Source organism: Hemicordylus capensis, chromosome 3, assembly GCF_027244095.1.
Source record: "Hemicordylus capensis ecotype Gifberg chromosome 3, rHemCap1.1.pri, whole genome shotgun sequence".
Lineage (NCBI taxonomy): Eukaryota > Metazoa > Chordata > Lepidosauria > Squamata > Cordylidae > Hemicordylus > Hemicordylus capensis.
The window spans coordinates 349,282,022-349,392,922 of NC_069659.1; the positions used below are offsets into that span (position 1 = coordinate 349,282,022).

Here is a 110,901-nt window from a genome sequence, read left to right on the forward strand (position 1 = left end):
GAGCGGTACCAGTTGCAGGGGAGTAATGGCAGGAGAGAGGGCACGCCCTCAACTCCTGTCTGTGGCTTCCTGCGGCATCTGGTGGGCTACTGTGCAAAACAGGATGCTGGACTAGCTGGGCCTTGGGCCTGATCCAGCAGGGCTGTTCTTATGTTCTTAGGGGCAGCTGGTTGTGGCTTCAGGGCGAAAGGCTTTCAGTGCTGGACGCCACCGCCCCGCTCCATGGCCAGCCGCTGCAAAAAGAAAAGAAGACCCTGGGTGCAATATTATAAGAAGCGGGGAGGAGGACGCGTCCTTACAAAAGGGGTGTGACTGCCTGCTGTCTCACTCACAGGTGCTCTCCACTTCCCCGAGTGGCGAGGCTGGAGCCCCTCTGGGAAGAGCAGAAGGTTTCAGCTTTCCTCCCTGGCACCTCCAAGATAGAGCTGAGAAAGATTCCTGCTTGCAGCCTTGGAGAAGTCTGTGCTGCCGGTCTGCGTAGTAGACAGTACTGAGCTAGATGGACCTATGGTCTGACTCAGTATATGGCAGCTTCCTATGTTCCTCGGTTTGGGTTTCCTTTGAAGGAGAAGCTGTTTTGAGCGTCCTGTTAATAACCGCTTTACTTAAATGGACAAGCAGCACATAAATGGAGGCGTGCCTACTTCTGTTACCGCGCATCAGATCCACCGAGAGAGGCTCTGGACCTCACAAAATGCTTTAACCTTACAGCTTCTCAGGGGAAGCGGATTCTCAGGCTTGAGTCCCCACATGTGTGGAACTACAACTTCCATCATCATTGTGTGGCTGGCTGGCTGGAGGTGAAGGCAGTTGGAGTCCAGCAGCATCTGGAAACCTAAGTTGAGGACTCCTGTTTTGACTAGAGAGGATGGGGCGCCTTACCTTCAGCTTCCCTGAGTTCTGATTCAGAACTAAGGCAAGGTGACACATCCCTGATGACTCTCCCATTCAAAGCACAGTGATTGCTTAACGACCTCGAAGCCATGACCTTCCGTTAAGGAAACATCCTCTAAGCATCCTAGACTATTAACAAGCAATCTCCCTTGTAAAATAATCCTTGGCCTTCAGCCATAACTATCTGTATCTATATGTTGAATACAATATATGAATTCAATATATGTATACAGTATACTGTATATGCCTTCTTCAGTATGATACCCACCCTGTGTTGTGGTCATCTGCAGAGGTCCGTCTCCAACTGCCACTGGTGCGTCTAGTGGCAACTCGGGACCGGGCTTTCTCTGTAGCCACTCCTAGGTTCTGAATGCACCCCCCCCACACACACACACACAGAAATTCGTGGTTTAAATACATTATCGGCCTTCAAGAGAGCCCTTAAGACTTAGTTGTTTGGTCTAGCCTTCCCAGGATTTTTAAACTTTTAAATTGTTTTAAGTGCTTTGACTGTTTTAAACTGTTATAATTGTTCAGATTTTATGGTTCTAAGCTTCATTTTTGAATGATTATGTTTTGTTTTAGTTTTGTAAACTGTCCAGAGCCGTTGGATAGGGTAATGTAGAAATGTAATAAATAAATAATTAATAAATATGGACTTTGAGCTATGGGGTGCCACAGGGATCTGTTCTGTCCCCCATGCTGTTTAACATTTACATGAAGCCCCTGAGAGAGGTCATCCGTAGCTGTGGGCTGTGGTGCCATCAATATGCTGATGACACCCAGCTCTCCCAATCGTTTAAGTCAGCAGATACCAGGGAGGCAGTGGATGCTCTGAACAGGGGCTTGGAGGCTGTTCTAGACTGAATGGGTGCAAACAAGCTGAAACTTAATCCAGATAAGACGGAAGTGTTCTGGGTTGGTAAAACTGATCATCCAAGTAATGAGGTAAACCTGGTCTTCAACAGAGTCACAAAGACAAAATCTGCAGTTTGGGAGTGCTTCTGGACCTGATGCAATCCTTGGAGGAGCAGGTGGTGGTGATGTATAGAAGTGCCTTCTACCAGCTATGGCTGGTACATCAGCAGCGACCCTACTTGGAGAAGTCAGACCTGACCTCAGTCACTCATGCTTTGTAACATCCAGATTGGGCTACTGCAATGTGCTCTACATGGGGCTGCCCTTGAAGATGGTTTGGAAGCGTCAGCTGGTCCAGAATGCTGCTGCAAGGATGCCCGTGGGCACAAGTTGCTTCATGCGTGTGACACCCATCCTGCGGCAGTTTCATTGGTTACCAGTCCTCTTCCAGGCTACATGACTTGGGGCCGGCATACCTGTCGGACTGCATTTGCCCATATGAACCTGCCAGGACCCTCCACTCATGATCTCAGGCCCTGCTCATGGCTCTGCCACTAACAGAGATCTGGTTGGCGGGGACTAGAGATGGATTTTTCAGTTGTGGCCCCTTGACTTTAGAACGCCCTCCCTGAAGAGCTTCGCCATGCTCCCTCCCTCCATGTTTTGAAAACAACAACTAAAAACACCTTTTTAAAGAGGCTATTTAATGTTCCATCTTTGGTTATATCTGGTAGGTTCTTTAGTTTTTATTATTCTCAATTTTTACTTTAAAAAAAACTTTTAATTTGAAACTTATAAAACAGCGATGGTGATTCTGATTGTGGTTTTAGCCTGGACTTTTAACTTGTTTACTTTATTTGGTTAATTTTATTCATTTTATTTTACATTGTATCTATTTTATTGCTGTGAGCTGCCCTGAGCAGAAGTGTACTGGTGGCGTGGGGTATAAATATTTTAAATAAATAAAAATAATAAATGTGATTAATCCTGAACATATGTGAATCCCCATCTCTGACAACTTTTAGAATGTCTCTAAAGACACATTCACCCGAGCTTTTAAACTAGATTTGTGGATTTAAATTGTTGTAAAGTTTTAATATTTAAATTTGTTTTTTTATTATTATTATTACATTTATAGCCCGCTCTTCCTCCAAGGAGCCCAGAGCGGTGTACTACACACTTGAGTTTCTCTTTCACAACAACCCTGTGAAGTAGGTTAGGCTGAGAGAGAAGTGACTGGCCCAGAGTCCCCCAGCTAGTTTTATGGCTGAATGGGGATTTGAACTTGGGTCTCGCCGGTCCTAGTCCAGCACTCTAACCACTACACCACACTGGCTCTCTTTTATGTTGCTGTAAACCACCCAGGGTAGCCACCTAATGGTGCAGTGGGGAAGTAACTTGCCTAAGGAGCAAGAGGTTGCTGGTTCGAATTTCCGCTCGTATGTTCCCCAGACTATGGGAAACACCTATATTGGGCAGCAGCGATATAGGAAAATGCTGAAAGGTATCCTCTCACACTGTGCATGAGATGGCAATGGTAAACCCCTCCTGTATTCTACCAAAGACAACCACAGGGCTCTGTGGTCACCAGGAGTCAACACCAACTCGACGGAACAACTTTACTTTAACTCCCAGAGACGGAAGTTTTGAGTGGTGTACAGATATAATAAATAAATAAATACGATATATATGCTTAGCTGTCGGAAGCTGAAAAGCAATGTGCAATATAATTTTATATGATATATATATATATATATATATATATATATATATATATATTTGCTATTTGACTGTTGCTGGTGTTTATCGGGGTTTTTTTAGAATGTGAGCCCTTTGGGGACAGGGATCCATCTTATTTATTTATTATTTCTCTGTGTAAACCGCCTTGAGCCATTTTCGGAAGGGTGGTATAAAAATTGAATTAATAATAATAATAATAATAATAATAATTAATATTTGTAGGTAACAGACAGATAGATAGTATCAAAGATGCAGCACTATGACAGATTCTTACTAATGCAGACACCAGATGATTGCCAACTAAGGAAATGTTCATTGCCCCTGAAACTCTGATTCCAAGACACAGATCCAAATGCTTATATTTGTTGAATAACAGAAGAAAAAAATATATATATAAGGGGAGAGTGGCACTAACTCAAGGTAGCAAGGAAAAAAATAACACCTAATGAATAAAGCGTAAACAAATCGCGAAACCTTGTCATGAAGTGATTAATGAAGTAATATTTGATATGTATACTGGTCATCATTGTTTTTTGTATCTGTTTACGCTTTATTCATTGGGTGGCATTTTTTTCCTTGCTATATTTGTGGAATGGCATTCAGTGGAAAACACTAAACAGATTGGGTGCCATTCTATATAGGGAGCTGTTTGTGTGGCAGACCCAGAGCGAGGGGGGCTAGGGCAGATTCCCCCCGCCCATTTTATTTTATTTTTACGAACAAATGCAAAACACTGAACTGTTTTTAAATATGTTGTGATCTGCCTTGGGATTATTTTAATGAAATGTGGCATATAAATCTAACAATATATACATAACCCCTGCTAACTGGGCAAAGAGGCACCTTTTTAACATGGTGATTCTCTTTATTTAGCAGGGGGAGTGTAACTGGCCCTATCCACCCCCAGCACAGCATCCCTCCAGTGACTATTGCTGGTGTCTATCTTGTGTTTCTTTTTAGATTGTGAGCCCTTTGGGGACAGGGATCCATCTTCTTTATTTATTATTTCTCTGTGTAAACCACCCTGAGCCATTTTTGGAAGGACGGTATAGAAATCAAATGAATGAATGAATGAGTATTAAATAACCAAGTGTTGCTTGCACTTAGAACTGATGCAGGGTCAAGCAGGCAAGTTCCTCCCACTATCTCTTTGGCACACACACACACACACACACACATTCCACTCCAAAGGGTTAGGCTGGCTGTGGGGTGCCTCCCTACATGGAACAGCCAGTTTTACTCATACCACACACAGGCCTGCTTTGCAGAAGAGGGGAGTGGTGTGCAGATGGCATCATTAAAAACTGCCAGCTCAGTCTCCCCCGTGAAACAGCACCCAAGCTGTTCTATGTAAAGATGTTGTGGCAACCATTTCGTATTCAAACACCCACATTCCATTCATGGCCAACACCAAAGGCTGGACCTCTGAGGCCCACAGAGGCAGAAGTGGCCACCTGGAGAGTAAGAGAGAGGGCAGGGATGCCAGGTCTCTTTCAAGTTGAGTCTCAGACCATAGGGCATGAAGCCTAACAGTGATGCTTGACAGAAGGCAGCGGAGCCGAGAGAGATGCTTGGTGATTTTTAAAAATGAGATCTCAAACTTAGCAGCTTTATTATTATTTCTTGTTTACACAGTCAGACAGGCGTTATTGACTGGTTTGTTTTATCCAGACATCGAGTCCTTCCCAAGGACCTGGGATGCCAGAATTTTATTGTCGATTGTTATAGATATCGTTGCAGAATATAGGCTGTTCCCAGTAAAGCTGCTTTTTGTAATTGGCTGATGGTGATTTCTGTGGCCCCTATGGTGTTGAGGTGCTTTTCAACGTCTTTTGGAACTGCACCCAGGGCGCCAATTACCACTGGGATTATTTTGGTCTTTATCTGCCACAGCCTTTCAATTTCAATTTGTAGATCTTTGTATTTGGTGATTTTTTCTATTTCTTTTTCTTCTATTCTGCTATCCCCTGGTATTGCTATGTTGATTATTTTGACTTGTTTTTCTTTCTTCTCGACTACAGTTATATCTGGTGTATTTTGTGGCAGATGTTTGTCTGTTTGTAGTCGGAAGTCCCATAATATTTTTACATCTTCATTTTCTTCAACTTTTTCAATTTTATGGTCCCACCAATTTTTGGCTACAGGTAGCTTGTATTTTTTGCAGATGTTCCAGTGTATCATCCCTGCTACCTTGTCATGCCTTTGTTTGTAGTCAGTCTGTGCGATCTTTTTACAACAGCTGATTAGGTGGTCCACGGTTTCATCTGCTTCTTTACAAAGGCGGCACTTGCTGTTTGTTGTGGATTTTTTGACTTTTGCTCTTATTGCAGTTGTTCTTAGTGCCTGTTCTTGTGCAGCCAGTATTAAATCCTCTGTTTCTTTCTTCAAGTTGCCATTTATTATTATTATTATTATTATTATTATTATTATTATTATTATTAATCCAATTTCTGTACTGCCCTTCCAAAAATGGCTCAGGGTGGTTTACACAGAGAAATAACAAATAAGATGGAACCCTGTCCCCAAAGGGCTCATATTCTAAAAAGAAACATAAGATAGACACCAGCAACAGTCACTGGAAGTACTGTGCTGGGGGTGGATAGGGCCAGTTACTCTCCCCCTGCAAAATAAAAGAGAATCACCACGGTACCTCTTATTGGCCTCTTTTTCTGTGTGTTTTCAAAATAGATATCTTATGCCTATGTTGGTGCTCACCTCTCAGTCACTGTCCCTTCCTGCTAACTGGACAAAGAGGTGATATATTCAACAGGAGAAGAACAATAGGCCCTATCCAACCCCTGCACAGCATCCCTCCAATGGCTGTTGCTGGTGTCTACCTTTGTGTTTCTTTTTAAACTGTGAGCCCTTTGTAGACAGGGACCCATCTTCTCATTCTTTGAGCAGCGAAGGGGGAAGCAGCAAAGTGGCCAAATTTGCAGATAACACTAAACTATTTAGGGTAGTAAAATCCAAAACACATTGTGAGGAGCTCCAGAAGGGTCTGTCCAAACTGGGTGAGTGGTTCAGCGTAAGCAAGTGTGAAGTGATGCATATTAGGGCAACACCCCCACCCCCACCCCCAAATTTTTAAGAAACCCAAATTGACATATACACTGATGGGGTCCGAGCTGTCAGTTACTGACCAGGAGAGAGATCTTGGAGTTGTGGTGGACAGCTTGTTGAAAGTGTTGACTCATTGCATGGCAGTGCTCCAGACCAGGAAGGGGCCATAAAGGACCTTTCATGAGGCAAGGCTTCAACATCTGGGGCTTTTTAGTATGGAAAAGAAGCTACTATGGGGCAAATAGTAGACATGGTAGAGGTGTATAAAATTAAGCATGGAGTGGAGAGCATGGACGGAGAGACATTTTTTTCTCCCTCTCTCACAGCACTAGAACCAGGGGTCATCCAATGAAACTGAAGGTTGGGAAATTTAGGACCAACAAAGGACCAACAAAGGGAAGCACTTTTCCACACTGCATTATCAGTCTATGGAATGGGAGCCATGGGATGTGGTGATGGCCACCAGCTTGGATGGCTTTAGATGTTTAGGGGCTTGGACAAATTCATGGACGACAGGTCTATCAATGGCTATTAGTCTGGTGGCTATAGGCCACCTCCAGCCTCAGAAGCAAGATGCCTCTACATCCCAATTGCAGGGGAGCAACAGCAAGAGAGAGGGCATGCCCTAAGCTCTTGCCTGTGGGCTCCCCACATGCATCTGGTGGGCCACTGTGTGAAACAGGGTGCTGGACTAGATAGGACTTGTGCCTGATCCAGCAGGGCTGTTCTTATGTTCTTCTATGTAAACCATTTTGAGAACATTTTGTTGAAAGTAATAATGATCACCACCACCACAACAGAAAACAACAAGAGGGTTGGCTTACACTATAAAACCATATAATTCTAACGCTGGGAAGGACCTGGAAAGTCTTCTAGTCGAGCCCCCTGCTCAGTGTGGGGAACTGCTACAGCATCTCTGACAGATGCCCGTCTAGCCGCTGTCTGCAAACGGCTAGAAAAGGAGAGCCCACCAGTTCTGTGTGAGGCAGACTGTCAAGCAGGTCTTACAGCCAGGAGATTCTCCCTATGTTGAGCTTGAATCTGATGCCTTCCAATGCCAACCCACGGATTCTAGTCCTGCCCTCAGGAACAAGGCAGAATAAGTCTGCTCCTTCCTGTAGGCCAGCCCTTCAGATATCCTGTCTCTCCTGACTTCTCCAGGCTAAGCATTCCCAGCTCCTCCGATCGTACTTCACAGAACTTGGTTTCCAAACCCTTCACCATCTCTGATGATGCCTCCATCTGTGATCCCATTCCCATTTATCAGGTCCTTCCTAGTGTGTGGTGCCTAGAACTCAACACAGTATTCCAAGTCAGGCCAAGTAGAACTATTGCTTCTTGTGACCTGGGAGAGAAAGCAGGGGGTGGAAGGCGGGGTCTTTGGAAAAATCCTCACCCTCTCGTCTCTGGCACCTTACCCTGAGATTTTGCTCTTTCCCCTGGAAACCTGAGTTGCGCCAGTTCTACCCTGATTATGCTTATGGATGTACACATAACCTGAGCAGAAAGGCACCTTTTTAAAGTGTTGATTCTCTTTATTGAGCAGGCGGTGAGCAACTGGCCCTATCCATCCCTAGCACAGCATTCCTCAGTGGCTGTTGCTGGGGTCTACCTTAGGTTTCTTTTTTTTAGATTGTGACAGTGAGACAGATTTGGAGACGGAGCCATTTTATTTACTTACTTATTTATATCTATGTAAACCTCCAGGAGTTGACACCGACTCGACGGCACACTTTACCTTTACCTTTAAACCTCTTTGGAAACTTTTGTTGAAAAGCAGTATACAAATATTCACGGTATAACATGTTTCATCCTTCAGATGTAACACATGAAGTCTCTCACACACTGCTGCATCTCAAACAGGACCATTTATGCTCCATACATCTGCTTGGCAGGGCGGGGCCACCACTGGGCGAATGGGTTCAAAGAACCTGGGCCGCCACCCCAGGGGCTGCACCTCGCGGCCCCTGACACACACGCCGCCTCTGATGTCAGACACAGGGGGCATGGCTTTGCTCCCAAACGGGGCTGTGCGGCTTCCTTTGAGAGCAAATACCAGCCAGCGCTGAGTTTGCCGTGTGGCCGAGAGCTGCTCCTCTTGCCTTTAAAGGCAAGTAGAGCATTCCTGACAGCGCTGTGGATGTGGCACTGGCCAGAATATGCTCCCAAATTGGGCCACGCCATCCCCTTTGGGAGCGAAGCCACACACCCCGCATCTGACGATGATGTCGGACGCAGGGGGTGTGGCCCCTTGGGTTCTTTGAACCTGTCCGCTCAATGGTGGCTCCACCCCTGACTTGGGTTCTTTCCCATCCTGGATTAGTGCCTTTTATGAACATGTCTCACACTGGCATATTCAGACCATGGGGTCCTTCTAGCTCAGTATCATCTGTGCTGAGGAGCAGCAGCTCTCCATACTGGTCCTTCCCTGGGAGTCTTCCCCTGCCCTACCTAAAGATGCCAAAGATTGAGCCCAGAATCTCCCAGATTCAACACATGGCACTTCCAGTGAGCTGTGACCACCCACTCTGCCCATGCACCCACCCCCATCCCTGCAGCCGCCTCCAGACACTCAGCCCTGGTTCAGTTTTTGCACTGCGAGCTCTGCTAGTCCTGCTTCTTTCAAATTCCAGCCTTCTCGTCTGCTTCGTCACTTCTCCATCTCAGCCTGCCCATGAGTTTTTGACCCTGCGCTCTTGCCATCTGGGGTTAGCTTACCAGCCTCCTGCTTTGCTGTTCCCATGTTGAGCTGGCTCCGCATCTGTTAATGCCAGGTGTCTGGATCCTTTTGTCTGCTGTTGGTTCTGCTGTTTGGCCCTGATGGGCTGACTTTCACCCCAGAGCTGGCAGCTTGACTCTTGATTGACTCATGACATAGATGTGGCAGAGGCTCCCTTCCCTGGTCCTAAGAGGCCACTCATACTCTTTCTCTCCTTGATCGCTGTTGTTCGTGTAGTCCTCACTGGATTTCACAGTTCTAGGGGCTCTGGTATGAGGACAGCCAAGATGCTGCCCAGACAGGATGCTTTTAAATGCTCCAAGGCCTGGGACAGGATGCTGCAGGCAATATGAGGATCCTGGATGCTGCAGCCGGAATGAGAGCAGTGTGGATGTGAGGGGACTGGTCAAAGGGCAGGGCAGGAGGTACTGTGGTTGCATCCTGTTTCAGTTCCTGGAGCAGGGGTCCTGAATCCTAGGTCCCCAGATGTTGCTGGACTACAACTCCCATCATCCTTTAGAGCTGTATTCCAATCCCCCTTCTGGGAACCCATGGCTAAGATCCCCGGCTTCAAGCATTTAAAGCCATAGGCACGATCTTCAGGCAAGGGTTTGCAGGGTGAGCCTGCCCCAGAGTCCATCCATCTGCATCAGTTTAGGCTCATAAGGAATCACAGCAGGGTGTAGCATAGTGGCCAAGAGATTGAGTCATGACTCAAGAAGCCCCTAATCCAAGTCCTCTCTTCCCTGTGAACTCACTAGGGGGTCTGTCTGTCTGTCTGACTGACCTTCCTTCCTTCCACTTCTCTCTCTTCCTTCTCCTCAATCCCCTCCCTCCTCTTTCTTTTATTTTTCTCTCCTACCTTTCTTTCACCTGTTCTTACCTTTCCTCCTCCTCCTCTTCCTCCTCCTCGATGGATGGATGCTTGTCAGGGAAGTTGCCATAGAATAATTTAGGTGCTCTGCAAATTACCTAGTTGCTTTCTCCTCCTCCTCCTTCAAAACCTCTATGCTGGGGTCCCCATAAGACTTTCGATCCAGGCTCTGGGATAACCTAGCTGCACCACTGCTTAGGCAAGCCACTTCCTCTCATCCCCACTGTGAGGGATAATAATATTCACTTATCTTACAGCAGGGGCTTTGAATCTTGGGGCCTCAGATGTTCTTGGAACACAGCTTCCCCCAGCCACATTGGCCTTTGGCATGGCCATCAGCGGAACCGAGGTCCAGAACCCCTCCCTCACAAAGTTGTTCTATGGATTGCAAGCCAATGCTTTGAATATTCGGAATTGCTATAAAAATACCATACAAAATGTGCCAAGTATGACAATGATTAGCCATCCCCACCCACTTAGCCTTCAGAACGTCTCCCTAACGCTGCCATTCTTGGAGCTGAAACCCTGGACTAGAACAGTCATATGGTACAGGTTTTGCAGGACTGTATCGTTTTGGATGGAGAGATCAGTCTTGACTCTTCCCATGTCAAAAACTCCCTGTACGTGCAAAAGTAGTATAAGTAGCATACCAGGGAGAAGGCTAGACTCTAATACCTAGCCCTGACATTCTAGTTTTCTAAGTCCAGGGAACTTTACATATGGTAAAGGCACAGAAAACTAGAATGCAACTGTAAAGCCAAGCGCCCCTCCCTGCAATGTGCAATATGAAATGTTAAAAAGCTGAACTCAGTGACTTTTCTGATTTCAGCTCTCAGTTCCCTACTCAGCTTTATGTGTTCAGAGGTGTCAACTCAAGGCTTTTCTTTTTAAAGCAAAGTGGCATCTGGCTCCTGACATGAACTGTTTCTGCTCTGACACAGGTGATCTCATGATTGCTGTGGTTATGGATTCACTGTAATTTTTTTAACTGTCAACAGCTATCAGTGATCATTTGCCAGGAAAGTGTAAACAATTTTTTAAACTGTGCTATCAATCAATATTACTGTCAAGCAGTGTTGCCTCTAACAGGGATTCCCAGATATTGTTGACTACAACTCCCAGAATCCCCAGCTGCTATAGCTTTTTCTTGGGGGTTATGGGAGTTGTAGTCAACAACATCCGGGAATCCCTGTTAGAGGGAACACTGCTGCCAAGTATTGTCATTATTTTCTTTGTAAACTGCTTTGAGAACTATTCCGTTGAAAAGCAGCATATAAATATGAGTATGTAGTAGGATTTAATACTAAGCCAGCATAGCATAGTGGTTAGAGGGTTGGACTAGGACCGGGAAGACCCAAGTTAGAACCCCCATTCAACCATGAAACTCACTGGGTGACTCTGGGTCAGTCATGTATCTCTCAGCCTCACCTACCTCACAGGGTTGTTCTGAAGATAAAAAATAACCATGTGCTCCATGTAAACCATGTAAAACATAACCGAGGAACTCAAATAGCTCTGAGCTCCATGGAGGAAAAGTGGGATATAAATATAAATAAATAAAAATAAAACCTCGCCATTTGCAAAAATCTGCTTTTAAAAAAAAGTCTTGGGATGACCTGCACGCTTCTACTCTCTCAGGATCCTGGTTCCATGATTTCATGATCACATTGTCTCTGAGTGCCTTATACTGACATGTTCCTTGCCGTTGGACACCCTGTCCTAATCAGGGCTGCTGCCATTAGAGGTTGGCACCCAAGAGGAGCTGCCAAGGGCCCTGGTCCCTCGGGAGCCTCCACGGTCAACCCCGGACTCATGCGCCCATAGCCTCTGCCGTGACGGGACAACCCTCTTGCCCTCGTTATTCCGTCATCGCCTCCTCCATCTCATCCCACATGCAGGGGAAATAGGAGCTTTCTCCCAGAGTCTCTGAAGGAGGAAAGCACCTATTTCTGGATGGGGAATGCCAAGGCGAGGCAGTGACAGATCTCTCTTGTTCCAGGACCGGCTCAAGTATTCCTGCTGCCCCGGGCAAAGCCTGGCTGTGGCACCCCGACCCCTTCACCTGCACAGGCAGGCACATCCCGTCATCTAGGCAGGCGGCCCGTCATCCCCAATCTGACTGCCCACTTGCTCTTCTGACCACCCTTCTAGGCAGCTGGCCTGCCATGGCACATTATAATGCTGTGATGTAGCAATGTGGTTGTAATGCACTGTGTCAGGAAGGCTGCCCAGCACCAGCGGCAGGAGCAGTGGGCAGAGGTGGCAGCGACAGCAAGTGGGAGGCTGGGCAAGAGACAGGGATGGGGAGCACCCACTTGTTTGCCTGTTTGCTCAGACAGTAGTGGGATGTGCCTGTGCACCTATGCAGTGCCCACGTTGGCTCACCACCAGGCTCATACCTGGTGAACAGTGTTCCCTCTAACAGGAATTCCCATATGTGGTAGACTACAACTCCCATAATCCCAAGACAGAGGCCACTGTACCTGGGGATGCTGGGAGGTGCAGTGAACAACATCTGGGAATCCCTGTTAGAGAGAATACTGTTCACCAGGTATGACCCATGACCGAGGTTGCTGGTGCCCTTCTTCTCTTGGTGCCCTAGATGACGCCTAGTTTGCCTAATGGATGGGCTGGCCCTGCTGTTGTTGCCTCCTGAAAATACATCCACCTCCCCAAAACCCCAGTGTAAGCTCTAGGAGCCTTGGTGGGTGGGAGGACAACATTCAGGTGGGAAGAAGCTCACAGAGAGCACTTTGCTGAGGACCCCTTCAAACCAGGAGCTGGCCCTGTTCCTAACCCTAGGAACATAGGAAGCTGCCTTCTTCCGAGTCAGACCACTGGTCCATCTAGACTAGATCAGTATTGTCTTCACAGACTGGTAGTGGCTTATCCAAGACTGCAGGCAGGAATCTCTCTGAGCTCTGTTTTGGAGATGCTGCCAGGGAGGGGGACTCAGATCCTTCTGCATTGCAAACATGCAGGTGCTCTTCCCGGATTGGCCCATCCCCTGAAGGGAATATCTTACAGTGCTCACACATGTAGTCTCCCATTCAAATGCAAACCAGGGCAGACTCTGATTAGCAAAGGAGACAATCCATGCTTGCTACAAGACCAGCTCTCCTCCCTAAACAAATCCTAAGCAAATTAATGCAGGTGTTCTCCAACTTGGGTGCCCAGATGTTGGTGGAATACAGCGCCTATCATCTCTAGCCACGAGACCCAAAAGGCTATTGTGACTGGGGATGACAGGGGTTGCCCTCAAGCCACACCAGGGAGCCCAGGTTTGAGACCGCCAGGATGCATGGAAAGATAATGGAAGCACAGTGCTTAGGACTGGAGTGTTGAGAGCCCATGACTTCCACAGGACTGTCTTCAACCACTGCTCTATCGTGAGTTCATATCTAGGCCGTTAAGTGCAGGCTGCCTCCATTCAAGCACTCCCTGAGTGGCTGAATCTCTCTTGTTTCTAATACAATTGTGGATGTTGGCAGCTTTTCAAGGTTAGATTGCATATTACTGTAGCCCTTGGTATCCAATCTTGCATTGCCCGTTGTTGAACTTATTCCAGATCACATGAGATTTACAAGAGACCCTCATTATCTGCGGTTTCACTGATCATGGTTTCATGTATCCACGGATGGGTCATAGAGACCCAGTTTCTTTATCCATGGCATGAAATATAGGCAACTTTTGCCTATCTGCGGTTCCTGAATTGGCCGGAAATGACTTCTGATGTCATTTCCGGCCACCATTTTGTGCAGAACCATTTTGTGGCTCTTTTTTGTTACAAAAAAATTAAAACAAAAAGTAAGAGGATTTGGGGGAATTGGGGAGCATTCCTGGAGACCTGGAGAACAAGGTGCTATGCTCTTCTACCGGGGGAGAGCAACTGGCCGTATCCAACCCCAGCACAGCACTCCTCCAGTAGCTGTTGCTGGCGTCTTTCTTATGTTTCTTTCTTAGACTGGGAGCCCTTTGGGGACAGGCAGCCACTTAATTGATTAATTAATTTCTGTATGTATGTTCTGTATGTTCTGTATATTCTGTATGTAACACTTTGGGAACTTTGGCTGAAAAGCAGTATATAAATACTCACTGATTTGCATTCATATTTCTACTCCTCCCTACATTTTTTTAGCAGTTTTTTGAGCTAAAGGAACCTAACCCCCCCACCCCCATTCCCATTGACTCAATGTTTCATTATTCACAGTTTCCATATTTGTGCTAACTGGTGGCATTGGAACCCCCACGAATAACGAGGGCCACCTGTAAATAAATCTGTGCATGATATAGGGGTTCCCTAGCCTGGGTGTCCAGATGTTTTTGGACTAAAACTTCCAATGTAAACTGCCTTGAGCCACTTTAGGTAGGGTGGTAATGGTATATATTTTGAATGAATGAATGAATGAATAAGAAACATAAGGCACACACCAGCAACAGCCATTGGAAGGATGCTGTGCTAGGGCTGGATAGGGCCAGTTACTCTCCCCCTGCTAAATATAAGAGAATCACCATTTCAAAGGTGCCTCTTTGCTTGTTTAGCACTCTATGATTATTATTATTATTATTATTATTATTATTACAACTACTACTACGAATGCTATTTACACACAGTCTACCAGATGTTATTGACTGGATTTGGTATTTAAATTATTGAGCCCTTTCCAAGGGTCTAGGATAACTAAAGAAAAATTAAAGATAGCGTCGTAGTATTTGTGCTTTCCCGAGTAGTGTGGCCTTCTGTAGTTGATGTGTTGTGATTTTATCGATTCCCAAGGTGTCAAGATGATGTTCAAGTTCTTTTGGTACTGCACCAAGGGCACCAACAACTATTGGCACCACTGTTGTTTTCTTTTTCCAGAGCTGCTCAGTTTCAATCTGAAGGTCCTTGTATTTAGTTATTTTCTACAATTGTTTTTCATTGACTCCTCTATCACCTGGGATTGCAATATCAATTATCAGATCATCATCATCATCATCATCATCATCATCATCATCATCATCATCCTTTTAGCAGCTCAGGATGATGGGAGTTGTAGTCCAGCAGCAGCTGGAGAGCCAACGTTGCCTACCCCTGAGGGAAGTGCCCATGCTAGCCTGTTGTGGCAAAATCAAAATCAAAATCAAATCTTGCAGCACCTTCAAGATCAACAGAATATCTGCTCTCCAAAAGTTTCTGCAATGATAAATCTGTTGATCTTTAATGTGCCACAAGATCCTGATGTTTTATTCTGCTGTCCTAACTGCTGCTGCTGTGAGAGAAGGTGAAACATTTGAATTAGGCATCAAGCAGGGTGGAAATGTAGATGCCCCCATAGCAGCTACCTTGGTTCAGCTAGCAGAGGCGTATCTAGGGAAAATAGCGCCTTGTGCAAGCACTGAAATTGTGCCCCTGTCCAAACATCTGACACCCATCTTTCAGATAACTTTATCATAATATCAGCTCAAAAATGCAAGTCAAGCTTGTTAAACTTTTAATATTTCAAAAACTATTTAGCAGTGGACGTAGCCAGACCAAAAAATGCTAGAAAACTACAAATTTCAGTATGCTGGGGCTCATGATACCCAAATACTATGTGGAGGTGTACTTGGAAAACTAAACAGAAGTGCCTGTCTAATTCTCTACTATGCATTGTAGCATCACCATTACATAAGTTTTAAAAATCAATGGAGAATTTGACTTTTCCCAGATACACTGAAAATAATTAAAGGATATGCAGAGTAAACTGTGTCACTGCTTGGAATATATTCTAGTCTTTCAGAAAGACAGTTAAAATGAGAGAAAGAGAGCAAGAAACTCCCAGTGGGCCTTAATACTAAGGATTTCACACTGATTCAAAGACAAACTCACCATTAATAGCCATATTATTAAGACATCATATTTAACTCACTTATCACAAGAAGCAAAGTAAGAGCAAATGAATACAATCCTAGCTCATAAGCTTCTGCTCATTATTCACAAGCCCTGATCCTCTGTACATAGTGCCAAACTGAATATATGCACAGTGACATATTATATTATTATTTTTTACCTGTAGCCCCTTCGGGGGGCTTCCTAAAGGCTGTGGGTGGGTCTGAAAAGGTTCCCCCTCCCCACTCTGGCCTCATCGGGACCATTTGAGCATGTGTGGTGGCCATTAAAAAAAAATTTTTTTTTAATGGCCACTGAAAACAAAATGGCCACCGCGCATGCTCAAATGGCCTCTGTGAGGCCTAGCATGGCCTAGGGTCTCACAGAGGTCTTCTGAGCATGCACATTGGCCATTTTGTTTTTGGTGGCCATTTAAAAAATAATAATTTTAAAAAATGGTGCCCCCTTCAAGTGGTACCTGGGGCACGTGCCCTGCCTGCCCCACTCTAGATACGCCCCTGTCAGCTAGTGATACGTCCTCAAATGATTCTCTACCTACACATATCCACTGCTCTTTGGAATGAGTAGTGAACTGAAGTTCCACCAGATGGCACTCATCAAACTTCCCAGTGGACAGGAAATCCATGCTGCAGCCCAGATCTCCCTCCTTGCCATTATTTCCATCAGGGCTGCCTGATTCATACAGCTACTTTTAAGGAGGGGAGATGTCATAGGAGGGGTGTGGGGATCAAACTGCATTCACCTGTCTCAGGTGAGTGAATGTAGTTTGATTTTCCACCCCCCCTTCCTCTAAGCATGTGATGAATCTGTCAGAGACATGCACCCATTTCCAGATGCTTCATTGTGCAAGCACATTTCATTGCACCATACATGGCCAGCACCAGCACCCAGCAAGGGTGGACAGGCAGCTGCCTGCCAGGGCCCAATTCTGCTCGAAAGGGACATCAAGCCAAGTCTCAGACACAGCATAATCCCTGTTCCTCCCTCTCCATTACTTGCTGCTCTTCCACTGCTTGAAAGACTAGCAATTAGGATTCTTTCAAGATTGTGGAAGTGAGTTAGAGCCAAATTATAATTTGCAATTGCATATAACTGTCGGGGTTTCCTCCCCTCCTCCCTGAGACAGGGAAGTGTGCCCAGCCAGCTGGTAGAGTGCCGAGAGAAGCCGGGGGCTCCAGACGCCAGGACAGCCCCGGCAATTACCTCTCAGAAGCCAGAGAGGATTCGGAGAGATGTGCAATAGCTGCTGGGGGGTGGGCAGGTGTCACCCAAGAGGCAGCAGATGGGTGGAGAGGGAATAGCCAGGATAGCAGCTCCACAGCTGCAAGCAGCTGGATGAATGATAAGGCAGGGGGTGGAGTTGGGGAATGAGCCCCCTTTGGAGGCCAGGGATTGGGTGTCCAGGACACGTGCCTGGCCAGAGAAGACAGAGCCAGCCAAAAGCTGGGAGGAGTGTCCAGGATGCAGGGCTTTATTTAGGGCAGAGGCTGTCGAGGATGATAAGTTCAGTTGGGATGGGGTTTGTGGGCCTGACGGTCTCCCGGAGAGGAGCGCAGGCTTTTGGCTCCCACTGATTGGTGCAGGAGAGGAGTGAATAAACTTCCTTCCTTCCCCAACTCTGAAGCAATGCCCACACAGTATAATTCACTGCGAGAGAGCAGAAAGGTCACTTGGGAGAATTTCTCTCCCCAAAAGCTGGACAATAACTATGTCCCTGTACTGCCTATGGATCAAAGCAATGAAAAGCAGCCACAGAAGGCTGTAATCTTGACTGGAAGACTGGGAGTAGGGGCCAGCAAACCCTTTCCCCTTGGTCCATTTTTCTGCTTAAAGCAAACCCCAAGTTGTTTCCCACCCTGTAGTGAGGACTTGTGCCTTTTTTCTCAATGGGGAGAAAAATAGCTGGGGAAGACATTTTGAGCAGGAAAATGACCTGAAAGAGAAAAATTTAATCACGTCTTCACTGCTTGTCAGTCTTCTGTTCAAGACTACAGTTCTACCCCCAGCCTGCTACTTTTCATTTTAAAAGATATGCAGGTAAAGTTAACGCAGCTGTATGTCAGATACATAGAGCTGGAGTCTTAGAATTGTGCCTGGCATTTTTTAGAAATGAAAAGCAGCCTTAAAGACTGTAACCTAGAGCAGGGGTACTCAGCCTTGGATCCCCAGATGTTGCTGGACCAATTCCCATCATCCCGAACCACAGTGACCTTTGTGGCTGGGGATGATGGGAGTTGTCGTCCAACATCTGGGGACCCATGCCATGTATGGGAATCCCTCGCCTACAGCAGAGGAATAATGGAGCTGAGGGACCTCTGAATCTTTCCCCCTGCAGGACAAAAAGCAACTGTGGGGCAGGGCAGGAATATTGAACAGCTGACAAACACCAGGAACTGAAAGTGTTAAGCATCCCCTGTCCACTGCCATTTCTCTGCTCTTGATTATTGTATCCAAAGTTGCTTTCAGTTCTTTTTTCCTCAGATCTGTTGGGAGACTGATGCCTGATGAGTCTTCTATGTAATGCCCAATTTCAGCCTTCAGCATCAAAGTTAGGTCAATGTATGTGCTCATTTTCTCACCAGCTCTAAGAATTGTATGTTGTTCTTCCACCATAGCACTCAGAACAGTTTGCAAAGATGTTTATTCATTTATTTATGTAACACATATTTACTCTCCTCTTCAGCTGAGAAGGCTCCCATGGTGGCTTACATAAAACTGATAAAAATAGGGAATCATGAACATAACATGAAGCCTTTTTTGTGTCTCGATGGCTTTTCCTCCTCTTGTGACTATTGATGGTTTTACTGGCCTCTGTGAAGGGAGGAGGGGCCCAGTTACTAAGTACTATGTATGTACTGTGTTATACTGAGTCCTTGGTTCATCTAGATCAGTGATTCTCAACGTTGGGTCCTCAGATGTTGCTGGACTTCAACTCCCATAATCCCAGACCAAAGGCCACTGGGGCTGGGGATTATGGGAGTTGAAGTTCCATAACATCTGGGGACCCAACACTGAGAATCCCTGATCTAGATCATGATTGCCTACACTGACTGGCAGCAGATCTCCAGGGTTTCAGATGGAATTATTTCCCAGCCATCCTAAAGAACTACAGCCCCATCTCCAGCTATTCCATTAACAGACTTTTCTAGTGATCAGTGTGCCTTCAGCGTAAAAATTTCAGAAAATCCCTGCTGGATCAAGCCAGAGACCCATCTAGTCCAGTGTCCTGCTTCACACAGTGGCCAACCAGGTGCATCTGGGAAGCCTGCAAGTGGGGGGAAGAGGGCAACCTCCCTTTCCCATTGGTGTTCCCTAGCCTGGTGTTCAGGGCCTCCTTGCCACCCATGATCTCAATAGAATTATACAGCTATCCGGGCTAATAGCCACGTGTACCAGATTTCAGCTCTCCAGATATCCTGGAGGTACTGCAACCATTTGCGGGGTACACTTTGAGCTCCTTGTTATGAGAGAGGGAGAGGGAGATATGTTCATATATTCTGTTTAAGATGTTGTTAGTAACTGGAGTTACCCAAGTTTGGGCAGTAGATAGCTAGGGATATAGTATTATTGTTGTTGTTGTTGTTTACACAGTCAGACAGGTGTTATTGACTGGTTTGTTTTATCCAGACATCGGGTCCTTCCCAAGGACTTGGGATAGCTGAATTTTATTATCGATGTTATTGCTGTTATTATTATAGATATCATCGCAGAATACAGGCTGTTCCCAGTAAAGTTGCTTTTTGTAACTGGCTGATGGTGATTTCTGTGGCCCCTATGGTGTTGAGGTGCTCTTCAAGGTCTTTTGGAATTGCACCTAGGGTGCCAATTACCACTGGGATTATTTTGGTCTTCTTCTGCCACAGCCTTTCAATTTCAATTTGTAGATCTTTGTATTTGGTGATTTTTTCTATTTCTTTTTCTTCTATTCTGCTGTCCCCTGGTATTGCTATGTCGATTATTTTAACTTGTTTTTCTTTCTTCTCGACTACAGTTATATCTGGTGTATTGTGTGGCAGATGTTTGTCTGTTTGTAGTCAGAAGTCTCATAATATTTTTGCATCTTCATTTTCTAAAACTTTTTCAATTTTATGGTCCCACCAATTTTTGGCTACAGGTAGCTTGTATTTTTTGCAGATGTTCCAGTGTATCATCCCTGCTACCTTGTCATGCCTTTGTTTGTAGTCAGTCTGTGCGATCTTTTTACAACAGCTGATTAGGTGGTCCACTATTTCATCTGCTTCTTTACAAAGGCGGCACTTGCTGTTTGTTGTTGATTTTTTGACTTTTGCTCTTATTGCATTTGTTCTTAGTGCCTGTTCTTGTGCAGCCAATATTAAACCCTCTGTTTCTTTCTTCTTCTTCAACAACAACAACAACAACAACAATAATAATAATAAATATGGCTCAGGGCGGTTTACACAGAGAAATAATAAAGAAATAAGATGGATCCCCATCCCCAAAGGGCTCACAAACTAAAAAGAAATATTAGATAGACACCAGCAACAGTCACTGGAGGTATTGTGCTGGGGGTGGATAGGGCTAGTTACTCTCCCCCTGTGAATCACCACGTTTAAAGGTGCCTCTTTGCCAAGTTATCAGTAAATCCACAAAGATGAGTGATGCCCAAGCAGCTTGGGTTAGTTGGCCTGGGCCAAAGTTCACAGAAGCATCTATGCAGTTGGTCCCCAGATTTTTTTGGGTGGGGCAGCACTTATGGAACTCCCTGACTCATGAAATCAGGTAGCCTCAACAATCCAGGTAAAAACTCAACAATCCAGGTGTCCCACCTTTTAATCTGCCTGGAAGTTAAATCTGTTGCTCTGTCCCTGATGTTTGGTTGGTTCATTCTGCTGTGGATTCCGTGTTACCTGCTTTGGTTCTTGATGATATTGTATGTGGTATTATTGTTTTAATCTGATTGTTAACTGCTTTGGGCATCCTGCTACTGGGACTGAAAAGTTGGATATAAATTTAAAAAAATAAAATCAAATAAATAGTTCCAGTTCCCTGTGTAGAAAGGGATGGATCTTATTTTTAGCATTCCCTAGGACTCTAATCTGGATAAACTAGGTATTCTTACCTACCTGGGACTTGTCTTTGTGATAAGATGATTGAAGCTATTCTGATCTTCGAAGCACGCGTGAAAGTTGGCTAGATAACTCTTTACTTATGCATTAAAAGTCCAGTTAGGTCTGATCTGAGTACAAGAGGAAAGATCATTGGCTCACCCAGATGTCCTTAGCACAGGCTGCTGCTGGACAAGCTGCTAATCCTGCATGAGGAATCGGGGTATGGGTGGCAGAAATTGATAAGTAATAGGCATTAGATGAAGGGCAAGAGTTCATCATGCAGCATTTTGATGAAGTGGGCCGGGCTCTGCTCCATGAAAACCTGTCCCACAATGAAGCAGTTTGTCTTTATGGTGCTGCAAGGAGTAGATTCAGAGTGAACCCACAAGTCTACACAAAGCCAGTGTAGAACTGTACCTTATAAAATCGCCCTAAAGCTGCAAGCGTCTCTTTAGTGTTAGGGCAAGAACATAAGCAGATGAATAATTATGGAGGGAGAGGAGTGCCTCTGAGCAAGTGCAGAGAGCCTTTCCCTATGAAATCATAGGAGGGGGCAACTTTTGGCGTCTCCAGCACCCGCTTTCCTAATAATCAACTCAACTTTTGCCTCTTACCATGGTTAGGTGTAAGGGGCAGTGCATTTTTCCATGTGCCTGCAGTCTGAGCTGGGTGTACAGTGCACACCCATGTAAAATCTACATTCTGCAAATTATGTCCATAAGGGCCGCCGTCTTAAGCATCTTTATTTGAAAGTAAGATCTACTGCTGAAATTAATGGGACTTTCTTCCAAGTAAGCATGGTTAAGATTCAGCTGTGGTCTTTGAATATCTTTATATAACTATTTGCAAAATATTATTTAGCTGCTGGATACATTTGCTGAGTTTTGCATATTGGACAAATTTATTGTGTTTCCACAATTCAGAAGGTCAAAGAATTTGGAGTTTGTTTGACAAATAAATGTGTCAGTCAGTTTGTGTAGTTCAGGGACTAGAACCTTGGGTCCCCAGATGCTGTTGGACTACAACTCTTATCATCCATCATTTGGTCATTGTAGCTGGGGATGATGGGAGTTGTAGTCCAACAGGGTCTAGTCCCTGAACTACACAAACTGACTGGCACAGATGGACTACAACTCCCATCACCCCAGGTACAATGACCAAATGATGGATGATAGGAGTTGTAGTCCAAACAACATCTGGGGACTCAAGGTTGAGAACCCCTGGGCTAAAGTGCTAAATCTGGAGCTGGGAGAGATCAGTGTTCAGAAAACCAAGCAGCCTAGAGACCTGCCTCAAAGGGCTGTTGTGTCTTGTGTGTGGAGTATCACAATCACAACTGCGCAATCACAACTGCAAAACACCCGATACATTAAAAGCAAGCCACATTGTTGAAATTTATTAATTTATTACATTTTACATTTGGCATTTTACAAATGGCAAAGAAATGACGGGGGCGTGGACCTGAGGCAGTTCCGGGGGGGTTAGTTATGAGGAAGCACCCTCCAAACAACTAGTCCCCCCCCTTTGCAAACTCAACAAGGAGCCAGCGTGGAGTAGTGGTTAGAGTGCTGCACTAGGACCGAGGAGTCCTGAGTTCCAATCTCCATTCTGGGTGACTCTGGGCCAGTCACTTCTCTCTCAGCCTAGCCTACTTCACAGGGTTGTTGTGAGAAGAAATAGAAGTATATCGTACACTGCTCTGGGCTCCTTGGAGGAAGAGCTGGATATAACATGTAAAATAAAGAAAGAAATAAAGATTTATTTCTGGTAAAATATGTTCAGCATGAGAGTGTTAATCTGAAACATACTATTATTTCTGTTTCAAAAACCTAAACCTGTGGACACAGCTGGTCCACCCAGAAATGCACTTTTCCCGTTCTCTGCCCTCCCTCCGTTATTTTTCGGGTGCCACCACCGGCGAGGAGGCGCTTGCAAGTGGTGGGCAGCTATTTGTTGCTCTTCTTTGCCCATGAGGACTGGAAACTTGGGGTGTTTGTTTGTAAACTCGAGCTGTGCCGAAGAAGACCCCGCCGTATTCCTGCCAGCTAAAAGAAGTCCGGAAGCAGCTGACGGTGAAAATTCACCGCCTGGGTGTGCCAGCCCGATGGGGCGGCAGAGCAGAGCAGCGCGAGCCGGGAGCGCGCAGCTGAAGCTCCATCGCCAGCGGCCAGCAGCCCTCCCGCTCCAAGGCAGCCTTCGAGCCAGCTCCGGATGACCTTCGCAGCAGCAGTAGCAGCCCCCGGCACTGCAGGGCCCCCTTTGCGCTGCGCGGCGTCGAGCTGAGCGCGCCGGCCGTGCAGCCGCCGCCGGTTCGCGCTCGCCTCTCTCTGCGCGCTGCGGCGGCGGCGGCGGCGGCAAGGAAGACGCCTCCCTCCGGGACCGGGTGGGTGCCCGCCTGCCTGCCTGCCTCTCTCTCGCCTCGTGGCGCGCAGGGCAGCAGGAGGCGCACTGCCCGCTCGCTGCCCCCGGGTGGAGAGGCTCAGCATGGCCCACGCGGCGAAGCCCGCTGCTGCTGCTGCCGCCGCCTCTGCCGCCACCGCCCGGCTCGTCGTCCCCAGCTAGCTGGGCGCGGAGCTAGGAGGAGAAGGAGGAGGCGGCAGCGCCCGGCCCCTCTTCGCCCATGATCGCCAGCATGAGCGTCGCGCTGCAGGACCTCGGCAACAACGTGAGTGGCGCCGGCCGGCTGCTAAATTCGGGGAAAGGAGGCGAAGGGGAAGCGGGGGGGGCCGGATTGGTCTGCGTGGAGTGTGGATGCGCGGGCGGGGCGCGCAGCCCGGCCCCAGGGCGCCGCCGGGGTGGAGGGGCGTCCTCCTCGCCACCTGTGCGCCCTGGACGAGAAATGCGCACGCGGGCGGGCGGGGGGATAAAAGGGGGAACTAGATCACCCTCCACTTTCTTTCTCTCCCCCTCCCCCCGCCCTCTGCTGTGCCGCCCGCCCCCCAATTGAAGGCGGAAAGAAAGCCTCGCTCTTGGTGCCGGGACCGCCACTCCCTTTCCGTCGGGTGGGGGTGCGGCGGGTTAGGTAGGCTGGGCTACCTGAGAGTAGCCTCCGTGGGTGGGGGCGCTTTTGGAGACCGATCCTGGATCTGCTTCCCTCGCCGCCACTACTATTTATTCTGTTTAACTGAAAGCAAGCCCCTGCCCTGCCGCCTTCAACGGGACTGCCCTCCCTCGCCCCCCCCCCATATCTGTGTGCCTAGGACTGGAGCCCGAACCTTACGGGAGAAAGTCGCCTTAGCTGCTGCGCCTCCTATATACAGCATCGGATCCGGATCCGTCCCTTCGGTCCATCCTCAGCATCCTAGGATTCACTTCCAAAAGGCTGGATTAGTCCTTGGCCAACATTCCGTGACCCATGGAATGGTGCTGGTACCGTCTCCAGAGCCAATGGTCCCTGCCTCCCCCCAGTTCCAAAACGTTAATCAGAGATGCACCCATAACCCCTCCGCTCCTTAACCAGGGTTTTGCGGGCATCAAGTGGCAGAGGTTGTTCTTGGGCTGTATCCGGGGGACCTTGTAGCAGCATCAAGGGAACATAGGAAGCTGCCGTATACTGAGTCAGACCATTGGCCCATCTAGCTTAGTATCGCCTGCACTGACTGGCAGCAGCCCTCCAAAGTTTCAGGCAGGAGCCTTTCCCAGGCCTACCTGGAGATGCGGCCAGCGGCTGAACCTGGGCCTTTCTGCATGCAAAGCAGATGCTCTCCCAGTGAGCTATGATCAGGTCCCCTTAATTAATTAATTAAAGGTCCAGTGCTAGGAGCCTGACAGGCTACAAAGATGGACTGGAGCTAACGTCTTTGGGAAGAAGCCTGCACTGGGAGTCTGTAGGGTCATGAGAACAACCCTGCACCGGTGGTCCTGGAGGGTCATTCTGAAACTCAGTCCGAGTCGATCCCTTTGGACAGGTTAAAATATGTTTTTCCAGAGGCGTAGCTCCATTAGTCGGTTGCAGGAACTACCCCGCAGTGCCCACAGTCAGTGTGATCAAAGAGAGTGGGTTAGGCTTTCGTGCATTTTGGTAGACTCTAACCTTTAGCCCTGGTGACTCCAGATATGGAAGCCAGAGGTGGTAGTTACTCAGGATTGTGTGTGCGCTTCATCAAGTGGATTGAGTTCCTGGAGTGAGCAGTGTTAATATGGCCCTATAACACCTAATGGTGCAGCGGGAAACTGACTTGATTAGCAAGCCAGAGGTTGCTGGTTTGAATCTCCGCTGGTATGTTTCCCAGACTGTGTTCCCCAGACTATGGGAAACACCTAGATCGGGCAGCAGCGATCTAGGAAGATGCTGAAAGGCATCATCTCACACTGCGCGGGAGCAGGCAATGGTCAACCCCTCCTGTATTCTAACAAAGACAACCACAGGGCTCTGTGGGCACCAGTAGTCGAAATTGACTTGACGGCACACTTTAGCTTTAACAACATAGGAAGTCACCTTCTGATGAGTCAGACCCTTGGTCTATCTAGCTTGGTATTGCCTGCACTGACTGGCAGCAGCCCTCCAAGGTTTCAGGCAGGGGTCTCTCCCAGGCCTATCTGGAGATGCTGCCAGATACCTGGGACCTTCTGCACGGCAAGCGGATGCTCTCTCGCGTAGCTGTGGCCCCTTTCCCAAAAATGACATACCTGGGTTGCCCATCCCTCTCTTAAGAACTTCACAATCTCAGGGCTCATGAAAAGTGTTCTTCTGCCCTCACCCTGCATGTTAAAACCAAGGTAGGCAGTGAACTAAAGGAACAAGCAAGGAGTGAATGAAGGGATGAGCTTATTTCTACAGCTGCTGAATGTGGGCTACAACTCCCATCATCCTCTGCGACAATGACCAAAAGCCATTGTGGCTCAGGATGATGGGAAACTGTAGTAATTACGGAAGAGAACTGGTCTTGTGGTCGCAAGCATGACTTGTCCCCTTTGCTAAGCAGGGTCTGCCCTGGTTGCATATGAATGGGAGACTTGATACGTGAGCACTGCAAGATATGGAGCCGCTCTGGGAAGAGCAGAAGGTTCCGAGTTCCGTCCCTGGCAGCATCTCCAAGATAGGGCTGAGAGAGACTCCTGCCTGCAGCCTTGGAGAAGCCGCTGCCAGACTGTGTAGACAATACTGAGCTAGATGGACCAAGGGTCTAACTCAGTATATGGCAGCTTCCTATGTCCCTATGTAGTCCAACAATATCTGGGAACTCAAGGTTGCAAACCCCTGCATTCGCCCATGTGAAAAAGGATGATCTCTTGCAACTACTGAAGCCACCTACCTGTTTGATTACAGTGACTGTGAAGGGAAATCCTAGTCACTTTCTGCTTCCTTGGCCAGTCCTAACGCATGCTTCTCCCTGGCTAAGCACAATCTGAGATTTGTGCACACACCATCCCCCTGCAAAGCCAAACTGAGAAGTTCAGGGTCCTTCTGTTCCTTATATACTCAGATACTAAGGTTGACCTGCTTCCTCCTACCTGGGTTCCTGGAAGCGAGGATCTCCTAGTGACCTGCTTTGCAGCAACTAAGAACGGTAGCCCGGTAGCCCTTAGGGATGTGTGGACCGGTCCGGCGATCCGGTGGTTTGGTCCGGGGGTTCGTGGTCGAACTGAACCACCCCCCGGTTCCGTCGGACCGGAACCGGACCACTAGGTCCGGTCTGGCAGGTCCGCAAAATTAAAAAAAATTTTTTTTTAAGTAAATGAAGTGTAGCCCCTTCAGGGGACTTGCTGAGGCCGCGGGGGGGGGGGGGCTGGGGTCCGCGTGGGTTCCCTCTCCCCCCACCGGCCTTCTTCATCACTGCCGCAGCTGGGTAAAGAAATCCTTTTCGGCCCTTTTGGGCCGCCGCAAGAGCGAACGGCCGCCATTTTGACGGCCGCCCTGCATGCGCAAATGCCCTCTGCGAGGCCATGGCTCTCTTCCGTGGCTCTCTTCCCAGAGCTCAGAGTGGTGTACCTGGTTATGTTTATCCTCACAACAATCCTGTGAGGTAGGTTAGGCTGAGAGATAAGTGACTGGCCCAGAGTCAGCCAGTGCGTTTCATGGCTGAAGGGGGAGTTGAACTTGGGTCTCCCCACCCAGTCCTAGTCCAGCACACTAACCACTACACCAGGCCTGCTCAACCTAGCCCCTCCCCAAGTTGTTTTTGGACTACAACTCCCATAATCCCCAGCCACAGTGGCCAATAGCCAGGGATTATGAGAGTTGTAGGCCAGCATCTCCAGGAGGGTCGAAGTTGAGCAGGCCTGCACCACACCATGCTGGCTCATGTGGCAAGTCAGGGAGTAAATGAAGGGAAAGCACTAAGAAAGAGGTGGGCTTCCGTCTGAGCTCAAGGGCACCTCTCCATCCAGCTTCAGCTCAAAATCTTTGTGTGCCAAATGCTGCTCTCTTGCACAACCCTCCTGCCCCTCGTCCCCTTTTTCTTAAAGCGAGAGCATCCTGCTGGCTCGCTGGTATCCCAGTCATCTGCTGCCTGAGGCAACTGTCTCCCCTAGCCTTATGGAAGGGCTGCTCCTGTTTCCATCAATGGCCAGAATGGCGACTCTCCTGGTGGCAGAGCGGCATTCTGAGGTCTTTGATAGTCAGGAGAACTATTCGCTGAATCCCGTTCACCAGCTCCTTTGAAATCTGGTTCCCTTCCCCTCCCTGAAGCAATGCTATGCCCGCACTCCATAGGTCAGTGTTCAGATGATCCGTGGTCCACTCCCCCTGACTGGTGCCATTTTCAATCTCTTTCCGTGGCTGCTCAGGGTTTCTTTTAGTTTCCCATTAATTTTTCGCCCCGCACAGAGCAACCTCTCTTGCTCCGCTCCTGCCCTGCAACACAATTAGCTTGGGATTCAGTGGTTGTGATGCGAAAGTCACTTATTCTCTTGTTAATTTTTGTACAGGCAGTTGTTCTGTGACAGGCTCCAGCCCGCCCAAGCTGCCATTTTGTATCTGACCCCACCTCTCCAAGCCACTCTTTCATGCTGGTAGTTCCCAAGGTTCAGCTATTTTTAAAAAAGCGTCGCTCCCAGAAGCCTTGTCTGCCCAGCCCTGTCCTAGAACACACCCACTGCTCTTCTAAGCCAGGGATTCTCAGCATTGGGTCCCCAGATGTTCTTGGACTTCAACTCCCATAATCCCTAGCCCCAGTGGCCTTTGGTTGGGGATTATGGGAGTTGAAGTCCAATGACATCTGGGGACCCAACATTGAGAATCCCTGTTCTAAGCTGTGCATTGCAAGGAAAGGTCAGTCGTAGTTGGCAAGGTGCCAGATTCCAGGAAATTGGTGTAATGCTGTAGGGATGGGCAGAGACACAGTCCTGGGTACTTTCCCCTACTCCAGGGTCTCAGCAGGGATGCAAAGCCCTTTGCTTTCTACATGGAAATAAGATGCTACTCTTGCTATTCCCATAGTGTGTTAACTGTGCCATTTCCTCTTCACAAGCCTCACAACCCCTGGGCATGCAGGCCTCAGAAGGATGGGGAGGGGGTTCTAAGCACCCTCCTCCATCTGCCAGGGAGAGGGAATGCCTTGCTCGTCCCTGGGAACCCAAACAGGCAGCCACCCCCTCCATCTCCACCGTCCTCCTCCTCATTGGCTTCAAGCCCATTCTAGATGTTCACAGGGTTGGCTGCCACCCCTCTTAGCCCCTTCCCTGCAATTCCCACCCTCCTGTATTCCTTAAAGGAGGGAGGGAGACCCCCCAGATGTTGTTGACTACAACCAGAGGCGTATCTAGGGAAAATAGTGCCTAGGACAAGCACTGAAATTGCGCCTCCTGTCCAAACATCTGACACCCATCTTTCAGATAACTTTATCATAATATTAGCTGAAAAATACAAGTCAAGCTCGTTAAACTTTTAATATTTCAAAAACTATTTAGCAGTGGACGTAGCCAGACCAAAAAATGCTGGAAAACTACACATTTCAGTATGCTGGGGGTCATGAAATACCCAAATACTATGTGGAGGTGTACTTGGAAAACTAAACAGAAGTGCCTATCTAATTCTCTACTGTGCATTGTAGCATCACTATTACATAAGTTTTAAAAATCAATGGAGAATTTGACTTTTCCCAGATACACTGAAAATAATTAAAGGATATGCAGAGTAAACTGTGTCACTGCTTGGAATATATTCTAGTCTTTCAGAAAGACAGTTAAAATGAGAGAAAGAGAGCAAGAAACTCCCAGTGGGCCTTAATACTAAGGATTTCACACTGATTCAAAGACAAACTCACCATTAATAGCCATATTATTAAGACATCACATTTAACTCACTTATCACAAGACGCAAAGTAAGAGCAAATGAATACAATCCTAGCTCATAAGCTTCAGCTCAGTATTCACAAGCCCTGATTCTCTGTACATAGTTCCAAACCAAATATGTGTACAGTGACTTATATTATATTATTTTTATTTTTACCTGTAGCCCCTTCGGGGTGCTTCCTAAAGGCTGGGGGGCGGGTCTGCAAAGATTCCCTCTCCCCGCGCTGGCCTCTAGGGCCTTGCAGGGACCATTTGAGCATGTGTCGTGGCCATTGTTTAAAATGTTTTTTTTTACATGGGCGCTAAAAACAGAGGCCATTTGAGCATGTGCAGTGGCCATTTTGTTTTCGGTGACCATTTTTAATTTTTTATTTATTTTAGAGAATGACGCCCCCCCCTTCAAGTGGCGCCCAGGGCACGTGCCCTGCCTGCCCTACCCTAGATATGCTCCTGACTACAACTCCCAGAATCCTCAGCCAAAGGCTGTTGCAGCTGGGGCTTCTGGGAGCTGTAGTCAACAACATCTGGAAATCCCTGTTACAGGGAACACTGATCCCAACAGTTACATACTCTAATTAAATATGGGACTATAATAGAGTTTATAAGCCGTTCTCCCTGTCTTCTGTTGGAAGGGGTATCCTCCACTCTTTGGGGTTGACTATCGGGACTGCTTTTCTGAGTGAATAACCAGCTGAGGTTCAAGCTCTGCAGGATTAGGAAAGAATCCTTGACTTCTTGTAGCAGAACCCCCAAATGATTGCATCTATCTAAGTGTGGGGTGTGGCCATTGGGGTGGGCGTGGTGGGGGGGCGTGGCTTTCGGCATGGGTGTGGCTATGGGGGCTGTCATGGAGAGTGCCTGCAGTTCTGAATTTGCGACTCACCACTGCCAGGAAAGCTTGTCTAACATGACCGGGGCATAGCTAGGGGAGAGAGGGCCTGTGTTTTCCCCTCTCTCTGGCAGCCCCTCGGAGTGAGGGAGATAATGGAGAAAATAGGGAGGGGTGGATCTGGGGGGCCCTCGGGAGCTGGGGGCCCCGGGTTCTTTGAGCCCTTTGGTTAATTATAGCTGCGCCCCTGGGCATGACCCATTTTCTCACTGAGGAAGGATGAACTTCCTAGAAACTTCAGGGTCCCCCCACCCCACCCCAAAAAGAACACAGTTTGAAAAACCCCTGCTGGAAATTCCCGGTTGGCTGGCTGGGGAATGTGAAAATGAGAAGATCAAAATGAGGACTGAGTCTGCAGTGGAAGGCTGAGCAACTGCACTGACCCTCCAGGCAGGGAAAGGAGGAGCCCAGGGAATCCTGAAACCGGAAAAGGATGAGCGAGGGAGAGAGAGAAGCAGACGCGTGCCGTGAGGGTGGGAGTGGATTTTTTAGAAAGTTTTCCAGGAGACGGGCATCCCTCAAGTTGGATGAGTGGGTGGAGGGGTGGGGGTTCCCTTGCTTCTCACTGCCAGCATGCTGGTGGTGAGGCATATGCGCAGATGCCAGCAGTTCCCAGGAACCGTCCTCAGCGACTCTGTTTTCCTTTTCCTACCAAGTGTTCACTCATCACAAAATCAAGCGTGTCTCCTGATTCAGCAAGGTGTCTTGTTTATTTGCAAACCCCTGGGCACCACGTGAGCTGAAGGTGACACCTTGGCGGGGCTTGGCGCTTTGCCGTGCAGACGCTGCGAAAGCCCAAGTGGAAATGTCATCTTGGTTTGAAAAGCTAGAATGGAAGGGCCATACCTTATTTATTATTTATCTGTGTAAACCACCCTGAGCCATTTTTGGAAGGGCGGAATAGAAATCAAATTATTATTATTATTATTATTATTATTATTATTAATAATAATAATAATAATAATTAATAATACAGCCTATATTCTGCGACGATATCTATAACAATTGACAATAAAATTCTGGCATCCCAGGTCCTTGGGAAGGACTCGATGTCTGGATAAACAAACCAGTCAATAACACCTGTCTGACTGTGTAAACAAGAAATAATAATAATATCACAAAATACAAAGATCTACAAATTGAAATGGAAAGGCTGTGGCAGAAAAAGACCAAAATAATCCCAGTGGTCATTGGCGCCCTAGGAGCAAATCCAAAACAACTTGAAGAGCACCTCAACACCATAGGGGCCACAGAAATCACCATCAGCCAATTACAAAAAGCAACTTTACTGGGAACAGCCTATATTCTGCGGCGATATCTATAACAACAGCAACAACATTGACAATAAAATTCAGCCATCCCAGGTCCTTGGGAAGGACCCGATGTCTGGATAAAACAAACCAGTCAATAACACCTGTCTGACTGTGTAAACAAGATAATAATAAAAACAACAACAACAACAACAACTGTCAGGGAAGGATGCAACTCAAGTTTCCATCTTCCAGCAAGCTGAGGCTGCAGCAAGCTAGAAAACCAGAGCTCTGCACCCTCAGAGCATCTGTGTTCATCTCATAGGGACATAGGAAGCTGTCATATACTGAGTCAGACCATAGGTCCAACTCGCTCAGTATTGCCTACACAGACTGGCAGTGGCTTCTCCAAGGTTGCAGGCAGGAATCTCTCTCAGCCCTATTTTGGAGATGCTGCCAGAGAGGGAATTTGGAACTTTCTGTGCTTCCCCAGAGCGGCTCCATCCCCTAAGGGGGATATCTTACAAGGGGAATATCTTACATTTCTAGTCTCCCATTCATATGCACCCAGGGCGGACCCTGCTTAGCTAAGGGGACAAGTCATGCTTGCTACCACAAGGCCAGCTCTCCTCCCAGCTCAGTGGGGTGTTAACTCTGAAACCTAATGATGGCTAGTTTTGGCCATGCTGCTAACATCAGCAGCGATAACCTGACTGACCTCCAAGCCTGAGCTGGTGCGTCCGTTCACCTCTTCCAAATTACAGAACCATTGTTGAGAAAGATTCCACAGCAGCCTGGGTGGGCAACTAAATGTGGTGATCAAATAAAATCAGTGAAACTTGGGATGAAAGGAAGTGGCAGAAGGACTCTTGTGCTGACTGAGCTGCTTGAGTCGCATGAATATCAGGGCACTGCAGGCCTTGGGCGGAATGGAAGGTTTGTCCACTTCTGTAGCAGGCAGCCTTGAAGCCATCTTGCCATCCAGTGGTTCTTGGACTGGGGACCTGCACGATCCCGACCCCTGCTGGACACTCTGGGTACTGCATGAGTTCTCGCCGTATACAGTTGCTCAGTCGCTGACATCCTGACTACATTATTCAGTAGTACTGTACTACTCGGTCAGGAGTTCCTCTAAAGGACTACTAAAATTTTTAATAGGACTTCCTCAAGTAAATTGAGTCAGGATGTCAGCCAGTGTTTCTCAGACTTCTGCTTTCGACTGTAATCCTAAATGTGCTTGCAAGGGAATAAGCCCCACGGAACGCAATAGGGATTACTTCTGAGTTAGCATGAAGAGGATTGTGTGGTTAGAGGAAAGGTAAGGGTTGCCATGCCACTCCCTGCAACTCTGTATGCGTTCTGGGCATGCATTCTGACTAAAAGAAGGTCCTCCAAGACCACGAGATTTTCAGGATTATTTATTTATTTATTTAGAATATTTCTATACCGCCCAAAACTTGCATCTCTGGGCAGTTTTACGATTAAAATCATTTAGATGCTGTGCTCCGATCACACCCCTGCAGAGGCAGACAGAGTTATCCACGTTCTGCTGTAGGCGGTTTGAAAGGAGGCAAAGTCGGAAGAGGCAGAGGCAGAGCAAACATCTCGTCTGATCTCAGAAGCTAAGCAGGCTCAGTCCTGGTTAGTACTTGGATGGGAGACTGCCTGGGAATACCAGGTGTTGTAGGCTTTTGAAGAGAGCTGGTCTTGTAGTAGCAAGCATGACTTGTCCCCTTAGCTAAGCAGGGTCCACCCTGGTTGCAGATGAATGGGAGACTAGAAGTGTGAGCACTGGAAGATATTTCCCTCAGGGGGTGGAGCCGCTCTGGGAAGAGCGGAAGGTTCCAAGTTCCCTCCCTGGTAGCATCTCTAAGATAGGCTGAGAGAGATTCCTGCCTGCAACCTTGCAGGAGCCGCTGCCAGTCTGAGAAGACAATACTGAGCTAGATAGACCAATGGTCTGACTCAGTATATGGCAGCTTCCTATGTTCCTTGCTCCATGAGAGGGTACTTTGGGTTCACCAGAATCTTTAATTTATTTATTTCCAGTGGCACAGACGGGCACCATTCTCTTGCTGCTTGGGAATTGCAGCATGCACCTATACCTTTACTGAGCACTAGGGGACACTGTATCATTGCCCTCCATTCTATGGCCCCATTCTGTTGGGCGCAGGGGGAGCCCAGCAGGAAGCACCATGCAGCTAATGCTGCTGCCCTGCGAGCCTGACCAGAAGGGAGGACCTAACAGAACTCAAAAAGCTCCCAAGCTCCCAGTCTTTTCTGCCAAGGCCCCCTTGAAGGCTTTACTTCCCCTTTCCCTGGGGCAGCCTCCAGCTTAGTCTTTGGTGCTCTCCTGCCCAGCTGGCCAGAGGAGCTCTCTCCCTAGACTCCCCGATTCCATGGGACTGTCCTACAGAGAGAGATCTCTGCTATGGGTGGTGGAGAGATTGCAGCTGCTGTTGCTGTTGGTCCCAGAAGGTTTTCATTTCCCCCCAGACGGTCTCATCCTCACCCTAGTCCCCCCCGCCCACATCTGACCAGTTCTGAAACCAGACATCCTCTGGGCTTGATTCTGAGGGTAATCTTGATTCTGGATGGCCTGCTGTTTGGTGCGGGCTAAAAGGTCTGTGCCTGGCTGTGCAAACATGTAATTTGATTTCACAAGCTATCCCTCCCCGCCCTTCTCTTCTCTTCTCTTCTCTTCTCTTCTCTTCTCTTCTCTTCTCTTCTCTTCTCTTCTCTTCTCTTCTCTTCTCTCTCTCTCATACACAATCAGTCCAGTTTTTCTAGCCCTCATGTCTCCGGAGAGAAAACTGGAAGATCTGTGGACAGTGTTAGAAGGCATAAAACCACAGGAGGTCTATACGGCAATACAGAAAAATGATGCTTTCTTTCTCTACCATTGGATCCAATTATCTTTATACCTGGGGCCCCACCAGATGTCTCCCTTTTAACAGACCATAACGAACTAGTTGCAATTCTCTTAATGGCAGCTAAGATCGAAATAACCGTGTGTTGGGAAAGGGGGAAAAACCCTCCAGATATCAAGAATTGGTTCAATAGAATTTAGGATATGTTAATTATGGATAAGAAATGAATACAATGAATATTTATATACCACTTTTCAAGAGGAGTTCTCAAAGCAGATTACAAATAAATACAACTGCATAAATACAACTATAAATACAACAAAATAAATACAAATACAAAATAAATACAATAAATACAAATAAATACAATAAATACAAATAAATAAAATAAATAAAATAAATACAAATAAAATAAATACAAATAAATAAATAACTATTTATTATTTATAAATAAATACAAAATAAATACAAATAAAATAAATACAAAAATACAATATTTAATGTAGTTAAATACAACTACATTATGTAATGTAAATAAATACAACTTATTTATAAATAAATAAAATAAATACAACTGTGCTGGGACGGGCACAGAGCATCTGCACCTCTAATTCCCCCGGCCGCTGCCACTTTCTCCCCCCACCCCACCGCGGTGGCTGCTGCCTCCGGGCAAACAGAACGAGAAGGAGGCTACACTGCCCTCTACGCTGCCTGCCTGGCCGTTCTTCATTCGGCCTCAGTGGGGGCCGATCTGATATTTGGCCGGCAGGCGGGCCCGGAGAAGGAGGCTGCACCACCCTCTCTGCCGCCTGCTCGGTCGGTCTCCTTGGGTAGCACTATCCAGGTGTGGCAGCAGGGCAGCAGTTTCTTTTCCCCAACCTACCCGCCCCCGCCGTGGTCAGCAGCACCTGGGCTGTCTAGGCACTCAATTACTTTCCACCTGCCCACGCCTTATTTCCTTTGCCCACAGTTGCTCACAAATTCTCGCAAGAGCTGTCACGCATGGGATTAGCAACAGGTACACCTTAGAGAAATATATAGATAGAAAGCAACCTGTCCCCAAAGGGCTCAAATCTAAAAACTGGCCCTATCCACCTCCAGCACAGTACCTCCAGGGACTGTTGCTGGTGTCTATCTTAGGTTTCTTTTAGACCGTGAGCCCTTTGGGGACAGGGATCCATCTTATTTATTTATTATTTCTCTGTGTAAACTGCCCTGAGCCATTTTTGGAAGGGTGGTATAGAAATCGAATAAATAATACTAATAATAATACTAATAAATAAATAAATAAATAAATAACAACAACAACAACCCCCAGTGAGGCACTACCTTGGCGTGGTTGTGGGGCTTGCATGCTCTGTGGAAGGTGAGAGCTATGCTAGAGGTCCAACCATACTGGACAGGTCTCACCAGAGGAGCCAGACAAAGAGTGCCTCTCCCATCAACAATATGGTGAGACGTAACTTTAATAAATCTATACCGGATCGGTCGTCGCCCGGGTCAACAAGGACCGCGCCAGGTGCTATAGTCCCTGGACATCTGGTGGCAAGTGGGCAACAGGACTCAGGATCTTCAGTTGAGCAACCAGGGCTGAAGACAGCAAAGTTACTGGAAGAAACGTCACTTAACCAAAAAACAACAACGAAAAATGCCAACAAGGAAATAATGATCTGCTATTACAAGTCTAGTCCAACTAGAAGAGGTTATTTTAAAAGAATGTATCAAATTTGGAAAGAGAAGCATCCAGATACAGAAATAACAGAACAAAGGCTAGCAGACCAGAGAAGATTCATAATAAGAAATAAAGTATTCACAGGAGTTGAGCTGGAAGAACTGCAAAGAGCAACAGAGGCTCAAGATATGGAAGAAGAATTACCACCAACTGAAGAAGTTGCTCAGGCGCAGGTGGAGGAGGTGGAGGAAATCGAGGATGCCACTGTTGCTGAACTGTTTCAAAATCAAAACCAGGCAACCGCCCCTTTGCCTTCACCTCAGAAACCCAAATACCGTTTAACAGAAAAGCAACAAGAACTAAAGCAAAAAATAACTGAGCACATGAACCAAACAACCACCAGAGTTCAACTTCCAGCTCTAAAAACAGTTGTCAAAAAACAACTTGCTCAGGCATGTCAATGCTGCACTTGCAGAAATATCAACCAATAATTTGCAAGAAACAAACCAACTAATGTACAGTGCAGCAACAATAACAACACAAGAGCTCGGATATAAGATCAGTGGACCTGTAAAAAAAGAAAGCAGTACATCACCTAAATGGAAGATTAGATTAGAAAATAAAATCTCCAGGCTTAGATCAGATGCTAGTAAATTGAAAGATATGAAAGACAAGCTGAAGAATGAAAACACCAAACAGTATCTGATCCAAAAATACCACCTAGATTCAAGGAAAATTAGAGAAGTCCTGGAAATAATAAAGCAGCAAATAACAGCGGTGTCAAATAAGATTAGCAGATATGAAGCCAGAATTACACAACACAGGCAGAATCTCCAATTCCAGTCGAATCAGAGACGTTTCTACCAAAGCATAGAAGGAGAAACTGCAAGAAACCTAGAAACACCAAATAAAGAAGAAACAGTGCAATTCTGGGGGAAATTATGGAACAATCCAATAGATTATAATACAAAAGCAGGCTGGATGAAAGAGGTCAAAAAATGTAACCAACAAATGCAAGATCTAATAATAACACCAGAATTAATAAGTGAAAGAGTAAAGAAAATTAAAAATTGGACTGCTCCAGGCGACGATGAACTGCATGGCTTTTGGCTTAAACACCTAACAAGCCTTCATAAACAACTATCAAAACAGTTCAATCACATTTTGCAAGGAGGTGATATTGAACAATGGCTAACAACTGGGAAAACTCATCGCATCATGAAAGACCCAGCAAAAGGTGCAGTTCCAAGTAATTATAGACCGATAACCTGCCTGCCAACCATGTTCAAATTATTAACTGGAATAATAGCAGATGAAGTCATGCAACACTTATTAACTAACAAACAGCTTCCAGTTGAACAGAAAGGAAATTGCCCAAACACCAGAGGCACAAAAGACCAGCTGCTGATTGACAAAATTATTTTAGAAAACTGCAAGAGAAGAAAAACCAATCTAAGTGTTGCATGGATTGACTACAAGAAAGCCTTTGATTCATTGCCTCACACATGGATACTAAAATGTTTAGAAACAACTGGTGTCAGCAAAAACATTCAGATATTTATTTAAAAAGCAATGAGCATGTGGAGTACAAAGTTAACAATCAATGGCGAGACACTTGGACAGGTTAGCATTAGAAGAGGCATTTTCCAAGGGGACTCACTATCCCCTCTGTTGTTTGTAATTGCCATGACCCCACTTTCACAAATACTAAACAAAACAGGCCGCGGATACCAAACATCTAAAACATCCAGTAAAATCAACCATCTGCTGTACATGGACGATCTGAAGTTGTATGGAAAGTCCCAGTCAGAAATCGAATCACTGCTAAACACTGTCCGTATATTCAGTAGCGATATAGCAATGGAGTTTGGACTAGACAAGTGTGCTGCTTTAATAATGAAAAGAGGAAAAATAAGAAAAACAGAAGGAATAGAACTGCCCAATGGAAGCAAGATCAAGAACCTGGAAGAGAGCACATTACAAATACTTGGGCATTCTCCAGGCTGATAACATCGCACACACTGAAGTTAAAAGAAAAATAGGAAGTGAATACATCAGGAGAGTTAGAAAAATCCTCAAGTCCAAACTCAATGGCGGGAACACCATAGCAGCCATAAACACCTGGGCTATACCTGTTATCAGATACACTGCAGGAATAATAGACTGGACCCAGGCAGAGCTAGAGACGCTAGATTGTAAGACCAGGAAAATCATGACCATCAATCATGTTCTGCACCCCCGCAGTGATGTCGATAGGCTATACCTCCCTCGCAGCTCAGGCGGAAGAGGAATGCTGCAAGTCCATCAAACAGTAGAGGAGGAGAAAAGAGGCCTTGAAGAATATATCAAGGACAGTGAAGAAGATGCACTTCAAATGGTCAATAACGCAAAACTATTCAACACCAATGAAACAAAGCAGGCCTACAAGAAAGAACAAGTCAAGAACCGAGCAGAAAAATGGAAAAATAAGCCCCTTCATGGTCAATATTTGCACAATATAAGTGGAAAATCAGACATCACCAAGACCTGACAATGGCTTAAGAATGGCAACTTGAAGAAAGAAACAGAGGGTTTAATACTGGCTGCGCAAGAACAGGCACTAAGAACAAATGCAATAAGAGCAAAAGTCGAAAAATCCACAACAAACAGCAAGTGCCGCCTTTGTAAAGAAGCAGATGAAACCGAGGACCACCTAATCAGCTGTTGTTAAAAGATCGCACAGACTGACTACAAACAAAGGCATGACAAGGTAGCAGGAATGATACACTGGAACATCTGCAAAAAATACAAGCTACCTGTAGCCAAAAATTGGTGGGACCATAAAATTGAAAAAGTTGAAGAAAATGAAGATGTAAAAATATTATGGGACTTCTGACTACAAACAGACAAGCATCTGCCACACAGTACACCAGATATCACTGTAGTCGAGAAGAAAGAAAAACAAGTCAAAATAATCAACATAGCAATACCAGGGGATAGCAGAATAGAAGAAAAAGAAATAGAAAAAATACAAATTCACCAAATACAAAGATCTACAGTTTGAAATTGAAAGGCTGTGGCAGAAAAAGACCAAAATAATCCCAGTGGTAATTGGCGCCCTGGGTGCAGTTCCAAAAGACCTTGAAAAGCACCTCAACACCATAGGGGCCACAGAAATCACCATCCGCCAGTTACAAAAAGCAGTTTTACTGGGAACAGCCTATATTCTGCGACAATATCTATAACCATTGACCATAAAATTCAACCATCCCAGGTCCTTGGGAAGGACTCGATGTCTGGATAAAACAAACCAGTCAATAACACCTGTCTGACTGTGTAAAGAAGAAATAATAATAATAAATAAGAAAGAAACATAAGATAGACACTAGCAACAGCCACTGGAGAGAATCTGTGCTGGGGCTGGATAGGGCCCTTTGCGCTCCCCCTGCTAAATGAAGAGAACCACTACTCTTTGCAGATTATAAAGAAATCAACTCCCAATCTAAGGATGACTTTTTTACCACATTGGATTCCTTAAATTTCATTGATACATTTCAAATAATGCATTCTAGACTGGACGGCTTAAAATCCATCTTCATTTACAGTATCAACAACTTAGCAAAATGTCTTATAAACCTGCAAAACATTATGATGAACATACATCACTTGTGATCAGGGATGACAAGGACTGTTCTTCTTTGTTCTATATTTGTTCTTTTGCATTGTAAAAATTCCAAAATCAATAGTTTTTAATACAAGAAATAAAACCAGAGGGGTCTGAGTAGAGCGGCACTCCAGCAGGACCCAACAGTGGTCCTGTCTACCTCATTGCTAATACTTGGTAGCCCTTTTTAGACTTTTGGAGCTAGCCAGTATTAGGGACAAACTAGACCAAGGGGGTCCCAACTCTGGCCCCCCAGCTGTTTTTGGCCTACAAGTCTCATCAGCCTCAGTCACAGTGGCTGGTAGCCAGGGATCATGGGAGTTGTAGGCTGGCAAGAGCTGGAGTATCAATGGCTACTAGTCGGAGGGCTATAGGCCACCTCCAGCCTCAAAGGCAGGATGCCTCTAAGTGGTACCAGTTGCAGGGGAGTAACAGCAGGAGGGAGGGCATGCCCCTTTCAACTCCTGCCTGTGGCTTCCAGCGGGCATCTGGTGGGCCACTGTGTGAAACAGGATGCTGGACTAGATGGGCATTCTTGGGCTTGATCCAGCAGGGCTGTTCTTATGTTCTTATGGAGGGCTGCAGTTGGACACTCCTGAACTTGACCGTAAACCTATTGCAGCCGTTCCCAGCTTTGGATCCCCAAATGTATGCATTTATTTATTGGTTGCATTTATATACTAGCTTTCTGCCCTGACCGAGATCCCCAATGTGGTTGCAATATTTAAAAAGCAAAGGAGCTTTTCTTGTGATCTGTGAGAAGAGCTCGGGGGCGGTCTGCGGGAAAGACGGGTCTAGTCTACCTTCTCCACAGATGATCTTCTGTTCTTCCCTGGGCAGGCGGGTCGCCTGCGTCTCGCCCAGCAGCTCTGGGGGTCAGGTTGCCGGGACGGGCTGCTGCGTGTCACCCCACCCCCAGGATTCCCAATAATGTGCCCTCCAAATGTGCGGTGCATTACTGGAATCCCCCCTCCCCTGACTGAGTGTACCAGCCTGCTGCAAGCAGCCGCGACTGACACACGATCAAAAAAATGAAGTTTAAAAAATTTGTTAAAACCTCATTTTAGCAGGAGGCTACTTTGGCAGGTTTGCCACCATGTAGCCACCGGGATCGGGCATTCACATGAGTGTGCAAAACCGGGCTGGGCTCCCTTAGCCCAGTTTTGCACGCCCATGTGAATAGCCTCAGAATGTTACAAAAGATCTAAAAAGCAGTGAGGCCATTGCTAAAGTCTACTGACTTGGTAGAGCTGTCAACCTTGGGCTCATAGCAATATGTTAATGTCAATTAACATATTGGCATCAAAATATGTCAATTTTAATTCATGGCTGATTTTCAAATTGTTAAATTGTTTTAAGTTTTTGTATATATTTTAACTTGTTTTATACTATTGTAAACTGCCCAGAGATGAAAGTTTGGGGTGGTATACAAATGTAATTAATAGATACATAGATAGATAGATAGATAGATAGATAGATAGTAGGAGTGTGATGCTGTAAGTCTAGGGGTTGCCAACCTTTTTAAAACAAGTATAACTCTTCTGTACAATTCTTCAGCTCAGGCATCCTATAGAGATTTTTTACTCTGTAGGTATGTGAGTGTACATACAAATCTAAATGTAATGACAAAGGCATGTGTGTGTATGTATATGTATATGTATGTGTGTGTGTATACGCACCATAGTCATGACATTTAAATACACACACACATATATATACATATACATACCACTTTTCAACAGTAAGTTCCCAAAGCAGTTTACACAGAGAAATAAAAATAAATAAAGATGGATCCCTGTCCCCAAAGGGCTCACAGTATAAAAAGAAACCTAAGGTAGATACCAGCAACAGCCACTGGAGGGATGCTGTGCAGGGGCTGGATAAGGCCAGTTGCTCTCCTCCTGCTCAGAAGGGAAACTAACTTAGTGTGGCTGTGAGTCATTGAGGCTCTACACACGATTGGTGTGGGGAGCATAATAGGGTTTGGCAGAGAGAGCAGGTCAAGCCCGCTCTTCCCGCACATGTGTGGCTAGCCCGCCCGGGGCAGCCGATCACACAACTACCGGCTCCGTCACGGAGCTGGTAGGGACGGTGGGTATTGGGGGCCGCCTGGCCCCTAGAAGTTCCAGGATGCCCCGTGTGAGTGTGCGGGGCATTTTGGGGAGACCTGTGAGGCCGGGAGGCATGCTGTTGCCTCCAGGTCAGGGGTCTACTTGTGAGTCGCTGCGGCGTGGAGCTGCGCCATGGCGGCTCAGTCAACTAAACGGGGTTAGCGGAGTACTTGCTCCACTAACCTCATTTAAGGGGGTTGGAATTAAGCAGGCTATCCACCCGGAGCTGCACACTTTCCATTGTGTGAATGACCTCAGCAACTGTCTCCGTAACTGTTAAATTTGTTTTTTTAATATATTCATGTGTATACGTACACAAATTAAAATGTTACAGATATGAGACAGGCTACTCCAGTCACTGACTTACATCCCGTCTAAATTACTCACGAGTACTCCCTATGAAATTAATGGGACTGATAAACTTGTCCTATTAATTTCATTGGGAGTATGCATGAGTAACATTGTCTGGATGTAAACCCAGCTCTTTCCCACAGCTCTTTTCAATTGTGTGAATGACCTCAGTGACTCACAGCCACACTAAGTTAGTTGTAAGCAGTTTTATTGGAATTAATGGGACAAGTTTACTTGTCCCATTAATTTCAATGGGAATGCTCAGTGCTAATTTTCTGAAGCCTGTCAGTCAGGCTGAAGGGAGGGGAATGCTGAGCTTCAGCACCTAGCCAGCCATTCAGGAGCAGAGGAGGAGGGTCTTCACTCTCCTTCCTCAGCAGACACTTATCACTGAGGATGCGTGGGCTTCAGGCTGCTGATGCTCAGGGCACTTTCCAGATTAGACCCTGCAACGGGGTCACGACGTTTCTCCAAAGTGTGCTTCCACATTTCCTGTGTTGTGACGCCGTAGTCCCTATGCTGTCAGCAGGGTGCCGCTCGCATTTCGGATGTCTTGTTTCGGATTTAATCGCTGCGATTTATTGCTATAACATTGTATGTCCGGCATAAAAAGGTTGTTCGTTTTCATGAGACTGCTCCCCCTGCTGGTAGCTTTGCTATCTACGTTTTGAATGTGATTTGCCTGAACCGAAGCATTTTGCCGCTGTTGAGCGGGTAATTCAGAAAGCGCCCAAGAAGCTTTTCACATGGGGCTTTTGAAGCCCTTTAACTCACATCACCTCTGGAATGGAGGGTTTGCATTCACATATCGGCTAGATTTACCCGAAAGTCTCTGCGAGTTACCAGGGAGCGTTCACATACAATTCAGGTTATTCACTGTGCGTTAGAGTGTAGCCTGATATATATCCGGGGTAAAAAAAAAAATCCACTATTTGTGGCGGGTTTTTCGGGACAACTTTGACTTTGCAGTAAAGCCTCCATATGAATTTGCGGTAAAACCTGCTGTGCCTAAAAGTCCCAGGTGAGGAACAAATAGCAGCGCTGCAGCATGGGGAGGGAGTGAGGATGGCTCTGAGTACCCGCTGGGAGCCCTTCAGTTACTCCTAGGGGTACCAGTATCCCATGTTGGCAACCTCTGGTGTAGTAGATAAACCTGGTTGGTTAACTTTCAGCAAATACTTTAGCTGGTTGGTTAACTTTCAGCAAATACTTTAGCTGAGCCTTATCTGTCTCAGCATACTTCATGGGCATCCAAGGGGAAATAACCCCATACAGTGGTCCCTCTACTTACGAAATTAATCCGTTCCGAATGCACATTTGTAAGTCGAAAAATTCGTAAGTCGAAAAGCGGTTTCCCATAGGAATGCATTGGGAACGGATTAATGCGTTCCGGAGCCTAGAAAAAAGACCCAGACCCCCAGTAAGGCTTGCAAACTGCACAGGAACATTTCTTTTCAAGAATAAACAGGCAGTAAACAGGCAGGCAAGTCAAGGAAACCGCATGTAAAATTTGTAAGTCGAGGAAACCCCATCTAAAAATTTGTAAGTCGAGGAAACCCCATCTAAAAATTTGTAAGTCGAAAAAACCGCATCTAAAACCGGATCTAAAACTGCCGTTTGTAACTCGAAAAATACTTATGTCGAGTAGTTTGTAAGTCGAGGGACCACTGTATATGTTACCTAAAAAGCTGATTGGAAGAAGGGCAGGATAAAAAGAACGAGCTTTGTTTGCATTAGGAACTCGAGGCAGCTTTAAATCTCTCCCTGCTGCAAGCCGTGAATGTCTGCGAGGACTACTTGTGTGCCCTGGGCAAAGGCTCCCCTCTTCTCTCCCTGAAGAAAACTGCTTCGTGCACGTGGGATTCACAAGTGCAGCAAAGGAGCCATTCAAAATGGCCTCCATGCCGTGACTGTCTGGCCTGCGCGGTTCCTCCGTCATGCTTTCTGGGCTGCTTTTCCTTCCAAAGCAGCACCAGGGCCAGCTGCCGCCTCCTCCATCTTCACCAAGTGACCACTCCCAAGTATCCCGGGGGTGTCCACATTTGGGCAGAAGGTTCTAGCACAGCGCATTGGATGAGAGGGGGAAGGGGCAGAGAGAGGAGGAGGCAGAGGCCGCGGTAGTGGTGTTGCTAGGGGATGGAGAGCTGTGGGTTGCCAAGGAACGGAAGACAAGCCTCTGAGCCGCAGATGTGACACTTGTCAGGAATACTGATGGTGAAACAGCTCGTAGGACAGCTGCGGCAACCTGTGGAGGTGGAAAGGTTGCTCGCTGCTCGTCTGGGAACTGTACAGCGCTGGAACTCTTTGGTGCCCTGAGAAAGGGGCGGATGCTTCCTGCTCTTGCTGCTAAATAAAGCCAAATCGTTTCCTTGCACAGTCAAGGCCTTCACTTTACCTGGAGAGAGGGTGGGGGAGGGAATCGGGGGAGCCCCTTTCACATTGGCCTAGTTCAGACATTATGCTGTACGAGTGTACAGGTGTCTGTACACTCATACACGTGTTCGTGTGAGTGACCGTACCTGGATTCATGCCCTTCAGATGCATGGTACAGAGAGGAAGTGTACTTCTGTACCTGTGTTCAGCATCACATGTGAATGACTGTATATCTGGGTACAGATCTGTACCTGTGTACACTGTACTCTCGTCATATGAGTGTTGAGCATTACATGCAAATGGGCCTGATATGTTCCACACGTGTCCAGTCTGACATGTACAGATCTGTATGCATGTAAAGTTATTCAGGCAATGAGTCTCTTCATGGGATCACAATAACCCGGGTTTGAGGCAGGCAAGCCTGGGTTAGCAGATCTTGTGAACCAGGGCACAGCCCTCAAATCCAGGCTTGTCAAAACAGGGTAACTCTGCAAATAACCCGGAGTCTTAACCTAGGTTAGAGCACAGCTGGGCCCCCAATACCTGGGATTCCCTGATTGTGTGTCTGTTTCCCGCTGTTTTCAGATTTGGGCAGACACCTCTCTGCTTTCCAGAGAGGGCTGCAGCTCCTGGGACTGTAAGCAGGCAGTGTGGCATTCTGCACAGCCCTCTGTATGACCCCTTGCCTGAAATGGCCTGGATGGGGCTTGACCCGCCCCTTCCCCCTTGTGGCCAATCCAAATGCGGCTGTGATGCCGTGACGTGCAGCATGGGGCGCCCCCCCCCCGCTGCCGATTCCTGTGCAGACTTCCATGCTTTGTGCTCACTGTTGCCGCGTCCCTGTGTGAACAGGGTGAGCATAGCCCAGCGGTGCCTCTGGCCCTGGGAATGGTTTTGCAGGCCCCAAGCCACCACCCTCTGATCGTGTGTGGCCTGAGGCTCATTCTGTTCAGCCCACGTGCTGCAGGACGCTTCCTAGTTGTGCCCTGCATTTTAGGGGGCCTGTGTCCAGGTTCACTTCTTAAATGAATGCACGGAGACGTACAACCGTCCGGGCTGGTTCTCATGAGTAAGATCAGGCTGGGAGGAGCTTCTAGCCAGGCCCCAGGCACACTCCTGAGAAACGCTCGTGTGCCGGCCAACATCGAGGCAGGAAGAGGGGAACGTGATCGTCCACGGTCTGGGTAGGATAGCGGTGGCCAACCCATACTGTGTAACTAGCCTTGTATCGAGGGGGGAGGGAAAGTGCACCCCCTGCCAGCCTACCCAGATAGAGGCCAGCACACAATTGCCTGCCCCTCCTCCTAGCTCTAAAATGGGGCAGCAGGGAAATGCCTAGCAAGCTAGAGGTTGCCGGTTCAAATCCCCGCTGGTATGTTTCCCAGACTATGGGAAACACCTCTCTCGGGCAGCAGCGATGTAGGAAGATGAGGAGAGGCCTCATCTCATACTGCATGGGAGATGGCAGTGGTAAGCAGGAATCGACACCGACTCCATGGCACACTTTCCTTTATCGCCTCGCTCAGTGTTTGAGACCCCAGGAACGTTTCCGGGGAGTATACATGACTCCCCAAACCTGGCTGAATGCTCCTTCCACTCAGCTGCTGGTCGTGAGGACAAGTCCAGTGTCTGAATAGGATTAGTTAGTTGCAAAGATAAGGAATTCGTATATCTGAGGAGCAAGTGGGTTCTTGCCCTGTAAGATTTCCGTTTGTCCTGTTCTGTTCTTGGACTTTTAACATTCAGTTGCAGAACAGCAAGTGAAGGTCTTTGTGGTATGGAGACAGCCATTATGACTGCCAATTTCACTGCTTCGGGAGCTGGTTTAAAAGTTGGCCACCCTGGGGAAAATAGAGGAGAGACCCTACACACGACCAGGCCGGAGGGGGCGGGGAGCTTGTTTAACTTACCTTCCCCCCAGATGGGCACTTGACTTTGCTAGGAGTGCAAACCAGACAAGGACCGCTCTGTGTGGAGCTCTGGAGGCCGGGACAAGGCGTCCCAGCTACTGGAGATCCCACAATGCACTGTGAGGCATGCGCTATGCATTGGGGGATTCCCCCAGGAGTCGGGCGTGCTAGGTGTCTATCTCTGTGTCCGCTGAGGCTAAGCATAGCCCCAGCAAACACATGATCCAGTAGCCCGTGTTAAGGGAGTACTTGCTCTCTTAACCTCGGCTAGCAGCCAGGCTATAAAGTGGGCTAGGCAGCGCTTCCACACCAGGATTGGGCCCAATCCTAGCGGTTCTCATGCGCAGTCTAACCTGCGTGAGAACAGCCTCAAAATATGGGTTGTTCAAACAGAAAGACCCCTTCCTTCCTTCCTTCCTTCCTTCCTTCCTTCCTTCCTTCCTTCCTTCCTTCCTTCCTTCGAATGCTGTGTGAGAAAGCATAGGTTGAAAAAGGTTGAGTTTGTTTGTTTGTTTTTAAATGTAGGATTTGAATTTTTCCCCCTACTGAAACATTTTTGCACATTTTTAAAGTGAACAGCCCTGATCTTTGTGACAGACTTGTCCTAAGCGAAAAGGCAGACAAGGGTGGGGAAGGTAAGCCCTGCCTGAAAAGCTGAACCGCAATTACCATTGCAAGTTAATGGATTTTGTGTCGTGAGAGGAACAGAACCTCAGCTATGAGAGAGCGAGCCAATACGTTGCGAGATTATTCATCCTAACAACAGCATGTGTACAATTCCCAGGATATATTGCCGGTGGGGAGGGTGGACGGGGAGGGGAAGCCAGGCAAATTAGCTTCTTCTTTAGTTGCCAAGGTTTGGGTTGCTTTGTTGTTGTTGTTGACAAAAACGCTGTGTCGTTTTCTGAGGATTCCTGCATGGCAGGCAGAAATTCCACCACTGCATCTTTCTTGCGGCATTTTCATGCCAGGCAAAGCAACATTTGTTTAAAGTTTCTGCCTCTTAAAAGTACAAAGGCTCTGTCAGGAGAAAATGTACCCTCTCTTTTAGAGTAGAGTACTCCTTTCTGTGCTCCTGTTTCCCTAGCCCACACTTCATACAAAACATTCAGTGTCCTTGATTAGTTCTTAAATTAGTGGATTAAAAAAAAAGCTCTGTGTATCTTTACATGCCTGAAGAAGGTGCAAAGGGTCTTGGACAGAGAACAAATGAGAGAAAAGCAGGCTTATTGTGGACAATGAACACCCAAAGCGCATTGTGAGCTGTATCCATCTCCTTTCTCCTTGTGGGAATTTCAGGAAGGCTTCTCTGCCAAACACACAAAACAGTTTTGATTGCAAAGCCCTTATGCTCTGAATTCCAAAGCAGTGGGCTTGGAATGGGTTTGTTGACACGCGTTTCAGAGTTCCCTTCAGAGACAAAACTCCAATTCCCAGGGTTCCATTGGGGAAAACTGGACTCTGAATGTGATTTTGAAGCCGTGTTCATGTTGGTGGTGTACCTCAGGCAGAATTGATGCCCTCTGTAGGCTGGAGACCATTCTGTTAATTCTCGGCTAGTGTTTTTTCCTTTTCTCTTGTCCTCTTCAGATGGCTGAGTACAAGCGAGCTATGTTCCAAGACGAGGAGGCACCGGACACTGCCGGAGATGGGAGCACCTCTCCAGATGGCATGGAGGTAGGAAGGATTGGGCGTCCCGGGGGCTCAGGACCAGCATGCACAATTTGTGTGGTGCACCCTCTTTCCAATCTCTCCCCCCCCCACCCGCCCCTAAGAGTTGCCCTGCTGCTGCTGCTGCTACTGCTTGGCAACATGGTGATGATGATATTAAATTCATAATAAAAGCCCTCTCTCCACTGCCAGCCTTTGTAATTACTTTGCAAAAGCTGGCTGCGGAGTCTGAATGGAGAGAGAGGGAGATGAGCAAACAGGCTGATTCCAGCGGGAAGGGAAGGGAAGGGTTCTAAAGAGCTTGCACAAAGGTCAGGGAAGACAGCTCTGCTGCAAACCCCCCACTGCCCTCCAAAATCACCAAGAGCACCGGTGGTTTATGATTATGGCTTTAATCCTCAGGGGAAGCTGGGGAGATTTGTTTTTTGGGACAAATTTAATACTCTCAGCTACAAAGATCTTCTTTCTGATGATATGGTACTTACATATGAAATAATTAAAGATCAAACAGAAAGCATAAACCCCACTTATGGTGTTTATTCTTTCTGAAGGAAAGACCCTAAGAACACAATTTTAAAAAAACAACACACACACAACCCGGAAAATGATGGTTGGTTTTTGGTTTTTTAAAAAAATCTCTATTGAAAAAATTGGTCAGTGGCACTTGAATCTTAAATTCGAACCAGATGAAGTCAAGGTCTTTTTAGGGAAGCAGACCCAGGATGTCCAAAAAAGGTGTTCACTTTGAGATATGGGCTAATGCTAACTGAACAAAGAGGCATCTTTTTAAAGTGGCGATTGTCTTTATTGACCGGGGTGAGGGTGGGGGGAAGCAACTGGCCCTATCCATCCCCAGCACAGCATCCCTCCAGTGGCTGTTGCTGGTGTCTCTCTTATGTTTCTTTCTTTAGATTGTGAGCCCTTTGGGGACAGGAAACCATTTCATTCATTTGTTTGTTTGTTTGTTTGTTGTTTGTTTTTTTGTTTGTTTATATCTATGTAAACCGTTGGGGAACATTTGTTGAAAAGCGGTGTGTGTGTGTGTGTGTGTGTGTGTGTGTGTGTGTGTGTGTGTATTTGTCGTATTCGTAATTATGGAAGACTGCTCTTTACATGAGCAATTAAGAAAATGGAGGACAAGTCTTTGACGGGCTATTAGCCATGGTAACTGAACAGACACTCCATGTTCAAGAGCAGTGTATCTGATTAGAAGATTCTGAGGACAGACTAGGAAGTGGCTACCACTACCCTGTGAGCTTCCCAGGGCTTTGTGTCCAGCCACTGTTAGTGGTCCAGACAGAGCTTTGGAATGATCGAAGCAAGGCAGTCCTTACATTCTCTTCCTTGCATGTCCCAGTCTGAATCCTGGAACTGAGGAAAGGTTCCTGGAGCTAAGCCCTAAGAATACTTGAAGCTGCCTTATTGTCAGGCCCTGGGTCCATCAAGCTCAGGATGGTCTACGCTGACTGGCAGCAGTTCTCCAGAGTTTCAGGCAGGAGCCTTTCCCAGCCCTACCTGGAGATGCTGCCAGGGATTGAACTTGGGGCCTTCTGCAAGCATGCAAAGCCTGCACTTTCCCACTAAGTTACAGCATCTCCCTCGATGGCCCACCCATATTAGGTTTCTTCCAGGTTTCATGAGCAGTCCCTCAGTGTGTCTGACCCTGCGTACACTAGCACCATTCCCACATGCATGGGTAGCATGACCTCCACCGAGGAGGAGGGAGCTCGGTTGGTGATAGTGGCCTGATTGTGACATCACCAATCCAAATCTCCAGCTGACTGGGCACTGAAAGTGACAGCTCTCTTCTATTTAGCAGGGGGAGAGCAATTCCTCCTGCCCATATCCCTCCCAGCATAACATCTCTGCAGTGGTTGTTGCCGGAATCGCCCTTGAATCTTTTAATACTGTGAGCCCCTTTGGGATGGGGAACCAGTTTCCCAGTTTCCCATTTCTCTGCTATTGTATTTAAACTGTGTTGTGATTTGTTGAAAAGCAGTCTAACATAGTAAGTACATCCCCCGCAAATCATGGTTTCGAGGTAGGACATACGCCAGCGGTGGCCAACATTTCTTTCCCGTTCTTCCAACAAGAAGCCCAGAGTGGCATACATGCTTGTGTTTATCCTCACAACAACCCTATGAGCTAGGTTAGGCTGAGAGAGAAGTGACTGGCCTAGGGTCAACCAGTGAGTTTCACAGATGAATGGGGACTTGAATATAGGTCTCTCCAGTCCTAGTCCAACACTCTAACCACTAGACCACGCTCCCAGCTGCGGCTGCAGATGATGGGAGTTGTGGTCCAACAACTAGAGAGCCCCGGGTTAGCCAACCCTGGCATAGGCTGTGACCTCTCTCTTCTCCCTACCGCTCCTAGTGGGCATATTCCAACACCACTTCTTGTTTTTCTCTAACCACAGTTGGTCAGCATTATGGTTAGCTTCCAAACCATGATTTGAAACCGGGGAAGAAAATGAGTTTCCAAACCATGGTTCAGAGGCAGTACTAACCATGACTTCCAAGTCTGGACATTGTGTCAAACTATGGTTAGAGGAAATAAGGCGAGGAAGACGAACCCGCATGTGTGGGGAAGGAGGAGGGGGAGACGTTTCAGCCTGCAACCTATTTTTGGAGAATTTATTTCTTTTCACATTTATATCGTGCTCTTCTCCAAGGAGCCAGAGCAGTATACATGGTTTATCCACAAAAACCCTGTGAGGTAGGGTAGACTGAGAGATAAGTGGCTGTCCCAGAGTCACCCAGTGAGTCTGATGGCTGAATGAGGATTTGAACTCGGGTCTGCCCAGTTCTAGTCCAACACTCTAACCACTAAACCATCACTACATTGGCATCTCAGGCCCTGTTCATAGCCCCATCACTAATGGAGTTCTGGTTGGCAGGAACTAAAGACAGGGCCTTTGGGGTTGTGGTCCCTCTCGGCTTTGGAACGTCCTCTTGGAAGAGCTTCGCCATGTTCCCTCCCTCAGTGTTTTAAAAAAGCAATTAAAGACACATCTTTTAAGAGAGGCTTTTATATGGTTTAAAGGTAAAGTGTGCCGTCGAGTCAGTGTCGACTCCTGGCGCCCACAGAGCCCTGTGGTTATTTTTGGTAGAATACAGGAGGGGTTGACCATTGCCTCCTCCTGCGCAGTATGAGATGATACCTTTCAGCACCTTCCTATATCGCTGCTGCCCAATATAGGTACCAGCAGGGATTTGAACCGGCAACCTCATGCTTACTAGGCAAGTCATTTCACGCTGCGCCATTAGGTGGCTTTTACCTGCTGCTGATATCTGGTAGGTTTTTTAGTACTTCGTTTTTAGCCCTCTACTAACTTTTAATTTGAAACTTTTAGAATTCGTAACTTTGAAATGTGGTTTTAGCTTGGCCTTTTCACTTGTTTAATTTTATCAGTTTCTTATTGTTTTATATTGTATCTATTTTATTAATGTTGTGAGACTCTATGACCAGTAGGATGCTGGAGAGGCGCGGTATAAATGTTCAATAAATAAAATAAATAAAATACTGGATTGGCTCTAATGGTGCCTGAACTGGGCCAATACGTTCTGGAGGTTTTGTGCACTGTGGCCCACACAACACATGTTGTGTTCAACTCCTGTACAGCACAGCTCATGTGCAATCCTACACTTAGAAAATTAACATGTTAAGTGAAAAGGCTAGGCTAAAGCTCTTTTCCCTTGAGGTTCTTGCTTTCTATGTGCAGGGAGTTGAAAAAGAAAGAAAATATGGGAAGATGATTCAGTCGGGCAGTTCTCCTACTTACATTCTGAAGAAGTACAGTCCAGACCTAGTCCAGATCTGTTGTCTGTAGCATTTTAATTAATTTATTTATTTTGGTACAACTTGCTTCACTTCCAGTCCAGGGCTACTTGGCGTAAATGGGGGAAAGTACTGTGCAGACAGGCAAAAGGCCATCGGGGCTGAGGATGATGGGAGTTGTAGTCCGACAACATCCAGGAACCAAGGTTGAAAACTCCTGGGCTAGCAGATTGCATCTGTTAAAACCCAGTCTGTGTCTCTCCAGCCCGAAGGACTGCAGTTGAAGCCTGCCCGAGGTCTTCTCTGTTGCAGGGATGATGTGTTCCCTTCAAGGACAGGCAAGACTGTTCAGAGAATCTCTGGTTTCCTCCCAAGGCCAGCAGATCTGGTCAGCTGAAAGTCTGCAAAGCAGCAAGCAGTGAGGGTACAGCATGACAGGATAGACGACAGCAATGCAGAGGGATAAGGGTTTGCATGAGAATCTAAGAAGCTGCCTTATTTCAAATGAGACCCTTGATCCCTTCCTTCCAGTCTTTTCTCCTCTGATTGATAATGGCTCTCCAGCCATATCCCCAGTAACAGGGATTCCCCGATGTTTGATTGTTTGTTTATCTTAATTAATTAATTAATTAATTAATTAATATACTGCCTAGTAAAAAAATCTCCAGGCGGTGTACAGAATTAAAACATAAAATATAACAGATTTATAATCCATCAGATAAAAATTAGATAAAAACATGTTAAAAACACATTAAAATTAAAATAATATTTGTATACTGCCTGATACGTACATCTCTAGGCGGTGGACAATGTTGATGACTACAACTTCTATCATCCCTAGCTACAGTGGCCTTTGGCTGGGGATGATGGGAGTCATAGTCAACAACATCTGACAATCCCTGTTACAGGGAGCACTGCTGTCCAGGCTTTCAGGCAGGGGTCGCTGCTAAGCCCATGCCTGAAATCCTCAGCACCCTTCCACCTTTCCAGACCCAGGACCCATCTTTACTTTCCCTCTTTAATATGGGGCCAGTTTTATTTTCTTAATCTTGCATATTTTGCACATAGTAGACACCTTTTTTGGAGGGGGTATAGCCCATGTGCACCCAGCATGGCAACTGGGGGTTGATGGTGGCAGCACACATAGGAAAGTTGTGGTGTTGTGGTGCCATAGGTGTCTGTATCCATGGTAGTGTCAGCTGCTAATTGATAGGGCCTGGGATAGCTCACGGTCTGGGGCACAAGCATCAGCAAGGCATGCCTATGGGTCAGTCAGCAGATCTGCCCAGGGCAGAGATTTAGAAGCCTCCCCTCCACTATAGAAAGAAATCTCAGTAACCCTGTTCACACGTTACGTTCAACACTCATACAATCTGTCTACAGTGTTGTTCAGAGATGCAGATCTGTACTCAGTGATCCACACGTATAGGTGTAGCATCCAAATACAGGTGCATCCCAATACAGGTGCAGCAATATACTTCCTATCTGTACCCTGCATCTGAGGGGGCCTGTTCACATTTTAAAAGAACACAGGTACAGCCATTCACACAAAAACACATACCTGTGTTCAGACATCCAAGTGCAGGTACAACATAATGTCTGAAGGGGGCTACCATTTCTAACAACGCAACACCCCAGGGATTCGCCCCATCATCTCACCGCTTCCTGCTCTCTCGTTTCTTCCCCTCCCTGGCTCTCCTTTTGCTTCCAAGGTGGGCTTCAGGAAAGGCGGTGCCCCCCTGCTGAGTCGCCTGGGCTCCCGAATCCAGTTGAAACTGGTGCTCTGTGCCATCTCGCTTTTCGTGGTGCTGCTTCTCTTGAGTTCGGTCATTTCCATGGGCATCCAGTACAGTAGAGGTAGGTGAGCGTGGTGGCCCCCGAGGGCCTGGCAATCTTGCACAGGCCTCCTCGTTTCAGCTGCGCGACAGGTAGGGCCTCAGTGGGAGCAGGATGCCTAAAGCCCTATTCACACATTACGTTCAATGCATGAACAATCTGTGTACAGTGTAGACATGAACAGATCTGTATGCATGTACACGTATTCAAATATTATATACAGAACAGGTGGACCTCATTATCCGCGGGGGTTCCCTTCCCACTGATTTCGCGGAGCCGCGGATAGCGAGGCATTGAGGCAATGGGGATTGGGGGGTTAGGTTCCTGCAGGACAAAAAACGCGAAAAAACTGCTCAAAACAGCAGAAACGAGAGAAATAATGTGCCATACTGTGCTCTGCAGGTCTCCAGCTGTCCAGTGAAGCCCTCCCAAACTCCTAATAGAAAAATCACAATTAATATATATATTTAAAATAGAAGAGCTAAAATGGCTCCTTTAAGCAAAATGGTGGCCGGAAATGATCTCAGAGGTCACCTAGGAACTGTGGATACACGGTTTTTAACCGTTTTTTGTACCACGTATACTGAGGTTGGGTGTCAATTGCCCAACTGCGGATACACAAAGCCTATACACTTCCTATCTGTAGCCTGCAGTTCAGGGAACCTATATCCAGGTTGACTTTTAAAACGAACGCAGGTACAGTCATTCACACCGCAACATGTACATGCAAATAGACACCTGAATGCATATACAATGTAATGTCAGAATAGGGCTTAACTCTGCTCATAGAGGAAGTGCCCGCGGTGAAGGGATGGAGAGAGAACCGCAAGACTATTTCCTGTACATCAGAGGATGCTAATCTTTCTGCATTCAGGAATCTTTCCAACAGCAGTTGGCCTTCTCAGGAACTCCTATGCCTCTGTTTCAGAATTGCTGCCTGCTGCTGAGCCACCCAGTGCTCAGGCGTGCTCTTTTTGGTTTGTTTGTTTGTTTGTTTGTTTGTTTGTTTGTTTGTTTGATTTATATACCGCCCTTCCAAAATGGCTCAGGGCGGTTTACAATTACAATTTAGAACCTGCTTTTCCTCTGAGGAGCTCAGAGTGGTGTACATGCTCATTTTTATCCTCACAACAACCTTGTGAGGTAAGTTAGGCTGAGAGATACATGACTGGCCCAGAGTCACCCAGTAAGTTTCAGGGTTGAATGGGGATTCGAACTCGGGTCTTCCTGGTCCTAGTCCAACACTCTAACCACTATGGCATCCTGAAAGTGGTGGATTGGGAGTGGGGGAATGCCACTTTTGAATGTTCCCTCCTGCACAAACCTCCCTGCAACCAAAACAACTAGCACAGAAGGGGAAAACATTCTATCCTCGTCTTTTTGTGCTGTGGAAGCCCTGACTGTGTATGTGTTTGTGTGTCCCTGCCAGATCCCTCGCACACCACCTGCCTGACTGAAGCTTGCATCATCGTGGCTAGCAAAGTCCTAGAGGCTCTGGACCGAGAGACCCACCCCTGTGACGATTTTTACCAGTACGCTTGCGGGGGCTGGATCAAGCGGAACCCACTGCCAGATGGCCGTTCCAAGTGGAGTACCTTCAACAGCATCTGGGATCAAAACCAGGCCATCATGAAACACCTTCTAGGTGAGGAGATGTTTCCGCTTAGAGCGTCAGGCTGCAGGTAGGCAGGTTCCAGGACCTTGGAGGGGCGGGAATTGTCTGTCTGTCCCAGTGGATCAGAAACAACCTGTTGCTCAGATTGCGGTTTGGGTTTTTGTAGAGTCTGGTCGGGGTGATCTTTTCAAGAGGCAAGATGGTGGCCTCAGGCGGCAGATTATTGGGGTGCCAGTAGGGTGGCAAATTGCTCCCCCGCGAGGCATTGGAGCAGCTCTTCCAGACCCTTTTTATCCTTGCAAATGCTGTAAGCGGTGCCTCTCCTGAGACTCCTTGCAAAGCTTGCAAGATGCACGAGGAGAGAAGAGGAGGCTGCTGGCCACCTTCCCTGCCCCCTGTGCCACTTCCAAAGCTGTCAAAGCTCAGTTCTGAAAGGGGGCTGGCCGCATCTGGGGCATGGGGCAGAGGGGCAGGGCAGCATTTGGCACCTCCCCTTAGGTGCTGAAATAGTCTTTGTTGTCCCTAGGACTGGTGCAGCAGGACAGCTAAGAGGTGTGGCCAATCTCAGGCTCTCCCACTGCTGCTAGACTACAACTCCCATAATCCCCGGCCACAGGGATGATGGGAGTTGTAGTCCGGCCGCAGCTGGAGAGCCTGAGATTGGCCAGCCCTGATTCTTTGGGTAGATTAGTATGGCAGCCCAGATGGCCACCCTGCCAGGCTTGCCGTGGAAGGAGAAGGCTGACGCTGCAGGAGATCAGGCACTGAAGCCTGAAATGAAATGAACTTTGAACATAGGAAGCTGTCTTATCTACTGAGTCAGACCCTTGGTCCATCTCGCTCAGTATTGTCTGCACTGACTGGCAGTGGCTTCCCACGATTTCAGGCTGAGGTCTGTCCCAGTTTTGTTTGTTTGTCAGATTGGTACCCAGTGTAGCAAAACAACCTTTAACAACTGTGTGACACAAAGAGATCTAATCTCTGAGCCTTTTCTCGAGCAGTGCCTCAAAGGAACATAGGGAGCTGCCATTCACCGAGTCAGACCCGTGGTCCATCTAGCTCAGTACATAGGAACAGAGGAACATGGGAAGCTACTATCTACTGAGTCAGACCATCGGTCCCTCTAGCTCAGTATTGTCTACACAGACTGGCAGCGGCTTCTCCAGGGTTGCAGGCAGGAATCTCTCTCAGCCCTGTCTTGGAGATGCTGCCAGGGAGGGAACTTGGAACCTTCTGCTCTTCCCAGAGCGGCTCCATCCCCTGAGGGGAAGATCTTACAGTGCTCACACATCAAGTCTCCCTTTCATATGCAACCAGGGCAGACCCTGCTTAGCTAAGGGGACAAGTCATGCTTGCTACCACCAGACCAGTACTCCTTCTGCAGTACTATCTACTTTGGTAGTGGTTCTCCAAGGTTTCAGGCCGACATCTTTCCCAGCCCTACCTGGAGATGCTGCCAAGGACTGAACCTGGGACCTTCTGCATGCCAAGCAGATGCTCTACCCCTGGACCCCAGTCCATCCGCATCCCCACAGGTGGCATCCTACCTGAGAGTTTCCCCTTATATTCTTAATTTTTGCAGGACGGTACAACAGACAACAAATTATAAAAACCTCAACGTAAGAGCAGTGAGGGAAGACTCGTCCCACTTCCCTTAGCCGCCTCCTAATTTGGTCCCCGGAGAGGTTTATTTAATTGACCTGAAGTTAATTGTGCCAAGAGCCAGGAAGCTGGCGAGAAGAGCAGCTGTGCTGGGATCCTGGGGCTGCTCTGCAGGGCTGCTCCCTCACGGGCTGTGTGCTTCCTTCGCCAGAGAACGCCACTTTCAACTCCAGCAGTGAGGCTGAGCGGAAGACCCAGCGCTATTACCTGTCTTGCTTGAAGGAGCAGAGGATTGAGGAGCTGGGCTCCCAGCCGCTCATGGATCTCATTGAGAAGGTGAGCTGGGCCGCTAAGGGGGCATGTTAGGCTTGGCCAGTTCTCCACTCTCACCACTGTGCTGTGCTGAACGTGCCCTTTGTACAGCGTCTCCCAGCACTGGGTCCCCAGACGCTGTTGGACGACAGTAATAGTAAACAGATCTTCTGTTTTTCTTGGGCATGATGCCATTTTGGAATTACTGATCTGATTCATGAGTGCTAAAAATCTGTTGAGAACAAGAACAGTTAATATACGCTGATATTCAGAATTTCTTCTAAAAATAAACCTCCCCCGAGCATATTCCAGTGTGAAAAGCAGTGCATTTAGCTAATTTAAGTGGCAGGATTGTTCATGCAAATTTTGGTATCTGTAGGTAATTGGGGAGTATGATGTTCAAAATTTCTTTTTTAAAAAAACCAAAACATATATTTAAATTTTCACCAAGCACATGCTGGGTTAAAAAGTGGTGCATTCCGCTAATTTCAGTGGCAGGATAGTGTATGATAAATTTGCTATCTGTAGGTCATGGGAAGTATGTCTTAATTTTGCACAATCAAACGATTTCTTCAAAATATATAATAGATATAGAAAGATAGATTGATAGATTGAATGCAGTAGGGATGTGCAGAACGTTCGGAGGCTGGAATGTTCCACCTTGAAATGAGTTATTTCGAGTGTTCCAAGCTCGGAACAGAACATCCCTAAAAGGGCAGGGGGGCTGTTCCGAGCTTGGAATGGAATGACCCGTTCCGAGGTGGAATGTTCCGACCCCATTCCGAGTGCCATTTTGTAATCCAAAATGGCACTCAGAATAGGGTCGTTCTGTTGAAACAACTGGCTTGATCGGTTGTTCCAACAGAACGTTTTGCACTTGGAATGGAATGAAAAATGTCGTTTTGTGCACACCCCTAGTATGCAGCATGCAATTTGAAGTTTGATATCATAATCAGCATCCTAGACAACTCTGCTTCCTTTAATAGTAACAAGAACAAGACCAACTATTTGTTAGCTGCCCTATAACAATTATTCTCTGGGCAGTTCACAAAGTAAAACAGTAAAACAAATACAACATACAGTTTAAAAGCACATTAAAACAAAAGAACGCGACAATAAAATACAAAAGCTTTAAAAATGTTTTTTAAAGGCCTGGGTGATCCTCACCTGGAGTCTAAAAGGAACAAAATGGTGCCAGATGAACCTCATGGGGGTGCTATTCCATAACTGGAGTGCCACCGCTGAAAAGGCCCTCTCCCTGGTGGCCACCTGCCCCTCCTCGTTTGAGCAAGGTATACAGAGCAGGTCCTCTTTAAAACAGTCCCAGGTTTCTAGCCCTTAAGGTCCAAAGGGAGACTCAAAAGTACAGTCAGAATCGAGTGAATTTTCAGAAGAGAGGCTGAGTAGAATTTAGGATTCAGGGCTTCAGTGCCCTCCCTAACTCTTTGCTTCTAGCTACAATGGACTCTAAAAAATTGTTCCTGTATTGTGATTGGTCATCTTTGTCTGCTTGCTTCCTCCAGATTGGAGGATGGAACATCACTGGGGCCTGGAATCAAACCAACTTCATGCAAGTCTTGAAATTAGTGTCGGGGACATACCGGGCTTCTCCATTTTTTACTGTTTTTGTGGGCACCGATTCCAAAAGCTCTAACAGCAACATCATCCAGGTAATCCTAATCCCCAATAGGGTTGTTGTGCAAATGAGCACGGATCTGAAGGGAGACAATTCCCACCACCAACATGAACCTGACCTCATCAGATTTCGTGTTTCATGGAGTGGGGTGGGTAAGAAAACACAAGTTTGCCAGCTATCCTTAGGCAAACATAAACTATTGTCCAGTCTTGGTAAGGTGGAGCTCACAGGGAGGTAAGGATGAAGCAGGACAATGAGGAGAGGGCAGAGATCCCTAAGCAGGCAAAATATAGTTCCAAATCAGAAGCCTAAGGCTCGTCACATGGGTCTTTCAGGACCCTGGACAGATCACTGGGAGAAGCTGACAGACTGCAGAATTTCCTCCCGAAGGAAATCCGCCTGGCCCCTTCATTGATGGCCTTCCTTTGCCTGGCCAAGATGTTTTTATTCTGCCAAGCTCTTAACCATTTAGAACCATTTTATATTTTGTAATGCTGCTGCTTGGGGCTGGTTTCGTTGCGTCTCCTTGCTGCTGTCATGTTTTTGTATTGTTGTAGGTAGATGTATAATTTAATATGCCTTTAGTGTGTTGCTATTTATTGCATTAGCTGCCTTGGACACACTTCTGTTGGCAAGGCAAGATAGAAACGCTTACAATAAATAAAGTGGATGTTTCCGATGAGAGCTCAGACTCAATAGAACCCTTTCACGTTCACTGGGCTTTGCTGTCCCCCTTTCTGAGGAGTGCAGAGCTTTGAACAGGGCGGAGCTGTAAGAGGGCACGTCGGTCCTAAGAACCTATGTTGCCCTGCCTCTGGGGCCGCCTCGCCCATTGCTAGAGCTGCCTTAGGAACATAGGAAAGTTGGAAGTTGCCTTCTACCGAGTCAGAACATTGGTCCATCTAGCTCAGTATTCCCTACACAGACTGGCAGCGGCTTCTACAAGGTTGCAGGCAGGAGTCTCTCTCAGCCCTATCTTGGAGATGCTGCCAGGGAGGGAACTTGGGACCTTCTGCATGCAAGCAGGCTGGTGCTCTTCCCAGAGTAGCCCCATCCTTGAGGGAAATATCTTTCAGTGCTCACACATGCAAACCATGGTGGACCAGGAGAGCTGGTCTTGTGGTAGCAAGCATGACTTGTCCCCTTATCTAAGCAGGGTCCACCCTGGTTGCATTTGAATGGGAGACTAGAAGTGTGAGCACCGTAAGATATTCCCCTTAGGGAATGGAGCCGCTCTGGGAAGAGCATCTAAGCTCCAAGTTCCTTCCCTGGCAGTATCTCCAAGATAGGGCTGAGAGAGATTCCTGCCTGCAACCTTGGAGAAGCCGCTGCCAGTCTGTGAAGACAATACTGAGCTAGATAGACGAAGGGTCTGACTCAGTAGATGGCAGCTTCCTATGTCCCTATGACCCTGCAAAGCAAAGGGGGAGGGCTTCCCGACCCAGCAGCCTGCAGGGAGGCTGTCCTGCCCCTGTAGCCCAGCTGGCCTCTGAGCATGTGTGGCAACCTTTTGAGTGGCCAGCATGGCACTTGGCTGCTGTGCTGACCACTCAAATGGTTTCTGAGCATGTTCAGAAGCCAACTTGAGCGGCGGGGGCAGGGCACCTTCCCCACGGGCTGCTGGGTCAGGGATCCCACCCCTGCTACCGCATGGGGGAGGCAGCCCCTGAGAACATGGCCTCCCTACTCCACTGACTTTGAAGGAGCAGTGCTCTAGTCTGAAGTCTTGGGAGTTCTTCCCTTTCCCGTGATTCTTCACTGGGCACATTTGCCAGTGTTGGTATCCCAGGGGCGGCCCTTGCATGAGGCAAAGTGAGGCACTTTGTGAGGCACAAAGTGAGGCACTTGCCTCAGGCGGTAGATTACTGGGGCCCCAGTAGGACTGCAATGTGCCCTCTGCATCGCCTCAGGGCAGCTCTTCAGGGGCACAAGGAGAGAAGAGGCTGCTGGCAACCTTCCCTCCTCTCTGTCCCCCATGCCACTTTCAAAGCTTGTGAGGGTCAGTCTTCAAAGAGGGCAACCAAGATGATCAGGGGCCTAGAGCACCTTTCTTATGCGGCAAGGCTACAACACCTGGGGCTATTTAGTTTAGAAAAAAGATGACTGCGGGGAGACATGAGAGAGGTCTTTAAAATCATGCATGGTGTGGAGAAAGTGGAGAGCGAGAAGTTCTTCTCCCTCTCCCATCACACTAGAACCAGGGGTCATCCCATGAAATTGATTGCCGGGAAATCTAGGACCAGTAAACAGAAGTATTTTCTCACACAAGGCATAATCAGCTTGTGGAATTCTTTGCCACAAGATGTGGTGACAGCCAACACCCTGGATGGCTTTAAGAGGGGTTTGGAGGAGAGGAGAGTCATGGAGGAGAGTCATGGAGGAGAGGTCTCTCAAGGGCTACTAGTCAGAGGGCTACAGGCCATCTCCAGCCTCCAAGGCAGGATGCCTCCGAGTACCAGTTGCAGGGGAGTCACAGCAGGAGAGAGGGCATGCCCTCACCTCTTGCCTGTGGGCTTCCCAGAGGCATCTGGTGGGCCACTGTGTGAAACAGGAGGCTGGACTAGATGGGCCTTCTTGGGCCTGATCCAGCAGGGCTGTTCATATGTTCTTATGTAAAGGACCTAGCCCCTCCTAGGAGCACAAGGCAAGGCAGCCTTTGAGACCTCACTTCAGACACTGAATACTTTGGGCTGTTCCTGGTTGACAAGCGGGCTCAGTGGAGCAGGAGGCCCTCGGGGACAAAGATGCTCTTGCTTCAGTGGGATCTGGCTCAGGGACTGCACTCTCAGGGGGTCTCAGCACAGGGGCTTCAGGCTCCAGGGACTTCGGACTTTTTCTGATGTAGATGCGAGGAAGTGCCTTCCACTTCCTGGGCTCCTGCTTCTCCGGCTCTGATTGAGGAGTCAAAATACCCATTTGGTGCTTCTCGTATGGAGTCACCTGAACAGATGGGCAGCCATTGCTGGCTGAAATGCGAAGCTTCGAGCAGGTGGGCTGGAGACATCTGGGTGGTGATAGTTCCTCCGTTGTGTTGTCGGGGGCTAAAGGAGGCTGTAGGGGAAGATCAGGGCTGGATATCCTGGCAGCTGAACTCACTGGTTCCCTTTGGTGTGTGGCAGGTGGATCAATCAGGCCTTTTCTTGCCCTCGCGGGATTACTACTTGAACAAGACTTCCAATGAGAAGGTAAGGCATTGCACAGTGGGAGCAGACCATGCCACGCACCAGGATACACACCACATACACACACACTCTTTCTCTCTCTGTGAGCCAAATGAAGAGCTGTGTGTGCTAGGCACTAAAAATAATTAATGTTGTGTTCCTTGGTAAACTGAATTCTGTAACCTGTATCAATTTTGTAAGTCAAGTATATCTGCATACTTCTATTCTTCTGTTTTGCATAATTTATTTCTGGTGTTGCTAGTCATGGACATTGGAACTCCACCCCTGGCCATCTAGGTTCCAAGTTCCCTCCCTGGCAGCATCTCCAAGATAGGGCTGAGAGAGATTCCTGCCTGCAACCTTGGAGAAGCCACTGCCAGTCTGTGTAGCCCAATACTGAGCTAGAGGGACCAAGGACTGACTCAGTATATGGCAGCTTCCTATGTTCCTTTGGACAGCTATTATTATGTTAGGATATTAAGATAATCTCTTGGGGTCTGAGCCACCTTTCGGTTCAAGGCAGATGGAACTTTACTTGCTACCAAAAAGACATCAAACTGCATACCTGGCAGTCTTCTTCGGAGTGTGGGTGGGAAGTCAATATACGGAGCAACACAGCTGAGAAAGCCCTTTTCCTGGATAATGTGGCAATTATCTGCTTGCCTAACCTCCAACAGTGGAGGGACATGGAGAAGGACCTTTGATGAACAGTGGAGGGTTTGGGCAGGCTCACACACTAGAAGGCAGCCCTTCAGATATTCAGGTCCCAAGCCCTTGAGAGCTTTAAAGAGAATGACCAGCACTTTGAACTGTTCCCAGAAATAGACTCGCAGCTGGTAAAACTGCCTGAGCACTGGCATGATGTGTGTCCTGTAGCCCAGGGATTCTCAACGCTGGGTGCTCAGATGTTATTGGACTTCAACTCCCATAATCCCCAACCAGAGGCCACTGGGGCTGGGGATTATGGGAGTTGAAGTCCAATAACATCTGGGGACCCAACATTGAGAATCCCTGCTGTAGCAACCCAGCAGCTACATTTTGTACCAATCAGAATGTCCACAAAGTCTTCAGAGGAAGGCCCACGTACAAAACCTTACAGTAGTCCAGTCGAGGCTATGGCATGAATAACTGAGGCCAGGCTATCTCTGTCTAGTGGTCCTTGCAGATGCCGGTGAAATGCACAGATGACGAACTTGTGCACAGTTTGGAAGGGAGAGCTTACTCCACCTCCACACACTCTGATGCAAGAAGTCTTCTTTCCCAGCAGGATCTCACAGGCTGATTAGAATGGCCAACAGGGACCTTGCCCGATTTTCACAGCACCCCCTGCTGGCCAGTTCTTGCTTTCTGTGAATCGCTCACCCCTTTTCATTTGTGAGCCACCAAATGGTGCAGCGGGAAATGACTTGCCTAGCAAGCTTGAGGTTGCTGGTTTGAATCCCCGCTGGTATGTTTCTCAGACTATGGGAAAGACCTAAATCAGGCAGCAGCAATATAGGAAGATGCTGAAAGGCATCATCTCAGACTGTGTGGGAGATGGCAATGGTAAACCCCTCCTGTATTCTACGAAAGAAAAACCACAGGGCTCTGTGGGTGCCAGGAGTCAATACCGACTCGACGGCACATTTTAACTTAACCTTTCATTTGTACTTTTCTGCTGAATGGGGGTAAGGATTAGTTATTCACAGAAAGCAAGAGCTGGCCAGCAAGTGGAGCTGCGAAAATCACGCAGGGTCCCTGCTGGCCATCTTATCCCCTGCTAACTGGGCCAAGAGGCACCTTTTAATGTGGTGATTCTCTTTATTTAGCAGGGGGAGAATAACTGGCCCTATCCACCCCCAGCACAGTACCTCCAGTGACTGTTGCTGGTCTCTATCTTGAGTTTCTTTTTAGAATATGAGCCCTTTGGGGACAGGGAGCCATCTTATTTATTTGTTATTTTGCTGTGTAAACCACCCTGAGCCATTTTTGGAAGTGCAGTATAGAAATAATAATAATAATAATAATGGAAGGACCCTATGAGTGATCAGAGCTGGAGAACTAGCCTTGAGCAACAGAAGGTGGTTTTCACCATGAGGGCCATTTGGACCTCCATTGACAGTGCTGGATTAATTGCACCACCAGACTGCGCACCAGTGTGTAACCCCATCCAGCACAAGTGGGACACCACCTCCCTGATCGAGTGAACCACTTACCAGCGGGGTAGGGGGAATATCCCTCCCCAGAGAAGTTGACCTAGCGTCAATTCTATTTTGCTTTAAGCAACACATCAAACACATTCCTTTATGCATGCTTTTAATTGGACAGTGATTATGGTGTGTTATGCTGCTGCTGAATTTTTGTGCTATAAGGTTTTATTGGCATTTTGCGTGTTCTTATGTTGCTTTCTGCTGTTTTTATTATTGAGTCCCGTTGCTTGTATTTTGTGATTTGTTTTCATGAGAATATTCATTATTTTTAAAAAAATTGGAAGCTTTCATTTGAGTTTTTGTTAATTCAATTTGCAGGGTTGCAGGATGGAAATACTTTTGCAGGATGGAATACAATTTGCAGGATGGAAATACTTTTAATAAATACGTCCAAGCATATCTTCTCAGCCACAAGGGCGAGAAGAAATGTGCTTTTTAAAATTAAACTCCAAGATCCCCAGGAAGGAGGATTCTGCATCAAGTACAGAACTATAGCATATAACCCAGCCCTAGTTATGGTAAAGAGAGAGGAGATGATGGAGTGTGAAGGCCAGGAGAACAAATGCTTGACTCAGGACAGCTGGTCAGGACTCTGGCATGGTGAACAAATGCCCACTGGCCCCTTGGCCCATATAGGCTGTTTGATGATGGCTGACCCATGTGGTCTGTGCTGCCTGTTAGATGAGAGGCTGGCACTCAGTGGTAGATCACCACCAGGTTTAATCCCTGGTAGCATTTCCAGGTAGGACTGGGAAAGACCCTAGTCTTAAATCCTGAAGAGCCACGGCCAGGCAGTGCAGACAGAAGGCTGGTTTGCACAGTCCTAATTAGGGAAGGAGATGTATCCTAGCCAGGTTTGGGAGTAGGACCTGTTTGCCTACCCTCAGTTTTCCTATGTGAGTAAAAAGCAAGGTGGTGGGCGGGGGGTGGGGGGGAGTGATCATCTGCTTAGCAGCAGCTGAGCAGTTCCCCCCACCCTGGCTTCTCCAAGATAGGGCTGAGAGAGACTCCTGCCTGCAGCCTTGGAGAAGCCGCTGCCAGTCTGTGAAGACAATGCTGAGCTAGATGGACCAATGGTCTGACTCAGTATATTTATTTATTTGTTTGTTTGTTTGTTTGTTTGTTTTTAAATGTTTATACCGCCCTTCCAAAATGCTCATTAAAACAACACCATTAAAATCAATTAACAATTAAAACCGAAATTATAAAACAGCATAAAACAACAATAATTAACAATTCAAACATCATAAAACAACAATTAAATAGCCAGAACAATTGAAAAACAAGTTTTGAAAAGCTGAAAAAGCTTGGTTGAAGAGATGTGTTGTCAGAAGTTTTTTAAAAATTGCCAGAGACGGGGAGGCTCATATCTTAGTAGGGAGCACATTCCACAATCTCGGGGCAGCAGCCGAGAAGGCCCGTCTCTGTGTGGCCACCAAACGAGTTGGTGGCAACTGGAGATGGACCTCCTCAAGTGACCTCAATGGGCGGTGGGGCTCATAGTGAAGAAGGCACTCTCTTAAATACCCAGGACCTAAGCCATTTAGGGCTTTATAAGTTACTAGTGTTTTCTAGCCCGTTGTAATAACGGGCGCTAGTAGGGGAGAGTTTTGCTGCCTCCCGCTGCCGTCTCTGCCTTCCCCGTAGCCCCTGCCCCCGCCCTCGCCCTCGCCCAGCCGGACCCGCCACCTCGCCGGGCCCCCGCCGCCGTTTTCCCTGGCCTTCCACTGCTGGGCCCGCCGCCTTCTCCGGGTGAGTCCGCGGCTCTGGCTGGGCCCGCCGCCGCCTTCTCCGTTCGCCTGGCCTTCCCCGCCGCCTCTTCCGCTCGCTGTCCACTGCCTCCTGCAGGCTTCGCTTCTTTGGGGCGGCCACTCGCCTCGCCGGGCCGCCGCCGCCGCCTTCCCTGGCCTTCCCCTGCCGGGCCCGCCGCCTTCTCCGGGTGAGTCGGCGGCTCCGGCCGGGCCCGCCGCCGCCGCTGCCGCCTCCTCTGCTTGCCTGGCTTTCCCCCGCCGCCTCCTCCACTCGCCGTCCACCGCCGCCTGCAGGCTTCGTTTTTTCGGGGCGGCCGCTTCTGGCCGCCCAAGATGGCCACCGGGTGCCGGTGGTCGTGTCTCCCTTGCCCTGTTCTGCGCCTGCGCTTCGAGCAGGCGCAGAACAGGGCAGGGAGGCACGGACACACGCTTGGTGTCCGTCCACGGACCGACACCAAGCGTTTTATTAGAGAGGATAACTAGCACTTCATATTTTGCCCAGAAACCTATGCTCCTTTGAATCAGAGGGCTTTCTGCCCTACCTTGTTAAAGAGCTGGGTACACCCCATTGTTTCATGGGATGATGGGAGTTGTAGTCCAACAACACCTGGGGACCCCAGTTTCTGAACCCCTGCCATAAGAGAGCCAGCGTGGTCTAGTGGTTAGAGTGCTGGACTAGGACCAGGGAGACCCGGGTTCAATTCATTTCATTCATTCAGCCATGAGACTTGCTGGGTGACTCTGGGCCAGTCACTTCTCTCTCAGCCTAACCTACTTCACAGGGTTGTTGTGAAGAGAAACTTAAGTATGTAGTACACCGCTCTGGGCTCCTTGGAGGAAGAGCGGGATATAAAATGTAATAAATAAATAAATAAATAAATAAAATTAAATAAAGGCTTTGAAAGGGGCAGTCAAGCGGATGGGGGCTGGGGAGAGTGATGTTTGTTTTGGATCTCCTCGGATGTCAAAATGCCCTTGAGCCAGCCGGATGCTTTATGCTCCCTTGGCAGGTCCTGGCCGCCTACCTGGACTACATGGTGGAGCTGGGGATGCTGCTGGGTGGGGCCAAAGCCTCCACGGAGGAGCAGATGCAGGAGGTGCTGGAGGTGGAGATCCAGCTGGCCAACCTCACCGTGCCCCAAGACGAGCGGCGGGACGACGAGAAGATCTACCACAAGCTGAGCATCGCTGAGCTGCAGGTGGGTCCTGTCTGGATTAGAGGAGGGGAGGGGGAAGAGGTTGGGAGCAGAGTGGGGAAGGGCCGCGGGAAGAAGGGTCTCTCAGTTCACACTAGATTTGGATTTAACTGCTGCTGTGGTTAAGTTGGGTTCCAAGGAAATGGAAGCGATTTTGCTCAGAATCTTTGTTCTCTGTTGGGGCCGGTTGTCCGGGTTGGGCTAATTCCTCGCTCTGGAGGCAGGGCTGTGCCAAAATAGCAAGCTTTTTGAGACAGTTGGGGGAGAGCCCCCGCTGCCAGTTTCTCTGTCCTGCCCACTTCAGAGATACCTGCTACCTGATTCTCTCTTTGCAAAGTCCTCTGGACTCTCTTTTGTGACAGTGTTTGGCAGCGCTCTCTATAGCAAGGATTCCCAGATGTTGTTGACTACAACCCCCATCATCCCCAGTCAAAGGCCATTGCAGCTGGGGATGATGGGAGTTGTAGTCAACAACATCTGGGGTCATTGGTGCTTGGGCTGTTCCACATGACCACAAAATGTGTGATTCCCCACAAGTTTCAAATGTCATCTTACTGCTAGTCCACATGTTCACATAGGCTTCCATGCTTCTTCCCAGAATCATCTTATCATGTGGCCACAGGCAGAGCAGGAGTGTCGCATAATTTTCACAGCACCACCTTCTGGCCTGTTTTTGCAATCTGAGGAGAACAACCCATTGCTGTTACAGTTATTGGGGAAAGGGAAAGGCTCATCTCAGAATGCTAGAGCTGGCCAGCAGATGGCACTGCAAAAATTGTGTGACAACTCTGTTTGGCACGTGATCAGCAGATAAGAGTACACAGGGAAGGAATACAGAAGCCTATGAACTGTGAATAAGAAGGCTTTTGGAGCTTGCGGGGCCGGGGAATCCCACTTTTTATTGTCATCTAGAAGAGCCCCTCAGGTCTTTTCAATCCCCAAAGGAGAACAACTATACATCATTCCTTGTCACTTCTTTGACTTTTTTCTTGTCACTTCTTTGAAGCTCTTTGGCAGACGTATCTAAATTCGCATTTGGTTTGGACCTAGCTCCTAGCAGGTGTTGCTCAGTTGTTTCTTAATCTGATCAGAGGGAGACTTCCTCTTAGGGTCTGGGGAGATTTAGGAGAGACACATCCACCCAGGGGAGGTCCAGTCACCACAGGAAGGGGTGCCCTAGAGACAGAAGGACATCTTAGGAGCACTACTACTATGATCTATATTGTAATTCAGTGGGAGGTTTTGTGGAGATAGTAATGAGCCTTCTGATTGGCTGGGGTGCTCTGTTGTCACAGAGGCAAAGTCAGCAGGATTCAGGCAAGGAGCGGCAAAAGAAGCTGCCAGCTGGGGGGAAAGGAGGGAGGGGCCTAAGTAGATTGTAGGCTACAGAGAGGGAGGGCCAAATGTTGTTAACCGCCCAGAGACGAAAGTTTGGGACGGTGTACAAATTTGACAGACAGACAAACAAACAAACAAAATAGGGTGTGGCATAGACCTGAAGTTCCCAAGCTAGAGTCCCCCATTCCAGCTGTTGTTGGACTACTTCTCCCATCATCCACAGCCACAATGGCCAATAGTCATGGCCAGTTGTAGTCCAAACAACTGGAAGGCTGAATTTGTGCAGCCCTGAGTAGTTGAATAAAAATGGAAGGGGATTGGAGCAAGAGCTGGCAGGGCTGGACAAATCAGCTGTGAGGGTGGGATAAGGCAGAATCAAGAGGCGGCAGAGACATAGGCACGGCAAGGCAACGTGAGAGGAGGAGGAAAGAAGAGGAGGAGGAGGAGGAAACCAATGGGCCTTGCAGCAGGTAACGTCTCACGAGAGTGGCTTTCTCCTGCCTGAGATGCTGATCCCTCCCCTAGCCACACTGTAACTCCAGCACTGCCTGAGAGCTGCACATCCAGTGCCGACTCCCTAATCCATCCTGTCCCACCTGGCAGTTACACCTCTTCATGTCACCCCTCAACACCCCCCACCCCACTTTTTCAGGGGCCTAGCATCTATGACAGGGCTGCCCAACTTTGGCCCTCCTGCAGATGTCAGACTACAATTCCCATCATCCTGGGGTACTGGCCACCATGGCTGGGGATAGTGGGAGTTGTAGTCAAACAACAGCTGGAGGGCCAGAGCTGTGCGCCCTGCTCTACAGCCTCAGAAGAGAGTCGCTTCCACTCTGGGTCCATCTTTCACCTGTGCTGTCCACATGGTGGCGCTCTGGGTTGGTGGGTGGCGATTTGTTCACAGCCCTCCTCCTCCTCCTCTTCTTCCCCTCTCCTCCTCTTCTCTCCGTAAGTGTCTGCCTGGTGACCAGAGCTGGGTGCTGCTCTCCTGATGTTCCTTTGATGCGTTAGATGAGAGCAGCATTGGAAGTGCGGCGCTTGCTTGACCGTCAAGTAGGAGAGTTTTTCCTCTGGCCTCATCCTGAAGCTGGGAATGGAATTTGGGTAGGGCAGCTTGATGGGCGAGCCAGCTCCCTGCCTCTGGTCTTCCTTGTATCTAGCACACTATCCTGAACTCAGGCAGGAGGCTTCTCCCACCCTAAGAAGAATGGTGAGAGCAGTGCTCTTGGGTCAGCAGCAGGGCTGGGAAAGTCCTCTCCAGGGCTCTCCAAAGAGCACCTGCCCATTAATGGAGGCAGTCTTGCTGCGGGCTTAATTCCATCGGCGTTCTTGATACGTCAAGCACTGGAAGGGGTCCACTCCAAGCAGCTTACAAGCGATCTTTGAACAGAGGCAACCAAGAGGCCAGAAGCTGGGCGGGGGCGTGTGAATGCATGGCCATTATATGTCCTTAGGGGGGCCTTGCTTCCGTTGGGGATAAGGACGAAGGGGATACCCCAGGGGTTCTCAAAGGCCAGGGTGGTCCCAAGAGCCCCTGGGCTAAGCCAAAGGGCTTCACAGAAACGTGGGGTTTGAGTCGGGATTTAGAAGAGACAGCTGAGGCCCCACAACTCTGGGAGGGAATTCCAGGCATGAAGGCAGATGTAACATAGGCACTTAGGAAGCTGCCGTATACTGAGCCAGACCCTTGGTCTATCCAGCTCAGTATTGTCTTCACAGACTGGCAGCGTCTTCTCCAAGGTTGCAGGCAGGAATCTCTCTCAGCCCAAATCCTTGTGTGTAAATCTTTGTAGATATATGATGTACAAACAACCACTTTGTATATAATTGTGCTTTGGCAATGTACTGTATGCTTTGGTAGTGTGTTGGTTCAATAAAAAAATCTTGTCTTGTCTTGGAGATGCTGCCAGAGAGGGAACTTGGAACCTAGATGCTCTTCCCAGAGTGGCTCCATCCCCTGAGGGGAATCTCTTGCAGTGCTCACACTTCTAGTCTCCCATTCATATGCAACCAGGGCAGACCCTGCTTAGCTAAGGGGACAAGTCCTGCTTGCTTGCACAAGGCCAGCCCTTTGTTCTAGCTCCCCCTCGCCAGCCCCCTCCTCCCTCTCCAGTCCTCTCTGCATCACCCTGCCCTCACACTCCCCCCCCCATCCTGCTTCTTGAGCCAGCTCAGCTGGGAACCTGTTTGGGTTTGTTGCATAAGCCACACAGGCAGCAACCAGCTCCCCCCACCCCCACTTCCCCTCATTAGGATTCCATCCACATTGCCATTCGGGCTGTTGCGAATGTCAGCAGCGCAGGAGCCTGGCTGAGCAGCATCCCAATCAGCCCAGAGCTGCAGCTGTGATGCCAAGGCCAGCCTCCAGCTCGTCATCGGGTGCAGCTCCGCTCACAAAGGCACCGGTGCCTGGGCAGCTCGTCCTCCTCCTCCTCCCTCCTCCGGCTCAACAACCGACTTGATTTCGGTCACCGACCAGAGGGGAAAAAATTCCAAAACCCATACATATCAATAATTCAGAGTACATAATATACAAAGTAACTGAATACCTAAAATGAGTATACAAATATAAAAACGCGGGGCAGGCAGGCGGAGGGGGTGCGGGAACCTGTCACAATTTATGACGATGTACTTCAGTAGATAATAATACTCAGCTGTTCAGTTAAATGCCAGATCCGTGCGGATTCTACTAGCTATGAGACAGAACTTAGCAACTGAATAAGAAGTTTTATCGTCGTGCTCCGAAAGAAGGTATTAGGTATAAAATTCATCAGAACAACCCCTCCGGCTCTGGGATCATTGCTTTCCAAGAGGGTCATGATGCAACAGCATGTCAGCATTGCACCTGCTTTGCACGCGGAAGGTCCCAGGTCCAACCCCTGGCAGCATCTCCAGATAGGCCTGGGAAAGACTCCTGCCAGCAACCTTGGAGAGCTGCTGCCAGTCAGTGTCATCATCAATACCAATGCCTAACGGGCTGACTTGGTATAAGGGAGCTCCCTGTATTCTTTCGGTTCAGCATGGGTCCCTTATTGCAGCAGAGGGGATTGACCTGGTGCGTCAACACACTTCTGGAAGGTTTTGGAGAGGTGGGGTGAATTAGTGGCTGGGAATCCCACCTTGGCGGCAAGCAAGCTCGAGGCCAGTTCCCATGAAGCTTTTTGTCCTCCGTTGCAAATGCCCGGACACAAAATGTGTGCTCCCTGGCATGTCCCAGTTCCTGAGCCACAACTGGTGGAAACATCCACGAGGCCTTTCTCCATTCAGGGGCAAAGCTATAATTGAGTAAATGCGGCGGTGGTGGGGGGATGTCCCTGGGCCGATAGGGCACAGCCCCCTCCCATTAGCTAAGCAACAGCTTGCTTGTCCTCCCACCACTCCAAAGAAGAAGTCTGGGGTGGGGGCAGGGGCCTATCCTCACTTTTTGCCCCAGGACCTCCTCCAACCCTGCTATGCCCCTGTCTCCGTGGTTGCACTTAGGCGGTGGTTTCCCCTGTGCCAGCGTTTCTTCCTTGTAAGGCCTGGTCCAGCGGGGTGGGGTGGGGGTCAGTGGCAGCCCCCATCAAACCTCAGTGTGGCTCTGTGACTAATTGTGTATTTGTGTACTTTGGCCGATTGTGTGCCTAATTGTGTACTTCGGCCGAATACTCTGCACAGGCCCCCTGGCACCATGCCGAGACAACCATTCTCAGTGGCTCACTTCCCAGCACTTTCCTCCTGGAACTCTTAGGAGAGGCCTTCGTCTCTCTTAAAGGGCCCTCCCAGCACTGAGAAAAATGCAGTACTGTGTGGAGGTCAGCACAGTGGGAAACGGCTCTCACACCGAAGGTTTTTTGCTAAAGTGGCCCCCACTTGGAAAATAGTGAAGATCACTGCCTTACCACAAGAGATATCCCTGTTTCTTATTGACTACAGTTCAGAGACCAGTTGGACATTTTCCTGATTCACAAGGCATTGGGTCAGACCTCTGAATATTTTGTCAGGCACCCACAGTAGTTTGGCCTTTTAGCTCTTCTGCTTCTATGAGTTGGTTTTTAGAATGTTGCTCTTTTTAAAAAAATTATTGCTGTGAGATACTTTGGGTCTTCTTCCTCCCCCCCCCCGCTTCCCCCAAAAATGTAAAGGTGGGATGCAATCATGTTTATAAGTAAACAAACATGAACTGTACTTGCATATACTTGTTGTCCCATTCCTTCTCAGCACATGTGCGTATAGGGGACCTGTGACTGCACATGCATGTTTTACCGTATTTACCTATATAGAAGGCAACTCTGAATTTAAGATGACCCCTTATGTATTAGAGGTTAAATATAGATTATACCTGTATTTACTTGAAAGGAACAGGACTCTGAATTTAAGACAATCTCCTGATTTGTAATATCAAAAGAACTTGGGGGGAAAACTAGTCAGATTCAGGCAAAAACAGTAAGGAGGAATGGATGCAATGATATTGGGAGGCATTGTTCACATTTTATGCGCCATGCCATTGATGAATCGTGTGCTCCAGCATTCACCTCTGAAAACAAAAAGACTTGCAGGATCCGGCCCCAGCACCACTCACAAAATATACTCCCCCTGCCTGTCCCGACTTCTTTGCCCTCACGCCCCTGCCCCATGGCCCAGCTCCACATCCTGCTTTTCTGCTATCCATTGTGCTTTCTCTCTCTCTCTCATCACCTTCACCCTGATCTCCGATCTCCCAGCAAAATGGCAACACCAACTTCCTCCATCACTCACTGGTTGCCAAGCAACTCATCACCAAGGCAACTAGGAGACAAGTGAAATCTTCTCTTTCAAATGATGCTTCAGGCTGGAGAGTCCAAGCTTAGCCTGGGCTGGTCCTGGATTTGGTCTCTAGGAAGGAGGAGTCAGAAGCAGATGAATGGCCCCCTCTCCATGGGATGGGACTTCTGTGTTAGAATGTCAGCTTTTCAGAAGATTGTTGACTGGGGAAGGGAACTGGCGAAAGTTAGTGCTGCTACTGCTCCCAGAGCTTAGCTCCAGAGACAATCTTCTGTAGCAGGGCTAACTGCTGGGATATATAAAACAGGGTCAGGTTGGTTCCAAAATGCTGCTCTGATGGTGGCGGCTGGGGATGTTGGAAGTTGCAATGGTGGCAGGATTATTCTCAGCCAGGAGGGTTAACGTCACTTCTAGAGGTGAAGGGATGTAGAGGGTTTCGTGTGCAAATGGATTCTCTGCATACCTGCTCTTGCGTCAGCTAGGCACAGACCAAGACTCACAGACACAGACTTCTCTCTCCATCCAAACAGACATGTAACTCAGCTAAGCTTTTTTTTAGCCTAGTATTTTCCTTAAGGAAAGTAAGCTTATGAGATCACCCGGCATTCTGTGTGTTTGTGTGTGTGTGTTCATGTGTATGTCCCCCCGCCTTCAACTTCGCAATGCCTGGACCAGTATGAACCAAATTGGGTACAGTTGTAGGGACACATAGGGACACCTCAATGGTGTAGTTTGTGATGATGCCATCCGCCCCAATTCAAGATGGCGGACACATAAACGTTTGAGGTGCAGGTGGGCTAACTTGTGGACCGTTTAACCAATTTGAACCAAAATTGGTACAGTTATAGTGAATGACACAAAGGGACACCTCAACGGCATAGTTTATGATGACGTCATCCACCACAATTCAAGATGGCGGATGTGTGAGCTTTTAATGGGCTAACTTGTGAGGATTGTAATTTTCAGTTAGGACTGTAGTAAAAGGAAAATAGGCTGGTGAGTTCTTACCAGAACAACTTATCTTACTTTTAAGTAAAGGTTCTTATGAACTATGGTTTTGAGTGGTTTGTTCAGAACCCAACACTGTCAACAAGGGGCACCTTGCCACCTTGCAGGTGCCCCAGCAATCAGCCGCTTGAGGCGACTGCTTCACCTTGCCTCATGAGAGGGCCACCACTGATATAAAGTAATAATAAAGCGAGCAGACCGGTGCAGAGTCAATTTCTCTCACCACCTAAATAGTAGCCAAATGCTTCCAGATCAGAGGCAGCGTTCCCTCTAACAAGGATTCCCCGATGTTGTTGACTACAACTCCCAGAATCCCCAGCTGCAATGGCTTTTGCTTGGGGATTGTGGGAGTTGTAGTCAACAACTTCTGGTCAGAGGGTGTGGCTGCCAGTCATCTGCCGTGAATTTTCTCTCTCACAAAAGCCAGTTAAGCTGTTCTTCTCTTCCCCAGACTCTTGCTCCTGCCATTGACTGGCTGGACTTCATGTCCTCCTTCCTCTTGCCACTAGAGCTCACCAGCTCCGAGCCCGTGGTGGTTTATGGCCGGGAATACTTGCAGCAGGTGTCCCAGCTCATCAACAACACCGACAAAAGGTACCAGACGGACGCAATGCAGCGGGGCTTTGCCGAGAGGCACTGCAGCCACAGCTGTGTGTATTCCGTGTTCTTCAGCCCTGGAATTGGTGGGGATCTCCGGTCCACTATTGCAGGGCTGTCCAGCACGAGACTTTCCAGCTGTGGTTGGACCACAACTCCCATCACCCTCCATGACAGTTTGTTGTTGCAGGGGGTGATGGGATTTGTAGGCCAACCACTAGGTTGGACTACAACTCCCAACAGGGCCATTGCAGTGGGGGATGCTGGGAGTTGTAGTCAACAACCAATAGGGCAGGTTGGCCACCTCTGCCCTATTGACGGTATTAATAAGCTGGGAATGCTGCTTGCTGAGAGATGAAGTCAGAAAAGCAGGCACGACTTCACATGGCCCTGCATGTTTAGTTTTTTGAGGGGGGATAGTAGCTGTGTGGGGGCGGGGGTGATCTAAACTGGAGCAGTAGCAGGGGGTTTAATTCTTTGCAGTCCCAATCTGGACCAGGACCACTGCATGGGTCCCGGAAGAATTCCAGTGCTATACAGCATTTGCTGTATACATTCTGTTTTTGTAAGTAAACAGTGTCTCAGTTACCTGAAATAATTGGATCTGTACTTCACCATTCTTATTTGAATGTGAAAAGGCTTCTGGTTCTCATGATGGCAGAGAAGAAGCCAGTGGCAGCACCGGGGGGGGGCGGGAATTGAGGGAGGGGCACAGAAGGGGAAAGGTGTATTTCCAGATGGACGAGCTGAGTTCCACATGTTAGATTGCTGGAACAGAAATGGGTGGGACAGGTCAGAGGCAACTACTTACCCCCACCCCCACCCCCGGCAAACACCCATGGACAAAACTGAATGTGAATGGGCAATTTCTAACCAACGCTCAGAAACCAAAGGTGGTCCAAGCAAACCTGCCAGTGGGCCGGGCTTTAGCCTGCTGGCTTGCTTAGACCACATGCCCAGAAGTGCCAGGCGAGGGGTTTCTCAGTGCTCTGCATAGCAGTCCGTCTTTATCCTGTGGCTGTGGTGTCTCTGCTGACTAGAGACCCACGGCTTGGTTCTGCTCCTGAGCGCTTTTGCACATTTTCTGTGTCCCTGGGAACAGCAAGCACTTGTGAGTTGTGCTTCCAGTCTTCACACTGCTGGTGCAAAATCCAAAAAGGGGATTGGCTTGGGAGAGAGGGCGGTGTGCCAGTGGATTTGGCATCTGGTGCTTATCCATCTCCCACATGCAAGTCCCTTGGCAAGCAAGAACTGCCATTGTTGTCTGCTTCTCTCTTCCTCCCTGTCCTCCTTGGCAAAAGGCTAACATGAGAGCGAACTCTTCTCACACCATGGGTGGCCATAACTTTTCAGATTTTGGGACACCACTCTTTTCAGCATGGTGTGTGTTCCCACCACTTTGAGGGCCATGAGTGTCCAGCTGAGTTAGAATCCAGGCACGGAGCTCTGTCTGCCCATCAAGGCCTGGCCCAAGGAAGCCTTTGGGAGGGTGTGTTGGCCCTGGGGCACTCGATGCTCCATTGGTGAGAGAGCGGCGGCCCCAACATGGTCCTGTTCTTTCTCTTCTAGCGTCTTGAACAATTATATGATTTGGAATCTGGTTCAGAAAACAGCCTCGAGCCTGGACCAGCGCTTTGAATCGGCCCAGGAGAAGCTTTTGGAGACCCTGTATGGAACCAAGAAGGTGAGCAGCCGGTCGCTGGGGGACAGGGTTGAGGGTCTCCTCCTAGGAGGATGAATTGGGTTGGCTGCGGCTGAAACAGTCCTTGGGCTTGCCGGCTTATGCTGTGCTCGGTCCTTGAGACCCTCCTTGTTGAGTAGTCTGAGAGCCAGAATTTGAGAGTAGTATCTGAGAGCCAGTATCTTGTTGGGTAATCTGAGTTGCCACCATCATTGCCTGGCCTGGACTCATCTGCCTACTTTGGGGGGTATTAGTTAGGAGTGGGTCTTCAGCAGTGTTCTCTGTAACAGGGATTCCCAGATGAGAGCTGATCTTGTGGTAACAAGCATGACTTGTCCCATAAGCTAAGCAGAGTCTGCCCTGGTTGCATTTGAATGGGAGACTAGAAGTGTGAGCACTGTAAGAGATTCCCCTCGGGATGGAGCCTCTCTGGGAAGAGCAGAAAGTCCCAGGTTCCCTCCCTGGCAGCATCTCCAAGATAGGGCTGAGTGAGATTCCTGCCTGCAACCTTGGAGAAGCCGCTGCCAGTCTGTGTAGACAGTACTGAGCTAGATAGACCAATGGTCTGACTCAGTATATGGCAGCTTCCTATGTTCCTATGTGGTGGAGTACAACTCCCATAATCCCAGCCAAAGGCCATAGTAGCTGAGGATGCTGGGAACTGCAGTCAATATCATCTGGGAATCCCTGTTACACTGGTCTCCAGGCAAGGGTTTTGTGCCATACTCAGTGGTAGAGAGCACCTGCTTTGCATGCAGAAGGTCTCCAGTTCAGTGCCTTTCATCTCCAGGTAGGGCTGGGAGATGCCCTGGAACCTGCCTGGAACCTTGGAGATCTCCACAAGTTAGATGGACCAAGGGTCTGACTCGGTATAAGCCAGCTTCCTATGTTCCCACCAGTGATGCTGCAAAACACAGAGGTTTCGTTAGCATACCCCCACCCCCAGCAAAGGAGGTCGCCCTGCATCTAATCTAGCTTAGGAGCTCCACTTCAGAACTTTGCTTCACACTGGGCCTCACTCTCTCTCTCTCCCCCCACAACTTTCTCTTTCCCTTTGGAGTCCTGCACCCCTCGCTGGCAAACCTGCATCTCCAACACTGACGACACTTTGGGCTTTGCCCTTGGGGCTTTGTTCGTGAAAGCCACCTTCGACCGGCACAGCAAGGAGATTGTGAGTAGCTTTTGCCTCTGCATTTCACCATGTCACAGACTACTTCCCTCATCCCAGAACCCCGTTCATCAATCCTGGCATAGTAGGAGTTCTCTGCCTCTATACGGTGGCTAGGGGTGTGCGAACAGGTTTGACGTTCAAGAAGTTTGACATCGAACCTGTTTGGTTCGAAGGTTCGGGGTCGATCCGAACCATTCTCTGTTCGGTCCGACCCTGAGCCGAACTCTGACTGTTCGGGGGGTTCGCAAACATTTTTTTAAATACAATTTTTAAAAAAACCTTATTCCCCTTGGGGGAATTCCTGGAGGCGGCAGGGGGGTCTGCAGAGGTTCTCCCTCCCCTGGCCAGCAATCTTTATGGCCCCCTCCTGCCAGTTTGGCCGCTTTTCGGCCTTCTCCTCTCAGCGCGGTGGCCATTTTGGAGGCTGCGTGCCTGCGCAATGGGCCTCTGCATGGCCCGGTCCAGCCAGTTCCATGCACATCCCTAACAGTGGCCTCTGTATGTTTTTGCGTCTCGGGAGAAAAGTAGCTGGGAGTGTGATTTTCAGAAGACAATGAATGGGAAGGGAAGGGTTAAATTGCTCCATTGCACCTGTTCTCTAACTGTAGGTGCTTTACACCTTACACTAAAAAAACCCTGACTAGGCGTGGGGGACAGAACACATTAATCAAATCCCAGGTCACAGAATCAGGATAAATGATGCCAAATAAGTGACTGTGCAAATGTTGCAAAAGTGAGCATGTTGTGGAATTTGAGGATGCAGAATCTGGGTCACCCTGGTGCAAAACATGGTGTTTTTCACCTTCTTTAGCACAAAGTATTATGGACAATGGAATGGTGGTGAGTGAGGGGGAAGGCATTGATGACCTTTCCCTGAATCCTCCATGTTCCTGCCTGCAGGCCGAGGATATGATCACGGAGATACGTGCCGCCTTTGAGGAATCGCTGGATCATCTTGACTGGATGGACGAGACGACAAGACAGGCTGCTAAAGAAAAGGTGCTCCCCGTATCTGTCTGCTTTGGCAGGGGTTTTCCAAGTGGGGCACCCAGATGTTGTTGCTGGGCTATGGGTCCCATTTCCCCCAGCCCCGATGGCCTTTGGCGGGTTACCTACCCTGAAAACTGTGGCACTGACGCCTGAACCAAAGAAAGGTTCCTGGCAGTAGAATCTACAGTACATAAGACCACATTTTGCCAATAGGGATGTGCATGTAACCAGCGGGGGGTGGGGGGAGTGGCTCGAAGGCAGGGGGGATACCTTTAAGGGTGGGGGAGAGTGTTCTTACCCCTCCCGCTGCGTTTCCCCTGCCTGAGCTACACTTTAAAAGGGTCCAGTGGGGCAGCAGCTTACCTCCATGCCGTCCCGTTGCCTCATCGGACCAGAAGTGACAGGAAGTAACCGACGCACATGCGCACGTTGGGCGCATGTGTCTGAGCAAGCATGATGTGTGTGCGCGCACACCTGACGTGCGCATGCGCGTCGGGTACTTCCTGTCACTTCTGTTCCCACGAGGCAACGGGCAGCAGGGAGGTATGCATAGGGTGGGGTAAGACCACCCTCCCCTGCCCTTAAAGGTCTCCCCCACCAGCCTTCGAAATGGCCAAAGCGCCGGTCGTTTGAACCTATTTGGAGGCCCATAAAAAGGCCTCCAAACAGGTTTGTGCAGATCCCTATTTGCCAAATTTTATCAAATGCTCTCCAGCTGTACAGTTCCTAGTTCTGTTCCTGGGCTTCCTTTCTGTTTTGCAAACTGCGAGGTCACTTTCTCTTCCTCTGCAGGCCGACTCCATTTACGACATGATCGGCTTCCCAGAGTTCATCCTTGACGACAAGGAGCTGGACGACGTCTATGATGGGGTATGAGCCTTGGGGCAGAGGTGGGGAGGGCTTGGACAGGGGTGGGCATCTGAATGCCCCCTAAGAGAGAAGGGAGGCAGCACTCTGTGCCAGTTACTGCTAGGCTTGGCATAACCCTGATACCAAGGTGGTGGAGGACTGCTTTGCCCTGGAGCATTTTATTCAGACACTGCACAATTAAATGTCCCTTTAAGGCAGGGGTTCCCAACCTCGGGCCTCTAGATGTTGTTGGACCACAACTCCCATCATCCCTTTGGACATTGTGGCTGGGGATGATGGGAGTTGTAGTCCAACAACACCTGGAGACCCACGGTGGGGAACCCTTGGTCTGCCTTGAGTGGCCGCTGCTCCCAAGCGGAGGTCTTTCCCAGTGCCTCTACCTGAGATCCTTCTCACTAGAGAGCCCTTGCCAGGGACGGAACCTGAGGCCTCCTGCATGCAAAATGCACGCTGTGCCAGTGAGCTCTGACTCCTCACTCAAAATGAGGCTGAAGAGCTCCGTATTTCACCCCTTGCTTCCTGCTCTTCTCCCTAGTATGAGGTCTCCGAAGACTCCTTCTTTCAGAACATGCTGAACTTCTACAATTTCTCCGCCAGGTTCATGGCAGAGCAGCTAAGGAAACCCCCCAACCGGGACCAGTAAGAATTCTCTCCATTTGTTAGTGGGGAGGGAATCACAGAGGGAGCAAAGGGTGCCCCAGGGAGGGACATCCGTGCTCAGATGACCAAGTGGGGACCGATTGTGTTCCAGAGGCATCGTCCAGAAAATATATCGTGGCGACGTGGGGGGGGGGGGGGGGGGGCGGGAGTTCAGCCAGGCATGTGGGCCCTTAACACAAAGTAGGAGTGCCAGCTCAAGGGATGGAGGATCAACATGTGACCTGGCTTGACCCGAGGTTTCGTTGAAGGGCAGATGGGAGGAGGCAAGCACAATGGGATGCTAGGCCTTCCAGGAGCTCCAAAGAACCTGTCCAAATGTGCAGAAATGTTGGGGGGGGGGTGTCTCTCTTCCTAGACTGTACCACTTCAGACTCGAAAGTAGGTGCCTGCTTATTGGAATGCTTTCCCATGCTATCTGTACACACATACATATTTTTATATCTATCTATCTCCACGAGAGAGCTTTTTCCATAAAGGGAGCATTCAAGCAGAGATCCCTCACTTGCAGTTGGAAAGTGGTACAAGCCAGGAAGAGCTAAGTCATTCGCTGTTTCTGTGATTTCATTCATTCGGCTCTAAACCCCATCCTTTGGGGTTTCCCAGCATGGGATGTCCTTTAATCCTTTTCCCTGGCACTTGTCACAGATTCAGGGTGCAGCCATCTGATTTCCCTGAAGTGAAGGGTGATGACACTGGGAGATCCTTTTCTTACACAATTTTCTTAAACAAATTTGGCAAAACCATTTTTATTTCTCTGTTGGCATAAGTTATCATTGAGCTTTGAGGGCAGGTCTCAAAAACAATGGTTCCTTCCCACTCCTGCGTATGTCCTTTTTCTGCAACTGTTAACTCCATTGGCAGTCAAAAATTGAAACTTTCCCCACAGGATAAATAACAGCCAGATTGGAGCCATGGTGGGATGTGGGGAGGCTTAAACCCCTGCCCCCCATGGTCCCAAGCCAGCTGCTATTCAATAAAGGAAAATTTCGCTCATCAGAGCTAAGGGTGCCCGAAAATAATGTTGTTTGGTCCTTGTTAGGAACGTAGGAAAATGCCTTATACTGAGTCAGACCATAGGTCCATCTAGCTCAGTATTGCCTACACAGACTGGCAGCGGCTTCTCCAGGTTTACAGGCAGGAGCCTCTCCCAACCCTATTTGGAGATGCCAGGGAGGGAACTTGGAACATTCCGCATGCAAGCATGCAAATACTCTTCCTGGAGCAGCCCCTGAGGGGAATATCTTAAAGTGCTCACACATGTAGTCTCCCATTCAAATGCAAACCAGGGCAGACCCTGCTTAGCTATGTTGACAACCCATGCTTGCTACCACAAGACCAGCTCTCCTTCTCATAGCACTTGCGCTGTGATCAGGATTCGAACCTGGGCAGGGATAAATTTCGAGTCCCACGCCTTGGGTACTTGTCCTTTCGCCCTGCTTAATGCAACTGCCAAATCATTCCTCTTACTGAAGAGATTCTCTGACTTGGGTTCCCAGATGTTGTTGGACTACAACCCCCATCATCCCCCAGGGGGCTGATGGGAATTGTAGTCCAACCACATCTGGAGACCCAAATCGGAGAACCCCGCCTTACGGCAGAAGAGAATTAGCCCCTTAAAGTTTCAGTGCTGCCTGAAGAGTGCTTTCCCCCTCCACTTCCAATCTTTCTAAGGTTTTTGTTCCTCCTCCAGGTGGAGCATGACCCCGCAGACTGTCAATGCCTACTACCTGCCTACCAAGAACGGCATCGTCTTTCCAGCAGGGATCCTGCAGGCTCCCTTCTATGCTCGCAACCATCCCAAGTGCGTCAGGGGGCTTTGGCTGTTGGGTAGGAAGAGGAGGCGTGGGGTAGAGGGGTGGGGGGTCTCCACTCTGCTGAAGTCTGTCTGGTTTTGAACTCACTAGGCTGCAGGAAAGCACCAGGGGTGGGAGGCAGGAGAAATCAAGGCTGTATTAAATTAGGGGCAGGTTGGATTTGAAGGGGAAGGAAACTGCTAATCTTTCTTCTCCTAGGCAAGTATAAGCATCCCTTACTGAAGGCCAGGGTTCCAGTAGCATGTGCTGGATGAGAGTTATTTTTGCTGTTCTGCTTCACAGTCAATCATGACCCCCCACAAGTCACTTAGATTTCGCTTTGTTCTCTGCTGCAGCTGTAGAAGGGAACTAGCAGGCTGCCTAGACCTAAACACCTTCTCTGCAGGCTCAGTGGCACAAAACATGTAGTTTACCCTTGTATGGTTTTTTTCCCTTCTTTAAATGTAGCAGCTATGGAAACAGGGATCAAAACAAGAACTGGGGCATGAGGAAGGGAAGGGTTAGGAACACAGGAAGCTGCCATATACTGAGTCCAACCATTGGTCCATCTAGCTCAATATTGTCTACACTGACTGGCAGCAGCTTGCCAAGGTTTTAGGCAGGAGCTTTTCCCAGCCCTACCTGGAGATGCTGGCAGGGAATGAACTGGGACCTTCTGCATGCAAAATAGATGTTCTACCACTGAGCTATTTTATTTATTTTTATTTTTTACATTTTATATCTCACTCTTCCTCCAAGGAGCCCAGAGTGGTGTACTACATACTTAACATTTCTCCTCACAACAACCCTGTGAATTAGGTTAGGCTGAGAGAGAAGTGACTGGCCCAGAGTCACCCAGGTAGTTTTATGGCTGAATTGGGATTTGAACTTGGGTCTCCCTGGTCCTAGTCCAGCACTCTAACCACTTGCAATTTACCCTTGGATGGAAGCTACTGTTGGCACTGATTTGGGGGACAGTTTGAGGGGAAGCCAATGTTTGTCAGGACTGTGGCATGGTGTAACGACCTCCTATTACTAAATTTCCACTTAATTAGCCGACTTTCTACCCTGCTAAGGAGGAGGGGGCAGGCCACAGGACTTTATTACTAGTTTCCTCCCACTCAGTTGTTTGCTTTCTTTTTTTAGTTGTGAAATAGCCCTGTTTCACAATGAAAAGTGTATGTGTGCGTGTGCGTGCGTGCGTGTGTTCATTGACTTGTATTATATAGGCCCATAACCTATTCACAAGGTACGGTGTGGTGGGAATCCATAATTAAGGTGTACTTCCTCCATTTTTTGGTGGCGTGTCCAAACACAACTGAAACATTTGCCCCCCTGCCTTTTGGCAACATACCAGAGATGGCTCCACTAATGTCGTAACTTCTCGCTTTCCCTTGGCTTCCCTTGAGAGCCCTCAACTTTGGAGGCATTGGCGTCGTGATGGGGCATGAGCTCACCCACGCTTTTGATGACCAAGGTAGGAGCAAGGTGCTTGGCTGGCATGCCGGACTGACGCTTGTGGTTTCTTGCATCTCGCGTGCATGCTGTGTCCTTCGAAGAGAGAGGTCCCTTGGCGGGGCCATCTTAGAGGGGCCATAACAAGTCATCCAGAAGTAGACCAGACCTCGCCTTCTTGTCCACTGCACTGCTTTCAGGCCTGCCTTTGCTTTTCCGGTCGGTTCTATTTCGACTCCGTTCCGGAGAGAGGAGCTGCTCAACACCTCTCGCTTTATCCTTGCTTTCCAAAAGCAAGGCCAGTTCAATGACTTCACCACCTTAGGCAGAGTGGTCCTGACTTTGCAGAGGATTCTGGGACACAGGCTCAGTTTCGGGGGGGGGGGGGGGGAACCAGCCAAGCCTGAAACAGCACATAGGAACATAGGAAGCTGCCTTCTGCCGAGTCAGACCCTTGGTCCTTCCAGCTCAGTCTTGTCTGCACAGACTGGCAGTGGCTTCTCTAAGGGTGCAGGCAGGAATCTCTCAGCCCTGTCTTGGAGATGCTGCCAGGGAGGGAACTTGGGACCTCCCGCATGCAAGCACACAGATGCCCCATCCCATCAGGGGAGTATCTCACAGTGCTCACATTTAGCCCCCCATTCAGATGCAAACCAGGGCAGATCCTGCTTAGCAAAGGGGACAAGTCATGCTTGCTACCACCAGACCAGCTCTCCTCCAGGAACCAAGACTTGAATTCCTGCTTTTGGCACGGCAGCACCATTTTTATAGGCACCTCCCTAGGCAGTTGCCCACTCTGCCTAGCTGGTTGAACTGGCTCTGTGCAAAATCACTCCCAGCTTCTCTCTCCTGGGGGCCGCTAGTGCCCTCTTCACCCACCCCCCTCGCACTGCATGCATCTTCTTGCCTGCTCCGTGGGAGCTTCCGTCTGCTCGTGGCCACCGAGTGAGCCTCTCCTCTCTAGCGGGCGCTGCTTCCCCACCTGTTTCCCCTCCTGTCTCCCCAGGTGACACCTCCCGTCATCTCACCCGGCTTCTTTGTGCTGCTTTTGCTCCTGCTCCATCTGCTTGGTGAGAATCCATTATCTCTGCATCAGCGGGCCACAGCTGGCAGCTAGGAAGCCACCACTACCACCCGCTTCCGCCCACCCATCCCTCTCTTAATCTCACTCAGTCTGCACAAGGTCACTTTGGGATCACATCCTAGAACTCCCCTTTGCTTTGTAGCTGGGCACGCCTTGGTTTGACTGGCAGCCCATCTCTTTTAGCATGGCACTGACCAGCTGCTGTAGGGGGTGTGGAACCCAAAGGGCAGCTAAGGCTTGAACACAGGAACTTAGGAAGCTGCCTTATACGGAGTCAGGCCCTTGGTCCATCTAGTTCGGTATTGTCTACACTGGCTGGCAGCAGCTCTCCAAGGTTTCAGGCAGGAGTCCTTCCCAGCCCTACCTGGAGATGCTGCCAGGGATTGAACCTGGGACCTTCTGCATGCCACGCAGATGCTCTACCACTGAGCTATGGCCCCCATCCTTGCTTGCTGGGAGGGAACTTCAGGGAATTTCTGATCAGAGGGGCCTTTAAGGATGCCTAATGTATGGGAGAATGAATAAGAAATAGCTATTCATAGGTATAATTGAGGACAACTACCAAGGGATTCCGCAATTCTGTTCCAGTGCAGAAAAAGCACTGAATAATTCCGCCCAGAACCCAGCTCCCAGGGAGCGCAGCTTTCCATTCAAAACAAAGCACGCTTCTAGTCCTCATGACTGGGAAGCTCTGCTTGTGGGCAGTGCCTGGCCGAAAGCTGAGGACGCCGGTGGTAGGGAGGGCAGGACTTGATTGGTCTGCGCATCGTATTGCCTTCCCCATGATTTGTAAATGCTAAACAAATTATGTAAATGCATGCAAATATGCTCGATTTGCATGATAGATGCAGATTTCCGTAGAAAATGGGCCACCTTTGCACAGACGTTTACGCATATAATATGAGAATACTTAATGGACAAAAACAATGGCGTGTTGGCCGTTAACTCCAGCAGTAACTGAGCCGTGACTCCATGGCTGTAGGTCAGGGCAGCACACCTTGGGCACTATCGCTGTTGTTGGACTACAACTCCCACCATCCCCAGCCACCGTCGCCAACAACCAGGGATGATGGGAGCTGTAGTCCAGCATCTGCAGGAGGGCCGAAGTTGTGCAGGCCTGCCCTAGCTTCAGTCCCTGCTATCTCCAGTTTAACGGATCTCTAGACAGTCAGCTTGGAATGCCTTCGGTCTGAGACAGTGGAGAGCTGGCCAGTACTGGGCTGGAGGGAGTCCGCATAAAGCAGCTTCGTCTGTTGGCAGGAGCCCGTGCTTTCTGGCGCCCATGGGTGTTTGGTGGCCCGGCACTGGGGACAGACAAGAGGGGGTCCTTGTCTCCACCCAGCTCCTCCTGGGAGCTCCTCAGGGAGCTCCTCAGGGAGTCTGGCTGGCAGTGGTTGGATACAGTGCAGTGCCAGACGACCCCGTGGCCGGGTCTAGCAGCAAGGCAACTCTCTTCCAGGCCGGGAGTATGACCGGGAAGGGAACCTGCGTCCCTGGTGGCAGAACTCCTCGCTGGAGGCTTTCAAGAACCGGACGGAGTGCATGACGGAGCAGTACAGCAAGTACCTGGTCAACGGGGAGCACGTCAATGGCAAGCAGACCTTGGGCGAGAACATTGCCGACAACGGGGGGCTTAAGGCAGCCTACAACGTGAGTCACCGGTGGGGGTGGGGGGAAGAGGGGGATATCCCCACTGAAATGGCTGGCCGGGGGCAGGACTGGTGGCTGGCGGGGTGCAAAGCCTGGGGCAAAAATCAGCCCGTGCAGGACTCCTTCCCAGTTGGTTTTAATGGGGGCTAAAAGAGCGGGACTCTGGGCGGTCGCCCTGCCCTAAGGACAGCCCTGGCCAGGGGAAGCCGCCGGGCGGGTCACGAGCCGCCTCCCCCTCTCTGCTCCCCTTTGCCGGCTGTTTGGGGGGAAGCGGGCCCTGTTTTGCTGGGGCGCCCAGGCGCTGCTGTCGCTTTCTTGCAGGCGTATAAAGCCTGGCTGAAGAAGAACGGGGAGGAGAAGCACTTGCCCTCCGTGGACCTCACGAGCCACCAGCTCTTCTTCCTAGGATTTGCACAGGTACCCGCTGCTCTGGAGAAGGCATGGGAGCTTTCCCAGGCTCTCCACCCCAGACACACGCCGCTGCTTTCAGTCTCCTTAAATCTGGCTCTTTCGCGTTCCCCTTTTTGTGCTGGATTTATTTTTCAAGTTGACAATGCCATATTCCTTGTCTTGCCAGCTTTCAAAGGCCCCTAACTGGATTTTGAAGGCAGTGAGTGCAAGCTGCCCAATGGCACCGGGCCCACAGCATGCTAGTAGAGCCTCTAAGGCCCTGGGTTCAATCCCCGGCACCTCCAGTTGAAGGCGGAACAGGGAAGGGCACTCACTCAGTGCCCTTGGCTTGTAGCCCTTTTCTGCCTTTACTAGCCATTGGGAGGGAAGAGGAACTAGGTGGAGCAGCAATGCCCCTGTTCCCTGAACTCCTGCCGTACCCTCTCCTTCGCCCCAGTTTCTGCCATTCACCAGGAGCCACTCTGTGTTTTCAAAGTGCTTCACTCCACAGCCAAAAGGGAGGGAAATCGACTATTTAAATAAAATAAATAAATAAATAATAAAAGGGGGTTCAGATTTCTCAGTGTACTGAATGCTGAATCCAGATTCTAAATTCCTTTCTTTTGGGGGGTGATCCTGGCAGACTTCTGGTGCGCATACCACCCTAGCCAAATGGGAAATGTGTTGGTGCTGTTGGGATAGAGTGGCCATGCCCCCCGAAATTCCAGGTTTCGCCCGGATTTTAAGCATCTCACCCCGATTGCTCAGCCCACCCCGGTTCACTCGGATTTCAGCTTTTTTTTTTTAAAGCCCTTGTAGAAGCAGAGTTATGGAGCAAAATGTGCAGTCACTATTCTGCTCAGTCTTCAAGCCAATACATAATATGCAAATTAGGCACCCGGATTTGGACAGCCGGAATATGACAACTCTACGTTGGGGGCTCGGGGGAGGGGGCGAGGCGGGGGGAGCCTTGATTCCCAAAGAAGCGGAAGACAGAACAGTGGCGGGCCGAGATCTCAGCCTGCCCAAAGCAGGGCACCAAATGCAGCCCTCCCCGATGTCGCGCACTCACCCTCCTCCTCCTTATTTTTCTTGGGGGCGGCGATGATAGTCCTGGTGGGCGGGCACCTGCACACCTCCGTTGTGCCACTGCTTTGCAAAGAGCATTCCCAGTGATGGCAGAAAGCAGAGGGAAGCAGGTGAGGCAGGAGGGGATCTTGCCACCCCATGAACATATGGGTGAAGTCCACAAGTTTTGGTCATTGGTACCATTTAGGGGGACGAATGCTCATAGTGATCTTTGGCACCATCTACCCCGCTAAAGTCGGAAAGGAGGTGATAGCATTGTTGCACGCACAGCTTTCTCTGTGTTATCCCTATGTTATCCCTACCCCAAAACAATTAGGGTAAAATGGCAGCCATTTTTGCACAATGAACAAATCGTACTCGCTCCACGGGGGAATCTTTGGAGGACGTGCCTGCCAGTCTTCACTTGCGTTCCTCTGATAACAGTGATAGAATTGTATCGCAGTGTTTGTGTTTTCAGAACCTTTAAAAGCTTTTAAAACACCTTTGCAAATGTGGCTGCTGCAGGCCCGATGGTCAGGACAAGAAAAGCAGGTTGAGATGCTGAAAGTCTTGCAAAGCGATCACCTATTTTCCATCTCTAGGGGTGGAGAGCTTGTCAAACATCACCATGAGCATTGGCCCCCAGGAGGGTACCCACCCCCCCCAGCTGGCTCCTGGACTAGATGATCCGTTGCTCAAGGCGACTGCCTCCCCTCGCCTCATGGAAGGGTCGCCCCAAGGCAGGCGCTCTCCCAGTTGCCTCTGCCTCCCTTCCAGCCCCAGGAGGACAGGCGATGCGCCACACACTCTGTTCTGCAGGGTAAGTGCTAATTGCCTTGTTCTCCTTCTTGGCACAGGTCTGGTGTTCTGTGCGTACCCCAGAGAGCTCCCACGAGGGCCTGATGACTGACCCGCACAGCCCGGACAAGTTCCGCGTCATCGGCACCCTCAGCAACTCCCGGGACTTTGTGGAGCACTTCGAGTGCCCTGTTGGCTCCCTCATGAACCCTGGCAAGCACTGCGAAGTGTGGTAGAGAGAGAGGCTGCCGCTGGCAAGAGTCTGTACATACAGCCATCTGCCCCCTGCACAACCCCAGCACACAGGAGCTAGGCGGAGCCCTGGTGGCCCCTTACAGGGGTGGGGGGCTGCTCTGGGGGGGCAGCTGACAGTCTCGCCTTGCCAGCTCTGGTTGGTGCAGGCTCCTTCTCCCTTGGCAGCATGGGGAAGGTGAGTTTCACCAGGCCTCTCTGCTGAACCCACTTCGCTTGGGGGCAAAAGCACAGCTTCACTCCTCTTCGCTGACCTCATCACCTGCTCCGCCCTGGGGTCTCGCAAAGGATCTCTATCCCCGCTTCTTCCATTTTAGTTCCCCGCCTTCAGCTTCTCCAGGAATCGTCTCCCTGCTCCCTTGTGGTGGTCCGGTGCCACTGACTTTGCACCCCGGCTGGTCCAGTTTCCTAATTCCTCAACTCTAGTGGGAGAGTCGATGCAGCTCAGCCTTTAGAGTGGCTGTTTTCAGGGCCTGGTCTAGGAGGCAGGCAAAGGAGAACACCGTCAGCGACTGAGCTGTGTCTGGAGGTGGGTTGGGCCAGTGCTGGTTCCGGGGGGGAACTTCAGCCAGTGGTAGATTATGGATGCTTATGGCACAATTGAATTGCCTTTGGTGTGCCCCAGGGAGTACAGCCACATCGGGTGCACGGTCTACTGGATGGGAGCTACTCAGTCTAGCTTCCTGTTTCTAACAGTGGCCAAACAGATGCTGGGAAGCCCCCCAGCAGAGCACAAAGGCAAAAACCCTTCCCTGTTTGTTTGTCCCCAGCATCTGGCATGCAGAGGTACACTGCTGCTGAACATGGAGGTTCCATTTTCTAAAGCCATCTCAGCTTAGGAGCCAGCATTCTCCCCTTCACAGCTTAGTGAGCGGCGCGTAACTGAGATTCAGCATAACTGAGATTCACCGGTGCCAGGCAGTGATGTGGCATGTGCGGGAATGGGGGTGTAGGGGTATTGCCCTATGTTTTCCTTAGTCTGATATCCAAAGAAGCCACAAGGCTCTGGGATAGGACCATGCCTCTTCCATAAGAGCTGGGGAGATGGAGCCGACTCATTCGTATTGCTCTTTATCATTTTAGCTGTAGCGAAGGGAGCTGTTCCACCCCCTGCGCACGGACAATCCCTTCCAGTCACTGTGGAAAGACGAACCGCCTTCTTGCTAGCGTTGCACCTACCAAGCTTCCCCATCACAAAGAAAAATCCCCCCCCTCCCGCTGTTAGATTGCAGCCAGGGCAGGGCAGGAATGCCCTGTTGAAAGCACAGAAGCCACACCGCGGCTGGGCATGTGGAGTCTCTGCACAGAAGAGCAGAGCGATGGGGCCAGCTTGTTTCTGAGATGTTTCCTTTAGCCCAGAAGTGCTTAGGCTTGGATCCCCAGATGTTGCTGGACTGCAACTCCCATCACCCCCAGCCACAGTGTGGCCGGCCATTGTGGATGGGGGTGATGGGAGTTGTAGTCCAGCAACATCTGGGGACAACCCACACTCGAGCAGCTCTGCTTTAGCCCCCTTCCAGGCTCATCATTAATTCCCAACTAGCTTGGCTTAGAAATTCCAAACCTGCTCCCATCTATCGGGCTTGGTGGGGACTAGTGCCTTGATGAGAGTGTGTGTGTGTGTGTGTGTGTGTGTGTGTGTGTGTGTGTGTGTTGGCGGGGGGAGGGTGTGCAGCTGGTGTATTTAAATACTAAAAGCAGTTTCCGCTTGATTCTTTCAAAGTGATTTTCAAATGTGTATGGTGAAAATAAAAAAAGAAAAAGGACCTAAAAATGTGAGCATGGCCTCTTGCTTTTAAACAGGCAGATCTGAAAATGGGGGTGGAGAGTGGGTGGGCAGTGCTGTGTGGTGGGTGGGGAGGGTCTTAGGTTTGGGCACGCAGGATAGATTCTCACTTGGGTCTAGTTCTTAATGATGTCTGAATCCTGTGTCTGGGCTGTTTCACTTGAGACCACAAGTTAGGTCTTGTAGACTTGAGCATTCCCACACCCAGAAAAAATACCCTATAGAAATTTCCTCCAACACATCCAAAAAGGGATTCTAGCCTAATCTCCCTGACATACTAGCTTTCTGCATGCAGGGATTTATTTATTTTTAATGGCACAGTCCAAACACAGTTTGGTTTGCTTTCTGTGTAGTCAGCCCAATGACCAAACTGGGCATGATGCAGAACTTTGCTGGTTGGAACTCCTGATGGTTTTCTTTAAAAAAATAAAAATAAAATAAAACAGCTTCAGTGCACTTGGTTCAGATGAGGGGTGCAGTGTGTGTGTGTGTGTGTGTGTGTGTGTGTGTTCTCCCTGTACCATGGCCCCAGTCCAAATCACAATCCCCGCAAAAAAAGTATTAACTGCAGAAGGGAAAACTCACAGGCACAAAATGGTGCCCTCCATAGTTATTAGAGGCTTCAGTAACCCTATTTACACATTACGTTCAACACTCGAACAATCTGTGTATTGTGCTCACAGGTCCAGATCTGTACACAGGTTCAGTTATTCACATGTTATGCTGAACAGTGGTACAACAGTACATTTCCTCTCTTTAATTTGCATTTCAGGAGGCCTGTACCCAGGTTTGCTTTTTAAATGCATGCAGATATAGCCATTCATACAAACACATAAGTGCCATACAGACCTGAACACAGGTCCAAGATCATGTCTGAATAGAGCTAGTGTATGTGTACAATGCACACTGGAAAATCTGCGCAGGCCAAGGGTTAACCCCCTGCCCCATGGCCCGGATCCAGATCACACACACACACACACACACCCATGCAGCTGCAGAAAGCTCCAGTCACAAAACTCCCATCTAACGCAGCGTTGAGTGGCTTGGGGCAAGATATTCTGTCTCCATCTAACTTGCCATAGAAAGTTGCTGGGAAGAGAGAGGAGATGGGAAACCGTGCTTTATGACAGAAGTGCAAGGGCTCACAGGTCAGTCCCTGAGCAGGCTTTGCATGCAGAAGTCTCAAATTTCCATCCCTGCCCGCTGCAGTCAAACCGTTTTGGGTAGCAGCGCCAGGAAAGAACCCTGCCTGAGACCTTGGAGAGCCATTATCAGTCAGGGAGGAAAAATACCAAGGTAGGTGGAATAATAGTCTTTTGACTCCCCATGAGGCAGCTTCAGAAAATCCAAGCATAAGTGCCATAGAGATGCTAAGGGAAGGTCATTAGGAGCCTATTCGGCAAGCATCAGCAGCCTGTTAATGTAGCTTAGTAGAATTCTTGTTTCTGCTCAGAGCACCTCCCTTCCTTGGCATATTGCAGCATAATTCTTAGCAGTATTTTATTAAGAATATATACATACTGCTTTTCTGCAACAACAACAACAAAAGTTTTCAAAGCAATCTACATAGCTAAGTTACCCCAAACCCTCCAATAAAGAAGAGCCCTCCGCTGCACAAGGCAGAGATTGTTCCAGTCTCTAACAGCTCTTAACCATCAGAGAATTCCTCCTAATGACTCTCCTAAATCTGCTTCCTTGCCATTTCAACCCATTGGTCCCAGTTCTGCTCTCAGGACAACAGAGAACAAATCCACCTTCTGTGCAACAGCTCTTCACAGATTTGAAGATGCCATCTCCACGATAGGGCTGGGAGAAACTCCTGTCTGCAGGCTGACTCGGTATACGGCAGCTCCCTATGTCCCCCCATTATATATGTATGCATGTATTCGATTTATATACCACCCTTCCAAAATGGCTCAGTGCAGTTTACAACAGAATAAAAACAATTAAAACCCAAACTATAAAAACAGAATAAAACCAATGAAACATTCAAAGAGTGGAAAACCAGGGCAAACATTTACAACAATTTAAAACAGTTTACAGCAGTTTAAAAACCCTGGAAGGCCAGGCCAGACAGGTATAGAAATTGAATGAATGAATGAATGAATGAAAGAAAATGAATGAATGAATAAAAAATAGGTTTTAAGGGCTCTCATGAAAGACAGTAATGAACTCAGATTACGGATTTCTGCCGGGAGTGCATTCCATAGCCCAGGAGCAGCTACAGAGAAGGCCCGCCTCTGAGTCGCCACCAAACGAACCAGTGGTTACTGGAGACGGACCTCCTCAGATGACCTTAATGTGCGGTGGGGATCATGCAGAAGAAGGCACACTCTAAGATATCTCGGACCTAAGCCGTTCAGGGCTTTAAAGGCAATAATCAGCACTTTGTATTTTGCCGGGAAACATATTGGCAGCCAGTGTAACTGTTTCAAAACAGACATCGCAGACATTCTTGCGTTCACAGTCAAAATGAGAGAGTCAGTGCAATGTAGGTAGTGGATAAAGTATCAGACTTCAGCTCCAGATTAAGCTCTAGACTAGAGTATGGTTCAATGGATGACCTTGGCCCAGTCCATCTCAGCCTGAAGCACCTCACAGGGTTACAATAAAGTGGAGGAACTATGTATTATGTATGCTGCAATTAGATAATTTCAGAAGAGCAGAATAATGTTAAACTTGCAATAACTTTATATCAAATTAAAATACAATCACACACCACTACCCCCGTGCAAGCTCGAAAATAAACGGGCAATAACATTATAATCCAAACCAGCAGCAAACGCACCCTTTCATGCAGCCAACCCTCTTCTAAAGCGCCCTTCTAAAGCCCCCCTCTAATCCTTTCTAAATCCCAGGCAGGCTCTCCGTACTCTGCCCCGCAGCAGCAGCAACTCTTTTCTTTAACAGCCCAGCCTCGTGGCCCTTTAAAAGCAAAGGGGCTGAAAGGGCCGTAGCCAGGTTCGCCGCTACGACCCATGGGACTTGTGGTTCCTAGGAATGCTCGGCGGCCGCTGCTGCAGTGCATTATGGGAGTGAGAAGGACGTCGCCGGAATCGGAATGGTTCCACATTAGCGCCTATGGAGAGCAGTGCATTTCGGGAGTCGTAGTCTCTCAACCAAAGGACAACCATTGGGGTATGGCGCGGCACTCAGGTTTTCCTGACTTCATTTCCCACATGTCCTTGCGGGGACGGGTAAACGCTGATCTCTCGGGCTGGGCTAGAATGCTGCCCTTGGGAAGGGAAGGTCCTGATGACGATGCGGAAGACGCCGTGGTAGCTCCGCCGGGGAGGTGAGTGAGTTTCCGCTGGGGTAGGCTGTTGAGCCCCGCGGTGTGCTTGTAGGACTCAGGCCATCTCCGCTCTGAAGCTTATTGAGCCCTAAGACCATTGCCTCTGAGAATGTACAGAGTGCTGAGTTGTTGCCAGGATTTGGAGGCCGGCTGTGCAAGGCAAGCGATGGTATTTCCCAAGACGGAAGCGGCGGCGCTTCTCTTGCTAGTAACTCAGCAGTGGGAATCCCTGGAGTGGTTCCGCTTCCTAGATTCCCTACTCTCCTGACAGCTCCCCCTCCCCCTCCCCGTTCCCCGAGGGATCGCAATTTCTGGAACTGCCCATAAAGTATATCACGCCTCAAGTGTGGGATTGAATCTCAGGCGACCTGTAGCGCAAGCATTTTGTACACCCCAAATGGTCATTCACCTGTTACTTGTATGCATGCATGCACACACGACAGTATGCACAATCTTACCCTACATTGGAAAGCAGGGATGTAGACTTCTCAATTTCCCCGGGGGTGGTGTGTGACGGAACACATGAGAAGAGAGGTCTTAAGAACATAAGGACAGCCTTGCTGGATCAGGCACAAGGAGGCCCAGCTAGTCCAGCATCCTGTTTCACACAGTGGCTCACCAGATGCCACTGGAAGCCACAGGTAGGAGCTGAGGGCATGCCCTCCCTCCTGCTGTTACTCCCCTGCAACTGGGATTGAGAGGCATCATGCTTCTGAGGCTGGAGATGGCCCACAGTCCCCAGACTAGTAGCCATTGATAGACCTGTCCACCATGAATCTGTCTAAGCCCCTTTTAAAGCCATCCAAGCTGGTGGCAATCACCACATCCCATGGCAAGGAATTCTATAGATTAATTATGCACTGTGTGAAAAAGTACTTCTGCTTGTCAGTCCTAAATTTCCCGACCTTCAGTTCCATGGGGTGACCCCTGGTTCTAGTGTTGTGAGAGAGGGAGAAAAATTTCTCTCTGTCTACCCAATCCACCCCATGCATAATTTTATGCAATTCGATCATGTCTCCCCTTAGTCACCTCTTTTCCAAGGTAAAGAGCACCAGATGCTGTAGCCTATCCTCATAAGGAAGGTGCTCCAGGCCCCTGATCATTTTGGTTGCCCTCTTCTGCACCTTTTCCAGTTCTGCAGTATCCTTCTTAAGATACGGTGACCAAAGCTGTATGCAGTACTCCAGATGTGGCCACACCATAGATTTATTTAAGGGCATTAAAATATTAGCATATTTATTTTCAATCCCCCTCCTAATGATTCCTAGCATGAAATTAGCTTTTTTCACAGCTGCAATGCACTGAGATGGCACTTTCAATGAGCTGTCCACCACAACCCCAAGATCGTGGTCAGTCACCAACAGCTCAGATCCCATCCGTGTATATGTGAAGTTTGTGTGTGCCCCCCCCATGTGCATCACTTTACACTTGCTTACATTGAACCACATTTGCCATTTTGTCAACCAGTCCCCCAGTTTGGAGAGATCTTTTTGGAGTTCCTCACAGTCCATTGTGGATTTTCACTACCCTAAATAGTTTAGTGTCATCTGCAAATTTGGCCACTTTTCTGGTCACCCCAACTTCTAGATCATTTATGAACAAGTTAAAGAGCACTGGTCCCAGTACCAATCCCCAGAGGACCCCACTTCCTACCTACCTACCTGTGAAAACTGCCCATTTATTCCTACTCTCTGTTTCCTGTCCTTCAACCAGTTACCGATCCACACATGAACCTGTCCCCTCATTCCATGACTGCTAAGTTTACTCAAGAGCCTTTGGTAGGGAACTTTATCAAAAGCTTTTTGGAAGTCAAAGTATACTATGTCAACCGGATCACTTTTATCCACATGCCTGTTGACACTCTCAAAGAACTCCAAAAGGTTAGTGAGGCAAGACTTTCCCTTGCGGAAGCCATGCTGGCTCTCCTTCAGCAAGGCCTGTTCTTCTATATGCTTTACAATTTTGTCCTTAAGTAAGCTTTTCATCAATTTACCTGGCACCGAAGTTAAGCTGACTGGCCTGTAATTTCCCAGATCACCCCTGGATCTCTTCTTGAAAATTTGAGTCACATTGGCTACTTCCCAGTCCTCTGGTACAGAGCCTGATTGTAGGGACAAGTTATATATTTTTGCTAGGAGATTGGTAATTTCATATTTGAGTTCCTTCAGAACTCTTGGGTGGATGCCATCTGGCCCTGGCGATTTGTTAATTTTTCGTTTTTCAAGACAGTTTAGAACATTTTCCCTTGTCACCTCAAATTCACCCAGTTCCTCAGCTGCTAAACTTGAAAAACTCAATTCTGGAGAGGGTATATGGTTAGTATCCTCCACTGTGAAGACATATGCAAAGAACTCATTCAATCTCCTTATCCTCCTTAATAATCCTTTTCACACCCTCATTATCTAAGGGTCCAACTACCTCCCTGGCAGGTTTTCTACTTCTGATCTATTTAAAGAAGTGTTTGTCATTCCCCTTGACACTTCTAGCTATATGCTCCTCAAACTCTCTCTTTGCATCTCTTATTGTCTCCTTGCATTTCTTTTGCCAGAGTTTAAGTTCCTTCCTGTTCTCTTCATTTGGGCAGGACTTCCATTTTTTGAAGGAAGTCTTCTTCCCTTTTATAGCTTCCCTGACTCTACTTGTGGTGGCAAGCATGAATTCTTCTCTTTGCTACAAGGGTCCACCCTGGTTTGCATTTGAATGGGAGACTACATGTGAGCAGAGGACTGTAAGATAGTCCCCTTAGGGGATGGGCTTGCTCTGATCAGAGCGCATAGTAGCACAGAGCACCACTAGCTTTTCTCCTTGTTATACTACTTCTAATCAGAGAATTATAGAGGCAGCCGCGCCTCCTAAGAACTTGCTGAGCTGCTCCAAAGACAACACAGGACTGACTGTGTTGTTCAACTGATTGATGAACTTGAGCACGAGAGCTTGCTGATGCTACCCTGGCAGGAGGCAGAGGAGGTGACTGCCTCCCCCAGGAAATCTGGAGGAGGGCTTGAGCCCCACTTTCTCCACCTGGCAGCCCGACGAGTGCATTGTCCTCTCTGGGAAATCCTGGAGGGGGCTTGAGCCCCCCCACCCAAGTTTGTGTCCCTGTTTGAAAGGTCCAGTAACTGGGTTCACTCTCTAAAAAACGAATATTTTTTCGAGAGTGTTTTTAAAGGACTGATTCATGGGTTTTATTTTTGCTGTTGTGCACCACCCAGAGCACCACCGTCTAAAAAATGAATATTTTTTAGTTATTTGCACAAAAGCAGGTATAGGTGCACAGGCAGCAATTTGTAATGTTTGATGAGCCTTGCATGTTTAGGAAGATGTGCTTTGTGGCATGAGAAAAGATTCCTGAAGTCGTCTGCCCACACTTTATGGTGCTTTTCGACTTCATCCCTTGAGATAGTTATGGTAGGAGAACGAATCAAAAGGTGCCTGGAAACACTCTGTGTAGTACTCTGAATTTCCATCCCATCCAAGATGCACTGTGGCCAGAATAAGTTGAGATCTTGCTTTTAAAATGTTTTTTTTTTTAAATCAGTGCCTTAAAGCAACATTTGCATACTAATAGTTTTCATAGAGTGGCTTTAGCTGCCACATGTCTTATAAAACTTTGAGTAGAAGTTTCTACTCCATAAAACATACTCCCAGTTGCAACATTTCCCTAACTGTAACTTATGGTGCCCACTTCCTGGTGTCTGCCTTCAAAGTGGTCACTACCAGTGTTACCCTAAGGGCACGCACACACGTTTTTTAATGTCTGCTCAGTTAGATTTAGATCCCACTTGGGTTGAATCGGGAAGCCCCCACTCTAAATGCACCTGCGCACACATTACCTTCATACTGCTGCCCAGAACAAAACTCATTCCGCACACAGATGAAAAAAATTAGAGGGTGCACTGGTCACAATTAAGGTTTGGTGACAGTGGAATCCTCTCCTGCCTGTGTAGCTCAAGATCTGATTTTTCTTCTCTTGCAGCCACAGAGAAGAAACACAGATGGATGCCTTGCCCATCACACCAGGAGAGCTAGTTTGTTTGGGTTCCAGCCTGGCTTTCTCTGGCCTTTTCTATTACCTGCACAGGAGGAAGGCTAAGGTGGTGGCCAATATTCAGGTATGGACGGCCCTGTGCACCTTGCTTCACACATTCAGTACTTGTACAATCCGTGTATACTGTACACAGGTACAGATCTGTACAAAGGGACATATTTTAACATGTTGAACACAGGTATTTATTTATTTATATTTATTTTTACACTTCTATCCCGTTCTTCCTCCAAGGAGCTCAGAGCGTATACATGCTTATTTTTATCCTCACAACAACCCTGTGAGGTGGGTTAGGCTGAGAGATACATGACTGGCCCAGAGTCACCCAGTGGTTGCATGGGGATTCAAACTCGGGTCTTCCTGGTCCTAGTCCCAACACTCAAACCACTACGCTCTGCAGTACGTTTCTTCTGTACCATGCATTTGAGGGGTCTGTTCCCCAGTTCACTTTTAAAATGAAAGCAGGTACAGTCAGTCACACAGAAACATGTAAATGTGGACAGACATCTGAATGCCACTACAGCATAATGTCTGAAGAGGACTCCAGACGCTTGGAGAATGGATCGGAATAATGCTTAGCATTTGTGTAGCATGGTTGAAGCATGTCCCTGTATATTGTGTCTGTAATCCTTACCTTACAGGGCTACTGTAAGCCGGTATGATTATCCCCACATTGCAGATTGAGGGTTAAGCCCAAGAGAGTGAATAGAGAGAGGCCTTTCCCCTCCTCTCTCATAATGGTGGGTTGCCCAATGGAGCTGATCGGTAGTAGGTTCAGGACAGATGGAAGGAGCCATTGCTTCATACAACCCATCAGCAGTGCATGGAATTAGTTACTCTGAGAGGTAGTGATGGCCGTTCGCTTCAGTGGCTCCTCCTTCACACTCTTGTGGAGGAGGAGAAGTCTATCGATGGCGGTAAGCCCATAAGGACAAAATGGAACTTGAATCCAGAGCATGGTCTGAGGGTGCCTGATGTAGGGACCTTGTGAAGCTAAGCAGGGCTAGGTCTGGAGAATATCTGTTAGGTCAGTATCAGGTAGATTTGGCCTCTTTTGGCAAAGGTGGGAGATGATGGGAGTTGTAGTCCAACGACATCTGGAGACCTAAGTTTGAAATCCCTTGTGGCAGGTGATGCCTCCTTGAGTTCCATGATAGAAGGAGGAACATAGGAAACTGCTTAATACTGAGTCAGACTCTTGATCCATCTGGCTCAGAATTGTCAACACTGACTGGCAGCAGCTCTCCAAGGTTTCAAGCAGGAGTCTCTCCCAGCCCTACCTGGTGATGCCACCAAGGAGTGAAGCTGGGACCTAGATGCTCTTCCACTCAGCTTTGGCCCCATCCCCTAATGGGAATACCTTGCAGCACTCCTATGTAGTCCAAATACAAATCAAGGTGGACTCTGCTTAGCAAAGGGAACAATTCATGCTTGCTACCACAGGACCAGCTCTCCTCCCCACATAAACTGGGCCTGCATGTGGTTTCGTTATTAACTGGCCAACTTCCTTGTTCAGAGTACCAGATGCTGAGTACAGATAGAGGAGGTGTCCTTTATGTCTTGCTTGTGAGCTTTTCAGAGGCAACTTCTGGCTGTTGTTGGATACTGAATGCTGAACGTCTTGGTGTGGTCCAGCAGAGCCCTTTTGAGCAAAGCTTGCCTAAGACTACCTGCTGAACTTGTGTCTGAGGGGAGTTTTGAACCAGGGCCTTCACCGCTCAGACCATCTCTCCATTAGGTTCCCTCCATCCCCTTCTGTTCGTACGCAAAAGGAGTGCTAAGGAGTATACTCTCTCTCCTGCTCTCATGTAGGAGGCACCAAAGCTCCAAGTCAGTGACAGCCTTCCCAGCATTCTCTCTGCTACGAGTGGCAGCTGCCTGCGCTATGTTGCCATTGAAGGTAAGAGGCCTGTTGGACTATTTGTCTTGGTTGGAGGAGGGAACCGGCAGGCCAGTTCCCGGCACCCTAGTTCTTTCCTATCACATCCACTGGGGACTGAAAGCTGGGGGCAGAATGGGTGGAGTGTGAGGGCCATGGCACTCCAAGGCGTGTTCTCCTAGCTGGAGATCTTGAGCCCTCTCCAGACGGCATCCAAAGGCGCTCTACATGAGGGGAAGTCCTGCCCTGGGCCCTTCAGTCATCCCTGCCGGTGCCCTGCTCATGGTTAGATCCTGTGGATGGGGCATTCGCTGCCTCAGAGGAATGAGCAGGGCACTGACAGGGATGACTAGCAAGACCAGGGCGGGACTTCTGGACCCATCTTAGATCTCTAGTAGAGAGCCTTTTGGTATACTCTCTGATTCGAGCTGTGGTTTCCTGTTTTGCCTGAGCTTGGCAAGCAGCAAGTTTCTAGGACCAGGGCAGCCCTAGAATGGATTGTGGTGAGGGGTGATGGGAGTTTTAGTTCCACAACAGCTGGACGGCCAAGTTTGCCCACCTCTGTTCTGGGGTTACAAAGCACTTTGGTAGAAAACTGCAGAGGCCACCCTTCCTAGCCCATTCACTCTCCACATGACAAGAAGCCCCATGTAAATTTTTAAATGGTTGTAAATGGTTTTAACATTGTAACCTGGTTTTTAAACTGTTCTGAATGTTTTAACTGTTACTGCTTTGTGGTGTGTTACGACCTCTGTTTTTAACTGCTAATTGATTTTAATTGTTTTGTTTTAATGTGAATCGCCCTGAGCCATTTTGGAAGGGCAGTATAAAAATCGAATGAATGAATGAATGAGTACATTTTTGAAATGAATTTTCATCTAGATTTTGACACTTGCCTTTTTGAAATTTTGAAACTGCATTAAGTTTCACATTTGACTTTTGGAGACTACAACCCAGATGTTCAAGCACAGATATTCAAATGTTTTGCTCCAAATGTATACAGAAATCTGCATTTTTAAAAACAAAAATATGAGCTGTTAGTGTTAGGCTCAAAGTTTCAACTTGAAATTTAAAAAAATGCTTTATAACACTTCACTGTTGTCTTTTGGCAAACTACTCAAAGCAATACTGCCCTAGACAGTAAAAATAACCGCCCCATTTTCCATTTCTCATGCTTTTCAGTGCTCCGAGTGTGGCTGAAAGCACCATCAGGGGTAGCAAGAGGTGAGGCTGGTTGGGGAGGTTTTTGTGATACAGAATTCCCAGCTTTTCCCTTTATGAGAATCCAGCCAACCAATTTTGCATTTCAAACTTGTTTTGGCTTTATTGCTTAGGGCCCCTGGAAGGAAGAAGGGGTGAGGCAGGGAATGTGCTCTCCAGAAATTCCATTCTCTCTCTCTCTCTCTCCTTTAGGGGTGGTCCAGCCAGCTGAGTCTGCTCTGACCAGCCCATACCACAAGGAGCTGCAGGGAGTGATTGAAAGGCTGGTGCTAAAGGAACATCGGCTGGTCTGGAACAGCTTGGCCCGGAGTTGGTAAGCAGAAGTTGGGAGAACCAGTATTGGGGAGGAACTGTGGGGTCACCCACCTGGGTTTGGGCGGGGTAGCATCCCTTTGCTGGCATTTTGTGGTACATGAAGCTGTCCTAGGAGACCATTCAGAGGAGTCATCAGGTACAGGGTACTGTGGCTTCCCAGAAGTGGGTGAGGGCTGCAAGGAGGATGTTGCACCTGCCTTGCAGCTTCTGTGCTGGTTCCCCTGTTATGTTCTAGCACAGTTTTAGAGGCTGGATTTGACCCATGAACAAGGCCGTGAATATCCGGTGTTAAAAATCTCAAAATGTCATCATCAGTGTAGGATAAATTCTTCCAAGAAATGCTGACTTCTGCAATCTGTATACATCACCTAAGGCCAAATGAGAATGATCTCATGCCTGTCGGTTTGGAAGCACAACAGGACCACCCAGAAATAAAGAGAGAGGTTGCTCTGTACTTGAGAAACTCACTATATAGCCCAGAGATAAGGGGGAATGTTTCAGGATTGTGGGAAGGATAAAAGGGGTCCTCTGTGAGCCCCAAAGAGCACTGCAGAACTCCTTTTCTACTGCACTACAAATATTTATATACCACGTTTCAAGAAAAGTTCTCGAAGCGGTTTACTTAGAACAATACAATACAATAAATATGGCTTCCTGCCTTGAAAGGGCTCACAATCTTAAAACAAACACAAAAACAGATCTGCACTTGTTCCCTCTAATAGTGAACTTGGATGCCTGACTATCTGTCAGCTTGGAAGCCAAATAGGCTACCCAAAAATAAGGCAGTGATTTCTGCCTCCGTCTTGGTGAGCTTCCAGGTTCTAGAGCAGGGTTGCTCAACTTTGACCTCCCTGCAGACGCTGGGCAACAACTCTCATAATTCTTCTGTGGCTGGGGATGATGGGAGTTGTAGTCCAAAAGCACCTGGAGGGCCAGAGTTGTGCAGTCCTGTGCTATGGCATATTGAGAGCAGCTGATCCATGGAATCCTAGAGTGTCATTTGGAGGGGAAGGAATAGGGGAAGATGGGGAATAGATAGGTCTGTCTAACAGCTCATAGTCCATATTTCAGAGTGTGTGGTTAGAGTTGGGAGGATGCGTCCTGTAAGCATCCTCCTTGTTTGATTTTTGAAACTTGCCTCCTTGGGGGTTACAAGTTCTGACTTTCCCGTTCTCCAGAATTCTGCCCACCTCTGTTGCATAACAATTAAACATCCAGGTTTGGCCTGGCAGCCAGTCCCAAAGTCCAGCCAGCTGGGATTATATAGCACAGCGGGGGAAGGTTTCTGGAAGGTGGAAAAGAAGCAAGCTGTCCTCTCTTTCGTTACAGGGTTCTTGTTCCAAGGCAAGTTCTTGTTCCAAGGCCCCCCTGAGGGAGGTGCCATCCTCATAGGACCTGGGAATATACAGCAACATTTTGTTGCAGGTCCCCATTTGTTATGCTAATTAATTTGTTATGCTAATTAAGCAAATTTGCATATAAAGTCCTCCCCCTGCTAGTCATGGGGATGGGCAAAGAGCTGTGAAGGCCCCTGAAGCTCCATCCCTCGATCACTGGACATTCTGCTCACTTGCTTCTATTCTGGCTTTTAGAAATGTCACCAGCTGTTGCCTACAGCAGGAGTCCCTGACCTTGGATCCTCAGATGTTGCTGGACTACAACTCCCATCACCCCCAGCGTAAATGTTCAAAGAGCATTCGTTATAGTTCAGCATCATCTGTGAATATAAGCTTGGGGGGCCCTGACCTGCATGACCTCCTAGAAATTTTTGTTTAAAAACACATTATTTCTTTTTAAAATTCTGAGATGCTCATTAGGCTGAATTCTGTGTCTAGTAGCAAATTCTGTGTGAATTGGAAATAGGAAGCTCCTTATACCACACAAATTCTGTGAGGATCACCCGAAGCTGCCTCACACCCAGTCGGACCATTGGGCCATCTGAGTATTGTCTACCCTGACCGGCAGCAGCTTCTGCAGGGTTTCAGGCAGGGGGCTTTCCCAGCCCTACCTGGAGATGCTGCCAGGGAGCAAACCTGGGACCTTCAGCACGCAAAGCAGATGCTCTTCCACTGAGCGACAGCCCATGCCCCATATGTAGAACATCCCCTCGGACTCTGTCAAATCCATTCCATCCATATCCCTGGCTTAGCCAGCAAGGATACCAGAGAGGCAGGCTGTGTTGGTCCTCAGTGGGGGCTGAGCTCCCTTACTGTGGTCCAACAGGAGCTTGCTTAATTCTTGATCGGCACGGCCCGGTTGCTGCTCAGGTGGCAAAGGGATGGGCCTACTGGGGTGCTGCAGCTGCAAGCCCTGCTGAGCTGTGCTCAGGAGATGGATGCTGCATACCTCGGAAGCGGCCTTCTGCCGAGTCAGACCACTGCTCCATCCCGCTCAGTACTCTCTGCCCAGGCTGGCAGCGGCTTCTCCAAGGTTGCGGGCCGGAGTTTCTCTCAGCCCGTTCTTGGAGACCCCGCCAAGGAGGGAACTTGGAGCCTTCTGCAGGCAAGCAGGCAGGTGCTCTTCGCCTGAGCTATTGGCCTCACCCCCCCTCAGGGCAATCTCTTACTGGGCTCACACATGGAGTGTCCCATTCAAATGCACAGCAGGACATTCATGCTTGTTACTACAAGACCAGCTCTCCTCACCCAGAGAAGAGGCTGGAGTGTGCCTTTTCAGTGTTCCCCGTAACACTGCAATGCTGCTGGTGATTATGGGAGTCGTCGTCGTCAGCATCATCTGGGAACCCCTGTTCCAGGGGGCACCAGCCTTGGGTTTTCCTAGTTGGTGAAGAGAAGCAGCTGGCGACAGGCCCAGCTTCAGGATGGTGTGTGCTGCCTCTTGCCACGTGAGAGGGAGCGACGTGGCAGGCCCAGAGCATGGCCGTGTCATGGTTGCCTTCTCCAGATAACCCTGTGCTGTGCTCCGTTATTTAGACGAGCTGGAGGCTATATGGGAAACGGTTGTGTGCAAGGCCCCAATCCAGAAATGATGGCACATGTGGTTTTGTGTTCCTTGCAAGGATATGGGTATTGTAATGACCGTATTTAAAGGTAATGGCCCAAGAGGAAAACTTCTATAAAGAAGACTAGTTGACTTGTTTAGCTTTTAGTACCGCGTATATAGGCATTGTAATCTATACCAAGCTGAAGGCATCAACAACAACAACAACAAATATTTATATACTGTTTTTCAACAAAAGTTTCCAAAGCGGTTTACATAAGAAATAATAAGTAAATAAGGTGGCTCCTTGTCCCCAAATGGCTCACCATCTAAAAAGAAACATAAGATAGACACCAGCTTTTAACAGTCATTGGAAGTACTGTGCTGGGGGTGGATAGGGCCAGTTACTCTCCCTCTGCTAAATAAAGAGAATCACCACGTTAAAAAGGTGCCTCTTTGCCCAGTTAGTAGGGGCAAACATAGCATTGTTTATACATGCATTTCATAAGTTTCAAGGAGCATCATTTCAAGAAGCTTTCTCCTGACTTACAAACTGTAAAGCAGTGGTTCCTAATCTGGGGTCCTCCAGATGTTGCCGAACTACAACTCCCAGCATCCCCAGCTCCAGCTGTGGCTGGGGGTGCTGGGAGTTGTAGTTCAGCAACATCTGGAGGACCCAGGTTGGGAACCATTGCTGGAGAGTAAGAAAAGAATCAAGTGAGATGTCCAGAGGCAACCTGACATCCATCTAAATTCCCACCTTTTTTTAAAATCCTAAAATTTCTCATGACTTTACAAAACCATAACTTGGTGAAACACATCCGTGATCCAGCCCCCTCTCAAAACGCACAACTAGTGATCACGTACACGTTGGTTTACTGCTGCTGCTTTGATCAGTTGTTACTTCAACGCAAATGTTTGATTAAGCTCCTTCGCTGCCTTCACTAATCCTTATGTTTGAGAAGCAAGAACAAATTAAAGTCCTAAAACATCCTGTGAAACACCTAGTCCACGTAAGCATCTTTGAGAAGCACTGGGTGGTAGGAGCAGAGGCTGCAGGCTTGTTTTTTTTTTTTTTAAAGGTCAAGAATCAAGATCTCTGGCCTAACCCTAACACTAACCCTCTGCTGCTGAAGCTCAGCTGTTCTGGCCCCGTGCTCTGCCTGGATGGGAGAATGCCTGGGGACCAGTTCTGTGCTGTTCCTGAGAACGGAACATGTCATAAATAAGGTCGGGAGTTGCTACCTCTCTGCTGTTTTTCTGAGGCATGACTCTCTTGTTTCAGTGTGAATGCACTTCTGCTACACCTCCAGCCTGTGACGGCATGCTGAGTTTCAGGGACTCGACACAATTTTGGGGGCAAGCCCCCCTCCCAGCTCTGAGTTGTCAGGTGTGTGCATGCAGGCGCTTGACTCTGTTAGCACGGTTACCAAGAGGCCCAGGAAGCAGCTGGGTGTCTTGTGGCAAGTGAGAGAGATGCATCCTGACCTTGTCCAGGCTCCAGAGAAGGCTGGGGAGAATCTCTGGACTTGCCCTGCATCTTGGAGAAGCTTTGGAAGCAGGGGAGCTGCGCTCTCACAAGTTTTCTAAAGTTCTCCAAAGCTCCGTGTAAGGTGTGGAGGGACTTGCGGGGATAAAAAACTGAGGTGCCAGTGGCATTTATGGGCACAAGCCTGAGGTTCTTTAAGGGTATTTTCTCCAAGCTCTCCAAAGCCAGGATCCTCAAGCTTGGGCCACCAGATCTTGCTGGCCTACAGCTCCCATCTTCCTCAGCCACGGTGGCCTTTGGTCATTGTTGAGACTCTCTGCTTTCTCTCATTCTAAAGAAAGATGTAGATTCTTAGGCCTGATTGTTGTACGTAGAAGCGGAGCTAGACAGTCTGTACCCAAATAATAGTTATGCTAAGGAAATCGTCATGCTTTCTCCTTCTGAAAAGACCCCCTAGTGGGAACACCCCATTGACCCTTCATGTTAGGGATGCAGGGATCTGCTGGAAAGCATGTGGGGCAGTGCCTGCTGAAGTCCTGAGTCTGAGAAGTGGCTGAATGTGCTTTGCGGTGACCAGAGAGCAGGGCTTCAGTGCATCACTCCTTGTCCCTTCCCATGACTGGCAAAATAAAACAGAAATTTGCACAATGCAAGAAATAGATGCAGATTGGCACAAACAACTGTCTTGTTTGACTTTTGCTTGGTACAGAATTTGATTTCTTTTAATGCAGAATACACACCACCCTTGCATTTGGTGAACAGAGTTCAGCTGTAGTCTTGCATGTATATGGGAAGCTACCTTCTGCTGAGCCAGACTACTGGCCTGGCTTGCTCAGCATTGTCTACACCAGGGATGCTCAACGTTGGGTCCCCAGATGTTATTGGACTTCAACTCCCATAATCCCCAGTCAAGGCCACTGAGGCTGGGGATTATGGGAGCTGAAGTCCAATAACACCTGGGACCCAACATTGAGAATCCCTGGTCTACACTGACTGGTAGCAGCACTCCAGGGTCTCAGGCAGGGGTCTTTCTTTCCCAGCCCTCCATGCTGATGTCAGGGTCTGATCCTGTGGCCTTCCGTATGCAAAGCAGGTGCTCCACCGCTGACCTATGGTCCCTCCCTATTTGATTGTGATTTGCCATATTTATAGACTATACTCTCAGCCAAAGCTTTGGGCAGGCTAGAGATCAAGTAAGTAGGAAGGAGAGCTGGTCTGGTGGCAGCAAGCATGGATTGTCCCTTTTGCTAAGCAGGGTCTGCCTTGGTTGTGCATTTGAATGGGACACTCCATGTGTGATCCCAGTACAGTAAGAGATTCCCCTGAGGGGCGGTGAGGCCAGTAGCTCAGGCAAAGAGCACCTGCCTGCTTGCCTGCAGAAGGCTCCAAGTTCCCTCCTTGGTGGGGTCTCCAAGAACGGGCTGAGAGAGACTCCGAGCCGCAACCTTGGAGAAGCCGCTGCCAGCCTGGGCAGAGAGTACTGAGCAGGATGGAGCAGTAGTCTGACTCGGCAGAAGGCCGCTTCCTAGGTATGCAGCATTCATCTCCTGAGCACAGCTCAGCAGGGCTTGCAGCTGCAGCACCCCAGTGGGTCCCTCCCTTTGCCACCTGAGCAGCAACCGGGCCGTGCCGATCAAGAATTAAGCAAGCTCCTGTTGGAGCACAGTAAGGGAGCTCAGCCCCCACTGAGGACCAACACAGCCTGCCTCTCTGGGTATCCTTGCTGGCTAAGCCAGGGATATGGATGGAATGGATTTGACAGAGTCCGAGGGGATGTTCTACATATGGGGCATGGGCTGTAGCTCAGTGAAGGAGCAGGTGTCCTATTAACAAGGGTTGTGTCTGCAGTTTCCAAATGGTCCTCAGTTTGCAGATGATCCCTCTCAGTTGCAACCTTCTCCATTTGGAGACTACAGGCAATATCAACGATTTCTTGTATTCTTCTGTTCTATGTTGTACAAGCAAGTTGTCACTCTTAAAAGGACACATAAGATGCAGTCTCATTTGAAGACTTTTCATTGAATGTGTACACCTGGATGCTCCTGTACTTCACATTGACAAGATAACCTGTGAATAAGATGCCATTATTGTAAAGCGATTACAGTAAACCTGCTTTCCATGCAGAAGGTCCCAGGTTTGCCCCCTGGCAGCATCTCCGGGTAGGGTTGGGAAACCCCCTGCCTGAAACCCTGCAGAAGCTGCTGCCGGTCAGGGTAGACAATCCGGAGCTCGACGGCCCCATGGTCTGACTTGGTGTGAGGCAGCGTCCGGTGACCCTCATAGAATTCGTGTGGTATCTGGCGCTTCCTGTGTTGCTCAGCGTGAGGGTTTCTCTGCAGAGCCTGCAGGCCTGGCTGCCGTGCATCGCGCCTCCCTCTTGCAGACCTGGCGGCCCTGAAGGGGCCCGGCCCGGCCCTCGGCCCTCAGTCCTCAGTCCTCTGGTCTCGTTTGCAGGACCGACAGTGAGCGGGTGGTGCTGGAGCAGGTGCACACGGTGCCCTTTGTCCTGACCCCTCCCAGCGGCAGCCCCGCCGGGGGCCAGGTGAGCGTGGAGTCCCCCCTCAGCGCCCTTGAGCTGCCCTTGGAGACGGTGTACGAGCGCTTCCAGCAGACCTCCCACGGCTTCAAGGACCTGGTCGGCCACTACCTCAGCGGGGAGAAGCCCAAGGGCTTCCTGGAGACCGAAGAGATGCTCCTGGTGGGCAGCAGCCTCACCGGCATCGGGGAGCTGGCCCTGCGCCCGGACGGCTCCCTCCACCTGCAGCCCCCGGCGGACGGCGCCGGCTACTTCCTGCGCCTGGGGGACTGGCAGACGCTGCTGGCGGAGCTGGAGTCGGCTAGCAGCTTCTGGAAGTGGGCCGCGGCGCTCGGCGGCCTGGCGGCTGGTGCCGTCCTCCTGCACGCCCTCCACCGGGCCTACCGGCGCCGCCGGCTGAAGCAGGAGGCAGCGGCGGAGCGGCAGGCCTTCGACGACCTCCGCCTGCATAAGCCCTCTGCCCTGGACCTATCCGACGAGCCCCCCGAGCACACCTGCATCATCTGCCTCACCAACCTCCGCGAGTGCGTCCTCCTGCCCTGCGGCCACGTCTGCTGCTGCTTCAGCTGCTTCCAGGCCCTGCCCAGCCGCTGCTGCCCCATCTGCAGGGGGCCCATCTCCCGCGTGGTCCCCCTTTATCAGGCCTGACGGAGCAGCCGGGGCGAGGTTGGGACGCCCGCTCAGCCCGTGGCACCGCCAGCGCAGCGTGCGAGGGGCTGACAGGACGGAGGGGGCGGCCACATGGCGGGCGCGCCAGTTCTGGGGGTTGGGGGGAGGGCTGCAAGCTCGGCCCCCTTGCTCAAGGCTGGCGGATGGGGCGCTGCCCCCGCCCTGCCCCTCTCATTGACGGGAGGGGGTTGGCCTGGCCGTGAAGCTCCGCTGGGCCGAAGGGTGTGCCGAGGAGTGCTGTGTTGATCAGTTTTGTTTTTTGCCAAGTCCTAGAGCTGCTCCAGCCGCCTTTGTGTGCAAGCGGGGAACAGGAAACCCCAGTAGGAGTCGGCGAGTCACACAGATACATGGCGCATGATGCAGGTCCTGACCCCGGGCTCACGTTTCCTGCACATGGCCTCCTGCAGTCTGGGCAGAGTTCCTTTCTGAGCCTGACTTGCCACACTGGGTTGGCGTTTCCTAGTCTTGGTGTTTGGCCTTTGTCCCCAAGGAAAGGGGGGCGGGGGGTCAGCGGGGGAAAGGCAGCACCTTTGCCTACTGGCCAGAGAGGCCGTCCTGTTCTTCACGGTCTACCATAGGCTGGATTTTTGACAGAAGAGCTTAAATTTTTTTTTAATAGAGCACTTTTTTTCTGCTTCAGCCACCTCTATGCAGCTGTTAATTGGGTTGATGTGAATGCTGCAGGTAGTGGCTACTGCCTTGGGCTTTTGTTTGGGCAAGGGTCTCCTCACCGTTGCCCCCGTCCTGGGGAGCTGTCTTGAAACGGCCTCTGTGCAGAAACCAGGGTTTCAGGTGGCCCTCTGAAGAAGCCCGTCCGAGAGTGAGTTCTCCTTGAGTCAGGGAGGCCCTGACGGGCAGCTCCACACACACTGTGCCAACCTCCTCACCAGCTCTGAACCTCCCCTGTTCTGCAGCTGCCGAGGAGCTTGAGGCCATTCTTTCCCGCTTGAGTCAGCCCATTGCTAAGCAGCAGATTCTGATTTAATTATGAATTGCTGGTGACTGTGTAGTTCATCCTGGAATTGCATAGATCTCTTCCTCCCCATCGCCCACTCCATGCGGAAGCATTTGAGGCAGAGAGTCAGTCCAGCCTTGGGGGAGTATCCCTGGGGTGGCACAGCTGGTTTGGCTGTTGGCTTGCTGGCAAGGGGCGTCTCCCTGGTCTGGCTGCCCCCCCCCGATTGTCAGCATCAAGTGGCGGATGGACCGCAGAGGCTCCTTGGCTGTTCTTGGCTCTGCTAGTAGATCGGGCTGATGCATTGGCACCCTGCTCTGGGGACAGGCTGAGCACTGGAATGGCACACTCAGCTGGGTGGCACTCAGGAAGCGTTGAATCAAGATGTACTGATAAAGGGTCCAATGTCTCTTGACTCGGAAGCACCAGTACAGTAGAGCTTTAGAGACGGACGTGTGGATGGAAGAACCCGAAGGGATGTTCCTGAGCTCCAGAACGTGGCAAAATAAATGGAGCAATATTCTTAGTCACAAGAAGTCTCGAGGAGCCTCTTAGTGGGATTCCGGCAAAGTCGGTTCTGATTGTATGATGCTGGCATTGGGTTGGATGTGGTTAGTCCATCTAAGGCAGGGTTGCACGACCCAAATGTCCTGGTGGGCTGGAACCTACGGTGACTTGGTGTGGGGGGGCCAAGGTCAATTTTCAGTGTGTTGAATTATTACAGGGGATAAGGCGAGAGGGGTGAAGGATGGTATCGGAGGCAAGGGGGCCAGCGAGCATCTCAAGTGGCCGACTGCACTGAGCCTCTGCCGCTCATCAGCGGGACAGGCCACGAGCTCTTCATGGCTCCTGCAGGATATTCCTACATGTGGGCCAGCAGGAAACTCCCTGCAGGCCGGATCCGGCCCCTGGGCCTTATGTTGTGCAGGCCGGATCAAAGTCAGTATTGCCGCTGACCCGCAGTGGCATGCTAGCTTTTCAGACAGGGATCTTCCTTAGCCCGACCTGGTGATGTGGTCAGGGATTGAACCTGGGACCTTCCGCGAAGCTCAGATGCTCAGCCACTGAGCCGGGGTCC

The 110,901-nt window shown here is 48.8% G+C and overlaps 2 protein-coding genes and 1 non-coding gene across 8 annotated transcripts; 2 read left to right on the forward strand and 1 right to left on the reverse strand.

The window, feature by feature from the left end:
- The first annotated feature begins 23,103 nt into the window (after positions 1–23,103).
- Positions 23,104–90,472, forward strand: ECE2 (endothelin converting enzyme 2). Of its 5 annotated transcripts, none has more exons than XM_053305485.1 (19): positions 23,143–23,754; positions 47,984–48,070; positions 53,557–53,701; positions 55,110–55,325; positions 57,109–57,233; positions 58,733–58,879; positions 61,965–62,030; positions 66,957–67,145; positions 74,686–74,828; positions 76,401–76,515; positions 77,573–77,683; positions 78,584–78,682; positions 79,466–79,543; positions 80,079–80,182; positions 81,894–82,004; positions 83,406–83,473; positions 85,995–86,185; positions 86,507–86,602; positions 88,501–90,472. In XM_053305485.1, exons 1-19 carry the CDS (start codon positions 23,710–23,712, stop codon positions 88,675–88,677), a joined length of 2,313 nt encoding a protein of 770 aa, XP_053161460.1. In that variant the 5' UTR covers positions 23,143–23,709; the 3' UTR covers positions 88,678–90,472. The 5 variants fall into 5 exon arrangements, with proteins under 5 accessions (XP_053161464.1, XP_053161463.1, XP_053161460.1 ...); XM_053305486.1 differs by lacking the exon at positions 23,143–23,754 and adding an exon at positions 45,930–45,953; XM_053305489.1 differs by lacking the exons at positions 86,507–86,602; positions 88,501–90,472 and adding an exon at positions 84,458–84,521 and having other exon boundaries at positions 23,104–23,754; positions 85,995–86,156.
- On the reverse strand, positions 84,904–84,973 carry TRNAA-GGC (transfer RNA alanine (anticodon GGC)). Its single transcript has one exon. It is a non-coding gene; the product is annotated as a tRNA-Ala (tRNA).
- A 3,105-nt stretch (positions 90,473–93,577) lies between the features above and the next one.
- Positions 93,578–110,359, forward strand: LOC128348772 (mitochondrial ubiquitin ligase activator of nfkb 1-A-like). Of its 2 annotated transcripts, none has more exons than XM_053304402.1 (5): positions 93,578–93,774; positions 97,751–97,886; positions 99,632–99,719; positions 101,112–101,232; positions 108,118–110,359. In XM_053304402.1, the coding sequence occupies exons 1-5, from the start codon at positions 93,620–93,622 to the stop codon at positions 108,845–108,847; spliced, it is 1,230 nt and encodes a 409-aa protein (XP_053160377.1). In that variant the 5' UTR covers positions 93,578–93,619; the 3' UTR covers positions 108,848–110,359. The 2 variants fall into 2 exon arrangements, with proteins under 2 accessions (XP_053160377.1, XP_053160378.1); XM_053304403.1 differs by lacking the exon at positions 93,578–93,774 and adding an exon at positions 93,785–93,933.
- The last annotated feature ends 542 nt before the right edge of the window (positions 110,360–110,901 follow it).

Coding starts and splice junctions, on each gene's coding strand:
- LOC128348772 (XM_053304402.1), top strand. CDS start 93,620: ATGGCGCGGCACTCAGGTTTTCCTGACTTCATTTCCCACATGTCCTTG. Junction 93,775..97,750: donor GTGGTAGCTCCGCCGGGGAG/GTGAGTGAGTTT, acceptor CTTCTCTTGCAG/CCACAGAGAAGAAACACAGA. Junction 99,720..101,111: donor GCGCTATGTTGCCATTGAAG/GTAAGAGGCCTG, acceptor TCTCTCCTTTAG/GGGTGGTCCAGCCAGCTGAG.
- ECE2 (XM_053305485.1), top strand. CDS start 23,710: ATGATCGCCAGCATGAGCGTCGCGCTGCAGGACCTCGGCAACAAC. Junction 79,544..80,078: donor TGGACGACGTCTATGATGGG/GTATGAGCCTTG, acceptor TCTTCTCCCTAG/TATGAGGTCTCCGAAGACTC. Junction 86,186..86,506: donor GGCTTAAGGCAGCCTACAAC/GTGAGTCACCGG, acceptor GCTTTCTTGCAG/GCGTATAAAGCCTGGCTGAA.